Consider the following 144,179-nt stretch of genomic DNA (forward strand, 5'->3'; position numbering starts at 1 on the left):
GTACCAGCAAAGGAAATCATTGATTCTTTAAAAAGAAAGTATGGTTGCTTACCTGTATCCATGTTTCTTCAAGTGGTGATCTGTGAAATTAGCCCATGTGGTAGTTTATGTACCTGTGCAGCAATCAACACAAACCTCTGAAAAGCTGAAGGCTTGTGGCTATGGCCCCGCCCACCCTCATCAGAGGGAGATTTAGGCTGAGGAAGGGGCTGTAGCCTTAGTTCCCTGCCGCCATAATGCGGCTCAAGGCAGGAGGCATGTATGTGGGGAGGATGGGTGGGAATGTGCTAATTTCACAGCTCACCACTCAAAGAAACATGGTTACAGTTAAACCACCATACTTTCTCCTTCGTGGTGTCTGTTGAAATAAGCACATGTGGTAAACTAGCAAGCCACATACTGTACCTTGGTTGGCGGGTACTATGCCACCGCTCTGCCAAACGCGGTATGGCTTCTTGACTGGACATCTGTAACGGATTTACCGTGCCTAAGGAAAAGTTAGTGTGTGGCCTACCTTGAGGGGTTGGTTTGTGAGCAGCTGTTTCGTAAAAAAAAAGGACTAGGCAGACATTTTGCGTGGCTCCTTTCTAACAGAAGCCAGGGGGAGGAGCTAGATTGCAGCTATTACATGAAGTGGCCTGATTGGCCAGATGCAAATAAGCAGATGCTAAGGCACGAGAGAGGGCTGAGCTAAATCGTCTGTTAGTTCAGTTAGGCCTGAATGAACATTCTAGTCAGTGTGTTGAGTTGGGAACAGCTAAGGAGGTAGCTGGTTCCCTAGAGCCAATTGGAATTGTGATGGGACAGCTGAGGAGGTAGGTGGGGATTGAGGATTCTTGTAACCCCTAAGAAAAAGTTGAATCGAGATACTGAAAACATTAAGGGCCTCCTGCTTATCGTCAATAGGCAGATATCGCGGCGAGATAACGTTTAAGGGAAGCTAGAGATTGATTGTCATGGGCTAGCAGCTGGAGGCACTCCAGAAGCAAAGCCGTGGGTGCCTTAAGTGGCTCTATGCCATGTTAACAGGTGAAAATAGAGAATATTTCCCACTTTACCGCACAGTACCGCTGCGTGGAAGATCTATGTGCGGCATCCAAAACCCGTGTTACAGCTGCTGAGAAGGGCACAGCTGAAGGCGCCACGCCATCAAGGATGCAAGACCTGCAGGTTGGGGTGAAGTACTGCTCCGTACTGAGTGGAAAGAAGGCCCGGTCGTTTGCTGAGGGTGAGACAGTTGTGCAATGTCATCATGTTGAGAAGCGGAAACCATGGTAGCCGTGGCCACCATGGTGCAATGAGAATGGCATTGATGTTGTCAGCATATGCCTTGGCCATGAGTCTCATCAACAGGGGTATTGGCAGGTAGAGATAAAGGAAGGGCCTGTTCCAATTGAAGAGGAATGAATCCCCCTCCTGGCACAGTAGAGGGGACATTTGGCATTCTGTGGTGTTGCAAAAAGATCAATGGATGGCTGTCCCCATCACTGAAACAACCGGTTCACCTTGTCGTGATGGAGGGACCACTCATGGTCTGGAGACCAGGTCCTGCTGAGATAGTCTACCATCACATTGTCTTCTCCTGGCAGATGAATCGCAGTGAGGTGTATTCCCTTGGCAGACACCAATCCCAGATCTGAAGGGTAAACTGAAGCAGGGAGCAGGATCTTGTTCCTCCCTGCTTGTTCAGATACCAAATGGCGGGGGTGTTGTCTGTACAGATCTGGACAACATGGTCACGAAGAGAACATTCAAATGCTCGGAGAGCCTTCTGAATGGCAGTGAGCTCCAACAGGCTGATGTGACAAGTCGCCTCGGACAGCGACCAGCAGGCACGTATAGCAAGGGATCAGGAATGAGCTCCCATCCCTGAAGAGAAGCGTCTGTGGTGACCACTCTTAATGGGCCTTTCATGCAAAAGGGCATGCTGACACAAACATTCTGGCGGGATGTCCACCATTGCAGGGACTTGCGTACAGCTGAGGTTGGCATTAGAAGCCGGCGAGGGTTGTGATGAAGGGTGTTGAATATCTTTAAAAACCATGCTTGCAGCAGCCGGAATCGGAGACGAGCATACACAGTCACTGCTGTTGTTGAGGCCATGTGGCCCAATGTGGACTGAATGTGTCTTGCCGGTACAGCTGGCAGATGCATGAGCTGTTGAACTGCAGAACGCAGGTTTCAAAAGCATGCTTCTGGGAGGTATGCCCTCTGTGTGAGAGCATTGAAGTGAGCTCCGATATACCGAATATCCTGTGTAGGATCCAAGTGCGAATTTTGGTGGTTGACCACAAGGCCGATTTCCTGAAGATGGGAAAGAGTGACATCTATGTGGCACAGAAGCTGCAAGTGAGAGCGACGGATCAGAAGCCAGTCATCGATATACAGAAAGACTGTAATGCACTTCAGTCACAAGTGAGCTGCCACAGTTGCCAGTCATGTACCAAAGCGAATGTGCTGTGGTTGGTGAGAATTGAAGGGAAAACATCCGAAACATTGTGAGCCTGTAGAGGTGAAAGGGTACCGTTGCAGGCTAGAACTTCCAAAGCAATGGGGGAAAGGAGCCCTTTTGGACTGTCACTCCCAGTATCCCCCACTGGGACCACCCCTTTCTAAGACAGCTTCTTGCAGTAGGAATAAGCTGAAAGAGGGTTATAGCTTTGTTTGTACATGGGGCAGAAAATTAGCATATATCTACAGATATAAAAATCAAAGTATGTATATATGTTTGTTCGTATGTGCCACAAAGACTGTTGCCAGGTGAAGTGGCCCTTGTGATGTCACTGGGAAAGAAAAGTGACATGTGTATGAGGAGGGAGGGAGGGAGGAGAAAAAGAAGGGAAAGAAATGAAAGGTAAAGAGAAGGGAGGCAGAGATAGGGAAGGAAGATAAAGGGTGGAAGGAAGGACGGAAATGAAAAGGAGGAAATCTATGAGGGGGAAGGAAAGAAAGGAAGAATGGGTTTATTTTGACTGTCTAATTAATCCTTATGATTTTTTTTCAAGGTTGAATCCAGTAAATTGAAAGGAAAATAATGAGAACAGGTATAAGACTTTATGGTCATGTTCCAGCAGCATTATCTCCTAACGTTTCACCTGCATCTGTGGCTGGCATCTTCAGGACCCAATCAACAAAATCACCAGAAAAACAAACACTTTGATTAAGAACTCCTCAATTAATCTTAACATACACAACATCTATGAAACTTGAAAGCCCTCCCTTCTCGGCTTTATGGACACCCAAAAATCCATAAGGACCCCAATCCGGTCAGACCCACTGTGAGCACCACTGGATCCTCCACGTATGACTTGGCAAAATTTCTGGCTGCATAACTACAAACCCATATTAGGCTCACTACACATTACATTAAGGATTCAGCCCACTTCATAGAAAAAATCAGCAATCTCAAACTTAAGGCCAATGACAAACTGATCAGCTTCGATGTGGTGTCTCTATTTCCAAGGTCTCCATAGCAGATAACATTACACTCATTAACTGGAATTTCCCAGAAGACATCACAGCCCTCTTTCAACATTGCCTCACGACAGGCTACATCCAGTAGGGACAATCAATTCTATGATCAGAAAGCCAGTCATTGCACATTTTTACATGGAACACTTTGAGAAGCAAGCTCTAGCACCAAAAAAGCCCGCTATAGGGTTCCAATATGTGGATGACAAAAGAATTAACAAATTCCTGGACCATGTGAACAACATCCACCCAAACATCCAATTTACCAGGGAAAAAGAAAATGAAGGAAAACTGCCATTACTAGATGTCCTAGTCATCAGCATAGCAAATCAACCATTGGGCCACATAATCTACAGAAAACCTACACACACTGATACTTACATAAAAACTCCAACCATCAGCCAAATAAAAAAAGCACAATTAAAGCCTTGGTATACTGTGCAGACAGGATCTGCAAGCCTGACCTCCTCCAAGGTGAACTGAACCATCTAAACTGGGCTCTACAGGCCAATGGGTTTTCATTCTATGACAGACATCAGAAAAGCTGCAAGACCAAGAAAAATCCAGGACAGTAAAGACAAAGATCCAACTAGAGGAAATGTGTCTTATCATACAGTTAGAGCACTAAGATTGGCTGAGGAGGTCCTGCTCTCGGTCCCACCGCTCTCGCAGGCGCGACTGGTGCAGACAAGACACAGGGCCTTTTCGGTGTTGGCCCCTCGGCTGTACAATTCCCTCCCCAGCGAGATCAGACCGGCCCCTGCCCTCCTGACGTTTTGGAAATAACTTAAGACATGGCTTTTCAAGCAAGCATTTGGGGAGAGAGATGAGGTAGTCAAGATAACTTCAGGATTGGTGCAATGTCGAATGTTCTGTTTGGCTTTGTCCAATGATGTTTTTATACTTCACTGGCTATATCTATTGTTATATGCTGTTTTAGTTATGTGATGCATCTTATATTTTGTGAAGCACTGAATTTGCAATTTACTTTGTTGTGAACCGCTTTGAGTCCCCTAGGAGCTGAGAAACGTGGTATATAAAATAAATAAATAAATAATACATCAAAGGAACCACTGACCGCAGAGGGAAGCTGATGAAGAAACACAACCAAAAAACTATTTACAGAACTACCCATAATATTCAACAAATGCTACCTTCGGCAAAGGATAAGAGGAACTCACCACTGCAGGAGTCTACCGTATACCGTGCAGCTACATGGGGACCACCAAATACAGCTGCATTGCTCAGAAAGGAATCAAAAACACGAAAGTGATGCAGACTAATTCAATCAGAAAAGTCAGCCATAGCAGAACACTTGATGAACCAACTTGGACACAGAATATTGAGAACACAAAAATTCTGGACCACTAAGACAACACAGAAAAGCTATTGAAATCCACAAGCATATGCACAATTTCAACAGGAAGGAGGAAACCATGAAAATGAACAATATCTGGTTACCAGTATTAAAAAATGCTAGAATTCAGACAGTGAATAAGGAACAACACTCAGAAATAGAGAACTCCAGACAACAAGCAATGAAGGGCCAGTTAATACCGACCAAACAGAAGATGCCTCCAGGCAACAAAAGCCAGGCTACCTCTATGCAGCTACCCTCAATGATTGACTTTGCAGTTTCATCACTACTCAATGCTTTTCAAGCTTACTAACTGCAACATTCACAATTGCTGTAAACAGACAATGGTTCTTTCTCCCACCATGGACAGTATTCCACAGATATATGTACATTCCACTTGCTTGACCACCATCAGATCCTCTGAAAATGCCAGCCATAGATGGAGGCGAAACATCAGAAGAAAATCCTCTATCTTAGGCATTATCTCTGTATATCATAGGATTTGCAGAGATACTCATAGGAACACCATAAGATTACTGCAACGTGCTCTACGTGGGGCTGCCTTTGAAGACGGCCCGGAAGCTCCAGCTAGTACAACGGGCAGCAGCCAGATTAATAACGGGAGCGGCCTACAGGGAGCGTACTACCCCCTGTTAAGCCAGCTCCATTGGCTGCCGATATGCTACCGAGCCCAATTCAAAGTGCTGGTTTTGACCCACAAAGCCCTAAACGGCTCCAGTCCAATTTACCTATCCGAACATATCTCCTCCTATGAGCCCATAAGAACTTTAAGATCATCTGGGGAGGCTCTGCTCTCGATCCCACCTGCTTCACAGGCACGGGGACGAGAGACGGCCTTCTCGGTGGTGGCTCCTCGGCTGTGGAACTCCCTCCCCAGTGACATCCGGCAGGCTCCTTCCCTTCTAGGGTTCAGAAAAAACTAAAGACATGGCTATGTGCTCAAGCGTTCAATGAATGAACTTTTAAGCTTGTCACGGTCGGTTTTTAAGATTCTGGATTAACAAGGTCTAGTGAATGAAAGGACATTACCTCGGTACATGGTAATGTTTTATTATTGTATATTGGTTTTTATGATGTTTTAAATGTTTTAGTTTTTACTGCCTTTTGTATTGTATTGTTGATGTGATGGCACTGTTTTGTCAATTTGTAAGCCGCCCTGAGTCCCCCAGAGGAGAAGGACGAGGTAGAAATACCGGAAATAAATAAATAAACACCTCAGCAAGCAAGAATTCAAAAGTGGCAGGCTAAAACCAGGCACCCCAATCAGTGGCTGATGAGAGACTCTGGGTGACTTGGAAGGCGCTGAACAGACTGCGCTCTGGCACCACGAGATGAAGAGCTAAACTTAAGAAATGGGGTCACAAAGTGGAGTCCACGACACGCAAGTGTGCAGAAGAGCAAACCACAAACCACCTACTACAATGCAATCTGAGCCCAGCCACATGCACAATGGAGGACCTTTTCAGTGACATCAGAGGCACTCCAAATGGCCAGCTTCTGGTAAAAGGACACTTAGCAGAATGCCAAGTTTTTAACTTTGTGTTTTTTAATACATTATAACTGTACCCTCAATTTGCTTCTGACACGATACATAAATAATTAGGAGAAAATGCAGCTGGGGCACCTTTGCCATACAGCCTGAAAAACCCACAGCAACCCAGTGAAAGCCTTTGACAATACAACAACAATAGTAATATTAATAATATTAATAATAATATATCTCAGCCAGCATTTGGAAACAATAGACATTGACAAAATTACGATCTGCCAACTGCAAAAGGCCACCTTACTGGGATCTGCACGCATCATCTGAAAATACATCACACAGTACTAAACGCTTGGGAAGTGTTCAACTTGTGATTTTGTAATACGAAATCCAGCATATCTATCTTGTTTGCTGTGTCATACAACGTCATTGTGTCAATAATAATAATAATAATAATAATTTCATTTCTTACCCACTTCTCCTTGTGTCTCAAGGTGGATTACAGCATAACTAAGACACATTATAAAAAATTCCATAAAATATACATCTTAAAATGTAGTCTTTTGGGAAGGCTGGCTTTGCCTTCCTGACTCACTTTTTCTCATCTTTCTTGAGATGACAAGGGGAGGTCTTCTATATTTTATTTTTTGGGGAAGGGATTCATTGTGATTGGACTGCCAATGCCAAACCCAAGGGCCCTTAGTTATCTGAGTCCACATTGCCATATATTCCAGCTGAAAGCAGATAATCCATAATATCTGTTTTGTACTGAGGGCCCTTCCATACAGCCTTATAACCCAGAATATCAAGGCATAAATCCCACAATACAGTACATTCTTTGAACTGGGTTAATTGAGGGTCTTTCCACGCAGCCATATAACTTGGAATATTGAGGAAGCAAATCCCACATTTTCTGCTTTGAACTGGAATATATGGCAGTGTGTGGAAGTGCCCTGGGTTATCCGAGGGCCTTTCTACACAGCCATATAGTCCAGAATGTCAAGGCAGCGCCCAGACTCGAATCAAGGAACATGAAAGACACTGCAGACTAACTCAACCAGAGAATTCAGCCAGAGCAGAGCACTTGCTGAACCAACCTGAACACAGTATATTATTTGAGAACACAGAAATACTGGACCACTCTAACAACTACCATGTCAGACTACACAGCCCGGAAAACTCACAGCAACCCAGTATTTATTATTATTATTGTTGTTGTTATTATTAGCTCCCATTGCCTAACACAAGAGTTGTAATAGGTAAGTAGCCCTTCGTAATACCCTACGTAGTCCCGCAAAGTAACTATTATTATGTTGTTGTTGTCAAAGGCTTTCATGGCTGGAATCACAGGGTTGTTGTGTGTTTTCCGGGCTGTATGGCCATGTTCCAGAAGCATTCCCTCCTGGAGTTTCAGCCACATCTATGGCAGGCATCCTTGGAGGTTTTGAGGTATATTGCAAAAACTGAGCAAGGAAGTTTTATATACCTGTGGAAGGTCCAGGGTGGGAGAAATAACTCTTGTCTGTTGAGGCCAGAGTGAATGTTGTAATTAATCACTTTGATTAGCATTAATAGCCTTGCCAGCTTCATGTCCTGGCTTCTTCCTGCTTGGGGGAATCTTTTGTTTGGAGGTGTTAGCTGCCTGTTCTGCCTCCATGCTTAACTAAATGAACTGGAAGGACCCATAGCACGAAGGACAGATTGGACACTGTGTTATGTAAAACAAAATATTTTATTAATAGACAAAATTTATCTCTTTTCCTCTTGTTGCCACTATGAAGTCTCTTGTGAGGAAAGACATCTTTGAGTCTATGCAGTTCTGGATAGATATTGCCACAGAGTATAAAGTCTTGTTATGACTGGATTCTTTGTATCTTTGAGATGACTTCAATGCAGTGTTGTTGACATGGCTTTCTCTATTGCTGTAGTCTGTGGCTTTTTAATCTAATTTGAATACAGTTCCAACGTGACGTGAATTTCTGTGATCCTTTTACTTCCTACACTTCCTTCCAGAGCCTCACCAACTGACAAATTCTAACTGACAAAAAATAACTGCCATTTCAGGCTGGCAGGAGCCAAGGCTAAGCTCCGCCCCTTTGGAACCTTAAAGAGACAGGGCAGCAGGTAATGTTTTGCCTGCTCGTGGCATGACACTGCCCCTGTTTGTTACTAACGTCCCGGTAACAAACATCATAGCACTAATCAAACAGAATTTCCCAAAAGACATCACAGCCATGTTTCACCATTGCCTCACCACAAGCTACTTTCAGTGGGATAATGAATTCTATGAACAGAAAGATGGAGTAGCCATGGGAAGCTCTCTCTCAGCCCAGTCGTAGCAAATTTCTGCATGGAACACTTTGAAAAACAAGCCCTAGAAACAGCACCAAAAAAGCCTATTACAGTAGAGTCTCACTTATCCAACATAAACGGGCTGGCAGAATGTTGGATAAGCGAATATGTTGGATAATAAGGAGGCATTAAGGAAAAGCCTATTACACATCAAATTAGGTTATGCTTTTAAAAATTAAGCAGCTAAACATCATGTTAAACAATAAATTTTACAGAAAAAGTAGTTCAATACCCAGTAATGCTATGTAGTAATTACTGTATTTAGGAATTTAGAACCAAAATATCACGATGTATTGAAAACATTGACTATAAAAATGTGTTGGATAATCCAGAACGTTGGATAAGTGAGACTCTACTGTGTGTGTGTGTGTATATATACACACACACACACATATACATACATGCATACATACACAGCCCTAGAAAACCACCAAAAAAGCCTACTATATGGTTCAGATATGCGGGGGACACCTTCTGAATTGCTATCCCAAATAACCAAATTGGATGTAAAGTTGATCAAAAACTGATCGTAAGCCTTTTGGTACTAATGTTGGAGAGTGTCCCCTGTTCAAAGTGGTCCTTGGTCAAGCCGGTCCTGCTCAAAGTGGTCCCTGATCAAAAAAAGGTTGGGAACCACTGGTGTAAATGGACACTCCAGTTACATACACGCATCCATATTTTCATATTTATTATGTGTATAGTTTTTAATTGCTGGAGCTAACAGCGGCCGCTCACGCCACGCTCCCGGGGATTGAACCTGGGACCTTTCAGTCTCCAGCTCAGTGCTTTAACGCACTTCGCCACCAGGGCATGTTTGAAAACATGCCAATGTGAGTAGATCAATAGGTACCTCTCCGGCGGGAAGATAACAGCGCTCCATGCAGTCATGCTGGCCACATACCCCTCGATGGATTGTCACCTTGATGTGGTGAGGGGGCTTGTGTGTTCCATTGAACCTGAGAGCACAACCACGGGAGTCACACACTCCCAGGAGTGGCCACACGGGAGGATCCAGACCAGGCACAATCCAAAGACCCAAAGACCTCAACGGCGGAGCAGGCGGAGGTTAACATGGTACATGTTACAACGGCTGTGAAGGCGGAAGAAAGCTGCAACAGACTGAGAAGCCACTCTTGTTGTGTTAACCACACCACTGCTGGGACCTCCATCTGTGAAGACTGTGTTGACCAGCCATGCACCGACCTCCACACATTAAAGAAAATCATGCACAGGCGTCTTCCAAGAAATGGAGGACCATCATCCTCGAACTACGAATAAGTAAGTAAGTAAGTAAGCTGGCCACATGAACTTGGAGGTGTCTACGGACAACGCCGGCTCTTCGGCTTAGAAATGGAGATGAGCACCAACCCCCAGAGTCAGACATGACTGGACTTAACGTCAGGGGAAAACCTTTACCTTTTTACTATAGTTTTTAATATTTATATGTATTGGCATCAAATTGCTGCCTGCTGTAAGGACGCCTTGAGCCCTCTTCCAAATAAACTTAAGTCTCACTTATCCAAGGTTCTGTATTATCCAAGGCAGACTGCCTTTTAGTAGTCAATGTTTTTGTAGTAAATGTTGCAATGTTTTGGAGCTAATTTTTTTTCGTGTCAGGAGCAATGTGTTATGATTTGTGCGTGGCCAGGAGACCACGCACCTCTTTATTTAAAATTGGGAAATTATATTAAAAATACAGTGAAAAAATGGCGGTTTAATCCAAAAGTTGCCTATAAAGAGACAGATAGAAAAGGGATAAAAGACCAAATTATTGAATATTTTAACCTAAATAGATCCCCTGGAATGAAAGAAAGTATAGTTTGGGATGCTTTTAAAGCAGTAATTAGAGGTAAATGTATAACAATTGAGAGGGGCATAAACAAAAGAGAAAATGAGAGATTTAGAAAATTAAGACTTGAAGAAGAAAAAGCATTCCAAGCATTTCAAAAAGATCAAACGGTGGGGAAAAAAGAAAAATGGTTAGAGATAAAAAAACAACTAGAAAACTTGGAGGAAATTGAAGTCACAAAAAAATATATCTGGGTCAAGAATGACTTTCAAATAAATTCAATAAATAACACAAAGAAGTTAGCAAATCTTTTAAAAAAGAAACAAGGGAAAGCAAAGATAATCAAATTGAAAGACAGGAATGGGCAAATAAAAACAAGAGAGGAAGACCTAAAGGAAATAATGGCAAATTATTACGAAAAGCTTTATATGAACAAGGATACAGTGAGTTCGGAAGGAATACTTAACAAAAAATTAGACACTTTCTCTCAAGCAGTATTGGACTCAAATATAACTAGCAATGAAATAGAGGAGGTAATCAAAAACCTAAAAATTAACTCATCCCCAGGACCCGACGGGCTCACTACAAATTTCTATAAAATCTTTCAAAAGGAAGTTATTCCTAATTTACAAATCTTATATAATAAAATTATGGAAAATAAAATAATTCCAGAGACATGGAAAAAATCAGAAATTATAACAATTTTAAAACCAAATAAAGAGGAAACTGACCCTAATTCATATAGGCCTATTACGTTAAGTAATGTGGACTATAAAATATTCACGAAAATTATAGCAAACAGACTGAGAGAGATAATGCCCACATTAATCGAGGAAGATCAGTACGGGTTTATTAAAAAAAGAATGATTGCCGACCCAATTAGAAATATCGTAAATGTAATCGACCATGCAACAAGAGAGAGAAGAAAATTACTTTTAATAAAACTAGATGTCTACAAAGCATTTGATACAATAAATCACAATTATTTGGCCAATTTGTGTGAGGAGTGTAATTTAGGGAAAAATATCTGTGGGGTAATTAGAGAATTATACAAAGAAAATCAAGCTGAAATAATAGTAAACGGATCAAATTCCAGAACTATCGAAATAAAAAGTGGAACCAAACAAGGTTGCCCTCTCTCTCCTCTACTTTTCGCCCTAGCAATAGAACCTCTAGCTAACTTAATTAGATCAGATAAAAGCATTAAAGGGTATAGGATAGATAGAGAAGAAATAAAAATTAATTTACATGCAGATGACGCGATGGTCCTGATAGGCACAATGGATGACTCAGTAAAGGCAGTAAAAAAAGTAATTAAAAAATTTGAATCGATCTCAGGCCTAGTTATTAATATTGAAAAATCAGAAATCTTGCATAAAAATCTGACCTGGAAGGAATTAAAAGAAGCCCAATCTACTTTAGGGGTGAAACTGGGGGGAAAGAAGTTAAAATACCTAGGCATTCACATATCTAAAAATTTAAATAATATAATCCAGATAAATTATAATCCACTATGGAAAAAAATAAGTAAACAAATTATTGATTGGAAAAAATGGAATTGGAACATTACAACAAGGTTGAAGGCTTACAAAATGATGATATTACCTAAATTTTTATACTTATTTCAGACCCTCCCTTTCAGCATTCCACCAAAAATAATTAAAAAATGGGACAATTCGATTAAAACATGGATAATAGGCGCCAGTAAGAATAGAATTGCTAACACAGTATTCTTTACGCAACAAGTAAACGGAGGCTGGGGAGCTCCTTGCCTACAAAACTACTTTGAAGCCTGCCAATTGGCCAGGTTACTTGAATTGGACATTGGTGAGCCCAAAAGATGGGTCAGATTAGAGAAACTAATGAATGGATGGGAATACGGATCATGTTTGATCGGGAAAATCGGCAATAAAGACCTAAAAAATATAAAAGGAGGCCCATTGACCTCAACAATGGAATGTTGGAGAAAATGGCAAAACAAACTTCCAATAAATAAAATAGACAAACTTCCAATAGGAGCCCTAGAAAATAGAAAACCCCAGCTATACCGCAATATGATAAAGAACTTAGAACAACATGGAATAACAAAGATTGAGGACTTACTTAAATCCGACGGAACAGTTATACAACGGGAGGAGATAAAAGACAAATGTGGACAGGGCAATTGGCTACAATGGGGAGGGTTGTCTAAAAAGATAACAGATTGGAAGAATAAGGAGACTCCAGAATCAGACTTGGATAAAATAATAAAATGGAAAGTAGAGAAGGAGAAAGGAATCATGGGATACATATATAAAATAATTATGGAAAAACAATATAACACAAAATACACCCTGATAGAAATCTGGAAGGAGGATTTGAATTGCAATGAGAGAGAAATAGAAAAATGGATAAAATCAATTAATAAAATAAAATATTTAAAGATTAAGGAAATGCAACTGAAGATACTTACAAAATGGTACAGAACTCCTATACAATTGGCTTATATAACCGAAACCCACCCAAAACAATGCTGGCATAATTGTGGGAAAATTGGAACCTATACCCATATGTGGTGGGAATGCGAAAAAATTCAAAGATTCTATAATATAATTAAGAAGGAAATGAAAGAGCTATTGGGGACGACAATAGAATGGAATAAAACACAATTTTTTGTTCAAAAATTAGAAGGCAATGGGGAACTTAAAGAATGGGAGGAAATAATAAAACATATGTTAGATGCAATCAAAGCCTCAGTTGCCCTAGGATGGAAGGACCAAAAAAAATGGGATATAAAAACGTGGTATAAATACTTAGCCGATTATCTACTTCAAGATTATATTAGCGAAAGGAAAAGCTATTATAAGTTTGGCCAAACCAAGATGACCTGGGAGGCAAAATGGAAGGGCCTTATCTCTAGGATAAAGGGGAAAGACAAATACAAGGAATTAAATAAGATTATCCTTATGATTGAACAACTATAATTAGTACGGTAAAGAGTAGTAAACTGTTCTCAGGGGGGAGGGGGGGAGGGAGAGAGGGGATATAAATATATATAGTATCTCTGTACCCTTACATTATGTAAGAATAAGTTTATGGGCGAGAACGGGGAGGTGGCGGGATCGGGGAGAACTACAGGTAATGTAAATGTGGAATATCAAGATTGTATGTCTCTATTTGTATGTGTGTGTATATATATATATATATATATATATATATATATATAAAAATTTATATTTCACCAAAAAAAAAAACCCATGTGCCAAAGGCATTAGGTAAGGAATGTGTCGCCAAATGACTTTGCGCCGATGGAACCCGTGGCTTCGTTCTTTCTCTGGCTAATTGGATTAGGGCCAGGCCCCCGGCGCGTCCCTTTCATGGCCATGTGGCCACCTGATTAGTGCGTGGAAATGTGCGTTCTGCACTCAGGGTGTGCTTAAGCCTCCGCAAGCCTTAATGATGGAAAATAAATTGGAGCCTGAGTGAAAAAAAAAAAAAAAAAAAAGAGCAACCGGAATTGCTTCTGGAGAGAATTGGCTGTCTGCAAGGACATTACCCAGGGGACGCCCGGATGTTTTTTGATGTTTTACCATCCTTGTGGGAGGCTTCTCTCATGTCACTGCATGGAGCTGGAGCTGAAAGAGGGAGCTCATCCACGCTCTCCCCAGGTGGGATTTGAACCTGGCAGCATTCAGGTCAGCAACCCAACCTTCAAGTCATGAGGCTTTTATCCCCTAGGCCAATGATGGGCAACCTTTTGTGCTTGGTGTGTCAAAATTCACCAAAAAATCTAGCATGACTTGGGTGGTGTGTCACTTCAAGAAAAAAACCATAATTTTGCAATATGTGTAGTTTAAATAACAAAAATATATAATTGTAATATATAACTGTATTCAATAAATCAAAAACTATTTACTACCATTATTTCCATGTACAACAATCTATGGTACCTCTTGCAGTTTCCATGCTGATTTCTCTCTATTCTAGTTTCAATGTAGTCATGAATCATGAATAATATAATAATAATACAATAGTAATAATATGATAATATACTACAATTATATATATATACTAGTTGTGCCCGGCCACGCGTTGCTGTGGCAAAGTGGTTGTGGTATTGGTTAAAAATTGTTGTGTAATTTTTATTTGCAATTTTTTATTAATTTTATTGTAAGTTATATTTTTATTTATTATATTTTATTATTTTCTTGTATTATTTTTAGTTATTTTCTGTTATTATAGAATTTTATTGTATTAATTTTTAGTGTTTTTTATTATTATTTATTGGGTTGCTAGGAGACCAAGTTGGAGGAGCTTAGCCTTCTAACTGGCAGCAATTGGGTAAAAGCAATTATTCCTCTCTCTCTAATTAGGACTTTATTTTTCTTTTCTTTTTGTTGTATCAACCTAGAGGCGTGGATGATGGGTTGTGTTGTCAAATTTCGAGGTTGGGGGGCCTGTAGTTTTGTTGTTTTGTGCGTCGCCGTGATGCCATCACCCTTTTATATATGTATGTAATGTAATGTGCATAATTCCCATGGAGTAAACAACAAAAACACTGGACCAAATCACACCAAATTTGGCCACAAAAGACATAGTCATCCAATCAATCTGCATGCAGCAGCGTGTCAGCAAAAATGGCTAGGCGTGTCAGTGTTGACACACGTGTCATAGGTTGGCCATCACTGCCCTAGGCCATCGGAGGCTTCGGAGCTAAATGCAGCAATTACTACATAACATTACTGTGTATTGAACTGCTTTTTCTGTCAATTTCTTGTAAAACATGATGTTTCGGTGTTTAATTTGTAAAATCATAACGTAATTTTATGTTTAATAGGCTTTTTTTTCTTAACCCCTCCTTATTATCCAAGATTTTCGCTTATCCAATGTTCTGCCGGCCCGTTTATCTTGGATAAGTGAGACTCTACTGTATGTGAAATCAATAAATAATAATTCATTAAAAAGTGTTTCCATAAAATAGATATTAAAATACACGGAACAGAGTTCAAAACACAAGGCAGGAGTTTAGAATCCGTGCTCAAAACTGGATGGGACGCTGAATAAATGCAAGAAGACTCCAGAAGGGCCTGGGTCTCCGTCTCTCGAGGCCTGGCCTCCAGGGAGGAAATCCCTCAGGAAAGAGGAGGCCGCGCCTGAGGGAAAGAAAGGCCTCCCTCCCTCCCCGCTTCTCTCCTCCCTTCCGGGCCCACCTCAGCCTGTCTTTGTCGAGCTGGAAGAGGCCGAAAGGGGTCCCGGATGGAGATCTGTTTGGGAGAGGCCTGGCCCCCTCCCCAAGGCCGCCCCCTCCTCACCTCCTTCTTCTCCTTTGATCTTTCCTTCCTTCCTCACAGAAATGGCGACGGCGGCGGCGAAGGGGGCGGGGCCTGTCCTCAACTGCGGAGAATGGAGCGGGGGAGGCAGTGCGCCTGCGCAGAAGAGTTTCTCAGAGTCCGTTAGAAACCGTTAGCCGTTTGGTATTTTGTTTGTTTTTTAAAAAAAATCGGACTAACGCTCTTTACCACATGACTAGAGGAATGGCTTGGACCAAACAGCGGCTTTTGGCATTACAGTAGAGTCTCACTTATCCAAAATTTGCTTATCCGACGTTCTTGTTTTATTGTTCTTCTGATTTTTCGTAATATAGTGTATATTATCATTTATTGTACTGTTCAATGTGTTATGATTTGTTGTTCTGTTTATATTCTGTTATATTGTACTAGCTGTGCCCGGCCACGCGTTGCTGCGGCGTTGTCTGGTGGTGTTGGTGAGAACTTGTTGAGGTAGTGGTGGTATTGAATGTCTGTTGTATGGTTGTCTTTATGTTTAGTATGCATTTGGTTGTTTGTGTACTGTGTAAGTGGTGAGGGTAGAGGGGGTCTATGTCCCTGTGTAGTATTGTATAGTATTTATACGTTGTCCATGTATTGTGAATGCTTGGATTGTGTCCTGCTGCATAGTAGAAAGGGTTGGGCTGGATGGCCTTTAGGAGTCTCTGCAAACTCTTGGATTCTATGCTTCTATTATTATTATTACTATTATTACTATTATTATTATCATGTTCATCATAATCATTATTATGTAGAGGCTGAATGGCCATCTGCCAGGAGTGTTTGGATTGTGTCCTCCTGCATGGTAGAAGGAAGTTGATGTGGATGATCCTTAGGGGTAGCTCCAAACCTTAGGATTGTATGTTGTTGTTGTTATTATTATTAGTGTTGAGAGGCTGGGTGGCCATCTGTTGGGAGTGCTTGGATTGTGTCCTGCATGGCAGAATTGGGTTGGACTGGATGGCGTTTAGGGGTGTCTCCTAACTTTCTGATGCCATGATTCGATGTGTATTACCGTGTTTCCCCGAAAATAAGACAGTGTCTTATATTATTTTTTACTCCCAAAGATGCGCTAGGTCTTATTTTCAGGGGATGGCTTATTTTTCCATGAAGAAGAATTCACATTTATTGTTGAACAAGAAAATGAACATTTATTCTATACTGTACAGTAGTTGTCATCACAAACCAACATAACCAAACCAGACAAACTGTGACTTCTGTAAAGAATTTCTTGTTACGTCCATTATTTCCATATACAACTGGTATGTACATTTACCAATCCTGCATGCTATGGTGTTTTGTTTTGTAGGCGCCGGACATGCTTCCAAACAAAAACTTTGCTAGGTCTTACTTTCGGGGGAGGCCTTATATTTAGCAATTCAGCAAAACCTCTACTATGTCTTATTTTTTGGGGATGTCTTATTTTAGGGGAAACAGGGTATTATTGCCTAACTCTGCCTGTCCCCTGGGTGAGTTGGTTGCTAGGAGACCAAGTGGGTGGAGCTTAGCCTTCTAACTGGCAGCAATTGGATAAAAATAATTATTCCTCTCCCTCTAATTAGGACTTTATTTTTCTTTTCTTTTTGTTGTATCAACCTAGAGGCGTGGATGAAGGGTTGTGCTGTCAATTTTCGAGGTTGGGGGGCCTTTAGTTTTGTTGTTTTGTTGGTCGCCGGGATTCCATCACTCTTTTATATATAGAGATTGTTCTGGGCATGGCCCCATGTAAGCCACCCCGGGTCCCCGTTGGGGAGATGGTGGCGGGGTATAAATAAAGTTTATTATTATTATTATTATTATTATTTATTATTCTGGATTATCCAACGCAGTCTGTCTTTTGGTAGTCAAATGTTTTTGTAGTCAATTTCTATACATTGTGGTGTTTTATTTATTCATTTATTTACATCATTTTTATCCCGCCCTTTTCACCCGGAGGGACTCAGGACGGCTTACAACAGTCGGCAAATTACATTGCCCAAAATACATTTTAGTTTTAGTGCTAAATTCGTAAATACAGTAATTACTACATAACGTTGTTGTATATTGAATTGCTTTTTCTGTCAAATTGTTGTAAAACATGATGTTTTGGTGCTTAATTTGTAAAATCATAACCTAATTTGATGTTTAATAGGCTTTTCCTTAATCCCTCCTTATTATCCAACATATTCGCTTATCCAACGTTCTGCCGGCCTGTTTATGTTGGGTAAGTGAGAGTCTACTGTATTTTGAACTAGCTTAGGTGTCCCGCAGTGCCCAGGTTAAGTATTTCTGGAAGGAGAAGAGCCCCTGGTGGCGCAGCAAGTTAAGCCGCTGAGCTGCTGAACTTACTGATCGAAAGGCTGGAGGTTCAAATCCAGGGAGTGGGGGTGAGCTCCTGCTGTTAGCCCCAGCTCCTGCCAACTTAGCAGTTCGAAAACATGCAAATGTGAGTAGATGAATAAGTACCGCTCTGGTGGGAAGGTAACGGCACTCCATGCAGTCATGTCACCCATGTTAAAGTTTGTAGATATACCACAGATTTACCACAGTTACTGGGCCAATTTATGCCCTGCGGCATAATAAAGTGACACTCAGGTTTGTGCAATAAGTAACAGTAACTTCAGTTCAAAAAGTCAAACAGGGCAACAATATATATAGCAGTCTCTCTGAGTTCATAGTAAAGGTAAAGGTTTCCCCTGACCTTAAGTCCAGACATGTCTGACTCTGGGGGTTGGTGCTCATCTCCATTTCTAAGCCGAAGAGCCAGCGTTGTCCCAGCAGCTCAGCAGTTTAAGCTGCTGTGACACCGAGGGACCTCTCCTTCTTTAGAGGTTTTTAAAACAATGGCTGGATGGACATCTGTTGGGAAGGATCTGATTGTGTCTTCCTGCTTAGCAAAAGGGGTCAGACTAGATGATCCTTCAGGTCCCTTCCTAATGTAATATAGATGGCTTGGGAGTCTGGTGGAGTCTTCTTCTCTCTTTAAAACAAACGCTGCATGGCCATCTGTTGGGAACGTTTCCTACCTACCACATGAGGTCAGATTAGATGACCTTAAAAGACCCTTCCAAATCTCATATAGACTGCCTGGGAGAGTGGTAGGGACTCATTCTCTAGAGATCTGTGAAACAGAGGCTGGATGAGCATCTGTTGGGCAGGCTTGGATTGTGTATCTTTCTGTCTCCTAGCAGAAGCAGTCAGACTAGATGACCTTAGAGGTCCCTTCCAAATCTAATATAGACTGTCTGGGTGTCTGGTGGAATCTCCTTCTCTGGAGGCCTGCTTTCTTGGCAGAATTGGGTCAGGCTGGATGACCTTTGGGATCCCATCCATCTCTAGGATTCCATGATTTTATGGAGGGAGGGAAAGAAAGAAAGATGGAAATGAAGGCAAAGGAGCTGAGAAAATGGATGTCTGCTCAGAGGGAAGGAGAGGACTGCAGTATCAAAAACTCCCAGGCTTAATCAGCACTACAGACACGGCTCAACCAATCAGCTTCATGCATCTTATTTTGCTGATGACACACACATTAACTGATTTCTTACATATCGTAACAAACCACAACTCCCAAAATCAAGGATCATTCTCCCAAATGCCTGCAGTATGTTCAGGTGGTCATGGGGCTTCCCTATGCCAAGCGTGGTCCCGATCCATAATTGGTGGGGGTCACAGTATTGCTGGATGCAGGTGAACTACAACTCCCAAAATCAAGGTCCATTCTCTCAAACGCTTGCAGTATGTTCAGTGACAAGTGTGGTCCCAATAAATTGTCAGTGGAGGTTAGTTCCTCTAGATTAGGCATGGGCAACTGTTGGCCCTCTGGGAGTTTTGGACTTTAACTCCCATAGGCTGTTAGGAATTGTGGGAGTTGAAATCCAAAAGACCTGGAAGGCCAAAGTTTGCCCATGCCTGCTCTAGAAGTAGGTGAACTATAACTCCCAAAATCAAGGTCCATTCCCACTAAACCCTACAGTACGTTGAGTTGGTCATGGGGCTTCTCTGTGCCAAGTTTAGTCCCAGTCCATTGTTAGTGGGGGTCACAGTAGGTGAACTATAAGTTCCATTAAGGTTAATGTCCCCCCAAAGGTCTCCAGTATGTTCTGTTGGTCATGGGAAGGGGGGTCTGTTTGCCAAGTTTGGTTCAGGTCCGTCATTCGTGAGGGTGGCAGTGGTCTCCGAGTGTAGGTACTGCAAGTCCCATAATCTGTGGCAAGTTTGGTGCAGATCCATCATTGGTTGGGTTCACAGTGTTCTCTGGATGTAGGTCAAGTACAACTCCTATAAATCATGGTGAATTCACCCCAAACCTCTTCTTCAGTTGCTGATCAATTCCTGCTTGCTGTGTGCCATAGGAAAGGGTAGGAAAGGGTTAAGGGAGAGGCAGTGGGCAGGGTGATGCAAATTCCACTCCAAGGGAAAGTGAAAAGAACCAGGAATGTCCATTCTGGAGGAAAAACAGCAAATCCAGGAGGAAATGGTCCCCGTATGAAAGCCTTCCCATGGGTGGTGGCCAGTATTGTGTTTGTGGAGGACACTGGCAGGGCTCTTGGACATGTTCGTAGTGCTTGCTATAACCTGAAATGCATTCTCTGCGCCAAGTTTGGTGGATGATTGACCTCGGATCTGGGAGTTGTAGTTCCCAGATCCGAAAACTTATCTAGAGAGCTCTGACCCAGCCGACAATGGATCTGGCCCAAACTTGGCACACAGATCCAAGATGGCCAACTGTGCATGCCTGCCATAGATGTGGCCGAAATGTCAGGAGAGAATACTTATTGAACATGGCCATAAAGCCCAGAAAACACACAACAACCCATTGGAGGAAAACTTTTGGTGGCTTCTCAGCACTTTGGGTTGTAGCTGTTTGTGGAGGCGGGAGGCTGTCTGTGTAAGTGCAAACCTGTGCCACATACACCTTTTCACTTTTATTATGTGTCTACAAATAAATAAAATTAATGAATTATTCAATTAGCCTTATCGCAAAAACTATGCGTGACAGAGATAAAACACAGATTTGAATTCAGTGCAAAAAACTGCATAAAACCTGTATAAGATATCTGATGAAAAATACTTGTTGGCTTGTGTTACACGAATATGATGCAAACTGTGCAGGCTTTACAGTAGTCCGCTGTAATGTACTCATATTTTTAAAAGTTGACATGATGGGAAGAATAGACATATTTAAAATTAGCATAAAATTGATTTAAACTCTGCTACTTTCTAATTATTACAAAAAAGTTTGATTTTGTTGGCTTGTGTAACTGAAGCATAAAAATCAAACCCAGAACCATGCGACCGACAGACATATAAGTGGAAAACATTCTCCCTTTTGTCACCTTTATTAATTTGAAATATTATACATTAGAATTAGTGAATACAGCTGTGTTAAGGGGAGCCAGACCACCATCTTCCAAATGTTGCTTCTAGATGACTGTCCAGCATTCCTATGAAACAAAAACCGGGTCTCTAAAGTATACAATTTTTGTCCAACATCGTATGCATTCGAGTTCAATATTTTCAGGCCTTTCTGCAAAAGCACCACAATATGATAAAACTATCCCAACAATGTGCTCTCCTTTTTCAGCATGAATGAGCATTGCCTTTGTATGTTTTAGATCAGAGCTTTCCAAACTGTGTGCCGTGACACACTCGTGTGTCGGCTGTAGTCCACAGGCGTATCGTATGAAAAATGGCTCCCTTTGACCTCCCACTGGAAAAGACCCACAAAGGGCATCTAGTCCGACCCTCTTCAGCCAGGCAAGGAAGGCACAGTCAAAGCTCTCCCAACAGACTTCCATGAAACCTCAGCTTAAGCCTCTTCAGGAGATTCAAGACTCCTAAGCAGTCTATTCTTCACTGAGGATGGAAGGGACCCCCAAAGGGCATCTAGTCCAGCCCTTTTCAAACAGCCAGAAAGACAAAGCACCCGTGGAAGGCTATCCAGCCATGGTTTAAAAACTATCCAGACTATCCAGAGAGGTTTAAATGTAGATTCTACTACAACTTTTGTTATTTGCACAATAAGTACCAGAATAAATTAAGAAAATAAAATCTGGATAAGCTATAGAGGAAACTACACAAGAATTGTTTATACAGACAAGATTATATGAAAAAATATCTATACATTATTATATTTATATTCAAAATCTTCTCTTTTTTGGACTTTAAAAGAATTTATTGGCTTCTATACATCACTCACCACTCACATCTTCTGAGTGCCTTGCACATATCAACAAATTTATCCTCACAACAACCCTGTGAGATAGGAGTCCGCTGCCCCCCATTTTGACAGTGGGGAATTTGAGGCACAAAGAGATTTAAGACGTCCTCAGAGACACACTAGAAACCTTCAGCAGAGAAGAGAAAGAAATCCGATTGCTGAAGTCAGCACTGGATTATTAAAATATCTTCCCTTCTCTAAGGCCATATACTACCATATAAAATCCAGACTATTCGTTCTGCACTGGACTACATGGTATTGGAGACTCATATATTCCAGTTTGAAATGGACAATCTGGATTTTGTATGACAGTGTAGATGGGGCCTTAGTTTGTAGGACAAACAACAGAGGCTCTAGCAGCCTTTGCAAACAGAAGTTACATTCCCTTGAGAAACAGAAAATTTGCCGCATTAAACACCCAAGAGATAACACCTAAATAGCTACACCCTTAGCTAAAAAAGTATGGAAGAAACCCTATGAGAACAGTGACATTTAAGTTCTATATTTCTCTTCCTCCATCTTAACCACTAAATAAGGTAGTTTAATTCATGATCCAATCCGAGTTGTACAACTGTCAGCAGCACAGAGCAAAGCTGTATCCATTCTGACTCATCGACAGAATAGGTAGTGAGGTTCCAGAAACAAGTGATGATGATAATGCGAGAGGCAGGATGGAAATCCAACCGTGTTCTGAACCCTGCAGTGCGCTTTGGAAACACACTTGTGATACGAGGGTTGAATAAAAAGTAATGCCTCCACCTTCGTTACTTGGGTTTGGATGGGAATATTTTAATAAATCAAATGCAGATATCATCCCTTAGAATGTGCTCATTAACTACAACTATTCACTTTTCCACATAATCACCAAACAATTGGATACACTTCTGCCAACAATGAACAAGTTTTCTGAAGCTGTCACGGAAGAAGTCGACACTCTGTTTCCACAACCGGCATCTCACAGGACCCATCGTGCACAGATCTTCCGATAGCCAAGCAAAGCAATAATGTGATTCACACGTTCTTGTGAAATGCTGATTATGCTTGAAATTTCTCTGAGTGATACGACTATTGTCCTGAATCAATCTGTCCACCTTTTGCTTGTGAAACACGGTGGTTGCTGTCACAGGACGCCCAACTCTTTGCTTGTCACGCATGTCATATGTTCCCACCTCAACATCTTTAAACTTACTCACCCAACGATGCACAGGACTCACATCAACGCAATCCCCATAAACAGCTTGCATTCTCTGATGAATCTAATTTGGGGTGAGACCTTTTGCTGTCAAGAATTCAGTGACTGCACTTTGTTTAAGTCGCATTGACTAACTGCCTGCGCAGGGTTCCATACTTCACACTTTAACAACACAACCATTCAATGCTAAGGCTTCCCACCAAATGGAACTGTAGAGGAGAGTCTACTGAACAGGCCAGTACCTGTCGCATACCAGTACTGCCATCTGTTGAGGAGTTATGAAGGTGGAGGCATTACTTTTCATTCAACCCTCGTACATCTCAAGAACATGTCCCCACACCCATGAATCACAGCTTAGCCACTCTTCACCTCCAGTTCAGAGGCAGCGTTGCCCTCCCTGGAAACAGAGACGATTCCTGAGAGATCAACAGTTACAAAGCAATTTTGTTCCTGTATTATTTACATTTTAGAGGGGGGGAATTAAAACTATAGTAATCCTGTACATTTCTCCTGGATTCTGAAACTACCACACATTCAGAATGAAAGCAACCCTGTTATGTCATACACCTTCCTTTTAAAATCTCCAACTAAAAGAAATTGGGGTCTTTGGACAATTAAATGTGTTGAGTCTATTCCAAGGGTCAGAAAAGGTGACGACTCCATGAGCAGAGCGGAGGTCTTCTCTGTCACTTGAAAGGTTAATACATAATGGGACTCACCGCTTTCTCTCATAGCTTATCTCCCAGGATTGTCTCTTACATCAGAATCATAGTGCGGCTGCCCCATCCCTGAGGGTGGGTCCCATACCTTTTCAGTTATAGTTGGACAGCAAAAAACACAGAGGAAATTGCTACATCAGCAACAGAAGCAGCCCCAGAGGGGTGGTGAGAGAGTCAGCACCACCGATACAACAGCTTCTCTTATGATCCAAACATCTTGTTTCTCAAAACATTAACAAAGGGTACATATAAGCCATGCCTTGAAATAATCAGAGGCGGCAACAACCAGCCACTCTGTAACTGGAAGAAGTAAAGCTGACACTTGATTAAAGCAGTTCGGAGTCAGAGTGGGGAAAGTATGTTCCTCCAGATGCGGATGGACTAGCATCTAGGGTGGCCAAAGGTTTCTCTTCTCCGTCCTCACAACTCTTATCCTACAAACACACCTACAAAGGGGTAAGCTCATTGAACAGTGTGGGACTGACTTCCAAGTAAGCACATGCGATTCTGATGTATGTCAAATGAGTTTGGGGGGGGGGGGGGGGACTTTGTTTCTGATGCCTGTGCAGGAAGCAGTTTTGGTTGCCTTATGAAGCATTTGTACAAAAAGAAGTTAGCAAAAATAAAAATCTCCCATCTGATTTCTAAAGGGCATTTTAAAAACAACAAAAATAGCTTTTAATGTGTTAGTCTGGCCAATTAAAGAGACGAAGGTTTATAGATTTAGGGGGGAAAAAATCTTGGTGCAGTGCTTAGGTGGCATCACAACCAAGGCATAAATGTATCTATTGGCTAAATTCAAAACACTCATTCCCCCCTCCCCCCTCTATATGGCAATTGGTATTATTGCAAGATATGCCCAGTTGGCTATATAGACGCTATTTACACATGATATCTCACCACCCGCAAACAGTCTTTCAATCCCTATTACAGCACCAATCCATTGGGGGGGGGGGGGGGGGGAACCACCCTAATCAGTATATAAATGGACTACAAATAGATAGGAAATGGGCAACAAGTCTACATTAATGGAATCAAATGAGACCATTAACAACTCTTTCCTGCCTGTTGAAATTGGTCCCGGACAGGCTCAAATTTTAGGACTCTTCAGGCAGATTTAATAATTCATGTGTGAATCCAGGAAAGATGCAACCAGTAAGATAGTGACCACAAATAAGGTGGATAAGTTGTACTTTCCAAAATCTTATTAGGGGTTGGTTTAATCGCTGGTTATTGGTTAAACTGAATTATCATGATGCGAAAAGATGGATGTCTAAAAGGTTTTTCAGCAACATGAAAAGTTTGGAAAGTTTAGGAAGTTTCTCTGTGGTCAAATACTACTGTTCTTTCCAATGTGGATTCTATGTCTATGTACACTGGAACTCTCAGAGAAGCTCTTTCGACACTCTATGTATTTCTAGGGATTCACCCTAGTGTGGATCCTTTCATGCCAACGTAGACCTGAATTACGAGCGAAGCTCTGTCCACACTCCAGGCATGTATAGGGTTTCTCCCCAGTGTGAATCCTTTGATGCGAACGTAGATGTCCACTCTCAGTGAAACTCTTTCCACACTCCAGGCATGTAAAGGGTTTCTCCCCAGTGTGAATCCTTTGATGTGAACGCAGATGTGCAGTACGAGTGAAACTCTGTCCACAATCCAGGCATGTATAAGGTTTCTCCCCAGTGTGACCCCTTTCATGTGACCGTAGACCTGAACTATGAGTGAAGCCCTGTCCACACACCAGACATATATAGGGTCTCTCCCCAGTGTGAGTCCTTTGATGTGAACGCAGACCTGAACTCTGAGTGAAGCACTGTCCACACTCCAGGCATTTATAGGGCTTCTCCCCAGTGTGAACCCTTTGATGTGAACGTAGATCTGAACTCTGAAAGAAGCTCTGACCACACTCCAGGCATATATAAGGTTTCTCCCCAGTGTGAATCCTTTGATGTGAACGTAGATTTCCATTCTTAGTGAAGCTCTGTCCACACTCCAGGCATTTGTAGGGTTTCTCCCCAGTGTGAATCCTTTCATGTGTACGTAGATCTGAACTCCGAGTGAAGCTCTTTCCACATTCCAGACATTTATAGGGTTTCTCCCCAGTGTGAGTCCTTTCATGTGAACGTAGATCTGTACTCTGAGTGAAGCTCTGTCCACACTCCAGACATGTATAGGGTTTCTCTCCAGTGTGAGACCTCTGATGTGAATGGAGATCTGAACTCTGAGTGAAGCTCTGTCCACACTCCAGGCATGTATAGGGTTTCTCTCCAGTGTGAGTCCTTTGATGCAAACGTAGATTTCCATTCTTAGTGAAGCTCTGTCCACACTCCAGGCATGTATAGGGTTTCTCCCCAGTGTGAATCCGTTGATGTAAATGTAGACTTGGACTCCGAGTGAAGCTCTGTCCACACTCCAAGCATGTATAAGGTTTCTTACCAGTGTGAATCCTTTCATGTGAATGTAGACCTGAACTATTAGTGAAGCTCTGTCCACACTCCAGGCATTTATAGGGTTTCTCCCCAGTGTGAGTCCTTAGATGCGCACGTAGATGTCCACTCTCAGTGAAACTCTTTCCACACACCAAGCACGTATAGGGTTTTTCCCCAGTGTGAATCCTTTGATGTGAACGTAGATGTGCATTACGAGTGAAGCTCTGTCCACACTCCAGGCATGTGTAGGGTTTCTCTCCAGTGTGAATCTTTTGATGTGCACGTAGATTTGAATTATTAGTGAAGTTCTTTCCGCACAGCATGCATTCATAGTGCTTCTCTCCAGTGTGAGTACTTTCATGTTGCTGCAGACACTCCAGCCCTTTAGAAGCTTGTTCCTCCATGTCGACAATGATATGGGTTTTGAACTGCAATACAGATCCTTGGCTCTTCCTTTTCCTTTCTTATCTGTGAGGTCAAGAATTCAGCAAGATCATCACCTTGAGAGGATTTCTTTATCTTCCTATATTATGGGTTTCCTTATTGGACCCAAGAGACGGCTCCTCATTTCCCTGGTCAAGAAAGAAGCAAAAGATCAGGGATGAAAGCCAGAAACCTTTTATACCTGCAAAATGTCCCCCCCCCCCTTTTCCCCTTTATGGGTCCTGTTGAAATATGGAAAAACCAAATAATGCAGAAATCAAGGTCTGAAGTGCATACACAGATGCCAGCAAAGGCAATCACTGACTCTTAAAAAAGGAGGGAATTAATTCAAAAAGAAGAAAAAGAGAGAAGAGAAGAGAAGAGGGAAGGGAGGAAAGAAAGAAAGAAAGAAAGAAAGAAAGAAAGAAAGAAAGAAAGAAAGAAAGAAAGAAAGAAAGGGAATACCATCTAATACTGGGATATCACACTGATTTCATTAGGTCAAACACTAAAGAAATGAAGACAGGCAGAAAGGAACTGCCCAATATAAAAAGGGTGTCACTCACTGAGAAACACAGGCTTTTCATACAGGGTCCTTCCTACCGTGTTTCCCCGAAAATAAGACAGTGTCTTATATTAATTTTTGCTCCCAAAGATGCTCTCGGTCTTATTTTCAGGGAATATCTTACTTTTCCATGAAGAAGAATTCACATTTATTGATAAAAAATTAACATTTATTATATCCTGTACAGTAGTTGTCATCACAAACCGGCATAACCAGACAAGCTGTGAATCCTATCAAGAGTTTCTCGTTACTACCATTATTTCCATGTACAACACTCTATGGTATGTACATTTACCAAACCTGCATGCTCTGGTGTTCTGTTCAGTGGGCATGCTTTCAAACACAAACTTTGCTAGGTTTTACTTTCAGGGGAGGCCTTATATTTAACAATTCAGCAAAATCTCTACTAGGTCTTATTTTCTGGGGATGTCTTATTTTCGGGGAAACAGGGTAGGAATGTCTTTGCAATGGCCAACACAATGACCTGGGTAAGAACAGGCACCTACTCTGAGCAATCCTCCCATATAAGCTGCCTCATGAATGCCTTACTAAGCATAAGCAAAACAGCCTAGAAAGGGGGGCAGCAGATCAGCCAGTCTTCCGCCATGCATTAAATAAAACCTTGGCCTCCCAAAAGTTAATAAGAAAGCTGAAGGCTGGTGGGGAGGGGGGTTGTTCTCTGGATGCTTTCAAGTGGTCTCCAAAAGGTCCCAAATGTTTCTGCTTCTGAAAGGGGTACATCTTCACTGTGGAATAAATGCAATGTGACACCACCCCAACAACTGTAACTCAATGCTCTGGAATGTCCCCTTTGGAGAAATAAAGCAGGGTATAAATAAATGTAATAATGATTATGTCTGGAGCTGTGTTTCAGTTAAGGCTAGAGACCTTGTGAAACAACAATTCCTATAATTCCAGAGCACTGAGCCATGGAAGCTGCTGAAGGAAGAAACTGCTGGACACACAGGCCACATTGCCTTTTAAAATTTGATAAATGGGCTAGTCGATTTATTTATTTATTTACAGCATTCATATTCCGCCCTTCTCACCCCGAAGGGGACTCAGGGTCTAGTAGCAAATGGATGGAGAATGTTTGTGTGAAGTAAAGTAACTGAAAAAACTGAACGAATTCCTATGCACACTGTACTTATCTTGTTTATAGTGCAAAAACCCAAAGAAAACATTTAAAGTATATACTGTAACATGAACAATTTAAACCCCAGGGGCCATTCAGCCTTTGCTTTATTTATTTATTTATTTATTTATTTGTTTACTATATTTATATCCTGCCCTTCTCACTCCACAGGGAACTCTGAGCGGCCTTACAAAAAGGCAACGATTTGATGCCACATAATATAAAAGGTAAAAGTTTCCCCTGACATTATGTCCAGTCATGTCTGACTCTGGGGGTTAGTGCTCATCTCCATTTCTAAGCCGAAGAGCTGGTGTTGTCCGTAGACACCTCCAAGGTCATGTGGCCATTGGCATGACTGCATGGAGTGCCTTTACCTTCCCGCCGGAGCGGTACCTATTGATCTACTCACATTGGCATGTTTTCGAACTGCTAGGTTGGCAGAAGCAGGAGCAACAGCGGGCGCTCACTCCGCTCCCGGGGTTTGAACCTGCGACCTTTCGGTCTGCTAGTTCAGCAGCTCAGTGCTTTAATACACTTCGCCACCGGGGCTCCACATAATATACATACAATAAAATAAACAAAAGCATTAAAACTAACAAGTTAAAAACATCTCAACATTAAAACCAAAAACCAACTAATTAAAACCAAATAATCCAAAATTCTAATCTGAAGTCGTTCCAATTGTCATTGCACTATTCCGTTTTTCTTTACTGCACTGTAAATTACTGTCCCATAGCCATGTTTTTACCTTTTTACTGAAGATCAGGAAGGAGGGAGATGATCTGATTTTGCTGGGGAGCGAGTTCCACAGGCAAGGGGCAATCACAGAGAAGACCCTGTCTCTTGTCCCCACCAACCACGCCTGCGAAGGAGGTGAGCAGGGCCTCCCTAAAAGATCTCAATCTATAGAGGGAGATGAGTTTGGACAGGTAACCTGGGCCAGAACCCTTTAGGGCTTTATAGGCAAAAGCCAGAACTTTGAATTGTGCTTGGTAGCTAACTGGCAGCCACTGGAGCTGACGTAACAGAGGAGTTGCATGTGTTCTGGACACTGCCCCAGTGAGGTGTCTGGCTGCTACCCACTGGACCACCTGAAGCTTCAGAACAGTCTTCAAAGGCAACCCCACATAGAGCGCATTGCAATAGTCAGTTTGGGATGTAATGAGAACATGGATCACTGTAGCCAAGTCTGGCTTCTCAAGATGACACCAAATTCCAAAGATCCAGATGATCTCTCCCAACGGCTTCATGTGGATGTTAAACAACATGGGGGACAATACTGAGCTCTGCGGGACCCCACAAGACAAAGGCTGCGGAGACAAACAGGAGTCCCCCAGAAATACCATTTCAGAATGACCTTCCAGGAAGGACTGGAGCCACTGAAAAACAGTACCTCCAAGGCCCATTCCCACAAGGTGTCCCCGAAGGATACCATGGTCTACGGTATCAAAGGCCGCTGAGAGGTCCAAGAGAACCAACAAGGACAAACTCCCCCTGTCCAGTTCCCTGCATAGATCATCAACTAAGGCGACCAAGGCTGTTTCAGTTCCATGTTTCAGCCTAAAGCCAGACTGCACTAGATCCAGATAATCAGTTTTGCCAAAAAAAAGGGGAGACTAGAAACTGGCCAAAAGTTGTTCAATTGAGTGGAGTCGAGTAACAGTTTATTCAACAACGGTTTTATGACGGCCTCCTTTAGGCCTGCTGGAATCTTATTTTCTCGTACGAAGGTATTAAACACCATCTTCAACCATTCCCTCAAACCCCATCTAGCCTCCTTTATCAACCAGAATGGGCAGGGGGTCTAGGATGCACATTCACACTGGCCTCCAACTGACAAAGAGTTCTTCTCTCACCCTGGACTTTCCACAGATATATATAAACCTCCTTGCTTAGTTTCTCCATACTTCACAACCTCTGAGGATGCCTGCCATAGATGTGGGCGAAACGTCAGGAGATAATACTTCTGGAACATGGCCATACAGCCCAGAAAACATACAACAACCCCAAATCAAAGTATGTTTGTATGTCTGTTTGTGACACAAAGGCTATTGCCAAGGAAAGTGACCCTCTGTGATGTCGCTGGGAAAGAAAGGTGACATGTTTATGAGGAGAAGGAAAGAGGGGAAGGAAGGAAGGAGAAAAAGAAGGGAAAGAAAGGAAAGGGTGAAAGGAAGAGGTAAGGAAGGAAGAAAAACGATGGAAGGAAAAGAAATGAAAGGGGGAAAGTTATGAGGGAGAGGAAAAGGCAGGAGGGAGGAAAGGTATCCAAAAGCCAACATTCTCCACCTGGGAGGCTGAGAGAGTGGCACCTTGGCTTTATTTTGACTAATGAATCCTTATGAATTTTTCAAGGTTGAATCCAGCAAATTGAAAGGAAAATAATGAAAACACATGCAAAAATAGAAAAATGAGTAATACAGAAATAATAATTTCATATATTGTTGAATGCTTTATGGCCATGTTTCAGGAGCATTCTCTTCTAACATTACACCTGCATCCGTGGCTGGCATCTTCAGGAGCCAATCAATGAAATCAGCAGAAAAACAAACACTTTGATTAAGAACTCCTCAAGTAATCTTAACATATGTAAACATCTATGCAATTCGGAAGCCCTTCCTTCTAGGCTTTATGGACTTCCAAAAATCCATAAGGACTCCACTCTGGTCAGACCCATCGTGAGCACCACTGGCAAAATTTCTGGAGCACAACTACAAACCCACATTGGGCTCACTGCAAAGCACATTAAGGACTCAACTCACTTCATAGAATAATCAGCACCAATGACAAACAGATCACCTTCGATGTGGTGTCTCTATTCACCAAGGGTCCCATAACAGATACCATCGTACTCATTAACCAGAATTTCCCAGAAGACATCACAGCCTGTTTCAACATTGCCTCACTACAAGCTACTTCCAGCTACTTCCAGTAGGACAATGAATTCTATGAACAGAAAGATGGGGTAGCCATGGGGAGACCTCTTAGCCCAGTCAATGCAATTTTTTACATGGAACACTCTGAGAAACAAGCACCAAAAAGGTCCACAATTTGGTTCCAATATGAGGCTTGATGAATCCAAGGCTGGAATTAAAATTGCTAGAAGAAACATTACCAACCTTAGATATGCAGATGATACCACCTTGATGGCTGAAAGCGAGGAAGAGATGAGGAGCCTTATCACCAAGGTAAAAGAAGAAAGTGCAAAAGCTGGGCTGCAGTTAAACATCAAGAAAGCCAAGAAGATGGCAACTGGACAGACTGATAACTGACAAATAGAGGGAGAAAATGTGGAGGCTGGGACAGACTTTGTATTTCTAGCCACGAAGATTACTGCTGATAGACTGCAGCCAAGAAATCAGAAGACGTTTACTTCTTGGAAGGAGAACAATGACCAATCTTGATAAAATAGAGAAGAGTAGAGACATCACTCTGGCAATGGTCCACATAGTTAAAGCAACAGTATTCCCTGTAGTAACCTATGGATGCAAGAGATGGACCATAAGGAAGGCTGAGTGAAGGAAGATATACTTTTTTGAACTGTGGTATTGGAGGAAGATTCTGAGAGTGCCTTGGATATTTGGGTGGATGTGGTCCAGGACCTTGTTTAGTTCTTCTTCTCCATGGCTCGAAATGGAGTCCATCCTCTAGGAAATAATGCCTGACTGCTCACTGGAGGGAAGGATATTAGAGGCCAAGATGAAGTATTTGGCCACATCATGAGAAGACATCATGAGAAGACAGGAAAGCTTGGAGAAGAGAATGATGCTGGGGGAAATGGAAGGAAAAAGGAAGAGGTGCCAACCAAGAGCAAGATGGATGGATGGTATCCTTGAAGTGACTGGCTTGACCTTGAAGGAGCTGACCCCCCGGTGATGGCCGACAGGGAGCTCTGGCGTGGGCTGGTCCAGGAGGTCACAAAGAGTCGGACACGACTGAACGAAAAACAACAACAAATGGCTCCGATATGTGGGTGACACTTTCACCATTTCAAGCCATGGAGAAGAAGAACTAAACAAGGTCCTGGACCACATCCACCCAAATATCCAATTTGCCAGGGAAAAGAAATTGAAGGAAAGCTGACATTTCTAGGGGTCCTAGTCATCCGCAAACCAAATCAACAATTAGGCTACACTGTTTAGAGAAAACCTACACACACTGATAGATACTTACATAAAAACTCCAACCATCACTCAGGTCAAAAAAAGAAGCACAATTAAAGCCCTGATAGACTGTGCAGACAGTATATGCAAACCCCCGTCCTCCAAGATGAACTAAACCACTAAACCGGGTTCCACAGACTAATGGGTATGTATTCTATGACAGACATCAGAAGAGCTGCAAAATTAAGAACAAGCCACATAAGTAAGGACAAAGACCCACCCAGAGAAAAAGTGTTCTTACCATACAACAAGGGAACCACTGACTGCATAGAGAAGCTGATGAAGAAACACAACCTATAACCAATCTACAGACCCACCAAGGAAATTCAACAAATGCTATGTTAAGCAAAGGATAAGCGGGATGCTCTAACTCAGGGGTTCTCAAACTTTTAAAGCCATCGAGCCCTTTTTGAAGGAAAGGTTTCTGGTGCAGCCCCAAGAAACCTCTGGACATAGAGGCTGCATTGCATTTTAAACTTTGACAGAGGGGCTGGGCCAGTGGCAGATGGTGAATGTTTGTGTGAACTAACAGGAAAAAAATGAACAAATTCCTGTGTTCACTGAACATATCTTGTTTGTAATGCAAAAACAAAGCACGAGCAACACAATACTTAAAATGAAGACCAATCTTCTTCAAAATAAACTTAATTCTATTTCAGTGGAAGACCCTAGAGGCCACACAATCCAACCTCTTTCCGCCATGCAGTGAAAGCACCCTCAATAGATGGCCATCTAGTCTTTGAAATAATACTAATACTAATAATAATTGACAAAATTATGATCTGTCAACTGCAAAAGGCCACCTTACTAGGATCTGCACGCATCAACCGAAAATACATCACACAGTCCTAAATTTTGGGAGGTGTTCGACTTGTGATTTTGTGATACGAAATCCAGCATATATATCTCGTTTGCTGTGTCATACTGTGTTTTTGTGTCAATAATAACAATAACAATAATGGGAGCAACTCAGGGGGCACCCAGTTAAACCTACTTCTGCCATGCAGGAAAAGCACAAGTCAAAGCATCCCAACAGATGGCCATCCAGCCTTTAAAATAATGACTATAAAAATAGTAATAATAACAGAAGAAATGTGAGGGGCTACCCAGTTCAACCTGCTACTGCCATGCAGAACATGCACATTCAAAGCGCGGATGGGGAGGCCTTGCAGACCATGGTAGCTTTGGCACATGTAGGGTGGCTTGGTGTGGGGAGAATGCGGGGAAAGAAGCTTGGGAGTGAGGAGTGGAAGAGGAGGTGGCTTGAGTATGAGGAGTGGAAAGGGAGGGCAGCTTGGGTGTAGGGAGTGGGAAAGTAGGCGATGTGGGTGTGAGGAGGAGAAAGAAGGGGGCTTGGGTATGGGGAGTGTGAAAAAGAGGGGTTTGGATGTGGGGAGTGGGAAAGGAGGGGGTTGGGTATGAGGACTGGGAAGGGGGTGAGATTGGTTGTGGGTAATGGGAAGGGACTTCGGTGGGGGGAGTGGGAAGGGAGGGGTCTTGGGCAGGGAGGGGTCTTGGGTGTGGGAATGGGCAGGGAGGGGAACTTGGCAGTGGGAAGTGAAGGGGTGTGGACGTAGGGTGTGGACTTGGGGAGTAGGCAAGGAGGGGGCTTGAGCGTGGACAGGGAAAGGACTTAGACGTGGGGACTGAGAAGAGAGGGGTGTGGGCGTGGGCAGGGAGGGGGCTTGGCCATGGGTATTTGGCAGGGAGGGGGCTCGAGACATTCCATAGGGGTGTGTGTGTGTGTATATATACAGCCCACTTGCTTGACCACCATCAGATCTTTTGAAGATGCCAGCCAGAGATGCAGCCAAACATTAGGAGAGAATAGTTCTGAACATGGCCATACAGCTCGAAAAACTCAAGCAACCCAGTGATTCTGGCCATGAAAGCCTTTGATTATACAATAAAAATACAGTAGTGTCTCACTTATCCAACATTCGCTTAGCCAATGCAGTTTGCCTCCCGCCCCAATCCACAGCTGTTTCTCTAGGAAGCAAGGGTTGAACTTTTTATGGATTTACTTTCCAATAATGTTGCTACTGTTAGTTCATTTTATGCATTTCTATCTTTATTTATAGTCAATTTGTTAGTAGCCAATGTTTTTGTAGTCAATATTTTTAATATATTATGATGTTTTGGTGCTAAATGCATAAATACAGTAATTACTACATAATGTTACCATGTATTAAACTGCTTTTTCTGTTGATTTGTTGTAAAGCATGATGTTTTGGTGTTTAATTTGTAAAATCATAACATAATTTGACGTTTAATAGACTTTTCCTTGATCCCTCCTTGTTATCCAACATTTTCACTTATCCAATATTCTGCAGGCCCGTTTATGTTGGATAAGCGAGACTCTACTGTAATAAAAAATAATTTCATTTCTTATCCGCCTCTCCTTGTGTCTTGAGACAAGTTACACAATAATTATAACCCATAAAGTTATAAAAAATGATATATATTTATATATATATATATTTAGGAGCCTCTTGGCACAGTGTGTTAAAGCAATGAGCTGCTGAACTTGCGGACCAAAAGGAACCAGGTTCAAATCCCGGGAGCAGAATCAGCGCCCGCTGTTAGCCCCAGCTCCTGCCAACCTAGCAGTCCGAAAACATGCCAATGTGAGTAGATCAATAGGTACCTCTCCGGCGGGAAGGTAACAGCATTCCATGCAGTCATGCCAGCCACATGACCTTGGAGGTGTCTACGGACAACGCTGGCTCTTAGGCTTAGAAATGGAGATGAGCACCAAACCCCAGAATCGGTCACGACTGGACTTAACGTCAGGGAAAAGCTTTACTTTTATATGTATATTTAAAATAAGCGCATTAAAAAGCAAGGAAATCCCAGAGACAGATCTTGATAAAATAATAAAATGGAAAGTAGATAAAGATAAAGGAACCATGGGATACATTTACAAAATAATCACAGGAAAACTAAACAATATAAAAAAATACTTTGACAGAAATCTGGAAGGAGGAACTAAGTTGTAATAAGAGAGAAATAGAAAATTGGATAAATTCAATTAATAAAATAAAACATTTAAAGATAAAGCAAATGCAAAGTAAAATCCACACAAAATGGTATACAACGCCTGTGCAACTAGCCCATATAACAGAACCTCCCCAAAACAATGTTGGTACAACTGCAGGAAAACCGGAACATACACCCACAAGTGGTGGGATTGCGAAAAAATACAAAGGTTCCATAAAACAATTAAGAAAGAAATGGAGGAGCTATTAGGAATAAAAATAGATTAAGAGACAATTTTTCCTCCATAAAATTGAAGGTGAAGGTGGAACTAAAAAATGGGAACAATTAATAAATTATATGTTAAATGCAATTAAAGCCACAGTCGCCTTCGGCTGGAAGGACTAAAAGAAATGGGATATTAAAACATGGTATAAATATTTAGCAGACTACCTCCTCCAAGACTAAATTAACGAAAGGAAAAGTTACTATAGAAACAGCCAAATCAGAAAGACATGGGAGGCAAAATGGAAAGACTTAATTTACAGAATAAAGGGGAAAGACAAATACTGTGGAGAGGAGGGAGGGAGAAAAATGAGGAAGAATGTAAACATGTGTTACGGATGGAAAATGTTCTGAATGTTTGTATAATTTTACGTAGCACTATTTACAATAAAAAATAATTAAAAAAAAGGTTCTGCTCCGGCGGGAAGGTAACGGCGCTCTATGCAGTCATGCCAGTGGCCACATGACCTTGGAGGTGTCTACGGACAACGCCGGCTCTTCAGCTTATAAATGGAGATGAGCACCAACCCCCAGAGTCAGACACGACTGGACTTAACGTCAGGGGAAACCTTTACCTTTATATATACAGTAGAGGTTCACTTATCCAATATAAACGGGCCGGAAGACTGTTGGATAAGTGAATATGTTGGATAATAAGGAGGGATTAAGGAAAAGCCTATTAAACATACAACAAATTTGACAGAAAAAGTAGTTCAATACACAGTAATGCTATGTAGTAATTACTATATTTACGAATTTAGCACCAAAATATCACGATGTATTGAAAACACTGACTACAAAAATGCGCTGGATAATTCAGAACGTTGGATAAGTGAGTGTTGGATAAGTGAGACTCTACTGTATATTAAAAATAAGCGCATTAAAACGTGTTTCTCTGAAAGATATATGACAAAATGGGGTTCAAGACAGAAAAAAGGCAGTTCATCTTAGGGGGGGGGAGGGGGGGGGTCGAAGGAGGGAAACATTTCCCCCTGTTTTCCTGTTACAGTAGAGTCTCACTAATCCAAGCCTCTGGATTATCCAAGCCATTTTTGTAGTCAATGTTTTCAATATATCGTGATATTTTGGTGCTAAATTCGTAAATACAGTAATTACAACATAACATTACTGCATATTGAACTACTTTATCTGTCAAATTTGTTGTCTTAACATGATGTTTTGGTGCTTCATTTGTAAAATCATAACCTAATTTGGTGTTTAATAGGCTTTTCCTTAATCCCTCCTTATTATCCAAGATATTCGCTTATCCAAGCTTCTGCCGGCCCGTTTATGTTGGATAAGTGAGACTCTACTGTATTTAAAATAAGCGCATTAAAACGAGTTTCTCTGAAAGACTTATGACAAAAAAGGGTTCAAGACAGAGAAAGGCAGTTCATCTTACAGGGGGAGGGGGTCGAAGGAGGGAAACCATTTCCCCCTGTTTTCCTGTTATTTCCTCCCCCCCCCCCCCGCTCGCCCCCTATAAACGGAACAGAGGTTAAACACAAGGCACGAGTTTAAAATCCGTGCTCAAAACTGGATGGGAAGCTGAATGAAGACTCCAGAAGGGCCTGGATCTCTCTCCCTCGAGGCCTAGCCTTCAGGGGGGAAATCCCTCAGGAAAGAGGCGGCTTCACCTGAGGGAAAGGCCTCTCTCTCTCCTTCCTTGTATGACCTTGCGGCACCAAGGAGGCCGAGAGGCGGCGGAGGCATTCCTGGCCCACCCCAGCCTGTCTTGGTCGAGCTGGAAGAGACCCAAATGGATCCCGGGATGGAGATCTGTTCGCGGGTGGGTCTCTCCCTCCGTCCCCCCCGGCCGCGCCCGCCCCTCACTCACCCTCTCCTCCTTGCTTCCTCGCAAAAATGGCGGCGCCGGCGAGGGGGCGTGGCCTAGGTGACGTCGCCGCCTGCCTGCCTCCCAATGGGAAGCGAAGGGGGCGTGGCCGCAGGCTTTGCCAAGGAGCCCTGCTGCTCCCAGCCAAGGACACCCCTCCCTCCCTCCAGGACGCAGAATAATAATAAGAATAATAATAACTTTATTCTTATACCCCGCCCCATCTCCCCGAAGGGACAGAAGCCCATGGGAAGCCGGAGGAGGGCCTGCCTTGCCTCCCTTTACCCCACATGCCAGCACCGCACCATTACACAGGAAAAACATTCAAATCGGGAACACACGTTTGTTCAAATTTTGTTTACATAGTGCCGGGCTGTGGCCCAGGCTGGTGAGCAGCCTGCTGCAATAAATCACTCTGACCATGAGGTCATGACTTCGAGGCCAGCCCGTGGCGGGGCGAGCACCCGTCAATTAAAAAAATAAAAAAATAGCCCCTGCTCCTTGCTGACCTAGCAACCCGAAAGATAGTTGCATCTATCAAGTAGGAAATGAGGTACCACTTGTAAAGTGGGGAGGCAAGTTTAACTAATTTACGACGTTGGAATGAGGAACTGTGGTCATATGTTATTTGAGTGATTATATTACTTCTGTTTATGTGATTGTTTTAGTCAATTGTTATGGGGGGTTTTTTGTATTCTTATAGCGTTTTATAGTGTTTTCAGTGTTTTATTGTACAATGTTTTATCCTGATTTTATATTGGAAACGGCCCTGAGTCCCTTTCAGGAGAGAGGGCGGTATACAAATAAACTTTTACTTACAGTGGATGATGAAGCAGCTGCTCCCCCCTGTGGCCAGAATCGAACATCCCTTCAAATTGCCTCTGCGTCTGTCTGTCTCTGTCTCGGTTCTATGTGTATATTATGGGCATTGAATGTTTGCCCTATCTATATCTATATATATATATAAAAGAGTGATGGCATCACGGCGATGGACAAAACAACAAATCTACAGCTCCCCCAAACTCTAAAATTGGCAACGCAATCCATCATCCCCGCCTCCAGTAAGATACAACATAATCAAACAAAAAACACAATCACAACACGGAAACAGCCAGGCTTTAAAGCTACAAGGTCATTACATGCTAATCATTTTTCCTAATTGCAGCATTCATACTTCCCTCCAACAGACAAAAACAATCAAAAATATTGTATATTCACAACCTTACGAAAATAATACCCCTGATGGTGCAGCGTGTTAAAGCGCTGAGCTGCTAAACTTCTGGACCGAAAGGTTGCAGGTTTGAATTCGAGGAACAGACAGAGCCCCCACTGTTAGCCCCAACTTCTCCCAACCCTAAAGTTCAAAAACCTTCAAATGAGAGTAGATGAATAGGTACCACTCCAGCGGAAAGGTTACGGTACTCCATGCAGTCATACCACATGACCTTGGAGGAGTCTACGGACAACGCCAGCTCTTCAAGCTTACAAATAGAGATAACCACTAACCCCCAAAGTCGGACACGACTGGACTTAATGTCAGGGGAAAACGTTTACTCTTTACCTTAACTACCACCAATTCCTCAATACTTTATTTCCCATACCACCAGACTTCGCCACAGCAACGCGTGGCCGGGCACAGCTAGTCTATATATATAAAATGATAAAGTTGTTTGCGCAGTGACTATAACAACAAAACTAAACATCCCAGAAATACGAAATTTGGCAACACAATGCAAAAGGCTTGCCTCCAGGTTACAACAACACAACCACACCACGAAACCACAATCCAGACCCACAAAACTCACAACAACACATCATGCGATAACAACACAACTAAACGCCCCAGAAATACAAAACTTGGCAACACAATGCAAAAGCCTTGCCTCCCAGTTGTAAGAACACAACCACACTACAAAACCACACAGGACCCACAAAACTCACAACAACGCATCGTGACTATAACAACACAACTAAACGCCCCAGAAATACGAAACATGGCAACACAACACAAAAGCCTTCCCTCCAGGTTGTAACAACACAACCACACCACAAAACCACAATCCGGACCCATAAAACTCACAACAACGCATCGTGACTATAACAACACAACTAAACGCCCCAGAAATACTAAACTTGGCACAGAACTAAATGCCCCAGAAATATAAAACTTGACAACACAACACAAAAGCCTTCCCTCCCAGTTGTAACAACACAACCACACCACAAAACCACAATCCAGACCCACAAAACTCACAACAATGCATCGTGACTATAACAACACAACTAAACGCCCCAGAAATATGAAACTTGGCACACAACTAAATGCCTGAGAAATACAAAACTTGACAACACAACACAAAAAAGCCTTTTCTCCCGGTTGTAACAACACAACTACACCACAAAGCCACAATCCGGACCCACAAAACTCACAACAACGCATCGTGACGATAATACAACTAAACGCCCCAGAAATACAAAATTTGACAACACAATGCAAAAGTCTTGCCTCCCAGTTGTAAGAACACAACCACAACACAAAACCACAATCTGGACCACAAAACTCACAACAACGCATTGTGACTATAACAAATACAAAATTTGACAACACAACTCATCCACCTCCTCAATCCCTACATTCACACTTGGCCTCCAAAAAAACAATTACAATAATAACAATGACAACAACAACAACAATAAGAATCAACACCATCACAGGCAAGAAACAGCCAGGCACTGAGGCTGAGAGGCCAGTCAGTGCTACACTGGGCCTCCAAAAAACAATACAGCAGCATCTAACTTATCCAACCTTCATGACCACTACAACAACAATAATAATAAACACCTACACAGGCAAAACAAAAAAAAAAGACTATTGTACCACAATAAAAATATAAACCGCACTCAGCAGAATCAGACATTACAATTAACAACAAACCAAAGACAACAGGGATCTCAAGCAATTATCAATCAACACAAAAATTGAAGAAGGTAACAGACTTCAAATACTACTACTAATGTGAGTATAAAGAAGGTGGAGGTCACAGCATAAATACAACCTAATGTAGACTGACCAACACCACCAGACTAAGCCACAGCAACGCGTGGCCGGGCACAGCTAGTATATGTATATAATGTGATCTGCCCTGAGTCCCCTTCGGGGTGAGAAAGAAGGGCGGAATATAAATACTGTAAATCAATAAATAAATAAATATTGTTGTTATAACCCGCCTCTCCTTACTGGAAACAGAGCACAACATAGGATCTGACTTCGGCAGGCTTGGATTAATATTAATAATTATTATATTAATATTATATTAATATTATATTAATATTATTATAATAATTATATTATATTAATAATAACAACTATTTATATCCTTCTCTAGGATTATATATTCCTGCATGGCAAGGAGGGGGTCAGACTAGATGACCTTTTGAGGTCCCTTCCAAATGTCATATAGACTTCTTTGGCGTTTGGTGGAGTTTCCATCTTGCAGAGGTCTTTAAATCAAAGGCTAGATGGCCATCTGTTCGGAAGGCTTGGATTGTGTGTTTTCCTGCCTGGCAGAAGGGGTCAGACTAAGACAGTGTTCCCTCACTTATCACGGGGGTTAGGTTCCACAACCACCCGCCATAAGTGAAAATCCACAAAGTGGGGACACTATATTTATTTTAATATTTATACATTATTTTAGGAGTTATACACTATTTTAGGGGGCCCTGGTGGCACAGTGCGTTAAAGCGCTGAGCTGCTGAACTTGCGGACCAAAAGGTCCCAGGTTCAAATCCCGGGAGCGGAATGAGCACCCGCTGTTAGCCCCAGCTCCTGCCAACCTAGCAGTTCAAAAACATGCAAATGTGAATAGATCAATAGGTACCGCTCCAACCCCCAGAGTCGGTCACGACTGGACTTAACGTCAGGGGAAAACCTTTACCTTTTTTTACACTATTTAAAGTCTTTATCAACCAATTGTGTGTTGATAAATCACCTCTTTCTCCTCCTGTTGCCGCTTGGGCTCCTTTTCTCTCCCTTCGGCTTTTCCTTCCTCCCTTCCTTAGGCTGTAAATTGTAATTTTTGATGATTTATAATAGTGTGTCACTCACTTGGCCAGGCTGAGATTGTGTGCCTTCCTCCCTGGCAGAAGGGGTCAGACTAGATGGCCTTTGGGAGGAGGTCTTCCCTGTCTCCCCCTAGGCTACTCCCTATTGCCTTTTCTTCCTTCTCTCTTTCCTCCTGTCTTGGAGCCTCTCTTCCTCTGCAAGGCCCTGACAGCTGCTCAGGGGTGTTTCGGAGGTGCCAGTTTCCAACAGCACTACGTCTCCTGGGGCACCTTGAAGTACCTGGCACCTTGAAGCATCCTGGCATCCTTCCCTGCTCACTATGCTGGTGGCTGCTGCTGCTGTTTCCATTGTGACAAGTTCCCCTGACATTGAAGGGATGCGGAGGAGGAAGGGGGCACATACCAAAAGACTGGCATTTCTTGCTGAGACCCTGCTAATAATAATAATAATAATAATAATAATAATAATAATAATAATAATAATAATATAATATTACAGCTGGACAACATCAAGCATAAACATGTGAAAACTGTGGTCAGCAAAGAATACACACAAAGGGTCAGAAAAATTCTCAAAAGCAAGCTCAATGGAGGCAACACCATCAAGGCCATAAACACCTGGGCCATACCTGTCATAAGATATACTGCTGGCATCATAAACTGGACACGGGTGGAACTGGACAATTTGGACAGAAAAACAAGAAAACTCATGACCATTCATCATTCACTGCACCCTCGCAGTGATGTTGACCGGCTGTATCTGCCTAGAAGATCTGGGGGCAGAGGACTCTTACAAGTCAAACAAGCAGTCAAAGAAGAAGAACATGCCCTGGCAGAATATGTAAAGCAAAGTGAAGAACCTGCTTTGATTGAAGTCAAAAATCAGAAACTCCTCAAAACACAGCAAAGAATCAGTACAAGAAAACCGCACTACAAACTAGAGCTGACAGCTGGCACAGCAAAACATTGCATGGAAAGTTCCTTGACAAAATTGAAGGAAGAGCTGATAAGGAGAAGGCCTGGCTATGGCTCACAAATGGGACCCTGAAGAAGGAGACAGAAGGCCTGATCCTTGCAGCCCAGGAGCAAGACACCAGGACAAAGGCAATCAAGGCCAAGATCGAAAAATCAGCTGATGACCCAAAATGCAGACTGTGCAAGGAAACCGACGAAACCATTGATCATCTCCTCAGCTGCTGTAAGAAAATCGCACAGACAGACTACAAACAGAGGCACAACTATGTGGCCCAAATGATTCATTGGAACTTATGCCTCAAGGACCACCTCCCTGCAGTAAAGAACTGGTGGGATCACAAACCTGCAAAAGTATTGGAAAATGAGCACGCAAAGATACTGTGGGACTTCCGGATCCAGACTGACAAAGTTCTGGAACACAACACACCAGACATCACAGTTGTGAAAAGGAAAAAGGTTTGGATCATTGATGTTGCCATCCCAGGTGACAGTTGCATTGACGAAAAACAACAGGAAAAACTCAGCCGCTCTCAGGACCTCAAGATTGAACTGCAAAGACTCTGGCAGGAACCAGTGCAGGTGGTCCCGGTGGTGATGGGCACATTGGGTGCCGTGCCAAAAGACCTCAGCCGGCATTTGGAAACAATAGACATTTACAAAATTATGATCTGTCAACGGCAAAAGGCCACCCTGCTGGGATCTGCGCGCATCATCCGAAAATACATCACACAGTCCTAGACACTTGGGAAGTGTTCGACTTGTGATTTTGTGATATGAAATCCAGCATATCTATCTTGTTTGCTGTGTCATAATAAAATAATAATAATAATAATAATAATACAGTATTTATATTCTGCCCTTCTCACCCCGAAGGGGACTCAGGGTGGATCACATTACACATACAGTAGAGTCTCACTTATCCAACATAAACGGGCCGGCAGAACGTTGGATAAGCGGATATGTTGGATAATAAGGAGGGATTAAGGAAAAGCCTATTAAACATCAAATTAGGTTATGATTTTACAAATTAAGCACCAAAACATCATGTTATACAACAAATTTGACAGAAAAAGTAGTTCAATATGAAATAATGCTATGTAGTAATTACTGTATTTACGAATTTAGCACCAAAATATCACGATTTATTGAAAACATCGACTACAAAAATGTGTTGGATAATCCAGAACGTTGGATAAGCGAGTGTTGGATAAGTGAGACTCTACTGTATAAGGCAAACATTCAATGCCTTAGCATAGAACAAAGACAGAGACAAACGCAGCTCCGAGCTGGCCTCGAACTCATGACCTCTTGGTCAGAGTGATTTCTTGCAGCTGGCTGCAGCTGACTGCTCACCAGCCTGCGCCACAGCCTGGGCTGTGAGTTTCCTTCCAAATCTCATATCAATTGCCTGGGGCCCCTTCCACACACAGCTGAATAAAATCCAACATCATCTTCTTTGGACTGGGATATATGGCAGTGTGAACTCAGATATTCCAGTGCAAAACAGATATTGCCTTGATATTCTGGGTCATATGGCTGTGAGGAAGGGCCCTGGGAGTCTGGCAGAGTCTCCTTCTCTAGAGCCTGTGAAACAGAGGAATTAATTAGCATTGGAAAGGTTCATCTCCTGGCTTTTCCTGCCTGGGGGCATCCTTTGTTCAGAGTCATTAGCTGCCCCTGGAACTCTTCTGTTTTCAGAGTGTTGCTTCTTATTTACTGTTCTGATTTAATAATAATAATAAATTTATTTTTGTATGCCGCCTCCATCTCCCCAGCAGGGGACTCGGGGCGGCTCACACGGGGAACAAGCCCAATATACAGTAATCACATAAAATCATAAAATAACAATTTGGACATCAGACAACACAATTTAAAAGCAATTTAAACAGATGGCTTTGAGCCATCAGTGCCAGCGACCATATTTACTCAAGTCTAATGTGCCGCAGAATCTAATACGCACCTCCATTTCCAAAGCCCTGAAACAAAACAATAAAAAGAGGATTTCCTGCTTAATGTAATGCACAGCGGCAGAAAGTGCCCTCTTTTTGTCATTTGGCCATTGCAGTCGCTGCCTGCTTAGAATCCCTCTTTTAACCACAAAAGAGTTAGAGCACCAAAGTTTCCAGCAACGGGAAGGAAAACATTTGGTTGCATCTAATAATAATAATAATAATAATAATAATAATAATAATAATAATAATAATAATACCGTATATACTCGAGTATAAGCCAACCCGAATATAAGCTGAGGCACCTAATTTTACCACAAAAAAACTGAGAAAATACTGACTTCAGTATAAGCCAAGGGTAAATTTCAGAAATAAAAAGATACCTGTAAAATTACATTAATTGAGGCATCAGTAGGTTAAATGTTTTTGAATATTTACATAAAGCTCTAATTTAAGATAAGTTTGTCCAAATCTGATTAAATCATTATTCTCATCTTCTTCAATGTAAATGTGCTTATGTATCCTTTTAATAATAATAGAGTAAAATAATTCATGTAAAAATAATAATAATACAGGAAAATAATATATGTAGTAATAAATAGAGTAAAATAATAAATGTAATAATGATAATAAGATCAGAGTGAAATAATAAATGTATTAATAAATAATAATAATAATAATAATAATAATAATAATAATTTTATTTTTGTACCCCGCCACCATCTCCCCAGAGGGACTCGGGGCGGCTTACAGATATAAAACCAACATACAATAATATCAAATACAAAAACACACAAATAAATTTAAAAGGCATTAAAAATCTATTAAAAAATAGAGTAAAATAAATGTAAAAGTAGCAACAATAATAGAGAAAAATAATAAATGTAATAATACCAATAACAACAGAGAAAAACAATAAATGTACCATATATTCTCAAGTATAAGCTGACCCAAATAGAAGCCAACCAGGACCCTCACCCGAGTATAAGCCGAGGGGGGCTTTTTCAGTCTTAAAAAAAAGGGCTGAAAAGTACTTTATTTTTGTATCCAGCCACCATCTCCCCAAAGGGACTTGGGGCGGCTTACAACAGGGTCAAGCCCAAACAACAACATAACTTAACATACAGCAAAATTTAAAAACAGTCATTTAAAACAACATAGCAGTAAAATAACAACAAATATAACAATAACTTTAACCTGAGCCACATTGCTACATACAACGAAGGGTAATTATTACACGACACCAGGAGGGTCCATAAATAAAACCGAAATAAGTAGGGAGAGAATGAGGGAAATGGTTGCATTACAGTGCTGAAGCAAATAGAGTGAGGAGTAATGATAAAAGTGCACAATAGATTTGTAAACAGATTACATATCTGATAGGTTTGTTTATTAAATAATGCTCCGTAACTCTTATGCTGTAGGATGAATCCACTTGGTTCAATGCTATGGAGTTATGGGAGTTGTAGTTTCACAAGACTTTGAGCCTCCTCTGCCAAAGGATGCTAATGCTTTACCAAACTACAAATCCCAGGATGGCATAGCATTGAGCCCTTGCTATTAAATTAGAGATGGGGCCCTGAAGCAACTTCCCCTTTTTGTTTTGACTCATCACAAACATGATCGTATTTTATGGAAATGCGGTAATAGACTATTGCTAACTCTGATTGGCAATTGTCTGTCTCCAAGGTTTCAAGGAGGATTATTTTCTCCATCGACCTGGAGATCCCACATATTCTCTTTGGTGGGCTTCAAGCAAAGGAAGTGCACAGGCCGATCCTACTGAGCTTCTAGAAGATGGGATCAAGTCAGGTCAACATGGTACACTGCAGTCATATTTAATTGGAATCACAATTGTGTGAGTCTGAATCAGAAGACCACAAGTTTGGGAGAAATGTCCAGTATGACATTTAGGCAGAAGAAATGCACCTATATAGGATGGGTAGCAGTTAACTTGCAAACAGTGTGTGGAAATGGGATCTATAAGTCTTAATGGACCACAAGCTGAACATGAGGCAACAGTGTGATGCGTCAGCTAAAAAGGCCAATGTGATCCTAGGCTGCACGAATAGGAGAATAGTGTCCAGGTGGAGGGAAATCTTAGTCCTACTTTGTTGTGGTTTCATCAGACCTCACTCGGAATAACGATATCTCCAGTTCTAGACAAAACAAGAACAATATTGACAAAATGAGGTCAGGCTGGATGTCCTTTGGGGTCCCTTCTAACTCTAGTAGAATATAGACTGCCTGGGAATCAGGTGGTCTCCTTCTCTGAAGGTTTTCAAACAGAGGCTAGGTGCAGGGCTGTAACCGGGGTGGTGATGGTTAAAGTTTCACCACCACCACGCCCGCCAAAAATTTTCAGGTTAAAAAAACAACCTGGTTTACTCATGAATTTTAACTGGTTAACCAAATCCACATGAGTGTCCATTAAAGTTTATCAGTGGAGCCTGATTTCTAAATTATTTTCATAATTGAACTACTTTTCATGATTCCTTAAAAAAAAGTTTTAACCCTCCCCCCAATTTTTTTTTTCTGGCTATGGCCCTGGCTGGGTGGCGATATGCCTGCAAGGCTTGGATTGCATCTTCCTGCCCGGCACAAGGAGGCTGGACTGGATGGCCCTTTGGGATCCCTTCCACCTCGAGGATTCCATGGTTTATGGAGGGAAAGAAAAAAGAAAGATGGAAATGAAGCCAAAGGAGCTGAGAAAATGGATATCTAATGGCAATCACTGTGCAATATAGACTCAAGGTTGTTTTCTAAAAGTCTAGAAGAACACTGGTAGGTCCTACAGCCAAATGGAGCTCAGGATTCCCCACAACGAGCATTTATTGGCCACTGAATTAGAATCTGGTGCCATCGGGTTGTTTTGTACAGCCAGAAGTACAATAATGTAGCAGAACCCACGTGGAAAATCCTAGTGGAAAGTTACTTCCTTCAACCTACCTAATAGGATCTAGAGTGGCCTCCTGGAACAGCTAACAAAGAGATTCTGCTCTCTCGGTTCCATATGAATCCTCCTTCCATTCCCTTGACTGAAGAGCTGGGCATGTTTAGCCTGCAGAAGAGAAGGCTGAGAGGAGACATGATAGCCAGCAACAAATAGGTGAGGGGAAGTCATAGGGAGGAGGGAGCAAGCTTGTTTTCTGCTGCCCTGCAGACTAGGACACGGAACAATGGCTTCAAACTTCAGGAAAGGAGATTCCACCTGAACATCAGGAAGAACTTCCTCACTGTGAGAGAGAGCTGTTTGGCTGTGGAAATCTCTGCCCCGGAGTGTGATGGAGGCTCCATCTTTAATAATAATAATAATAATAATAATAATAATAATAATAATAATAATAATAATAATAATAATAATAATGGGACACTGAAGGAGACAAAAGGCCTGATCCTTGCAGCCCAGGAGCAAGCCATCAGAACAAAGGCAATTCAGGCCAAGATCGAAAAATCAGCTGATGACCCAAAATGCAGACTGTGCAAGGGAACTGACGAAACCATTGATCATCTCCTCAGCTGCTGTAAGAAAATTGCACAGACAGACTGCAAACAGAGGCACAACTATGAGGCCGAAATAATTCATTGGAACTTATGCCTCAAGTACCACCTCCCAGCAGTAAAGAACTGGTGGGATCACAAACCTGCAAAAGTATTGGAAAATGAGCACGCAAAGATACTGTGGGACTTCCGAATCCAGACTGACAAAGTTCTGGAACACAACACACCAGACATCACAGTTGTGGAAAAGAAAAAGGTTTGGATCATTGATGTTGCCATCCCAGGTGACAGTCGCACTGACGAAAAACAACAGGAAAAACTCAGCCGCTCTCAGGACCTCAAGATTGAACTGCAAAGACTCTGGCAGAAACCAGTGCAGGTGGTCCCGGTGGTGATTGGCACATTGGGTGCCGTGCCAAAAGATCTCAACCAGCATTTGGAAACAATAGACATTGACAAAATTACGATCTGCCAACTGCAAAAGGCCACCCTGCTGGGATCTGCACGCATCATCCAAAAATACATCACAAGTCCTAGACACTTGGGAAGTGTTCGACTTGTGATTTTGTGATATGAAATCCAGCATATCTATCTTGTTTGCTGTGTCATAATAATAAAATAATAATAATAATAAATATTTTATTTTTATACCCCACCCATCTCTCCGAAGGGACTCGGGGCGGCTTACATGGGGCCAAGCCCAGGCTAAACAGGCAATGTAAAAACACAACAATAAAACAAATTAACCAACAATAAAACAGATAATAAAACTAATAAGGTCACATAAAATAGACATACTTCGATAAAATCCTGGGTTGGCTCCTAAAAGGAACTGGGCCAAAAAAAAAAGTGTCAGTAGTGTCAGTTACAGGGGGGGGGGGGGGGGGAGGACAATACCAGAACTATTGTCCCAATTAAAGTGCTGGGGAAGGTGAAAACAAGGGAAACTATGGCCGGCTAAAGGAATAAAGTGCAATAAGATAAAATAGGTAACAGATCAGTCCTTTACTATAGAAGTCAGTCACCAAAGGCCTGTTGGAAGAGCCAAGTTTTCAGGCTCTTCCGAAAAGTAAGGAGGGTAGGGGCCTGCCTGATCTCCCTGGGTAGAGAGTTCCAGAGCCGGGGGGCCACGACAGAGGAGGCCCTCTCCCTTGTCCCCACCAACCGCGACTGCGAGGGTGGTGGGAACAAGAGGAGGGCCTCCCCCGACGAGCGAAGAGACCGTGCAGGTTCATAGGGGGAAATGCGGTCAGGAAGTAGGTGGGTCCCAAACCGTTTAAGGCTTTGTAGGTAATAACCTGCACCTTGAATTGGGCTCAGAAAATAAACGGCAGCCAATGGAGCTCCTTGAACAGGGGTGTTGAACGCCCCCTATAATTTGCTCCAGTTAGAAGCCTGGCTGCCGAGCGCTGGACAAATTGCAGTTTCCGGGCTGTCTTCAAGGGCAGCCCCACGTAGAGTGCATTGCAATAGTCCAGTCTAGAGGTAACTAAGGCATGGACCACTATGGTCATATCCGACTTCTCGAGGTATGGTCGCAGCTGGCGCACAAGTTTTAATTGTGCAAAGACCCTCCCAGGCACCGCTGACACATGAGAATCAAGCGTCAACGCTGAGTCCAGGAGGACCCTCAAGCTGCGGACCTGCGCCTTCAGGGGGAGTGCGACCCCGTCAAGCACAGGTTGCCACCCAATACCCCCATCAGACATACAACTGACCTGGAGGGCCTCTGTCTTGTCAGGATTAAGCCTCAGCTTGTTTGCCCTCATCCAGGCCAACACAGCGGCCAGGCACTGGTCCAGAATCTGAGGGGCTTCCTTGGATTTAGGTGGAAAAGAGTAGAGTTGGGTATCATCTGTGTAGAGATGACACCAAACTCCAAAACTCCGGATGACCTCTCCCAGCGGTTTCATGTAGATGTTAAAAAGCATGGGGGACAGAATAGAACCTTGCGGGACCCCACAGGTCAATGGCAAGGGGTCCGAGCAGGTGTCCCCCAGCTTCACCATCTGGGATCGACCCTCCAGAAAGGACTGGAACCACAGCAGAGCTGTGCCCTCAAGGCCCAATCCAGAGAGCCGTCCCAGGATACCATGGTCGATGGTATCGAAAGCCATTGAGATGTCCAGGAGAACCAGCACGGTCACACTCCTCCTGTCCAGTTCCCTGCGGAGGTCATCCACCAAGGCGACCAAAGCCGTTTCAGTAATGTACCCAGGTCTGAAGCCAGACTGGTCCAGAAAATCGGCGTCTTCCAAGAATCCCTGGAGGCTTTTCAGCAGAGGCTGGATGGCCATCTGTCAGGGGTGCTTTGATTTAGATTTTCCTGCTTCTTGGCAGGGGGTTGGACTGGATGGCCCGTGAGGTCTCTTCCAACTCTATGATTCTATGAAATGGGACTCAAAGTACTAGTTTCTCTTGCTGCAAACTATTTTTTTCCTGGAGTCCCTAACCCTACCTTATTAAACCACAAATAGTCCCAAAATTTGTTGGATTTTATTTTTCAGATGGAACTATTTCTAAAAACTGTGTTTGTAGCTTCAAATGAAAGGAACTGGTCAACAATCAACATTCAATGGCACTCCACATCACACAGAAAGGATTTTTCTTGATAAACACTAACACCTTGCAAGCTGTGCAATGAATGCTGTGCAAATATTTACCAGGCAGTCATCTTACAGCCTCATGAAGGTGACACCTCAGAGGCAAACAGCCTGCTCCCCTGAGTTCAGATATACAAATACTTCTCTGTTCTTGCTATCCCTTTCCCCGGGCCTACTGAGTCAAAGTGGTCCTCCCTCCTCCTATCCCCCCCCCCCCCCCCACATCACCCCACTTTCACCTAAAACCGGAGCAGGGCTGAAGCTCTGGATTCTGTGGTCCTCCCCATCCCTTCATCCTTGGGCTTAAATCATAGTTTCTCAACCTAGGGGTCAGGACCCCTGGGGGGGGGGTCATGAGGGGGTGTCAGAGGGGTTGCCAAAACCAGTATTTTCTGTTGGTCATGGGGGTTCTGTGTGGGAAGGTTGGCCAAATTCTATTGTTGTTGGGTTTAAGGAGCTCTTTGATTGTAGGTGAACTATAAATTCCTTCAGCTACAACTCCCAAATGTCAAGGTCTATTTTCATCAAACTTCACCAATATTCAAATTTGGGCATATTGAAAATTCATGCCAAGTTTGGTCCAGATTAATCATTGTTTGAGTGCACAGTGCTCTCTGGATGTAGATGAACTACAACTCCCAAACTCAAAATCAGTGCCCATCAAACCCTTCCAGTATTTTCTGCTGGTTGTGGGAGTTCTGTGTGGCAAGGTTGGTTCAATTACATCATTGGTGAAGTTCTGAATGCTCTGATTGAGTCCCTGTGGGGAGATAGGGTGGTATACAAATAAAGTTTATTATTATTAGCTGAACTATAAATCCCAGCAACTACAACTCCCAAATGACAAAATCAATCCCCCCACCAATCCCACCAGTATTCAAATGTGGGTGTATTGAGTATTTGTGCCAAATTTGGTCCAGTGAATGAAAATACAACCTGCATATCAGATATTTACATTACGATTCATAACAGTACCAAAATGACAGATATGAAGTAGCAACAAAAATAGTTTTATGGTTGGGGGGTTACAACATGAGGAACTGTATCAAGGGGTCGCAGCAATAGGAAGGTTGAGAACCAATGGCTTAAATAGAGATGCGGAGGAAGAAAAAGTTTTGTATTGTCTTCAGAACTGGTTCCCCACCTTTTCTTCACTATGGACCCCCTTTGAAATCCCTTTTGTGGCTGCCGATGCCTAAGATTTAATTCAAGGTATAACGCACTAACTAGACTCCATCAAATAATTATTTCAATTTTCTCATGAATGTTGGTTCATATTTAGAGAGGATGTAAATTAATCTGTTAATGAACATGCTCCTATTACAGTGGTTAAAGGTAAAGGTTTTCCCCTGACATGATGTCTAGTAATGTCCGACACTGGGGGTTGGTGCTCATCTCCATTTCTAAGCCAAAGAGTCAGCGTTATCCATAGACCCCTCCAAGGTCATGTGGCTCGCATGACTGCATGGAGCACTGCAGGAGTACCTATTGATCTACTCACATTTGCATGTTTTGAACTGCTAGGTTGGCAGAAGCTGAGGCTAACAGCAGGAGCTCACCCAATTTCCTGGATTTGAACTGCAAGTTCAGCAGCTCAGCGGTTTAATCTGCTGCACCACCAGAGGCTCCTCTTACGCTATGTAACATTATTTTTGTTCCAGGATTATAAATATGATTTTCTAATTGGCTCTATCATAAAAATGTCGGAGTTGCGACCTTTTGGAAAAGCGCTCAAGACTTGGCTGTTTGGTTGTGCATTTAAGTAAATCAGATCTAATTTGCCAAATAGTCACTGCTGAATGTTTTTATGTTGAATGTTTTTATATTGTGGAATTATGTTTTAAATTGTAAGTCGCTCGGAGCACTCTGGTGGAGAGCAACTAATTAAGAAATAAAGTGAAGTGAAGTGAAAACATCAAAAAAGTTTATTAATCTGCAAAACTTTGTTCCTGCTGGAGAGACGTTCTGCAGTACATTTTGCTATAGTTTTGCAATGAATATCTCATAGTGTCTCAATCACACAACATAGTTTGTGGCAGTCACCAAAACAAAGTTCCTGGACTAAAACAACTTATTTCAAGATAAGGACCACACAGTTAAACAGGAAATAACACTTACAAACCAGGAACAGAATTCATTTTCAAAGGGAAAGGAGGGTAAGAAATAAAATTATTACAAATTATCATCTTCACCATCACCACCATCAAAAACTACTCGTGCAAATATGGAAGGACAGCTGTATTGAAATGCCAGATTCAGATGTGCTGCAATGAAAACCAAAGTCACACCCAAAAAAGCAACAGATGATCAAAACACTGCATATATTTAATAACAAGCATACAAATCAAACCCAGATAACTGGCATATCGATGGAAAACATTTTTCCAAAGGACCTTAAATAATGTATTAAACCCCAATTTTCTCAATTTTTTCTCCTGAAGTGCTGCTATGTCGATGTTAAAGCACCCCAGCTCCCTTGTAATAATAGCGGTCCTGCATTTGGGGCGTTCATTGTCTGGGTTGTCCAAGACAATGAACTAAGATTTAAAGGGAGTACCTAAGGAGGACAAATCATCCTCCTTGGGGATTTTAATGTAGGAGTTGGACGAGACTTCAACCTATAGCCAAGTACCATAGGGAAAGATGGGGTTGGAAGCAGCAACTCAAATGGCATCCTTCTTCTCACCAAATGTGCGGAACACAACCTTGTCATCACCAACACACTCTTCCGCCAAAAAAAAAACAAGTTCAAGACATCATGGAAGCACTCCCAGTCAAAGCATTGGCACCTCTTAGACTATGTAATTACACGTACCAGAGACCACCCCAACGTGCTTCTCACAAGACCTATGATAGGCGCTGATGACCGCTGGACAGACCATAGGTTAATCCAATCCATGATGGCTATCAAGATCGCCCCCACACACAGACTCCACGGAAGAAAGACAAGGTGAAAAATGAATGTCCAAGATCTTCAAGAGCCCTCCAAATGAGCCCTTCTTCAGACAACATTAAAGGATCATCTACTCATAGAACATCTTGAAAATATTGAGGAACATTGGAACAAACTGAAGAACTCCATCATCACAGCCTGTGAAGAAAGCACTATCAAACTAGGAAACATTAAGACTGGTTTGACAAAAATGACGAATTCAGGAGTTAATTGATAAGAAAAGGAAAGCCTTTCAAACATGGCAGAGAGACACCAACAGTGCTTCTAAGAAAAAGATCTACGCTAGCGCAAAAGCTGAGGTCCAAAGAAGGACCAGAGAACTCTAGAACACCTGGTGGACAAAGAAAGCTGAAGAATTCCAACACTTGGCAGATATCCATGATGATCAGGGATTTTTTTTAAGCCACCAAGGTCATCTACGGACCAAGAAATCATGCCATACACTCTCTATGCTCCTCAGATGGAACCAAACTTCTGAAAGACAAAAAATCTATTGCAATACGTTGGAAAGAGCACTACCACAACCTCCTGAATCGCAGCTCCAAATCGGCTGAAAGAGGTTCTCTCATAAATCCCACAACAACAAACCAAGGATGAGCTTGCAGCGCTGCCTAGTCTGGAGGAAGTCAGCAATGCCATCAGCCAACAAAAAAAATAACAAAACCAGCAGACCTGGTGGGATCCCTGCTGAAGTCTTTAAAGACGGTGGACCTGAACTGGCAGAACAACTCTACCAGATCACTGAAAAAGTGTGGATGACCGAGAAAATCCCAGCAGACTTCAAGGATGCCACCATTATCACCCTTTTCAAAAATGGGGAAAGAAAAAACTGTGGAAACTATCGAGGTATCTCCCTTTCTAACCTCCGCTGGTAAAATTCTCGCAAGAATCCTTGCAAACTGCCTTATACCCGTCTCAGAAGACACCCTCCCAGAATGGCTTCCGCCCCTCCAGGGGAACAGTGGACATGATCTTCACTACACGACAGCTCCAAGAAAAATGCAGGGAACAAAATCAACCTCTGTACATGGCATTCATTGACCTTGCAAAGGCATTTGATACAGTGAATCGCAGTGCTCTCTGGACCATCCTCCAAAAAATGGGGTGCCCTGACAAATTTGTGAACATCCTGCGGTTCCTCCATGAAAACATCCAATTCACCACGGATATTATCCCATCATTTCTCGCAGCCAAAAGGACTTTCAAAACACCACCACCGCCTGGAACGCAACCTCTTGAGAGAATTCACACCATCCGCAAAGAACTCGCAAACACAGACAAAGAACTGATGCACCTCCATATCAACACCAGCCAAAAGATGAACACCCAGGACTGGGATAAAATAGACAACCTCACCTACAGAAAAATGGAGAAAGACATGGCTCTCCACACCAAAAAACAAAACCAAAATTCGACAAATACCAAAAGCAACAGCCAAAACCAGAACAGGATATGTCATGGACCATCATCAACCTGACTGACAGACAACTCACTGACGACCAAGTATCCATACTAGCAAAAGGAGGAAATTTTGATGTTACCACCCACCAGGGTCCCAATAGAAAACATCACTGCTAATGTCAAATCAGTGAAGGAGCAGAGGAAGCAGGAGTGGAAACAGCAAGGATCCTGAGAAAGGCATAACGAGGAAAGAAATACAAGCCATCAAAAACCTCAACTCAGTTCAGAAATCATCATTCTCCCAGCTGACAAGGGGAATGCCACAGTAATCATGGAAACAGAACAATAAAATGAAAAGATCAGATTTCTGGATCTCACAATATATAAAAAACTAAAACAAGACCCAACTAACAAAATCACCAGAAAAACTAACACTCTGATCAAGAACTCCTCCATTAACCTGGACCTATGCCAACAACTGTGCAAATCGGAAGCCCTCATACCTAGGCTTTATGGACTCCTGAAAATCTACAAGGATTCCATCCCATTCAGACCCATTATGAGTGCCACTGGATCCCCAACATACAACCTGGCAAAATTTCTGGCTACACAGCTACAAACCCATATTGGGCTCACCACACACTACATCAAGGACTCAGCAAACTTCACAGAAAAAATCAGCAACCTCAGGCTAAGCACCAAGGACATTCTGATCAGCTTCGATGTGGTGTCCCTATTTACTATGGTCCCGGTAGTGGACACCATCGCACTAATCAAAGAAAACTTCCCAGAAGATATCACAGCCCTGTTTCACCATTGCCTCACAACAAGCTACTTTCAGTGGGACAATGAATTTTATGAACAGAAAGATGGAGTGGCCATGGGAAGCCCTCTTATCCCAGTAGTAGCATTTTTTTTTCATGGAACACTTTGAAAAACAAGCCCTAGAAACAGCACCAAAAAAGCCAACTATATGATTCAGATATATTGATGACACCTTCACCATTTGGAGCCATGGAGAAGAACTCAGCAAGTTCCTGGACCACCTCAACAGCATCCACCCAAACATCCAATTCACCGTGGAAAACTGCCATTTCTAGATGTTTTAGTCATCTGCAAACCCAATCAACAATTGGGCCACACAGTTTACTGAAAACCTACACACACGGATAAATACCTTCATAAAAACTCCAACCATCACTCAAGTCAAAAAAAGAAGCACAATCAAAGCCCTGACAGACCGTGCACAACCTCTGCAATCTGCAAACCTCACCTCCTCTAAGGTGAACTAAACCACCTAAACTGGGCTCTTGAGGCCAATGGATACTCCACCACAGACATCAGAAGAGCTGCAAAGCCAAGAACAAGCCATGAGAGTCAAGCCAAAGATCCACCCAGAGGAAAAGTGTTCTTACCATATACATCAAGGGAACCACTGACTGCATAGGCAAGCTGATGAAGAAACACAACCTACAAACTATCTACAGACCTAATAAGAAAATCCAACAAATGTTATGTTCAGCAAAGGACAAGAGGGATCATCTCACCTCTGCAGAAGACTACCGTATACCATGCAGCTGTGGACAAGTCTACATAGAGACCACCAAATGCAGCAGCATTGCCCTAACAGGAGTCAAGGAACATGAAAGGCACTGCAGACATGCAAATGTGAATAGATCAATAGGTTAGACAAGAAGATAACGACACTCCATGCAGTCATGCTGGCCACATGACCTTGGAGGTGTCTATGGACAATGCCGGCTCTTCGGCTTAGAAATGGAGATGAGCACAAACCCCAGAGTCGGACACAACTGGACTTGTTGTATGTCTTTCGGGCTGTGTGGCCATGTTCCAGAAGTATTCTCTCCTGATGTTTCGCCCACATCTATGGCAGGCATCCTCAGAGGTTGTGAGGTATGGTATCCTGAGGATGCCTGCCATAGATGTGGGCGAAACGTCAGGAGAAAATACTTCTGGAACATGGCCACACAGCCCGAAAGACATACAACAACCCTGTGATCCCGGCCATGAAAGCCTTCAACAACACATACAACTGGACTTAATGCCATGGGAAAACCTTTACCCTTACTATATGAATAACTATTATTACTGCATTTTATAGAATAGTTTAGATGATTTTAGCTATGTTGTAATCAGCTTTGAGGAGAGGATGTTAGGAAATACAGTTTTTATTATCATCATCATCGTCCATGAAAACTACACCTGCAAATATGGAAGGACAGCTGTCTTGAAATGCTGGATTCAGATGTGCAGCAATGAAAACCAAAGTAATACCCAAAAGAACAACAGACAATCAAAACACTGTATTGATTTAACAACTGAAGCATAAAAATCAAACTCAGAGCTATGCGACTGACGTATAGGTGGAAAACAATATTCAAAAGGAAATTAAATGATATATTAAACCCATCTCTATCTGCCATTCCAGCCTGTGATATTTTGACCCTTCTAAATTCCCTTTTTGCAAACACATTTCTATGAAGAGAGAAACATAGTAATTTTATAATATGTAATGCTAAAATTGTACAGCAGAGTGGCTACCAAAACAAACTACAAAAATAAATCAGAAAAAAACACACCAATAAAATACTATATAGATACACAAAGTAAACAAACACACAAAGAAAAAAGCAGGCCTGCATCTAATTCTAAGAACTTCACACTGTGTTGATTGTATCCCTTATTATTCAACTCTTCTTAGATAATCCTATGGAAGTACACTTTTACTTTTACCAACACTCCTCTAATTCATAAATATTTATTTCATAAATTCCAATGAAACAAAGCCTTGGTCTCATTGTAAATCTAATCTTAATATTTTTCATCCACGATGGTATCCATTTGAGTCCAATATTTCTGGGCCTTTCTGCAAAGGCGCCACAATACGATAAAAGTATTTCAACACTGGGCTCTCATTTTTCAGCATTAACAAGCACTGCCTTTTTATGTCTTAGATCAAAGCTTTCTAGACTGTGTGCCATGACACGATTGTCTCAGCTGTAGTACAGAGGCACATCATATGAAAAATGGTTTCCCTTCCCTACTAGAAGAGATCCCCAAAGGGCATCCAGTCCAACCCCTTTCAGTCAGGAAAGAAGGCAGTCGAACCCCTCTCAAAAAAACCGGCATCCAACCTTAGCTCAAACTCCTCCAGAGTAGACTCCAGACTCCCAGGCAATATATACTTCACTGGGGGTGGAAGAGACCTCCAAAGGGCATCCAGTCCAGCCCCCTTCAACCAGCCACGGAAACACCATCAAAGATTATGTTTGAAAGCACCCAGAGAGGTTTAATCACTACAGAAGGAGAGTGTTGGGCTGTTCAAGTGTAGGCTCTGTTACAAGTTTCGTTATTTGCACAATTTGTTGATTCAGTTGCAGTAATTTTCACTAAATTGATAATTTTGTAATTAAGAAAATAAAATATAATGATAACAAAGTGCCTGGTTATTATCTATAAAGCCCTAAACAGTTTGGGCCAAGACTATTTGACAAACCACACCCCTACAAACCCTCCCGGACACTGCGATCAACGAAGGGGACCTTCCTCTTGGTCCCACCCCCATCTCAAGCATGGCTGGTGGGAACGAGAGTGGGGGCCTTTTCCGTGGTCGCCCCTTCCCTATGGTACGCCCTCCTTAAAGAAATCAGAACAGCCCCTTCTCTCCTCTCCTTCAAGAAACAATTAAAACTTACTTTTGTACGTTAATTTATGGAGAGAAAGATGAATAGTTGTTACCACAAATTCTAACTCATCTGACTATGTTGACAACAATTACCTCACCTCATTGGAGAGCTATATATTTTATATAGTATATTTTTATATTCTATAGAGATTTTAATAGACTAACTACTTAAGGCAGTGGTTCTCAATCTGTGGGTCCCCAAATGTTTTGGCCTACAAGTCCCAGAAATCCCAGCCAATTTACCAGCTGTTAAGATTTTGCGGAGTTGAAGGCCAAAACATCTCGGGACCCAAGGGTTGAGAATCACTGGCTTAAGGTGTTACTTATGAAGTCTGAGTTATATGTTATAGGCAAGATTGTCAATTGTTCTATTTTAACTGTTGTTAACTGTTTGTTTTAATTTATTTAATTTGTTATTTGCACATGGCATTGAATGTTTGCCATTTTTCATTTTTGGAAGCAGCACTAAGTCCCTCCGGGGAGAGAGGGCGGGTTAAAAATAAAGTTTATTATTATTATTATATTATATATATATATAAAATCTTATAAGAAGTTGGTTTAACCTCTGATTTGACAGTTAAACTGAATTACCATGTCACAAAAGGATGAATGTTTAAAATGTGTGTCACCAAAATGAAAAGTTTGGAAAGCTTTGTTTTAAAGTGTCTTTCTGGGGCCAAATACCACTGTTCTCTCCAAAGTGAATTACATGGTTATGCAGATTTGACTCTTAAGAGAAGTTCTTTCCACACTCTATGTGTTTCTAGGCTTTCTTGCCAGCATGAGTCCTTTGATGCAAATGCAGATTTGAATTCTGAGTGAAGCTGTGTCCACACCACAGGCATTTGTAGCGTTTCTTCCCAGTGAGTCCTTTGATGTGAACGTGGATTTCCACTCACAGTGAAGCTCTGTCCACACTCCAGGCATTTATAGGGCTTCTCCCCAGAGTCAGTCTTTTGATGTGAATATAGACCTGAATTATGGGAAAAGGTCTGTCCACTCCAAGTATTTATAGAGGTTCTCTCCAGTATGAATCTTTTGATGAAAACGTAGACTTCCATTATGGATGAAACTTTGTCCACACTCAAGGCATGTATAGGGTTTCTCCCCAGTGTGAGTCCTTTGATGTGAACGCAGATTTGAGTTATCAGTGAAGCTGTGTCCACACTCCAGGCATGTATAGGGTTTCTCCCCAGTGTGAGTCCTTTGATGTGTACGTAGACCTGAACTATGAGTGAAGCTCTGCCCACACTCCAGACATTTATAGGGTTTCTCCCCAGTGTGAGTCCTTTGATGTGAACGTAGACCTGAATTATAAGGGAAGCTCTGTCCACATTCCAGGCATGTATATGGTTTCTCCCCAGTGTGAGTCCTTTGATGTAAACGTAAATTGAAATTCTTAGTGAAGCTCTTCCCACACTCCAGGCATGTATATGGTTTCTCCCCAGTGTGAGTCCTTTGATGTGAATGTAGACCTGAATAATGAGCAAAGTTCTGTCCACATTCCAGGCATTCATAGGGCTTCTCCCCAGTGTGAGTCCTTTGATGTGAACGTAGACCTGTACTATGAGTGAAGCTCTGTCCACACTCCAGGCATGTATAGGGTTTCTCTCCAGTGTGAGTCCTTTGATGTAAACGTAAATTGAAATTCTTAGTGAAGCTCTTCCCACACTCCAGGCAGTTATAGGGTTTCTCCCCAGTGTGAGTCCTTTGATGTGAATGTAGACCTGAATAATGAGCGAAGTTCTGTCCACATTCCAGGCATTCATAGGGCTTCTCCCCAGTGTGTGTCCTTTGATGTGAACGTAGATTTCCACTGTGAATAAAGCTCTGTCCACATTCCAGGCATTTATAGGGTTTCTCCCCCGAGTGAGTCCTTTGATGCGAACGTAGACTGGAATCATGAGTGAAGCTTTGTCCACACTCCGGGCATATATAGGGTTTCTCCCCAGTGTGAGTCCTTTGATGTGAACGCAGATGTGAATTATGGATGAAACTGTGTCCACACTCCAGGCATGTATAGGGTCTCTCCCCAGTGTGAGTCTTTTGATGTGAGCGTAGATTTGAACTCCGAGCGAAGTTCTGTCCACACTCCAGGCATTTGTAAGGTTTCTCCCCAGTGTGAGTCCTTTGATGTGAACATAGATTTGATTCATGACTGAAGTTCTGTCCACACTCCTGGCATTCATAGGGCTTCTCACCAGTGTGAGTCCTTTGATGTCTATGTAGTCCTGAATGATGACTGAAGCTCTTTCCACACTCCAGGCATTTAAAATCTTTCTGCTTCATGTCAATAATGATATGGGTGTTGAAATGCAATATAGATACTAGGCTCTTCTTTTTTCTTTCTTATCTGTGAGATCAAGAATTCAGCAAGATCATCACCTCGAAGGGATTTCTTCTTCCTGTATTATTGGTTTTCTTACTGCACCCAAAATGTGACTTCATAGAATCTTCATTTCCCTGGTCAAAAAAGAAGCGAAAGATCAATAAAGAAAGCCAGAAACCTACTTTACTTCCAAGATTTCCCCCCTTTTCCTTCATGGGTCATGTTGAAAATGGAAATACAAGAAATGCAGACATCACGGCTTCAGGTGCATGCACAGATACCAAATGGTTCTTTAAAAAGAAGGGATGAATCCAAAAAGAAAGAAGGGAGAGAGGATTGATGGAAGGAAGGAAGAGGAAATCCTAATACTGGAGCATCACATTTATTTCATTGGGTCGAACATATGTATGGCTAAAGGAAGTTTAGGCAGGCAGGCAAGCAGAAAGGAAAGGTTCTTTCCAATATTAAAGGATGACGGATAACGGGTATCCCTAAATTACTAGGATATGCTAAATGCTGAGGGACAGAAAGATTACTGGGCTGTCCCCCATCTCACAATGGGTCCCAGGTCCGCTTTTATTATTATTATTATTATTATTATTAAACTTATATACCGCTACTCCCGGTTTGGCTCGGAGCGGTTTACAAAAATAGATTAAAACAATACACTTGGCTTTAAAATAGCAATAAAAACAATAAAAGCAACAATAAAAGCAACAATAAAAACAGACATAGCCCCGAGTCTTTCACCCATTGAACGCTTGTCGGAAGAGCAAGGTTTTGCAGGCTTTCCGAAAGGCAAGTAAGTCTCGGGTGGTTCGAGTTTCCACTGGCAAGGCATTCCATAATTGAGGGGCTACAATCGAGAAGGCTCTCTGCCTAGTGGAAGACAAATGATAAGTCCGTATGTTAGGGACTTCAAGCAAATTTTGGTCTTCGGACCGAAGTAATCTCTGGGGTTGGTAGGGTGATAAGCGGGCCCTCAGGTACGCTGGCCCCAGACCATGTAAGGCCTTGAAAGTTAGTACTAGTATCTTGAAAGTAATCCGGTACTCAATCGGTAGCCAGTGCAGCTGTTGAAGAATTGGGGTGATACGCCACCTCGCCAGCACCCCGGCGAGAAGACGAGCTGCCGCGTTTTGCACCAGCTTCAGTTTCCGGATCACTGACAGAGGAAGGCCAATGTAGAGGGCGTTACAGTAGTCGAGCCTCGAGATGACCGTCGCCTGGATCACCGTCGCCAGGTCGTTCCTAGATAGGTAGGGAGCCAGTCGCCTAGCCTGACATAGATGGAAAAACGCAGATCTGCTCACAGCAGAGACCTGGGCCTCCATTGTGAGCAGAGGGTCCAATAAGACACCAAGACTTTTTACTGAAGATGACGGACGTAGTGTCTCACCATCCAGGGTAGGCAGCTGGATCTCCCTCCCACCCGGACGGCCCAGCCAAAGGATCTCCGTCTTCGCTGGATTCACCCTCAACCTGCTGGCACGCAACCATCCAGTAACGGCTTCAAGGCACTGATGGAAACTATCGGGTACGGAGTCCGGCTGGCCCTCCATCCTCAGAATGAGCTGAGTGTCATCAGCGTACTGGTGGCACTCGAGCCTAAAGCTCCGCACCAGTCGGGCAAGCGGTCGCATATAGATGTTAAATAATAGAGGAGAGAGAATAGCTCCCTGTGGGACCCGACAAGTTAGTGGAGACCACGCGAAAACCAACCCTTCCCTCACCACCCGCTGTCCCCGATTTTGGAGGAAGGAGGACACCCATTTCAGGGGTATCCCCCTAACCCCCGTCATGGCTAGGCGGTGGGTCAATAGATTGTGGTCGACCGTATCAAATGCTGCTGTGAGATCCAATACCACGAGCAGCGCTGATCCGCCTTGATCCCTCTGGCAGCAAAGTTGGTCTGTGATGGCGACCAGCACAGTCTCCGTTCCGTGCCCCTTACGGAAGCCGGACTGGAAGGGATCAAGTCCGGCTGTGTCATTGAGGAACTGCTGCAACTGTTCCACTGCTGCTCTCTCAACCAGCTTGCCCAGAAACGGAAGGTTCGACACTGGGCGGTAGCTAGCGGGAACCGAACGATCTAAGTCTGGTTTCTTCAGCAGCGGAGATACCGATGCCTCCTTTAAACCCTCTGGGAAAACTCCTTGCTCAAGGGAGCTATTTATTATATTCAACAGAGGTTCACGTAATCCATCTAGGCAGGATTTTACTAGCCAGGAGGGACACGGATCGAGGGAGCAGGTGGTCGGCCTAGCTGCAGTCATGATCCTGTCGACAGCCTCTGCATCCAGCGGGGTAAACCGGTCCAGGATGGGCCCAGAGAGTGGCCAAGGAGTCTCAAGTTCAGTTACTGTATCCATCGTGGCAGGGAGTTCCCGGCGAAGAAGCGAGATCTTGTCTGCAAAATAGCTCTGGAAAACCTCAGCAGAAGGAGCCAGGTCATTATTGTTTGGAACAGAAGGGACCTTTGTCAGGGATCTAATGATCTTAAATAATTGTGCTGGGTGTGAGCTCGCAGACACTATCAAGGAAGCATAATACGACATTTTTGCCTCGATGATAGTCTGCTCATAAGACTCTCTGGACTTCTTATAAGCTGATTCCGATTCCTCATCACGGCGTTCCCGCCACATGACCTCTAGCCGTCTCTTCTCCCGTTTCATCGCACGGAGCTCCTCAGTGAACCAAGGAGACTGATTCTTACGGGGTCGGAGAAGGCGTCTAGGTGCGATCTCATGGAGTGCATTGGCTAATTTGGTGTTCCATGTATCCACTTGCACCTCCAGTGAGTCGCTGACAGGTTCTATGGCTTTCTGCGCATGCTGACACCAAATATCCTGTCCTTTTCCAAAGGAACTCCACAGCCAACCATGACCCTGCCTCCCCACCCGTCTAATTCAAAACCACATTGTGACTTGTTGGGATGCTCACAAAATGAGTCTCTGCTGACACATCCATCATTGGGCCATTCACTACCTTGGATGCAAAGACGTGCAGCTCTATCCATAATGCCTTTCCCCCCTGCCAACCTCTTTGACCTTTGACCACTTTCCCCTTTCCTTCCTTGTCCTCTAGGGAAGATTTTCAGCAGCTGAAGGAATGCTAGAAAAACATGGGTTTTTCATACAGGGTTCTTCCTAGGAATGTCATTGCGGTGACTAACACAATACTGTATATACTCGAATACAAGTAGAGTTTTTCAGACCTTTTTAGGGCTGAAAAATCCCCCCTTGGTTTATACTCGAGCAATGGTTATGGCAGGAAGGCGTGGGGCTGAAAATGTCAATAAATATCATATATAGTTTGAATGAATTGTATGAAAGGTGTACGTATGATATTTGGTTTTGTCAGAGGGCATATTCCAGACTATGAGGAATAAACTGGACCAACGTATGCTTTATTTAAAAAGAATGCCAAGTGGGATTGGACAGCAATATATGATGCCTGCCTAGATAAATTAAAATTGCGGGTTATAAGAGCGGTAAAGTTGTATCATCTAGATCAGGGGTCCCCAAACTAAGGCCCGGGGGCCGGATGTGGCCCTCCAAGGTCATTTACCTGGCCCCCGCCCTCAGTTTTATAATATAATATTTTTATATAATTTTAAATAATATAATATATTGTATATACATATCATATTGATAGTAATATTATGTTATACAATATAATACTAATAATACCATATAATAATATTAATTATATGTTATATATTACATACTAGCTGTGCCTGGCCACACGTTGCTGTGGCGAAGTATGGTGGCATGGGAAATAAAGTATTGAGGAATTGGTGGTAGTTAAGGTAAAGGGTAAAGGTTTTCCCCTGACATTAAGTCCATTATAAATGGGTTATATAGCTGTGTGGAAGGGCCTTGAGTCTCCACTGCCATATAATGCAGTTAAAATCAGATAATCTGTATTTTATAGGCAGTGTGGAAGAGGCCTAAGTGAGGCCTAACTCTGCCTGTCCCCTGGGCTGAGTGGGTTGCTAGGAGACCAAGTGGGCAGAACCTAGCCTTCTAACTGGCAGCAATTGGATAAAAACAATTATTCCTCTCCCTCTAATTAGGACCTTATTTTTCTTTTCTTTTTGTTGTATGAACGTAGAGGCATGGATGATGGGTTGTGGTGCCAAGTTTAGTGTTTCTGGGATGTGTAGTTTTGTTGTTTTGTCCTAGGCCAAAATTTCATTACCCTTTTATATATACAGTATAGTGGTATAGTTCAATATAGTAATATATAATGCTAATATTGTGCTATGCTAATAATATAATATATTGTATGTACATACAGCTGCTCTGAGTCCCCTTCGGGGTGAGAAGGGCAGGATATAAATGTAATAAATAAATGTAGTAAATGAATAAATAAATAATTTTAGACTTAAGCTCGCCCAAGGTCTGAAATGACTTGAAGGCACACAAAAAACAACAATAACAATCCTAATTAACTTGACTATCTCATTGGCCAGAAGCAGGCCCACGCTTCCCATTGAAATCCTGATAGGTTTGTGTTGGCTACAATTGTTTTCATTTTTAAATATTGTATTGTTCTTTCATTGTTGTTGTTTTGCACTACAAATAAGACACGTGCAGTGTGCATAGGAATTTGTTCATTTTTTTAAAATGATAATTTGGCCCCAACACAGTCTCAAGGATTGTGGACCGGCCCTTTGCTTTAAAAGTTTGAGGACCCCTGATCTAGATAATGACAAGCCCTTTTATTTGAGACCATAATGAACATCATACACAGCACAAGCGGGGCTATATCAAAAGGGGAAACGCGGCCTGTAGCATACACTTCAAGGAAATTAAAAAACCCAGAAATGAAATACAATAAGTGTGAAAAGGCAGCAGCCACAGTAATGTGGGACTTAGAAGAATGGGAATATTGAATGACAAGTAAGGTGATAATACAGTCACCATATGGGATATTAAAATATATCCTAAATAATAAAACATCTATTGTGAATTCAGTTAAAATGACAGTTTGGTTAAATTAAAAAGGCATAGGATTTGAAACTTTAAAAGCACCTCAATTTAATGACTGCTGTTATTACAGGAGGAGGAGAAAACCATGTTTGCAATGCCATGTCTGAAAACATGAAAGTAAGGGATTAAAGTCCCTTAAAAGTAAGGTCAGGTATAAACTTTAAGTGAATAGTATTGTGTGTGTTTTACAAATGGAGAATCTTGGTTTGAAACAGGAACAAGGATAACAGCTTGGGTAGCATGGGAACAGCAAGACAAATGAGGAATTTCAGGAAGAAACCTCGGGCTCTTTTGGAGCTCAAGAGGGAGAACTGGTTGCAGTTAGGAAAATACTTGAATATGAATGTCAGCAAGGGAGAGAAATCAGCATACATTGTCATCACAGATAAGTGATTATGTCTATAAAGGCGTTACTGAATTCATGCAGTTTTGGGCAAAGAATGGATGGAAAAATGCAAAGGAAAAAGCTTTAAAATATGAAACAGAATGGATATATGAATGTACTGTTGAAGACTTTCATGGTTGGAATCACTGGGTTGTTGTGAGTTTTTCGGGCTGTCTTGCTATGTTCCAGAAACATTCTCTCCTGACATTTCACCCACATCTATGGCAGGCATCATTGGAGGCTGAGGGTCTGTTGGAAACTAAGTGGAAACTAAACTAACAAACTATAGCTATAGTCATGTCAGACTACACAGAGAAGCCACTGAAATCCACAAGCAGGTGGACAAGTTCAACAGAAATGAGGAAATCATGAAAATGAACAAAATCTGGTTACCAGTATTAGAAAACAACATAATCAAAATAGTAAGTAATAAACAACACTCGGAAACAGGAGAACTTCAGACAGGAAGCAATCAAGGGCCAGTTAACCTCCCAAACAGAGGATGCCACCAGGCAACAGAGGTCTGGCTACCTATATGTAGATACCCCACACCACTGGAGAAATTATACTGTTTAGCCGGTATGGCATCACCTGACATCCATTGGGAAATAGCGGCCTGTAATGAAAGAACAAAGGGATAGACCATCCTCTGTTCGGATATCAGCCAGCACGCCAACCCCTTAAATTCAGAAATAGTTTCCTAAGATCTACAGAGAAATTCGCAAAAACACCTCAGCAAGCAAGAGTCCAAAAGTGGCAGGCTAAACCCCGGAACCTCAAGCCATGGATGAAACCAGATGAGAGACACCCCCCTGAGCACACAGAAGACTGGGCGACTTGGAAGGCACTGAATAGACTGCGCTCTGGCACCACAAGATGCAGAGCCAACCTTAGGAAACGCGGCCACAAAGTGGAGTCCATGACATGCAAGTGTGGAGGACAGCAAACCACAGACCACCTATAACAATGGAGTCCAAGCCCTGTGTCACGACCCAGGCTGCAGAGCACCAATAACCATACACCGAGGCCAGATTCTATCTAATATCTTTATTGAAGGAATATATAAGTTAATGAAAGCAAGTGTATGAAATAGTCCAGAAATAGACCTTTCAGGAAAGGTCAAAATTAGTCCAAAGAAACAATGTCCAATATGAAATATTAAGGTCCAAAGTTGTAATCCAATAACCGAAACACTCACTTTGCCAGGCAAAGTGAGGGGAGATGACAAGGTCCTTTAGTCCATGGAACTTGAGCGAGGCTAGGGAGTAACTTGAAACAGGGCTTGATACAAGGCAACGAGGAACGAGGAGCAAGAACAAGATCCGTGGAATACTTGGCAAAATCCGGAAAACAAGGCAAGGCAGAGTCCTGGAAAAACAAGGCTGAGTCCTAGGAAGCAAGGCAAGGTCCGTGGAGGTAAACAAGGCTGGAACGGGAACGTAGGCTTGGAAACAGGGACGAAGGCTTAGAAGCGGAGTAGCGCTGTCCACACACAACCTACTCCAGTTGCTGACGAATTGACTCCGCAAGATCCCTCCGTGGGCAAAACAAATAAATAGGGTCTAGTTTTCCCACCAAAGAGCAGTTCCCTGGAGAACCAGAAACGAAAGCTATTCTCTGAGTCCAGATGCATGACTCCTTAAAGTTTCCCATGGAAAGCAGGCATAATCAGCTGAATGCTTAGCAGCTATCCTAGCACTCCTGCGAGACGCCTGTTGAACTCCCCTCTGTTGTTTACAAAAAGCATGGCGAGAAAACGTAGGAGATTTTGGCTCGGGGCTTGTTTGACAGACTTCTGGAAGACAAATCTCTTGCAGGTGCAAGGTTTCCAAATCTGGCTGGGAAAGTTCCAATTCTGGCGGGAACGGTGAAAAACCCAAGTTTTCCTCCTCATCTGGCACCACAGTGCCAGGAATGGGACTACATTGCCCATGGGTCATCACACTATCCCCCCCCTCAAGCCCCCTCTCAAAAATGGGCTCTCTCCCCGAGGTGCGGGGCCGCGGCTTAGCAGGGTAGTTCTGATGGAAGCGGCGGGCTAAATCGGGGGCATGGACTGCGGAAGCGTCTACCCAAGAGCGTTCTTCGGGGCCAAAACCCGCCCAGTCAATGAGATATTGCAGGCGGCGGCGGTGAAAGCGAGAATCCAAAATGTCTTGAACCTCGAATTCTTCCTCCCCATCCACTAAAACAGGAGTGGGGGCCGGCCGGTCTGCATCAGGGCGCACACCATCCGCCGGAAGGAGCAGGGAGCGATGAAACACTGGATGAATGCGCATAGAGCGTGGCAGTTGGAGTTTGAAAGTCACGGGGTTAAGTTGCGCCACCACTGGATAGGGGCCAATGAAACGGGCATCTAACTTCCGGCAAGGGCGATGGGAGGGCAAAAAGCGAGTGGACAGAAGAACCCGATCTCCTACCTTGATTTCGGGGCCCGACTGGCGATGTTTGTCCGCGTGGCGTTTATAGTCCTCCTTGGCTTGGTCTAATTGCTGGAGCAAAAGTTGTTGCACCGCTGTGAGTTCTTGCAGCCAGTCCTCTGCTGCGGGAACCTCTGAGGTTTCAATAACAGGAGGAAAAAAACGTGGATGGAAGCCGTAGTTTGCAAAGAACGGGGTTTCTTTAGTTGAAGCCTGGACACCATTGTTATAGGCAAACTCTGACAGCGGTAACAGGGAAGCCCAATTGTCCTGTTGATAGTTTACATAGCAGCGAAGATATTGTTCCAGAGTGGCATTGGTGCGCTCTGTCTGCCCATCCGTTTGTGGATGGTGAGCCGAAGATAAACGAGAGTCTATGCCCAATAGTTTTTGTAGTGCTCTCCAGAAACGAGAGGTGAATTGGGACCCACGGTCTGTGACCAAACTCTTGGGCAACCCATGCAATCTGAAAACGTGCTGAAGGAATAAATCTGCAGTCTCTTTGGCCGTGGGAAGGCCATCGCAGGGAATGAAATGGGCTAACTTGGTGAAAAGGTCCACCACCACTAGGATCGTGGTGAATCCGCAGGAAGGTGGTAGATCAGTGATAAAATCCGCAGAGATTATTTCCCATGGGTGAGATGGAGTAGGAAGGGGATGCAGAAGCCCTGAGGGCTTCTCCCGTCTTGTCTTGGAGCGCTGACATATTGGGCAGGTATTGACATATTTTTCCACATCCTTGCGGATCTTAGGCCACCAGAAATCTCTTAGGATCAAATGCATGGTTTTAAATAGTCCGAAATGCCCTGCTGGCTTGCAGTCATGACACAGACGAAGTGCCTTTTCTCTGCCCGGTCCTGGGGGAATGTAGACATGATTTCTATAGCAAAGTAACCCATCCTTAAGCGAGAAGGGAAAATGTAGTCCTTGGCGAAGTTGATCCTGAGCCCAGGCATCTGTTTGTTGACTGGCCCTGATTTCCTGAGCACAAAGGGGCCCTGGAGTTGAGGGAGTAGATTCAATTGGGGTGGATTTAGTGTTTCCCACTGTGAGCGTGGCAAAGTTCTCGGGCTGCAGCAATTGGGACTCAAAGGTCTCCTTGCGCCCTGCAGCATATTCCGGTTTTCGTGACAAAGCATCTGCCTGTTTGGTCTGGGCTGGGGTTACATAATGGATTTGGAAGTCAAAACGCTCAAAGAATAAAGCCCAGCGTTGTTGTCTCTGATTTAGTTTGCGAACAGTTCTTAGATGTTCTAGATTCCGATGATCAGTGTGGACCTCAATGGGAAATTTGGCCCCTTCTAACCAATGTCTCCAAGTTTCAAAGGCTGCCTTTATGGCCAAAAGTTCCTTTTCCCAAATAGTGTAGTTTCTCTCTGGGGCAGTCAGTTGACGAGAGTAAAAGGCACAAGGGTGAAGATGTTCTCCCACTGGTTGCAAGAGTACCGCTCCAATTGCCACATCGGAGGCGTCCGCCTGTACGACAAAAGGGGTTTCAGGATCTGGGTGCTGAAGGATTGGCTGTGACGTGAATAATTTCTTTAGTTGTTGGAATCCTTTCTCAGCTTGCTCTGTCCAGCGGAAAGGCTGTTTCCCTCGGATGCAGCTGGTGATTGGATCAGACCAGCGGGCAAAGTCTGGAATGAACTTGCGGTAGTAGTTCGCGAACCCCAAGAAGCGTTGCACCTCTTTCTTGTTGGTTGGCGCCCGCCATTCCAATACTGCTGTTACCTTGGCCGGGTCCATGGTGAGCCCTAGTGGCGAGACACGATAACCCAGGAAATCTACCTCTTGTAGATCAAAAGCGCATTTTTCCAGCTTGGCATAAAGTCCATGATCCCGCAATCGTTGTAACACCATTCTGACGTGGTTCTCATGTTCTGATTGCGATCTAGAAAACACCAAAAAATCGTCCAGGTAGATGATCAAGAACCGGTCTAGATAATCCTGAAAGATATCGTTCACAAAATGTTGAAACGTTGCGGGAGCTCCACATAAACCGAAATTCATGACCAGGGTTTCGAATAAACCGAATTTAGTCTGGAAGGCAGTCTTCCACTCGTCCCCTTCCCTGATGCGAACTAGATTATAAGCTCCTCGAAGATCCAGCTTGGTGTAAACCTTAGCCCCTCGAAGCCGGTCTAAGAGGTCCGAGATCAAAGGCAGGGGATACCGGTTTCGCTTAGTGATATTGTTCAATGCTCTATAGTCCACCACCAAGCGTAGGTCCCCTGACTTCTTTTTCACGAACATCACTGGGGAAGCGGCTGGGGATTGAGAGGGTCTAATAAACCCCTTGCGGAGGTTTGTCTCTAAGAACTCCCTGAGAGCTTCTTGCTCTGGTTCAGTCAGGGAGTAGAGGTGTCCTCGCGGGATCGGGGCCCCCTCCACCAAGTCAATGGCACAGTCATAAGGTCTATGTGGGGGTAGTCTCTCGGCTTCTTTTTCATTGAATACATCCCAATATTCTGAGTACTTCTTGGGCAAGGTGATAATGGGTTCAGCGTCTGTGGCATGGCAGACCTTGCCTACTAGGCAATGGTTTTGGCAATATTTTGAAGCAAACTGCAGTTCTCTGTTGGACCAGGAGATGCTTGGGTCGTGGAGTGTCAGCCATGGAATTCCCAAAATCACAGGGAAGTGGGGAACCTCGGTAACAAAGAAGGAAATCTCTTCCATGTGTTCCCTTATCCACATTCTGGTGGGTTCCGACCACTGGCTTACTGGACCTGTCTTGAGGGGGCGGCCATCGATGGCTTGCACCACCCGGGCGTTCTCGAAGTCATGATATTGTAATCCCAGAGAGTCGGCATACTCTCTATCAATGAAATTGTTTGTGGCTCCTGAGTCTATCATGGCATGGACCATGACGGGTCCTTTTTCCACTGACCACAAGGTGACCACTAGGAGAAATAGGACCCCGGTTGGCGGCTCTTGAGTGGGGTTTTTGACCGGGCTGGCGAGCCTCTCTACGCCCGGTCGCCGGCTTCCCCCGCCGGCTGCGCGCCAGCCGCCTCAGATGTCTTCGTCTCCGTGGAGGACGCCGCCGCCAGACGAGCGGCGGGCTTCCCTTTGGCTGGACACTCTCTGGCAAAGTGGCCCCCGTTTCCGCAGTACCAACAGAGATTTAGGCGTTGGCGGCGGGCCTTCTCGGCGGCATCTAGTCTGGGTCGCACGTTGCCCAACTGCATTGGCACCTCCTCGCTTCCTCGGGGGTATGGGGCTGGTGGCGGGGGTCTCCACACAGGACGCGGCTGGACGCCGGTGGGAGCGGGAGGTTTCGCTCCAGCCCTACCGCTCTGGCCTCGAATCCATTGCTTTCTGTTGGCAAGCATGACTTCAGCTCGTAAACATTGATCAATGAGTGCTTCAAGAGAGTGTGGAGGATCCACCTTGGAGATTTCCTCCAGCATCTCGATGTTGAGACCCTCCCGAAATTGTCCTCTGAGGGCTACATCGTTCCAGCCGGTGTTATGGGCCAGCACTCGGAACTCGGCTATGTACTGGGACAAGGGTCTGTCTCCTTGGGAGAGGCGCCGGAGTTTGTGGCCGGCTGCCTCCAAATTGTCCTCGATCCCCCAAGTCGCCTTAAGGTGGTCCAAGAAGTGTTGCGCTGATCTTAGATGTGGGGAGACTTGGTCGAACAGTGCCGTCGCCCAGTTGGCCGCTGGCCCGTCTAGGAGACTGTAAATCCACGCCACCTTGATGTCTTCTTGGGGAAACTCGGCAGCACGGGCCTCTAAATAAGCCTGGCATTGGCGACGGAAAACATGAACCTTAGAAGCTTCTCCGGAGAACTTGGTTGGCAACGCCATGGCCGGGAGACGGATTCCGCGCTCCTTCAAACCCCTAATTTCCCCATCCTGCGCATTGAGCTTGTCACGGATGCGGTCCACTTCGTCCTTGTCGATGGTGTAGCTGAGTGGCTGGCCACCCGGCACGGTTCCGGTAGACATTCTGGCCTAGGTTAATTGGTGCTTAGGGTGGCGGAGTCAAACTGTCACGACCCAGGCTGCAGAGCACCAATAACCATACACCGAGGCCAGATTCTATCTAATATCTTTATTGAAGGAATATATAAGTTAATGAAAGCAAGTGTATGAAATAGTCCAGAAATAGACCTTTCAGGAAAGGTCAAAATTAGTCCAAAGAAACAATGTCCAATATGAAATATTAAGGTCCAAAGTTGTAATCCAATAACCGAAACACTCACTTTGCCAGGCAAAGTGAGGGGAGATGACAAGGTCCTTTAGTCCATGGAACTTGAGCGAGGCTAGGGAGTAACTTGAAACAGGGCTTGATACAAGGCAACGAGGAACGAGGAGCAAGAACAAGATCCGTGGAATACTTGGCAAAATCCGGAAAACAAGGCAAGGCAGAGTCCTGGAAAAACAAGGCTGAGTCCTAGGAAGCAAGGCAAGGTCCGTGGAGGTAAACAAGGCTGGAACGGGAACGTAGGCTTGGAAACAGGGACGAAGGCTTAGAAGCGGAGTAGCGCTGTCCACACACAACCTACTCCAGTTGCTGACGAATTGACTCCGCAAGATCCCTCCGTGGGCAAAACACCTAAATAGGGTCTAGTTTTCCCACCAAAGAGCAGTTCCCTGGAGAACCAGAAACGAAAGCTATTCTCTGAGTCCAGATGCATGACTCCTTAAAGTTTCCCATGGAAAGCAGGCTTAATCAGCTGAATGCTTAGCAGCTATCCTAGCACTCCTGCGAGACGCCTGTTGAACTCCCCTCTGTTGTTTACAAAAAGCATGGCGAGAAAACGTAGGAGATTTTGGCTCGGGGCTTGTTTGACAGACTTCTGGAAGACAAATCTCTTGCAGGTGCAAGGTTTCCAAATCTGGCTGGGAAAGTTCCAATTCTGGCGGGAACGGTGAAAAACCCAAGTTTTCCTCCTCATCTGGCACCACAGTGCCAGGAATGGGACTACATTGCCCATGGGTCATCACACCCTGTCACATGCACAGTGGAGGACCTTCTTATAGCAACACGAGAGGCACTCCAAGTGGCCAGATTCTGGTCAAAGGACATTTAGTATCATGCCAAGTTTTTAACTTTGTTTGTGTTTTAAATACATTACATCAGTCCCCTCAGTTTGCTTCTAATACAAAAAATAAATAAATAAATAAAAATACACTTAGTGATTGACTTTGCAGCTTCATGGGTACTCAATGCTATTCAACTAATAATTTGAGTAATAATAATTTTATTTCTTACCTGCCTCTCCTTTTAGCTTGAGGCAGGTTACAACATAATTAAAACACATTATAAATATTATTTAAAATCCCCTCTTCCAGCTCCCCCAGGCCGCCCATCCCTCACCTCTTTATAGAATCCTAGAGTTGGAAGAGACCTTGTGGGCCATCCAGTCCAACCCCATTCTGCCAAGAAGCAGGAAAATCACATTCAAAGCACCCCTGACAGATGGCCATCCAGCCTCTGCTTCAAAGCCTCCAAAGAAGGAGCCTCCACCACACTCCCTCCGGGGCAGAGAGTTCCACTGCTGAGCAGCTCTCTCTCTCAGTGAGGAAGTTCTTCCTCGTGTTCAGGTGGAATCTCCTTTCCTGTAGTTTGAAGCCATTGTCCTGCCTCCTAATCTCCAGGGCAGAAGGAAACAAGCTTGCTCCCGCCTCCCTATGACTTCCCCTCACATCTTGAACCATGGGACACATCCTATCTCCTCTCAGCTGAGGCAGTGGCTCTTGAATATTTCCAAAAAGACTACAAAGCCCTTATATTACATAGTTATAAGATGAATCATATAGTACTTTGTAAGAAATCATACTAAGACCCTATAACCTTAATCTCACCTACCTGTCAGTTCATTTTCGCTGAAGAGGATATAGTAATTATTATAGGCCTTTTGTGGGACAGTCATTAACTAATCAGCCCCAGATGGTTTTTTAATAATTTATCCTGTATTTATTATGCCCTTACCATTTATGTGTTTCAAATGCAATTTTTTATCCTTGTATTGTTGTTTTAATTGACTGGTTTTATCTGTTATAATACTCGTTTCATATTGCATCCCGTCCCCTTGATCTGGTCATGTAAGTGTGATTTATTGTTATAATTGTATTGTTTTACTTTGTTTAATAATGTGTATTATGTTGTTATGTAATGTTTGTGTTTGCTTTTATGACTGTAAACCGCCCTGAGTCCCATCCGGGAGATAGGGCGGTATATAAATAAAGTTTTATTATTATTATTATTACTGTTTTATCTTTTTATATTGTGATTTGTATTATGTTGTTGTTTATTTTGTCCTTAGGTTATTTGGACCTTTGCCCCATGTAAGCCACCCCGAATCCCCACGGGGAGATGGTGGTGAGGTATAAATAAAGTTGTTGTTGTTATTATTATTCTCCAAGGCAGCAGAAAACAAGCCTGCTCCCTCCTCCCTATGACTTCCACTCACATACTGATCCATAATCCTCATCATATCTCCTCTCAGCTGAGGCAATGGCTCTTGAATATTTCCAAAAAAGAGTGCATAGTTATAAGATGAATCATATACAGTAGAGTCTCACTTACCCAAGCTAAACGGGTCGGCAGAAGCTTGGATAAGCGAATATCTTGGATAATAAGGAGGCATTAAGGAAAAGCCTATTGAACATCAAATTAGGTTATGATTTTACAAATTAAGCACCAAAACATCATGTTATACAACAAATTTGACAGAAAAAGTAGTTCCATGCGCAGTAATGCTATGTAGTAATTACTGTATTTACTAATTTAGCACCAAAATATCACGATGTATTGAAAACATTGACTACAAAAATGTGTTGGATAATCCGGAACGTTGGATAAGCGAGTGTTGGATAAGTGAGACTCTACTGTAGTACTTTGTAAGAAATCATACTAAGATCCTATAACCTTGACCTCACCTACCTGTCAGCTCATTTTCGCTGACCAGGATAATAATAATAATAATAATTTTATTTTTATACCCCGCTCCATCTCTCCAAAGGGACTTGGGACAGCTTACATGGGGCCAAGTCCAGGCCAAACATGCAATACAAAACACAACAATAAAACAAACCAATCAACAATAAAATATAGTAATTATTATAGTCTCCAGGGCAGAAAACAAGCTTGCTCCCTCCTCCCTATGACTTCCACTCACATATTGATTCATGGCCCTCACCATGTCTCCTCTCAGCCTTCTCTCCTGCAGGCTAAACATTCCCACTCTTTAAGCCGCTCCTCATAGGGCTTGTTCTCCAGACCCTTTTTTCTTTGATTCACCCTCCTCTGGACACATTCCAACTTGGGCCCTCCAGGCGTTTTGGACTTCAACTCCCACAATTCCTAACAGCCTACCGGCTGTTAGGAATTGTGGGAGTTGAAGTCCAAAACGCCTGGAGGGCCCAAATTTGCCCGTGCCTGGTCTAGACACTAGGCTCCTATTGATGCAGGCCAAAATCCCATTGGCTTTTTTTGCCGCCGCATGACACTGTTGCCTCATGTTTCACGCGTTTCTCACGAGGACCCAGAGACCATTTTCCAGCCATTATTTTGAAGGAAATCCCTCAGGAAACAGGAGGCTGCGGCTGAGGAAAAGGCCTCTCTCCCTCCTTCCTTCCTTCCGCTGCACAAAGAAGGCCGAGAGGCAGCAGCGGAATTCCTGGCCCATCTCAGCCTGTCTTTGTCGAGTTGGAAGCGGCCGAAATGGGTCCCGGATGGAGAGAGCGAGAATGAAAGAGAGACTCAATTCAAATTCCTCACCTCCTCCTCCTTCCTTCTTGGCTTCCTCGCAAAAATGGCGGCGGTTGTGAAGGGGCGGAGCCTGAGTGACGTCGAAGCCTCCCTCCCTGACGCAAGGAGGCGTGGCCATAGGGGAAGGGGGCGGGGCTTCCACGGAGTATCAAAACAGATAGGTAAAGGTTTTCTCTCCATTTCTAAGCCGAAGAGCCGGCGTTGTCCGTAGACATCTTCGCCACTGGGGCTCTTTGATTGTAGGTGTACTATTAATCCCAACAACTACAACTCCCAAATGACAAAATCAAGTCCCCCAGCCCCACCAGTATCCAAATTTGGGTGTACCAGGTATTTGTGCCAAATGTGGTCCAGTGAATGAAAACACATCCTGCATATCAGGCTTTGGCTGCACAAAGCATTATATCCCATACCATCAGTAGTTTAAATACATTGCAGGTGTAACAATCAGAGAGTGTGGCTTAAAGGCACATTATAGTACAGACCCTGTTGTTCACTTCTGTGAGAGAGGTTGCAGATACTGCTATACCAGATCGTACAAAAATGGCACTACCATATTGCCTGTGAGGTCGTTCCACTGCCAGTTGCATTCCGAGAATTTTTGGTCTTCTCATTGTGATGTCTCTGTGTGTTTCCTGTATACATAAAATGTCACACGAGATGTCCTCAGACATTTTGGCTAATAGCTCTTCCTTAGCAAGTGACAAACCTTCTATATTAATAAACATAATTGTCAGCAATGGTCTTGATAATGGTCTTGCCCGCTTTTGGTCCAAAACTATTTAGCTGTTTGTGATTCCTTTATTTTATCACTTTTAAACTTATTTATTATGCAATGCTTTTGACACGAAATAAATAAGCACAGACCCTGGACAATCCCGGGGCTGTGGTGCAGACGGGAGAGCAATGAGTCACTGACCAGGAGGTCATAAGTTCGAGGCCCGCTCGGAGCTATGTTTGTTTGTCTTTGTCCTGTGTTAAAAAGGCATTGAATGTTTGCCTAATATGTGTAATGTGATCCGCCCTGAGTGCCCTTCGGGGTGAGAAGGGTGGAATATAAATGATGTAAATAAATAAATAAATAAATAAATCCACAGATATTAAACACACCCCACTTGCTTGATCACCAACAGAACCTCTGAAGTTGCCAGTAGCCACAGATGCAGGCAAAACATCAGGAGGGAATGCTGCGGGAACAAGTTGGCCACACAGCAACATTCACACTTGCCTCAAGCAGACAAGAGTTTTTTCCTCCCACCCTGGACATTATTCAACAGATATATAAACCCCACTTGCCTAGTTTCCAACAGACCTCACAACCTCTGAGGATGCCTGCCATAGAAGTGGGTAAACGTCAGGAGAGAATGCTTCTGGAACATGACCATACAGCCTGAAAAACTCACAGCAACTCCAGTGATTCCGGTCATGTAAGCCGTCAACAATACAATCATAATAATTTCATTTCTTACCCACCTCCCCTTGTATCTCATGGTGGGTTACAGCCCAATGGGATTCCAGTCATGTGCTTCCATAGGAAGTGTGTAGAGGGAGGATTTGTCAGAGAATTAGCAGCGCAGCAGTAGATGGAGTCAGTGGAACGCAGAACGAAGTGACATCCAGAGACCTTGGTAAAACTATATACAAAGTTTTACTGTACAAGACAAACAGACTTGCAGACAATAGACACAGGACTTAACACCTAGGCAGACAGCACTCAACTCAACTCAGAACAGAACTGAACTGATGTAATCAGTAATGCATACACACTTGTGTCTGGACACTCCCCAGTTCCAGCCACACATCAAGGTCATCACAGCTTCTTAGTAATTAACTCTTTCCAGACTATAATACACTCTGGATGATGCAATCAGTATGCAATACAGGAAAGACACAAATTTCATTTAAACACTATCAATACACAAATCCCACATTAACAGGATTGTCACAGCCCCCACAATAGCAATAGTAGTAACAACTAGTACATTCTGGCTGCTTGGCCTCAGGCCCCTGAAGACATCCACTACTGCCTGGCCTGGGAGACTGAGCAGGGCCAGCCCTGGAGGGGACTTGGGTGGGAGGCCTCGAGGAGCCAGGAGGGAAGCCCTGCTGCTCCCAGCCCAAGGACATCCCTCCAGGACTCAGAAGCTGATGGGAAACTAGAGGAGGGCCGCCCTTGCCTCCCTTTCCCCCACATGCAAGCACAGCTCCATTACACAGGAAACAACATTTTCACATCAGGAACAGAAGTTTTGCCAAATTTTGTTACACAGCGATATAATTGTTATTATTATTTTATTTCTTAGGAAAGATAATTAAGGAAATGGTCTGCAAACACTTAGAAAGGCATGCGGTCATTGCTAATAGTTAACGGATTTATCACAAACAAGTCACGCCAGACAAATCTGATCTCTTTTCTCGATAGAGTTACAAGCTGGGTAGATGTGGGGAGCGCCGTGGATGGAGTGTATCTGGATTTCCGTAAGGCCTTCGACAAGGTCCCCCATGACCTCTGGCAAACAAGCTAGTCCGATTCTGATGCCTAGGGCACCTTTGACCCTGGACCCTGCGCCCTTTCCTGACCAGGATGAAGAAGATTTGGGTTTTCTCCCAAGTCAGCCAGATTCGACACCCTTCCAGATGCCTCATGTTGACAATTCCGAGCCAGAGCCAATTAAGAATGCCCTTGAGACAATGCCAGCTCTCCCAGATTCGCCAGAAAACTTGGTGTTTGATCGTAGGGCATTTGTATATACAGACAGATCAAACAGACAAAGCCTCCGGAGAAGCGCCTGATTAGCGGAGTGTGGTGACTATGGCTAAGCCCAGTTCTCTTGGGAAGAATTGGGGAGTTAGACACCTGGTGTAATAACTGTAACAAGCTCAGTTCTCTTGGGAAGTTTTAGGGAGTTAGGTACCTGGTTTGGGGGAGCTTATGAACTTCAATAAAAGTGTTGTGTTGAGAACTTGCCTTTGCGGTGACAACTTTACTTCTTACTGAGAAACATCATCGTCTCCAGCTCCTGGATCCCAAGCGGCCTGAAGGTGCGCTTACTCTTGAGTAGACCGGGTGTCGGTCTACCTCCTTGCCAAGTTTGGACTGCGTTTCAGCTCCTGAACATCTAGTTTCTGCCTTGCCCTGAAATCCTGTTTTGGACATTTATTCTAGAGGACTCTTCTTGCTATTTGCTATTTTCCCCACTCAAAACTCAGGCGGAGTATTGAGTGTGTTTCGGTTTCTGGATTTTAAACTCTAATACTGGACATAAGACTTTTTCTTATTGGACTAAATTTGATCTTTCCTGGGAGGTCAATTGCTTCTTCAACTTTGCTGCTTATTTCCTTTTGGAACTTTATTTGCTTTAATAAAGATATTATATTGTTATTGGTCTTTGTGTTGGTTTTCGGTGCTCCAGCTGCCTAGGGCGTAACACCGATGTGGGCTAGGCAAAACTACGATTAGGTGGATCTGGAATTGGTTAGGTGAATGAACCCAGAGGGTGATTCTGTCGCACCTCAGATTAGCTTCACTTTGCTATATACACCAAAATGCACACAAGTTAAAGTCTTTTTAGTTTATTAGAAAATAGAAGATAAAAAGTTCTTTAAAATCAAAAGTAAAGTTCCAAAAGAACATTGCAAAATAGTCTTAGAGAATAGTTCCAGAAATCACAAGGAATAAACAAAGTCCCAATTGAGCATGACAAAGTCCTAAGAACCTGAACACATAGGCTGCAAGATAATCCAGGAAAAATGAGAGCTTGCTTCTTGGTTGAACAAAAGTTGCTTTGACAAAGGTTTGTCTCCAAACACATTGCTTTAATACCCTTTGCAAAGCATGAAAGCATTTCTCTGGCCTCTAACCTCCCTCGTTAGCAATTCTCACACTCTTCCGAACCCTGAATTCCAGACGGTCAGCTCAATCTAAAGATTCTGTTTCATCAAGGTCAGCCTGCTCGTTAGTTTGCTGAGTCTCATTATCAGACTGAGAACTGTCCTCCTTTTCCAAGTCAATGTGCACCTGGCTAGTTTCAGTATCAGCAACATCATTCCCTGCTGTGGGAAAATGAACTTGCACTCTTTGTTCCTCATCTTTCACAACAGGGACATTTTGAACCTGATTCTGAACCTGAATCCCATCATTCTCATCAGATTCAATCTGAGGTTCCAGCTGAGTCACAACAGATTCTCCCCAATACTTTCTCTTCCTCCTGGAAAAAAGTGAGGTGTGGAGAGCCATCAGCAGGGTTCCGTCCTGGGCCCAGCTCTGTTCAACATCTTCATGACTTCATAACAATATTCATTACTTAGATGAAGGGTTAGAACTGGCATGATCACCAAAACATCATGTTATACAACAAATTTGACAGAAAAAGTAGTTCAATACGAAATAATGCTATGTAGTAATTACTGTATTTACGAATTTAGCACCAAAATATCACTATTTATTGAAAACATGGACTACAAAAATGTGTTGGATAATCCAGAACATTGGATAAGCGAGTGTTGGATAAGTGAGATTCTACTGTAACTGTAACTTTTCTTCAGTACGGACTCCCTTTTAAATCCCTTTTGTGGCCGCGGAGCCCTTAGACTTAAATCAAGATACAAGGACCTGCCTAGACTGCATCAAATAACTATTTGAATATTTCATGAATATCCCATCATATTTACAGAGGTCATAAATTAATCTGCGAATGAACACACTCCTACTACAGTGTTCCCTCGCTACTTTGCGGTTCGCTTTTCGCGGGTTCGCTGTTTTGCGGTTTTTAAATAAACACTAAAATAATATTATAAATCATAAAATCTATATATATAAAAGGGTAATGAATTTTCGGCCTAGGACAAAACAACAAAACTACACATCCCAGAAACACTAAACTTGGCACTAAACCCCTCATCCATGTCTCTACGTTCATACAACAAAAAGCTCCAGCTACTCCAGAAAACGGCCAGGCTTTGAGACTGCAAGGCTATTCACTGCTATTCCACCTGGCCAACAAAGGATTCCCATAAGCCACAGCAACGCGCGGCCGGGCAAAGCTAGTAATATTATAAATCCCTCTTTCTACTTCCTTCCTAAGAAGAAACCTAAGGAAGGAAGGAGAAGCCAGAGGGAGAGAATAGGAGGCTGACTGCTTTGTACACCGAGCCAACAGAACTGCAATAAGTGAACGTGGGCCAATATCGGGAAAAGGCTAACTTTATGATCAGTTATAACAGTCCTTTAAAATATGCCTCATTTCTTCTTTAAGGAATCAAACCTGAGAGAGCATGACAGCCATTTTGTTCCTGACCAAATTCCTGTCAGATGCTTTCTTCCTCTCCAGAATAAAAGTGTCAGTTGGAAAACCGTTGGTCTCAGTGCCAGGCTAGATGCAGCAGCCAATCAGAATCCTGGCTGGCTCAGCCAATCAGCTATCGCCAACAACAACTCCTTTTCAGTTGACTCGCCTCTAACATGGAGTCTCTTTTATAATCCTTCACAACCAGGAGGGAAGCCCTGTTGCTCCCAGCCCAAGCACATCCTTAAGCCTTAGGGCTTTTCCTTAATCCCTCTTTATTATCCAACATTTTCGGTTATAGGGTTGTTGTATGTTTTGCAGGCTGTATGGCCATGATCCAGATTCTCTCCTGAGGTTTCGCCCACATCTAAGGCAGGCATCCTCGGAGGTTGTGAGTTATGGAGAAACTAAGCAAGGAAGGTTTATATATATCTGTGGAAAGTCCATGGTGAGAGAAGAACTTTTGTCAGTTGTAGGTGAAATGGCAGACAAAGTCTTGAGGCAATGAGACAAAGAGTTCCGGGGGTTGTAGAAAAAATGACTTTTATTCGCAGTGGCCAGTGAGAATACAGCAATAAGAAAAAAGACCTTCCCCTGTCAACAGGAAAGCGAAGGTACGGGAACAGAGAATCACAGGTTCTTATATACCCTTTTCCCTCCATCTACTGCGTCACACAGGTATTATCAATCACCAATTAGTGTCAAAAAAGTCTTACTGGGCACTTAACTAAAAGCTATCTTGGCATTTTCCTAAAATATAGACTACTTTCAAGACCTCTGACCCTCCATTAGCCTTATCTTTTGGAATTCTCGTCTCATCCATTAGGGGAGAATTAAGGAGAATCCCCTTATCTCAGCTGTCAGAGACCTATTAGCACTCCCCTCATGGCGCCAGGTCTTATCTTGACATCCCAAAAACCCTTAATTTGTCTCTTGTCCATTAGCTTATCTATTCTTGTTGACACTTAACATATGTCTCTGGCACTCGAGTGAACTTTGGTCTGCTAGGGGTAGACAGTTATTTTGCTGAGCAGAGTGTATTTTTAAGGCTAGCACACAATCTGCTGGTGATTACATATTTTCTTATATCTATTTCTTTAACATGATTACATTCAATATATGGTTTCCAATACAAGTATTATATTTTCCCAATACACCTTCATCAGAGGGATGTAGCCGGTGTATTAGTACAGCTAATAGAGCAGGAGATGGACTTGCTAACGGAAATTATCCCAGAGGCATCTCATGACTTCCTCGATGTATTCAGTGATAAAGCAGCAGGGACATTATCCCCTCACAAGAAGATGGACTGTGAAATAAAAACAGTTACATAAGCCCAAGCTGTATGCCATGTCGGAAAGAGAAATTGAAGCTTTGAGGAAATTTGTGGACACTAATCTTGCTCAGGGTTTTATTGAGCCCACAAACTCTCAACTCGCTGTACCTGTGCTATTTAGACAGAATAAAGTTGGGGGACTGAGGCTGTGCACGGATTTTTGCGGGTTGCATGCTATTTGCACCACAAACAAGTACCCCCTGCCATTAATTAAGGACATGCTAGCTCACTTGTCCAAGAGGAAGATTTTTACTAATTGGGACTTGGCCAAAGCTTATTTCTGGGTTCGAATAAAAGGAGGAGATGAGTAGAAAATGGCTTTTAACTGTTCTCTGGGTCAATTCCAATAAAGCAATAAAGCTGGCTACGTTCACCTGGTGTGTGAGTACTGGTTAATTGTTAGAAACTACCACCAGAAGCTAACACTAGGGACATTTTGATTATAAAGGTTCCATTACATTGTTATTATTATTATTTATACTCCTTAGTTAATCTGTTAATGTGCACATGAATTATTATTACTGTGTTTTTACAGAATATTTTAGATGATAGCTATGCTGTAACTAGCATTAAGGAGAGGCTGGAAAGAAACAAAAAAAATCATAAGCATTGAAAACTACACCTGCAAATATGGAGGGACAGCTCTATTGAAATGCTGGATTCAGATGTGCAGCAATGAAAACCAAAGTCATACCCGAAAAAGCAATAGATGATCAAAACACTGTATATATTTAATAACTGAAGCACAAAAATCAAACCCAGAGCCATGCAACTGATATATAGGTGGAAAACAACATGCCCTTTGTCACCTTTGCTTCTCACATGGATGTTAGAAATAGTAAATATTAGAATTAGGAAAGACAGTTTTATCAAAGGAGTGAAAATAAAAGAACAAGGATTAAAAGTTAAAACATATGCTGATGATATGGCATGCATTATATAAGAGCCATTAAAAAGCATTCAAAGCTTGATAGAAACAATTACAGGAATGTGGCAGGATATAAAATAAAGAAGTCCATGTGCTTAATTAAAAACCTGTCAAAAAGCAGAGAATTTATCAGCTTGTAAGGTAGCTGCAAAAGTAACATATCTAGGATTATGGCTAACCAACAAAAATAACAACATATTTAAAAGTAATTTTGGAAAACATGAAAGGAGATTAAAGAAAATTTGGAAAGATGTCAAAGTATTCAAATAAATTGGGTGGGGAGAATAGCAATGATAAAAATGACGATCTTACTCAAAATGCTGTTTTTATTCCAAAATCTATCAATAATTAAAGGAGTGAGAATTTTCGAACATTGGAGGAAGGATTTGACTAAATTTATATGGAATGTGAAAAAAGCTACCATTGCTTACAAAAACCAAATAGATGCCAAAGAGAGAGGGACTTAGCGCTGCCAGAAACTAGGTATCATTACAAATCAGTAGGTTTCAGCTGGCTAAAGGAGTGGGTAAGATTAGGAAATGGAACTTTTTATTAGTATGTTAACAAACAAACAAACAGACTTGGGTCTAATTCTAAGAACTTATTCTGTTCCCCTTAGATAGTCCTATAGAAGTACGCTTCTGCTTTTGACAACACTCTTCTAAATTCATAAATCCAACAACTAACATTTGCCCGTTATTGTGAAAAAGTGATAAAGAAATCCCAATCTTTCTTGAAGATACTCAAAGATTCCCTTTTAATCGGCAGAGTCACTTTGTCCATCTCTGACCATTCGCGAATTTTCATTTGTTATTCTTCTCGTGTGGGATAACAACTTCCTACCATCTCCAAGGATAAATGATGCTTGCTACTGTTATCAGCTGGGCAGGAAGGAACAGTCAAAAGCCCTCCCGACAGACTGCCATGCAACCTTAGCTCAAACCCCTCCAGAGGAGACTCCAGACTCCTAGGCAGATACCTCCTTGGCCCCACAGCCGTTGTCCTGTGGAGTCCTGCAGGGTTCAATACTGTCCCCATGCTGTCTAACATCTACATGAAGCCGCTAGGAGAGATCATCCAGAGTTTTAGAGTACGGTGCCATCTGTATGCAGATGATGTCCAACTCGTATCACTCCTTTCCACCTGCTGCTAAGGAGGCTTCCAGGTCCTGAACCGGTGCTTGGCAACTGTGACAGTCTACATGAGGGCGAACAAACTGAAACTGAATCCAGACAAGCCAGAGGTCCCCGTGGTCACTTGTAAGGCCGAATAGGGCATAATGTTACAGCCTGTGTTGGATGGGAGTACACTCCCTTGAAGACACAGGTTCACAGCTTGGGAGTGATCCTGGATTCATCGTTGAGCCTGGAACCCCAGGTTTCAGCAGTGGCCAGGGAAATTTTTGCACAACTAATACTTGTACGCCAGTTGCGTCCGTACCTTGGGAAGTCAGACTTGGCCACGGTGGTCCATGCTCTGGTTACATCTCACATAGATTACTGCAATGCGCTCAACATGGGGCTGCCTTTGAAAACTGTTCAGAAGCTTCAGTTGGTCCAACGGGCGGCTGCCAGGCAGCTCACCTGAGTGGCATACAGGGAGCATACCAACCCCCTGCTATGTCAGGGGGGTGGAATTTTGCAGCTACCGAGCAAAATTCAAAGTGCTGGTTTTAGCCTACAAATCCCTAAACGGTTCCAGCCCGGTCTATTTGTCCAAACCTATTTCCCCCTATGAACCACCTCAGAGTTTAAGATCGTCTGGGGAGGCCCTGATCTCAATCTCACCTTCTTCACAAGTGCGATTGGTGAGGATGAAAAACAGGACCCTCTCAGCAGTGGCCCCTCGGCTTGGCACTCCTCCCTAGTGATCTTAGATCAGCCCCCTCCCTCCTGCCCTTCAGAAGGAGAGTAAAAACCTAGCTTTGGGAGCAGGCCTTTGAAAAATAGCACAGTGCAATAAATTGACTTGGAAATCGTGCAATTGATTATGGAATGGTCTTAGACCTTACTTTTGGATGACGTGTCTTAACATTGGAATGAATTTTAATTATGTTTTTATGTATGTATTTAATTTAAATTGAATTTTACTTCAGGTTTATGTTTTAATGTCTAAGGCAGTATGCAAGTGCTGTCTGTAAGCCGCCTTGAGTCCCCCTTCGGGTAGAGAAAGATGGGATATAAATATGATAAATAAATAATAAATACTTCACTGGGGTTGGAAGGGACCCCTAAAGGGTATCTAGTCCAGCCCTCTTCAACCAGCCAGGAAAACACAGTAAAGGACCCATGGAAGGCTATGCTGCCTCTGTTTAAAAACATTTAGATAGGTTGTTGTGTGTTTTCCGGGCGGTATGGCCATGTTCCAGAAGTATTCTCTCCTGACGTTTCACCCACATCTATGGCAGGCAGCCTGAGAGGTTGTGAGGTATATATGCACCTCACACACACAACCCTGTGATTCCGGCCATGAAGCCTTCAACAACACATTTAGATAGGTTTATCTAACACATTTAGATAGAAAGGGAGTCCTGGTGTGTTCAAGTGTAGGTTCTATTGCAACTTTTGTTATTTGCACAATATTACTTGAATTAATTAAGAAAATAATATCTGTTGATAAAATAAAATCTGGATTAGCTGTAGAGGAAATCACACAAGAATTGTTTTTCCAGTAAAGATTACAGTGTTCCCTCACTACTTCGCAGTTCACTTTTCGCACATTCGCTGTTTCACGGTTTTTCAATAAACTTTAAAAGACTATTATAAATCATAAAAAAATTACAATTTACTGCCTAAGGAAGGGAGGGAGGAGGAGCCGAAGGGAGAGAAAAGGAGCCCAAGCGGCAACGGGAGGAGAAAGAGGCGATTTATCAACACATGACTGGTTGATAAAACTTAAAATAGTGTATAATTACTAAAATAATATATAAATATTAAAATAAATATAGTGTCCCTACTTCGCAGATTTTCACTTATTGTGGGTGGTCCTGGATCGTAACCCCTGCAATAAGTGAGGGAACACTGTATATGAAATGTATATGTATTATTTTATTATATTATATATATTGAAAATTTTATATGTGATTGGTTTAACTTCTAGTTATTAATGAAACTGACTTACTATGTTGCAAAATGATGCATGTCTAAAAAGAGTGCCACCAACATGAAAAGTTTGAAAAGCTGTTTTAGGGAGTCTCTCCGAGAAGCTCTTACCACACTCCATGCATTTCTAGAGTTTCTCCCTAGTGTGGGTCCTTTGAAGCGATCGAAGACTTGAATTATAAGTGAAGCTCTGACCACACTACAGGCATTTATACAGTTTCTCCCCAGTGTGAGTGCTTTGATGTGAATGTAGAAGTCCACTCTCAGTGAAACCACTTCCACACTTCGGGCATGTATAGGCTTTCTCCTCAGTGTGAATTCTTTGATGTGAATGTAGATTTGAACTCTGAGTGAAGCTCTGCCCACAATCCAAACATTTATAGGGTTTCTCCCCAGTGTGAATCCTTTGATGCAAATGTAGATTTCCACTATGAGTGAATCTCTGTCCACACTCCAGGCATTTATAAGGTTTCTCCCCAGTGTGAGTTCTTTGATGTGACTGTAAATTGACGTTCTTGGTGAAGCTCTTTCCACACTCCAAGCATGTATAGGGTTTCTCCCCAGTATGAGTTCTTTGATGCAAACGTAGATTTCCACTGTGAGTGAAGCTGTGTCCACACTCCAGGCATTTATAGGGTTTCTCCCCAGTGTGAATCCTTTGATGTGAATGTAGACCTGAATTATTGGTGAAGCTGTGTCCACACTCCAGACAGTTATAGGGTTTCTCCCCAGTGTGAGTTCTTTGATGTGAACGTAGACCTGAAGTACGAGTGAAGCTCTGTCCACACTCCAGGCATATATAGGGTTTCTCCCCAGTGTGACTCCTTTGATGTGAACGTAGTTTTCCATTCTCACTAAAGCTATGGCCACACTCCAAGCACTTATAGGGTTTCTCCCCAGTGTGAATCCTTTGATGCCTATGTAGGTGTGAATTCTCAGTGAAACTCTGTCCACATTCCAAGCATTTATAGGGTTTCTCCCCAGTGTGAGTCCTTTGATGAGAATGTAGACTTCCATTCTTTGTGAAGCTCTGTCCACACACCAAGCATTTATAGGGTTTTTCCCCAGTGTGAGTCCTTTGATGTGAACGTAGATGTGCATGCTGAGTGAAGCTCTGTCCACATGTCAGGCATGTATAGGGTTTCTCCCCAGTATGAATTCGTTGATGTGAATGTAGACTTCCATTCTTACTGAAGCTCTGTCCACATTCCAAGCATTTATAGGGTTTTTCCCCAGTGTGAGTCCGTAGATGCGAACGTAGACTTGAATTATGAGTGAAGCTCCGTCCACACTCCAGGCATGTATAGGGTTTCTCCCCAGTATGAGTTCTTTGATGTGAACGTAGACTTGAATTATGAGTGAAGCTCTGTCCACACGTCAGGCATGTATAGGGTTTCTCCCCAGTGTGAGTCCTCTGATGAGAGCGTAGACTTCCATTCTTAGTGAAGCTCTGTCCACACTCCAAGCATTTATAGGGTTTCTCTCCAGTGTGAGTCCTTTGATGTGAACGTAGAACTGAATTATAAGTGAAGCTCTTTCCACACTCCAGGCATGTATAGGGTTTCTCCCCAGTGTGGATCCTTTGATGTGAATGTAGACTTGAATGATTAGTGAAGCTCTGTACACACACCAGGCACGTATAGGGTTTCTCCCCAGTGTGAGCCCTTTCATGTTGCTGAAGATGATCCCGCCCACTAAAACTCTTTCCACACTCCAGGCATTTAAATGCTTTCTCCTCCATGTCAACAGTGATATGAGTATTGAATTGCAATACAGAAACTTGGCACTACTTTTTTCCTTTCTTATCTGTAAGTGATGTCAAGAATTCAGCAAGATCATCACCTTGAGATTATTTCTTCTTCTTCCGATATTATTGGTTTCCTTACTACACCCAAGAGGTGACTCATAGAATCCTCATTTCCCTGGTGAAGAAAGAAGCAAAAGATCAGTGATGAAAGCCAGAAATCTTCTTTACCTGCAAGATTTTCCCTTTCCTTTCATGGGGCATGTTGAAAATGGGAATACCAAGAAATGCAGACATCAGGGTCTCAAGCACATAAAGAGATGCCAGCATAGGCAATCACTGATTCTTAAAAAAAGAAGGGAATGAATCCAGAAAGAAAAGAGGAAAGGGATGGAGAACAAAAAGAATGAATGATAGAAGGACAAAAGGGGGACTCCTAATATTTATCTCCCTTTGGGGTATAAATAAATATAACAGTAACAGTAATAATAATAATAATAATAATAATAATAATAATAATAATAATACTTTACTTATAACACACCCTCTCTCCTCAAGGGAAATTAAGGTTAGTGTTGCACCCCAGGGCAGCATGAGCACTGAAAACCAGACAGAGATCAATAAACATATAATATCTTTATTAAAACAATTATAAATCCAGGAATGAATAGGTGGAAAGGTTGAGCAGGTAATAGTCCTTTATGAAAAGGTATGAATTAGTCCGAAGAATTGAAGGGAAATGTCCAATATTATTGTCCAAATTCCAGAAACCGAAACTCGCTCAAAACTGTTGAAAAGTTCTTGAGCGGGGAAAACAAAGAAGCAAGACTGAATAACAAAGTCCAAAGTCACTAGGAAGTCTTTGATATCAAGGCAGGAACGTGATGAAGTTGAGACAAAACTTGGTTCAGGAACAAGGCAACAAAGTAGACTTAATCCAGGTCTACACGAGCGTTGCGGCTCGGCTTGGCCGTCAGGATCTGGAAACTTGGAAGAAACAGGAGCTAGAGTCAGTGAACCTTTCTCAGGAAATAGCAACGTTGACACCGCAAAGTGTCCATGGTGCAAAACAGTTTTATGGAACTTAGATTTGATCACAAACAAGGAAAGCCAAACTCCCCAAAGGTTCCCAAGGGAAAACCTTCTATCCATTATCCCCTTGAGATGCCAAGCAGTTACTCCTGCGGAGTTCTTGTTTCTCAGATGTCTGGCAATGCAGAAACTCCCTTCTGTTGAAGGACATATTCTCTGGGGAACTAAGAACATCTGGTTCCACCACGGGAGTAATATTTTCACTTTCTCTCCCAATTGAGGAATCATCCGAGCTATCAACAGCCGGCAGCTCTAATTGGAAAGAGCTCTGTGGACTAGGTAAAAAGTCAGAATAAGCTTCACCCTGGTCATAGTTCATTTCTGGATCAGGTTCAGAAGCCAAAGGTGGCTGGGGTATGACAGTTAGTTTCCGGGGAATAACAAAAATGGCAAACAGTTCCAAGAACAGACACATAGCAATCAAGACATAAACAAGGAATAAAATGATCTCAATATAACATAAAACTAACCAAAAATTAGCTGATAATTAAATTAAGTAAACAATATAACACAAGGAGTCATACAAATTAAACATAATACATTTAAAGAATAAAAAAGTATACCATGTCCAGCGGGCTGAGGTAGACAATGGTGAGGATGTATGTAAAAGTGTATTAATCCTCCTCTTCTCCGTAAGCTAGATTGCAGAGATAGGTCTTTAAAAGCTTTTTAAAGGAGATAGGTGGCTATTTTTAATTTTTTAGGGAGGGAGTTCCAGAGATGGGGAATGGCCACAGAGAAGGCCCCCTATCTTGTTCCCACTAACCACACTTGCGATGGGGGTTGGACCAAGAGAAGGGGCCCCTCCGCAGACCGTAGTGCTCGTGCTGGTTTGTACGTGGAAAGAAGATTTTTCAAATAGTCTTGAGTCTGATCCAGTTAGGATTTTATAGGTAGCAACTAGGACTTTGTATTAGCAGACTGGCAGCCAGTGGAGATTCCGTAACATGGGAGCAGTTCTCCCCATGTATGGCGTTCCCTAGTAAACTGGCTGCTGATCCCTGAACTAGTTGTAGCTTCTGGACTATCTTCAAAGGCAGTGCCACGTAAAGAGCGTTGCAGTAGTGGATATGGGACGTAACTAAGATGTGGACTACTGTGGCCAGATCTGGGCACAGCTGTCGCACAAGTTTTAACTTTGTGAAGGTGCTCCTGGCCACCGTAGAAACCTGGGGTTCCAGGTTCAGGGTTGAATCACAGAATTATAGAATCACTAGCTGTGCCCTGCCACGTGTTGTTGTGGTCAATTGGAATTGCACTGAATAGCCTTGCTGCTTCTAAGCCTGGGTGCTTTCTGTATGGGGGCCTCCTTGCTTGGGCTGGTTGAATGGGACGGAGTGGCCTGATGGCTTCCAAATGTGTGGGTTTTTCATCTAGGGGAAATCTTGGTTGGGCAGGTTGAAGAGGAGTGAATAGTCTTGGTGCTTTGAAGCCTGGCCGCTTTCTACCTTGTGGAATTGTTGGTTGGGTAGGTCGAATAGCAATACCAAGATCAATTATAAATAAGATGCAAGACATATGGAGATTAAGAATATGGAGAATACAAAAGCAATAACAAAACTAAAATATCTGGAATCGCATTAACCCCCAAAAATCTACAGTTGTTACAAAATAATTATATAATAAAATGGAAGGAAATTAAAAAAAAGATTTAGAAAATTGGAGAAAGCTAAGATTATCCCTATTAGGCAGAATCGCAAGTGTGAAGATGAATGTATTACTAAAATCGATATTTTTATTCCAAAATCTCCCAATAATAAGAAACCAAAAGAAATTAAAAGAATGGAACAGGGATATAATAAAGTATATATGGCAAAAGAAAAAAACAAGGATAAAGTTTAAAAATATGACTGACAACAGAAAGAAGGGGGATTGGCCATGCCAGATTTGAAACTATATTTTGAAGCGAGTGATCTAATGTGGATAAAAGATTGGACAAAACTAGAAAATGGAGAAATTTTAAATTTGGAAGGGGTAGATTTGAGATTAGGGTGGCATTCCTACCTCTGGTACAGAATGACTAAATGAGAAAAAAAATTCGGCAGCCACTTTGTAAGATCTACAATATTTAAAGTTTGGGAAAGTAAAACAGAAACTATACGACAAAACACCATTATGGCTCTCGCCCCTAGCAGTCTCACAAAGGGGAATACTGGAATGGGGCAGATGGCTGAAGTACAAAGACCCATTAGAAAAGCAAGGAGAATGGAAAATGAAAACCCATGAAGAAATGAGTCAACTGGATAAAAATATCTCTTGGTATCACTATTGGCAAATAAAAGAACATTTCGCAAAAGATAAGGAATTAGGCTCCTCAGAACAGGATACGTTTTGGGATAAAATAATGCAAACCGAGATATATATATATATATATATATATCGGTTTGCATTATTTTATCCCAAAACGTATCCTGTTCTGGGCAATCTCCGTTGCCCATTTTAATTGTTATATATATATATATATATCAATTAAAATGGGCAACGGAGATGGAAGGTTAGTAGACATATTGTCAAGACCCAGGCTACAGAACACCAATAACCATGCGCAGAGGCCGGATTCTATCTAATATCTTTATTAAAGGAATATATAAAGTCAATAAAAACAAGTGAAGAATATAGTTCAGAAGTAGACCTTTCAGGAAAGGCCAAATATAGTCCAGGAAAATAATGTCCAATATGTGATATAGTCCAAAGTTATAATCCATTAACCGAAACACACACTTTGCCAAGCAATAGTGTGGGGAGATGTCAAGGTCTTTTAGTCCATTGAAGCTTGACAACAAGGCTGGAAAACAAACTAGATTCTTGGCTAAACAAGACTTGATACGAGGCAAACAAGAAGCAAGAACAAGGTCCGTGGCGAGGTCCGCGGTCAAACGTGAAACAAGGCAGGCTTGGAACTTGGTCCGGGAAACAAGGAACTGGGGTTACAAAGTCCACACACGATCTCACTCCTCAAGCTGACGAGTTGACTCCGCAAGGTTTCCTTTGCGGCAAAACACCTAAATAGGGTCTCGTTTCCCGCCAGAAGAACACTTTCCCTGGAGAACGAGAAGTGAAACCCAACTCCGTCCAGATGCATGACTCCTTAGAATTTCCCAAGGGAAGCAGACCTAATCAGCTAATTGTTTGGCTGCGATTCTGAGGCTCCGGCGATTAGCCTCCCTAGCTCCTCTATCTCTATTATAATTGTCCTTTCTGGAAAACAGGGGAGAATTCTGCCCAAGGCTTGTTTGGCTGACTTCTTGAGGGCAAACATCCTCCAGGTGCAGGGGCTCCGATTCTGGCTGAACCGGTGGAAATCCCATGTTTTCCTCTTCGTCTGCCACAATAGTACTAGGAACGGGACTACAAGGCCCATGAGACATCACACATATATGATTAGATGGAAACAAAACATAGGCAGATCAATCAGAAAGGAGGAATGGGAAGAAATCTGGAATAAAAAATTAAAATATACATATGCGGCTGATTTAAAAGAAAACTGGATAAAAACTGGGGAGAGGCTGACTATCCACGGAAGATGCGACGACAAGCCTCCTGACTGTTGCTTCTCCTCCTCCCTTCCCCTGAGTGGAGCCCACAAGGTTCCTGGAAGCAAGGGTGCCCTGGTGTCTTCATTTTTAGGACTGTTGCTGGAGTTAGTTGGGGTGCTGATTCTGAAAATTGCAATGGAAAGACCACATCAGCTCTTGATAATTAAATATTGTTTACTGTAGGCGACAAGATGGATAGCATATGGTCTGTATCAGAAATTAGAGTTGATGTGGTCTATCCACTGGAATTTTCAGAATCAACATCCCAACTAACCAAACTGAATCTAAAATTGACCAAAAGCTGATTCGTAATCCTTTTGGTACTAATGTTGGAGAGTGGTCTCTGGTCAAAGTAGTCCCTGGTCAAATAAAGGTTGGGAACAACTGATGTATAGGGTTTCTCCCCATGTAAGTACTTTGATGTGAATGTAGAAGTCCACTCTTTCCACACTCCAGGCATGTATAGGCTTTCTGTGCATTCTTTGATGTAAATGTAGACTTGAACTTTGGATGAAGCTCTGTCCACACTCCAAGCATTTATAGGGTTTCTCCCCAGTGTGAGTTCTTTGATGCAAACGGAGACTTCCATTGTTAGTGAAGCTCTGTCCACACTCCAAACATTTATAGGGTTTTTTCCCCAGTGTATGTAGATGCAAATGTAGACTTGAATTTTGAGTGAAATTCTGTCCACAATCCAGGCATGTATAGGGTTTCTCCCCAGTATGAGTTCTTTGATGCGAATGTAGACCTGAACTGTGAGTGAAGCTCTGTCCACATTCCAAGCATTTATAGGGGTTTCTTCAAAGTGTGAGTCCTTTGATGTGAACGTAGACCTGAACTGTGAGTGAAGCTCTGTCCACACGCCAAGCATTTATAGGGCTTCTCTCCAGTGTGAGTCCTTTGATGAGAATGTAGACCTGAACTCTGAGTGAAGCTCTGTCCACACTCCAAGCACTTATAGGGTTTCTCCCAGTGTGAGTCCTTTGATGTGAATGTAGACCTGAACTCTGAGTGAAGCTCTGTCCACACTCCAAGCACTTATAGCGTTTCTCCCCAGTGTGAATCCTTTCATGTTTACGTAGATGTGAACTCTGAGTGAAGCTTTTTCCACATTCCAGGCATTTATAGGGTTTCTCCCCAGTGTGAATCCTTTGATGTGAACGTAGACTTGAATCATGAGTGAAGCTCTGTCCACACTCCAGGCATTTATAGGGTTTCTCCCCAGTGTGAGTCCTTTAATGTGAATGTAGACCTGAATCCTGAGTGAAGCTCTGTCCACACTCTAGGCATTTGTAGCGTTTCTCCCCAGTGTGAATCCTTTCATGTTTACGTAGATGTGAACTCTGAGTGAAGCTCTTTCCACACTCCAGGCCTTTATAGGGCTGCTCCCCAGTGTGAGTTCTTTGATGTGAGTGCAGATTTGAATTCTGAGTGAAGCTCTGTCCACACTCCAGGCATTTATAGGGTTTCTCCCCAGTGTGAGTCCTTTGATGTGAATGTAGACGTGAATTATGAGTGAAGCTCTGTCCACACTCCTGGCATTTATAGGGTTTCTCCCCAGTATGAGTTCTTTGATGCAAACGTAGATGTGCATGCTGAGTGAAACTCTGTCCACACTCCAAGCACTTATAGGGTTTCTCCCCAGTGTGAGTTCTTTGATGTGAACGTAGAACTGAATTATAAGTGAAGCTCTTTCCACACTCCAGGCATGTATATTGCTTCTGCCCAGTATGAGTCCTTTCATGTGGCCTCAGATGATCCATCTGTGTGAAACTCTTTCCATACTCCAGGCCTTCAGAAGGTTTTTCCTTCATGTTAACAGTGATATGGGTGCTGAATTGCAATAAAGATACTTGGCTCTTCTTTTTTCCTTTCTTATTGGTAATTGAGTCTATGAGATGATTTCTTCTCCTTCCTATATTATTAGTTTCCTTACTGCACCCAAGAGGTGGCTCCATAGAATCCTCATTCCCCTGGTCAAGAAAGAAGCAAAAGGTCAAAGATGAAAGCTAGAAATCTTCTTTACCTGCAAGATGCTTCCCCTTTCCCTTCATGGGTTATGTTGAAAATAGACATACCAATAAATGCAGAAATGAAGGCGTCAAGCACATACACAGATGCCAGCAAATGCAATCACTGTGTCATGCAGCCAGATCCCAGGGCTGAATTTCCAAGCCCTGAATCTGACTTCATAACATAAACATGCGAGCACCTGGCGGGAGAAGATAAAATGAGCCTGGGAACTCAGGGGTGAAAGTATAAACAATTATAATTGCTGTAGTGGGGGGGGGGATAGAAACCTTGGTGGAAATGTGATCCAGAAGGTGGGGTTTGATGATGATATTTGCGTGTGATATTACGTTGCATCAGAAGTGATAAAATTAGATGTATGTAAACATTAGGTCATTCTCGACTTTTCCAAAGTCATGTATTCTTCAATAAAGATTGTGTTTGAGAGCAGCTGTCCTTGATCTGCGTTCAGACTGGTCCTTTGAAGTAAGCCTGACATTAAAGTCGAGAATCCCATTTCTCACCCTCCTGCGGAATTCGCAGTGAAGTGATAATGAGCGAGGAAGAAGATCAAAGCCCAAATGAGGCAGAGAGGCCTTTGCAAGGGGCCCGGCCGAAGAGAGAAGAGACGCTGCAAGCCATAGCTTCCTCTACGGGGTACCCCAAGCCGAACGGCGTGACCCAGAGAATTCCCAGGCTCGGAAGAGGCGTCTCTGCAGCTGCAGAAACCAGTTGGGGATCTGGAGGAAGTATGCCGGAGACCGTGGCCCTGCGGTTATCCATCCTGGAAACTAATTTATCCAGGCTGTCGGAAACCGTGGGGAGATTGGTGCCATTATTGGAAGAGAATCTCCAGAAGGAGGCCAGCCGATATGGCGCCGAGAGAGAACCAAGCAAAGAAGGAGATTGGAGCCAGAGGGGCCAGCGGGCGTCAACGCAGAGCCCCGTGGCGGCAAGGGACGAGGGAGATGAGGAATACTGGCAGGAGCTGCAGTTCCGGGACAGCATGGCGCGAGAAGTGGAGCGTCAGCGAGCCCTGGGGACCCTGAGGCCGCCGTCTCCAACAGAGCTCCCAACCCCCCGAATGGGCGTCGGGGTGGAAAGGCCACTGGGGCCAGGGATCGGGTCCAGTGGGTTCGCAGACGAAGGCGGAGAGGAGCGGGGGGTCCAGGAAGAGGAGGAGGATGTGCCGTACGACGAGGAAAGGCGAGATGAGGGGGCTACAGCTAGGCCAGTATGCGGATGGGCGGAAGAGCCAACAGCGGCGGCAGACTTCCAGGAGCCGCGCAGAATGACCACCGGAGTGGGGCGCGGCGTGTTCCAAGGAGCCACCCGAGGAAACCTGATGCAACCCTTCCCCATGCCGCCCAGACAATATCAAAGGGCTGCAGAATGGGTGCCTAGAAGGGAAGATCTCAAGCTGGAATACGGAGGGGAATCAGAGGAACTGAACTTTTTTCTAATTAGCATTAGAGGATACATGGAAGACAACGCACACACATTTCCCTCCGAAGCAAGCAGGGTTCGAGCCATCGGCAACACACTAAAGCGAGGAGCAGCCAGCTGGTATGTGCAATTGCATGCCAGACGCGACCCATGCCTGAGGTCAGTGCCCCGCTTCCTCGCCGCACTGGAGAACCGGTTCAGAGACCGGCTAGAGCAATTGAGGGCTCGAGACCAGCTGAAAGGAATAAAACAGAGGGACAAAACGGTGCCCGAGTACGCAGAGGAATTCCTCCACCTCGCGGAAAGGGTACCGGAGTGGTCTGAAGTAACCAAAGTGGAACTATTTAAAGAGGGACTACGCCCCGAGATTTTCAGCTGGGCAGCGCACAGAGACGACCCCGAGACGCTCCAGGGATGGATTCAACTAGCGGGGCGCGTCGAATCTACCCTGGCACAAGTAAAGCGCTTCAGGAGCAGCAGCGGCCAGCAAAGACCGGTGGCGAGAGGTCGAGGAGAAACGAGGAAGCAAGAAAGACCCGGAGGGAGGCCGGGGATTCCCTCCAGAGGAGACGACAACAAACCTAAACCGGGATGCTTTGTATGTGGGAAGACGGGCCACCGAGCAGCGGAATGCTGGGCCCGGAAGGGGGAGCCGCCAAAAGCCCCAAAGCCCAAGCCAGCAACCGGGAGGCGTGCGGAGGAGGAGGTGCAGGCCCCAGAATCTTCGGAAAGATTGGTGAGTCGGGACAAACGCATGATAGTAGTACCAATTTGCCTCTCGGGGCTAGAAAATCGGGCCACCTGCAAGGCGTTTGTAGACTGCGGGTGTTCTAGGAACATTATAACCCCAGAATTAGCAGGAGCGCTGAAATGCCAGCAGATGGCACTTGACTCCCCAATTGCATTTTCGCAGCTAGATGGATCAGTCGCTGCTGGGGAAGTATCTACAAAGGAATTACGGGGAGTTCCATGCAAAATAGGCAAATGGGGAGGAAGAATATCCTTTGTGATAGCCCCTATTGCCACATACCATGTAATATTGGGGATACCATGGCTCGAACAAGCAAATCCTGAAGTAGATTGGAGAGGAAAAAGCTTAGCATTTAAAGAACAGCAGATGCAATGGGAGATAAGCAAAATTGCAGAAGAGGAGGACGAGGAAGACGAAGCAGGGGAAATAGACCCACAGCTATTGCCACCTGAATACAGAGACTTTGCGGATGTTTTCAATCAGAAAGAGGCCAGTAAATTGCCTCCCAAAAGAAATATAGAAGTAGGGATTGAAATAACCCCAGGAGCAGACTTACCAAAACCAAAAGTGTATCCCATGTCCGTGCAAGAGAAGGAGGAATTGAGAAAATACATTGATAAAAACCTGGCTCGAGGCTTCATTAAGCCATCTAATTCTCCTCTCGGGGCTCCAGTGTTATTTAGGAGAAAGAAAGACAATTCCCTAAGATTGTGTATTGATTATCGAAATTTAAACGCAATTACCAAGGACAATAAATACCCTATGCCCTTAGTCAAGGATTTAATTACCGTATTGAAGAAAGGGAGCATATTTACTAAACTGGATTTAATTGAAGCGTATCATAAATTAAGGATCAAACCGGAGGATACTTGGAAAACCGCATTTTCCTGCGCATTCGGCCATTTTGAATACGAAATTTTGCCTTTCGGGTTAAAAAATGGAAGCGGCTGCTTTATGCAGCTTATAAATGAAATACTACACCCGTTATTGTACAGAGGGGTGTTCATATTCCTTGATGATATCTTGATCATTTCTGAAGATAAGGAAAAGCACGTAAAATTGGTCCGGGAAGTTTTGCAGAGACTAAGAGAAGCAAAGCTGTACGCAAAACTGTCCAAATGTGAATTTAATAAAACTCAAATTGACTTTCTGGGATATCGGATGTCTCCAGAAGGGTTAGCTATGGATCGCGTCCAACGCAGAAAAGGGGGACCAGAAGGGGGGATTTTGGTTTGTAAACAAGAAACTGTATATCCCAGCAATATTAAGGATTAAGATTCTGCATCGTTTTCACAACAACCAGAGCGCTGGTCATACAGGAATTACCAAAACAACAAAGGCAATAGCAAAACATTGTTGGTGGCCAGGAATGAGGAAGGACATAAAGAATCATGTTATCCAGTGTGATGATTGTGCCAGAAATAAATCGGGAGGAGGGAAGCCTATGGGATTGTTACAGACAGTAGCGGAACCTACCAGGCCTTGGGAATGTGTAGCTATGGACTTTGTGGGAGAACTGCCAGTCAGCAAAGGACATCGTTATATTTGGACAGTATTAGACCTGTTTTCTAAACAGGCCCACTTTATAGCACTGACGAAGCTACCATCGGCTGAGAAACTAGCTGAATTGTACATAAACCATATTTACAAATTACATGGATGTCCAAGTAGAGCAGTCAGTGACAGAGGAGTACAATTCACAGCAAAATTTTGGGAAAAATTCTTGGAAATGCTAGGAGCAGAAAGGAGTTTAAGTTCTGCTTTTCACCCCATGACAAACGGGGCGGTAGAACGTACTCAGCAAACGCTTGGGCAGTTCCTTCGAATGTACTCTAACATGAGACAAAATGACTGGTCTAGGTGGTTGGCGTTTGCGGAACTAGCCTTTAATTCAACTATACATTCAGCAACAAACAAAACCCCCTTTGAAGTAGTTTACGGGTATGAAATACAACCGTTACCCCAATTGCCGAGGTGGACAGAAAATGAAGGAACAGAGGCAGGGAAATGGAAAACGCAAATGATGGAATGTTGGAATCAAGTGACTGCTTCGTTAAAAGAAGCACACAAAAAGTATAAAACGTTCGCAGACAGAAAGAGGGTGGAAGGCGATAAATTAGATAAAGGAGATCTAGTGTGGTTAAGTACCCAAAACATCAAATTGGGGTTACCTTCAAGAAAACTGGGGCCCAAATATATTGGACCATTCAGAATACAGGGTGTTATCAATGAAGTGACTTTCCAATTGGCATTGCCAAAAAGTCTAGGGAAAATACACCCAGTCTTCCATCGCAGCTTGCTGAAAAAATATATGGGGACTTTAGACAAAATGGACCCATAGAGTTATTGTTTGATTTGTTTCAGGACTATGGTGAAAGAAGAACCGAAGAGGAGGACGAAGAAAACGGGGGCGCCATGTCATGCAGCCAGATCCCAGGGCTGAATTTCCAAGCCCTGAATCTGACTTCATAACATAAACATGCGAGCACCTGGCGGGAGAAGATAAAATGAGCCTGGGAACTCAGGGGTGAAAGTATAAACAATTATAATTGCTGTAGTGGGGGGGGGATAGAAACCTTGGTGGAAATGTGATCCAGAAGGTGGGGTTTGATGATGATATTTGCGTGTGATATTACGTTGCATCAGAAGTGATAAAATTAGATGTATGTAAACATTAGGTCATTCTCGACTTTTCCAAAGTCATGTATTCTTCAATAAAGATTGTGTTTGAGAGCAGCTGTCCTTGATCTGCGTTCAGACTGGTCCTTTGAAGTAAGCCTGACACACTGGTTCTTAAAAAACACGAGAATAAATTCAGAAAGAAAGAGAAAAAAGAAAGGAGGGAAAGAAGAAAACAATGAATGATGGAAGAAAGGAAGAGGAACTCCTTCTAATCAAAGTGGTCCCTCTTCAAGCAGTCTCTGTTCAAGTGGTCCCCGGTCAAAAAAAGGTTGGGAACCATTGCATTAAATAAAACCATGGCCTCCAAAAAGGAAATACTAAGAAAACTGAAGGCTGCTGGTGGGGAAGAGGATGTTCCATGGATGCCTTTTGGAAGCCGCCTTCAAGTGGTCTACAAAGGTCCCAAATGTTCTCTGCTTTTGAAAGTGGCACATCTTCACTGTGGAATGAATGCAAAGTGACACCACCCCAACTGCCATGGCTCAATGCTCTGGAATGTCCCCTTTGGGAAGATAAAGCAGGGTGGTAACAATAACAACAACAACACTTTATTTTTAACCCACCCTCTCTCTCCGAGGGGACTCAGGGCATTTCCAGGGAATAACAAAATGGCAAACATTCAATGCCAAGAACAGACACATAGCAATCAAAACATAAACAAGGAATGAAATGATCTCAATGTAGCATAAAACTAACAAAAAATTAGCCGAGGATTACATTAAGTAAAAATAATCTAACACAATACATTAAAATAATAAAATAGTATACCACATCTAGCGGGCTGAGGTAGATATTAATCCTCCTCCTCTCCATAAGCTAGATTGTATAGATGGGTCTTTAAAAGCTTTTTAAAGGACAGGAAGCGGTCATTTTTAGTTCTTCAGGAAGGGAGTTCCAGATACGGGGAGCAGTCATGGAAAAGTCCAAAACACCTGGAAGGCCACTTCTCTCGTTCCCACCAACCGTGCTTGAGACAGGGGTGGAACTGAGAACAGGGCCTCCTCCGCAGACTGCAGTGCTCATGCTGGTTTATACGCAGAGATGCGGTTTTTCAAATAGTCTGGGCTCGAACTGTTTTAGGGCTTTATAGGTACAGCATTTTCTATTTAGCCTGGTAACAGACCGGCTGCCAGTGAAGCTGCAGTATCATGGAAGTGGTTCTCTTCCTTTACAGTGCTCCAGTTAGTAACATGGCTGCCCATCTCTGAACTAGTGGTAGCTTCCAAACTATCTTCAAAGGCAGCCCTACACTGCAGTAGTTCAGAAGGCATGGGCTACCGTGGCCAGATTTGGAGTCCCAAGGTATGGGTGCAGATGGTGCACAAGTTTTGATTGTGTGAAGGTGCTCCTGGCAAGCGCTGACACCTGGAGTTCCAGGGTCAGCGATGCATCCAGGATCACCCCCAGACTGCAAACTCGTATCTTCAGGGGGAGTGTGAACCCATCCAGCACAGGTTGTAATCCCATACCCTGATCCTCCTTACTACTGACCAGGAGTACCTTTGTTTTATCTGGATTTACTTTCAACGTATTAGCTCTCATCCAGTCCATTACTGATGACAGGCACCGGTTTAGGGGCAACATGGCGTTTTTGGCTTTTGGTGGAAAGGAGTAATAGAGTTAGGTGTCATACGTGTCAGTGTATTTTGGTGTTTGAGTGTGAAATGTTAAATTGTTGCTATTGGACTGTGTCTGTGTGTTCCGGCAAGCTTTCCAGTAGCACATGAGTTAATTACTTGCCAGCCCCAATTGATTGTCTGCAGGGCCAATGGGTCAAGACTTCCATTTTCAACTGCATGGATGGAACATTCGTCATGAACTGTTGGATAGTTGGGAGTTGCCTGCTTGTTCTGATAGCAGACTTGGCAAAGAGAGAGGACATGCTTTTCCCTTGCTGGGGAACATGTGCCCGGAGAGCTATGGTGTTTGTAATTGCATGTAGTCTTGTAAATAAATCTTATTGAACCGCTGGGATCAGCAGATAATTAATGACTGAGGTGTCGTGTTTGTCGGTGCCACTTTTGCCGGACGCTTGAGTGGTCTGACGAGAGGAGAAGATGAGAGGCCTGGCTCGCACATAAATCAGGGTGTCGATTTAACCCCCGTCATTGGGTTATGGGCCCAGCCTGGGTGACGGCCCCAGCCAGCACGCTTCCTGCTGTGCAGTGATAAGGAGCTGATTGATGGCAAGTGTCAGCTACTGTGTGAGCCGAGATGGAAGTCAGAGCCGGAGAGACGCCCAGAGAACTCCAGTGAAGCTGCCGGAGAGGTGTGACTTCCAGAGATCTGCATTGGCGTGAGTTGCATTGCAGAGGCTTAAACTCGGGGACTGAGGGTCACTAAAGCAGCCGATTCACTGGGAGTTTGGGGTGGAATTGGATCTCCAAGCAGGCTGAGAAGGGGCCTGGTAGATGGATTTGAGCAGAGATGGCAGGCAGAAGCTTCATCTCGAATATGGATAAGTTCTCGGATGACAACTACTCTAACTGGTCAGTGATGATGCAGTCTCTGCTGGCCACAGAGGGTTTGGAGAGAACTTTGGATGACAGAGACCAGGATGCTGAGCACGTGAGAAAAGCTAAAGCTTTATTAGTGTTGTGTCTCCAACCAAATCAACTTGTCCACATTAGAAATAGAGACACTGCCACAGAAGTCTGGCAAGCCTTAAAGGATGTCCATCAGAGGGAGACTTGCATGTTTCAGATAATTTGGACTAAAAGGCTGTATAACACAAAGCTTGTGAAGGGCCAGGAATTTGGACAATGTTAAACAAATTTTGGTTGCGGCAGAAGAGAGAGGCTTGGAATATTCTAAGGCACAAAAGTGTTATAATGTGCTATCCAGCCTGTCTAAAGATTGGGGCTTTCTAGTGCACTCTTTCCAGAACATGAGGATCCAGGACTTGGCTTTGAACTTAGTCTGTGGGAGGATTCTGGAACAGCTGGATCGTAGATCCTTGGAAAGGTCCCTGAAGCAGCCAGAGATGCAGTGTGACCAGGACACAAGCAGCGGGCTTTGGTCCAGATGGTGTGCCTGGGAACAGTGAGGAGATTAGCTATGAAAGCCATGTACAAATATGTGAGGGGAAGTCATAGGGAAGAGGGAGAAGCTTGTTTTCTGCTGCCCTGTAGACTAGGATGCGGAACAACGGCTTCAAACTACAGGAAAGGAGATTCCACCTGAACATCAGGAAGAACTTCCTCACTGTGAGAAGAGCTGTTCGGCAGTGGAACTCTCCCCCGGACTGTGGTGGAGGCTCCTTCTTTGGAGGCTTTTAATCAGAGGCTGGATGGCCATCTGTCGGGGGTGCTTTGAATGCGATTTCCTGCTTCTTGGCAGGGGGTTGGACTGGATGGCCCATGAGGTCTCTTCCAACTCTACTATTCTATGATTCTATGATTACGGCCTACAGAGTCAAAACACAGCTGTGTTTTGTATGCAACTGGCCTGGGCATTTTGCCAGGAATTGCCCAGTCAACAACATGTGGTCTTCCAGAGGCAGAGGTTCCCATGGGAATGGAGGGGCAGGAAGATCTTCAACAACGTCAACAACAACAAAGGCCCAGGTGTTCATGGCGGCTAATGGCGGCATTCCAGAGAAGAACAAGTGGTTCCTGGACTCTGGTTGTACATTCCATGTACGATTTAACCCCCCTGACAATACGCATAAATTTGACACTGAACACTGAAACTCTCCCAGTGGTTTCATGTAAATGTTAAGCAGCATGGGGGACAGAATTGAACCTGAGGGACCCCAAAGGCCACCAGCCAGGGAGTCAAACCGGTCTTCCAGCACCACTATCTAGGTATAGCCCTCCAGTGCCTCCCAGTCTCATCCCGGAGAGATGATCCAGAAGGTTACCATGATAGATGGTATCAAAAGCTGCTTAGAGGTCCAGGAGAACTAGCAGGGAGACACTCCCCCTGTCCAGCTCTCTTCGTAGATGATCCACCAATGCCATTAATGCCATCTCTGTCCCATGGCCAGGCCTGAAACCAGATTGAGATAGATCCAGATAATTGGTTTCATCCAAGAAACTTTGGAGTTGTGAGGCCACCACCTTCTCTAGCACCTTTTCCAGGATGGGGAGGTTTGAAACTGGCTGTTAGTTGACTGGGATCCAGTGCCGGTTTCTTTAATAAGTGTCTTACTACTGCCTCCCTGAAATTAGTTGGCATTATACCCTGGCATTATACACCTTCACCCACTCTGCCAGTCCCCCAATGGCTGGCTGGCTGAGCCGGGACGGGCAAGGATCCAGAGAACAAGTGGTCGCTCTCATTCCTCCCAAGATCTTTTCCACATCCTTGGGCTGAATAAGTTGAAAATAATCCATATAACCATTACAAACAGATACTTCAGTTACTTCTACGGAGACTGCATTACTACTGGCATCAATATCGGAACGAAGAAATGGCTCAGGGGGAGGAGAGCACGGTGGTGAGGGATAGAAAATACATATAAACATGAAAATAACAGTAGATGTAAAAAGATAATGTACTGTAGACTGTACTGAATATTACCTGTCTGCTGTAAAACAAATGATGTATAAGTGTATTAAATTATAAAATAAACAATTAAAAAAAAATCAATATTGGAATGGATCTGAGCAACTTTGTCTGCAAAGAACTTAGCAAACTCCTCACATCGAGCTGCCGATCAGTCAGGGATCCCTGGACGAGCAGGGTTTAATAGTCTTCTGACCATTCGAAACAGCTCTCTTTGGCGGTTCTGTGCAGATGCAATGTTGGCAGCAGTAAACAATTTCTTTGCCTCCTTCATTGCCACTGAATAGGCTTTTAAATGAGCTCTAGACCGTGCTCGGTCAGATTCGCTACGGGATCTACATCAACGCTGCTCTAGTCTGTTTCACTTGCTTCATCACCGCCAGCTCTCTGAAATACCAAGGAGCTGATTCAGCTCTGCTTTGCGAAAGGAGAGAATGGAGTGGATGGGATGGGATGAGGCAGGAGTGGAAACTCAGCACAAAGGAGATGAGGGGCACTGAAGGAATAGCTGGCCAATCTCAGGCCCCTGGCATATAAACTAGTTCAAAGGAGATAATCTGGATTTCATATGGCGGTGTAGAAGGGGCAATAGTGACATGATGAATAATTATTTACTAGCTTGGGGACTCAGTGATACCTGGGTTATTTGAAAAGGGCATTTTTGTCTGTGTTATTTGCTGCTGGGTTCAGTGCTTTCTGGAGAAGGGTGAACTACAACTCCCAACTGCCAAGGTAAATCACCCCCAAACAAGGTCTGTATGCACAGTTGGCCATTTTTTGCTGGTCATGCGGGCTCTGTGTGCCAGCTTTGGTCCAATCCCATATTTAGTGGAGTTCAGAGTGCTCACTGATTGCAGGTGAACTATACATCCCAGTACCTACAACTCCAAAATGTCCAGGTCAATTCCCTTCAAAACCCAGCACTATTCAAATTTGGGCATATCAGGTATGCATGCCAAGTTTGGTCCAGATCCATCATTGGTCAGGTTCACAGTGCTCTCTGGATGTAGGTGAACTACAACTCCTATAAATCAAGGTCAATTCCCCCCAAACTTGGTCATGTGGGTTCTGTACGCCAAATGTGGTCCAGGTCCATTGTCAGTGTGGGTCACAGTGCTGTGTCTTGATGCAAGGTGAACTACAACTTCTATCATGAGTCAGTCCCCCAAACCCTTCCAGTATATTCAGTTGCTGATTAATTCCTCTGTCTGGGAACAAATTTGGACAAAATGTTTAAAATACACCTATGCAACAGATTTGAGGGAAAATTGGCTAAAGATGTTGCACAGATGGTATATTACACCAAAAAAAATTAGGGATGATGTATAAAAACACAGATAACAATTGTTGGAAATGTAAACTAAAGGAAGGATCATACTACCATATGTGGTGGTCGTGTGAAAAAACAGCAGAATATTGGAAAATGGTACATAATGAATGGAGCTCCCTGTAGCGCAGTGTGTTAAAGCGCTGAGCTGCTGAACTTGCAGACTGAAAGGTCCCAGGTTCAAACCTGGGGAGCAGAGTGAGCGCCCGCTGTTAGCTCCAGCTTCTGCCAACCTAGCAGTTCGAAAACATGCAAAATGTGAGTAGATCAATAGGTACCGCTCCGGCGGGAAGGTAACGACGGTCCATGCAGTCATGCCGGCCACATGATCTTGGAGGTGTCTACGGACAAAGCTGGCTCTTCGGCTTAGAAATGGAGATGAGCACCAATCCCCAGAGTCGGACACGACTGGACTTAGCATCAGGGGAAACCTTTACCTTTACCTTTTTTGTAACAGTGGCTAGAATAGTCTTCGCCAAAGTTTGGAAAGAAGAACTTATCCCTACTAAGACACAATGGATAGATAAAATCATGGAAATAAAGGATATGGACAAATTGACTTTTTTGTTAAAAAGAATAACGAAAAGGGAGTGAAAATGACAGACTGGACTGTCTTTGAGGACTATATAAATAAGGAGGAAAAATAAATGGTAAATTTGAATGATTCTGTTTATAAAAATTAGGAAAATACCTTCTTTTTTTGGATTATAGTGACAAGAGTTTTGTTAAAGGGCAAAAAGAGGAAGAACGGAAGTCAAAAATTTCTTTTCCCCCCTTTTTTCTTTTTCTGTTCCTTTTTTCTGACAATATTATACAACTACTAGCTATGCCCGGCCACGCGTTGCTGTGGCGAAGTCTGGTGGTATGGGAAATAAAGTATTGAGGAATTGGTGGTAGTTAAGGTCAAGGGTAAAGGTTTTCCCCAGACATTAAGTCCAGTCGTGTCTGACTCTGGAGGTTGGTGCTCATCTCCATTTCTAAGCCAAAGAGCCGGCGTTGTCCGTAGACTCCTCCAAGGTCATGTGGTGTCCTGCTCACTTCAAAGGATCAGTCTGAACGCAGATCAGAGATAACTGCTCTCAAATCCAATCTTTATTGAAGAATACATGACTTTGGAAAAGTCAGGAATGACTCAATGTTTACATACAACTATTTTTATAACTTTTGATGCTACGTAACACCACACGTAAATATCATCATTAAGTCCCACCCCCAATATCACATTACTACCATTTTCACACACTAGACCAATTATAATTGTTTATACTTTCGGCCCCAAGTTCCCAGGCATATTCTATCTTCTTCTGCCAGGTGCTCCTGGGATTGTTTATGTTATGACTCCCAGTTACAGGGCTGAATTACCAAAGCCCTGTAACTGGGTTCCATGACATGGTGCCCTCCTTTTCTTCGTCCTCCTCTTCGGTTCTTCTTTCATCACAAGTCTGAAACAAAACAATAATTCTATGTGTCCATTTTGTCCAAAGTACCCATATATTTTTTCAGTAAGCTACGATGGAATACAGGGTGTATTTTCCCTAAACTTTTTGGCAATGCCAACTGGAAAGTCACCTCGTTGATAACACCCTGTATTCTAAATGGTCCAATATATTTAGGGCCCAATTTTTTCGAAGGTAGCCCCAGTTTGATGTTTTGGGTACTTAGCCACACTAAATCTCCTTTCTCCAATTTATCACCTTCCACCCTCTTTCTGTCTGCGAATACTTTATACTTTTTATGTGCTTCTTTTAAGGATGCAGTCACTTGACTCCAGCATTCCATCATTTGCGCTTTCCATTTCCCTGCCTCTGTTCCCTCATTCTCTGTCCACCTCGGCAATTGGGGTAACGGTTGTATTTCATACCCGTAAACTACTTCAAAGGGGGTTTTGTTTGTTGCTGAATGTATAGTTGAATTAAAGGCTAGTTCCGCAAACGCCAACCACCTAGACCAGTCATTTTGTCTCATGTTAGAGTACATTCGAAGGAACTGCCCAAGTGTCTGCTGAGTACGTTCTACCGCCCCATTTGTCATGGGGTGAAAAGCAGAACTTAAACTCCTTTCTGCTCCTAGCATTTCCAGGAATTTTTCCCAAAATTTTGCTGTGAATTGTACTCCTCTGTCACTGACCACTCTACTGGGACATCCATGCAGTTTGTAAATGTGGTTTATGTACAATTCAGCTAGTTTCTCGGCTGATGGTAGTTTCGTCAGTGCTATAAAGTGGGCCTGTTTAGAAAACAGGTCCAATACTGTCCAAATATAACGATGTCCTTTGCTAACCGGTAGTTCCCCCACAAAGTCCATAGCTACACATTCCCAAGGTCTGGTAGGTTCTGCTACTGTTTGTAATAATCCCATTGGCTTCCCTCCTCTCGATTTATTTCTGGCACAATCATCACATTGAACAACATGGTTTTTTATGTCCTTCCTCATCCCTGGCCACCAGCAATGTTTTGCTATTGCTTTTGTTGTTTTTGTAATTCCTGTATGACCAGCGCTCTGGTTATTGTGAAAACGATGCAAAATCTTGATCCTTAATGTTGCTGGGATATACAGTTTCTTGTTCACAAACCAAAATCCCCCCTTCTGCTCCCCCTGTTCTGCATTGGATGCGATCCACTGGTCTCCTTCATAAGACTGTTTCAGCTCGTTTCCCCAATTATCTTTTCCGTCGAGTTCAACCATAGCAGTGTTCTCCTTTTGGGTTTGTGCTCTTGTTCTGACAGCTAAGCCCCATTGTTTATCAGAGAATATTGTTCCCTCTTTTGCTGTGGGTATTCCTTCGTGTTGAGGCATGCGTGAAAGAGCATCTGCCAAGACATTCTGCTTCCCTTGAAAAAACTTTAATTGGAAATCGAACCTGCTGAAGTATTGTGCCCATCTAATCTGTTTGGGGGACAATTTTCGAGGGGACTTTAAATACTGGAGGTTCTTATGGTCAGACCAAATTTCAAATGGGATTCCGCTTCCTTCGAGAAAGTGTCGCCAGCATTCTAAGGCTTTTAATATGGCTAGTGCCTCTTTTTCCCATATCGGCCAACATTTTTCAGTTTCGCTGAACTTCCGGGACAAATATCCACAGGGTTTTAAGTTCCCATTTTGATCCTTTTGCAATAGTACTGCCCCATACGCACAGTCTGAGGCATCGCAATGGATTATGAAAGGGCTCCTGATATCGGGGTGTTTTAGAATGGGTCCTTCTGTGAAGCATTCTTTTAGGGTTTCAAATGCCTTTTGGCATTCTGGCGTCCAACTTAGTTTGGCGCCAGGAGCTTTTACTTTTGCTGTCTCTCCTTTCCCTTTTGTTTTTAAAAGTTCAGTAAGGGGTGCGGTTATTTGCGCGAAGCCTTTTATGAAGGATCTATAAAAATTTGCAAACCCCAGAAACGATTGCAATTGCCTCCTTGTTTGAGGCACTCCCCATTCTTTTACATCTGATACTTTAGCTGGATCCATAGCTAACCCTTCTGGAGATATCCGATACCCCAGAAAGTCAATTTGAGTTTTATTAAATTCACATTTGGACAGTTTTGCGTACAGCTTTGCTTCCCTTAGTCTCTGCAAAACTTCCCGGACCAATTTCACGTGCTTTTCCTTATCTTCAGTCACAATCAAGATATCATCAAGAAATATGAATACCCCTCTGTACAACAATGGGTGCAGTATTTCATTTATAAGCTGCATAAAGCACCCGCCTCCATTTTTTAATCCGAAAGGCAAAATTTTATATTCAAAATGGCCGAATGCGCAGGAAAATGCAGTTTTCCAAGTATCCTCCGGTTTGATCCTTAATTTATGATATGCTTCAATTAAATCAAGTTTAGTAAATATGCTCCCTTTTTTCAATACGGTAATTAAATCCTTTACTAAGGGCATAGGGTATTTATTGTCCTTAGTAATTGCATTTAAATTTCGATAATCAATGCACAATCTTAGGGAGTTGTCTTTCTTTCTCCTGAATAACACTGGGGCCCCGAGAGGAGAATTGGATGGCTTAATGAAGCCCCGCGCCAGGTTTTTATCAATGTATTTCCTCAATTCCTCCTTCTCCTGCACAGACATGGGATACACTTTTGGTTTTGGTAAGTTTGCTCCGGGGGTTATTTCAATTTCTACTTCTATATTCCTTTTGGGAGGTAATTTACTTGCCTCTTTCTGATTGAACACATCCACAAAGTCTCTGTATTCAGGTGGCAATAGCTGTGGGTCTATTTCACCTTCTTCATCTCCCTCGTCCTCCTCTTCTGCAATCTTGCTTATCTCCCATTGTGTCTGCTGCTCTTTAAATGCTAGGCTCTTTCCTCTCCAATCTACTTCGGGATTTGCCTGTTCGAGCCATGGTATCCCTAATATTACGTGGTATGTGGCAATAGGGGCTATCACAAAGGATATTCTTCCTTCCCATTTGCCTATTTTACATGGGACCTCCCGTATTTCCTTTGTAGATACTTCCCCAGTAGCAACTGATCCGTCTAGCTGCGAAAACGCAATTGGGGAGTCAAGCGCCATCTGCTGGCATTTCAACGCTCCTGCTAACTCTGGAGTTATAATATTCCTGGAACAACCACAATCCACAAATGCCTTGCAGGTGGCCCGATTCTCTAGCCCCGAGAGGCAGATTGGCACTACTATCATGCGTTTGTCCCGACTCACCAATTTTTCTGAAGATTCTGGGGCTTGCACCTCCTCCTCCGCACGCCTCCCGGTTGCTGGCTTGGGCTTTGGGGGTTTTGGCGGCTCCCCCTTCCGTGCCCAGCATTCTGCTGCTCGATGGCCCGTCTTCCCACATACAAAGCATCCCGGTTTAGGTTTGTTGTCGTCTCCTCTGGAGGGAATCCCCGGCCTCCCTCCGGGTCTTTCCTGCTTCCTCGTTTCTCCTCGACCTCTCGCCACCGGTCTTTGCTGGCCGCCGCTGCTCCTGAAGCGCTTTACTTGGGCCAGGGTGGATTCAACGCGCCCCGCTAGTTGAATCCATCCCTGGAGCGTTTCGGGGTCATCTCTGTGCGCTGCCCAGCTGAAAATCTCGGGGCGTAGTCCCTCTTTAAATAATTCCACTTTGGTCACTTCAGACCACTCTGGTACCCTTTCCGCGAGGTGGAGGAATTCCTCTGCGTACTCGGGCACCGTTTTGTCCCTCTGCTTTATTCCTTTCAGCTGGTCTCGAGCCCTCAATTGCTCTAGCCGGTCTCTGAACCGGTTTTCCAGTGCGGCGAGGAAGCGGGGCACTGACCTCAGGCATGGGTCGCGTCTGGCATGTAGTTGCACATACCAGCTGGCTGCTCCTCGCTTTAGTGTGTTGCCGATGGCTCGAACCTTGCTTGCTTCGGAGGGGAATGTGTGTGCATTGTCTTCCATGTATCCTCTGATGCTAATTAGAAAAAAGTTCAGCTCAGCTGATTCCCCTCCGTATTCTAGTTTGAGATCTTCCCTCCTTGGCATCCATTCTGCGGCCCGTTGATGCTGTCTGGGAGGCATGGGGAAGGGTTGCATCGGGTTTCCTCGGACGGCCCCTTGGAACACGCCGCGCCCCACTCCGGTGGTCATTCTGCGCGGCTCCCGAAATTCTGCCGCCGCTGTCGGCCCTTCCACCCATCCGCATACTGGCCTCGCTGTAGCCCCCGCATCTCGCCTTTCCTCGTCGTACGGCACATCCTCCTCCTCTTCCTGGATCTCCTGCTCCTCTCCGCCTTCGTCTGCTAATCCACTGGACCCGATCCCTGGCCCCAGTGGTCTTTCCACCCCGACGCCCATCCGGGGGGTTGGGAGCTCTGTTGGAGATGGCGGCCTCAGAGTTCCCAGAGCTCGCTGGCGCTCCACTTCGCGTGCCATTCTGTCTCTGAACTCCAGCTCCTGCCAATATTCCTCGTCTCCCTCGTCCCTCGCTGCCACGGGACTCTGCGTTGATGCTCGCTGGCCCCTCTGGCTCCAATCTCCTTCTTTACTTGGCTCTCTCTCGGCGCCATATCGGATGGGCTCCTTTTGGAGGTTCTCTTCCAATAGTGGCACCAACCTCCCCACGGTTTCCGACAGCCTGGATAAATTTGTTTCCAGGATGGATAACCGCAGGGCCACGGTCTCCGGCATGCTTCCTCCAGATCCCCAACTGGTTTCTGCCACCGCCGGAACGCCTCTTCCCCCTCTGGGAATCCTCTGGGTCACGCCGTCCGGCTTGGGGTACCCCGTAGAGGAAGCTATGGCTTGCAATGTCTCTTCTGCCAACGGCCGAGCTCCCAGCGAAGGCCCCTTTGCTCCGTCATGGCTTTGATCTCCTTCCCTGCTCATTTTCACTTCACTGCAAATTTGCAGGAGGGTGAGAACGGGAATTCCTGACTTAATTGTCCTGCTCACTTCAAAGGATCAGTCTGAACGCAGATCAGAGATAACTGCTCTCAAATCCAATCTTTATTGAAGAATACATGACTTTGGAAAAGTCAGGAATGACTCAATGTTTACATACAACTATTTTTATAACTTTTGATGCTACGTAACACCACACGTAAATATCATCATTAAGTCCCACCCCCAATATCACATTACTACCATTTTCACACACTAGACCAATTATAATTGTTTATACTTTCGGCCCCAAGTTCCCAGGCATATTCTATCTTCTTCTGCCAGGTGCTCCTGGGATTGTTTATGTTATGACTCCCAGTTACAGGGCTGAATTACCAAAGCCCTGTAACTGGGTTCCATGACAATGTGGGATGACTACATGGAGCGGCGTTACCTTCCCACCGGAGCAGTGCCTATTGATGCACTCACATTTGCATGTTTTCAAACTTCTGGGTTGGCAGAAGCTGGGGCTAACAGTGGGGGCTCTCTCCGCTCCCCCAATTCAAACCTGTGGCCTTTCGGTCCAGAAGTTCAGCAGCTCAGCGCTTTAACACGCTGCGCCATCAGGGGATATTATTTCCTAAAGGTTGTGAATATACAATATTTCTGATTGGTTTTTTTTGTTTGTTGGAGGCAAGTATGAATGCTGCAATTAGGAAAAATGATTAGGATGTAATGGCCTTGCAGCTTTAAAGCCTGGCTGTTTCCTCCCTGAGTGAATTTTTTGTTGGGAGGTGTTAGCTGGCCCTGATTGTTTCCTGTCTGGAATTCCCTTGTTTTCAGAGTGGTGTTGTTTGCGATATTTTATGTGCTTCTACTGTCTGTGGCCCTGAGAAAACAGAGGATTTGCCAGACTTTGATGATGGGAATACTTTGTTGGGGGGTGTTAGCTGGCCCTGATTGTTTCCTGTCTGGAATTCCCTTGTTTTCAGAGTGGTGTTGTTTGCGATATTTTATGTGCTTCTACTGTCTGTGGCCCTGAGAAAACAGGATTTGCCAGACTTTGATGATGGGAATACTTTGTTGGGAGGTGTTAGCTGGCCCCGATTGTTTCCAGTGTGGAATTCCCCTGTTTATTTACTGTCCTGGTTTTAGAGATTATATTGTTCTGCATTATTCTATCCCAGTAATTATTTCATATTAAAGAAGAATCTCACTTATCCAACATTCACTTATACAATGTTCTGGATTATCCAACGCAGTCTGCCTTTTCATAATCAATGTTTTTGTAGTCAAATGTTTTAAATTCATTGTGATATTTTAGTGGTAAATTTGTAAATACAGTACAGTAGAGTCTCACTTATCCAACATAAACGGGCCGGCAGAACGTTGGATAAGCGAATATGTTGGATAATGAGGAATTAAGGATAACCCTATTAAACATCAAATTAAGTTATGATTTTACAAATTAAGCACCAAAACATCATGTTAGACAACAAATTTGTCAGAAAAGTAGTTCAGTACACAGTAATGCTATATAGTAATTACTGTATTTATGAATTTAGCACCAAAATATCATGATATATTGAAAGCACTGACTACAAAAATGCGTTGGATAATCCAGAATGTTGGATAAGCGAGTGTTGGATAAGTGAGACTCTACTGTAAATACTACATAGCATTACTGCGCATGGAACTACTTTTTCTGTCAAATTTGTTGTATAATATGATGTTTTGGTGCTTAATTTGTATAACGATTACCTAATTTGATGTTTAATTGGCTTTTCCTGAATCCCTTCTTATTATCCAACATATTCACTTATCCTGTCGGCCTGTTTACGTTGGATAAGTGAGACTCTACTGTATATTGATAATCTTATATTATCTGCTTAGAACTGGATTATATGAGGCCCCTTCTTCACAGCTTTATAAAATGCCCACTGAAGTGGATTATATGGCAGTGTGGAGTCAAGATAATCCAGTGCAAAGCAGATAATATAAGATTATAAATGGGTTATATAGCTGTGTTGAAGGGCCTTGAGTCTACACTGCCATATAATCCAGTGCAAATTAGATAATCTGTGGAAGAAGTCTAAGTGAGGCCTAAATCTGCCTGTCCCCTAACTGAAACCTGGCTGTCCCTTGGTTGCTAGGCAACCAAGTGGGCAGAGATTAGCCCTCTAAACTGGCAGCAATTGGATAAAAAAAATTATTGCTCTCCCTCTAATTAGGACTTTATTTTTCTTTTCTTTTTGTTGTATCAACCTTGAGGCGTGGATGATGGGTTGTGTTGTCAAATTTTGAGGTTGGGGGGCCTGTACTTTTGTTGTTTTGTGAATTGCCATGATGCCATCACTCTTTTATATATATAGATAGTACTGTATACTGTATTTTATGTTGCTAGCATGAAAAACTAATAAAACTATTTTTTAAAATTCCTCTGTCTGCTGTGTCCCATAGAATAGAGTAGGAAAGGGTTATGGGAGAGGAAGTTGGCAGGGTCATGCAAATTACACACCAATGGAGAGAGAAAGGAACACTGGGATGTCTGGTGGAAGAAACACAAAAATCTAGGATGAAATCTAGGTAGTGGGCAGTATGGCGCCTTCATCTGAGATTGAGCCCGTTCAGCCAGTGATTGTCCCTGCGCTTGACTTGCCAGAGGTGCAGCCAGAGTTTGTCCCTGCACCTGCCTTGTCAGAGGATTCAGGGTTTGGGCCTGAAATGCAGCCAGAGTTTGTTCCAATGGCTTCTGGGTCCAAAGGCAGGATGGTTGCAAGTAGGCAGTTTGAACCGCATTCATTTCAGCAGTCAAGGTCAGATCTCCTGGTGCCAGATGGACAGTCTAACTTGGATTCTGGAAGTGATAAGGTGGTTAGGACAAATGAGTTTGACAGGAAGAAAGCGATAACTCACTAGAGGAGGGAATGGGAGTTTGTGAGTAGACGGTTGCTTTTGAAGCAAAATAATGAGCAATCTTCTCATGGAAAAAAGACATTGAATTTCCCTTAAAAAAGGTTTGCTTTCTCTGACACAGCCAGGGGTGGTAACATTGCTAATCCAAGCAACGAAGATCTTTGCTCGGTGTTCCTGCAGCCTTGTATCTTGCTTCAAGTTCCAGCCTTGTGTCTGCCTGTGAATCCAGTTGAATGTTCCAGTGACTTTGCTGTTTGGATTTCTACTCTTGCCTTGTGTTCCAGCCTTGACTTAATATCTTTGACTACCTTGCGAGTTTGATCCTGCATTCTAGTCGTTTCCTGTGGTTCCAGTTTGATTCATGCCTTGGAATTATTCCTTGATATCCTTGGACTATTCTTGATATTTTTCTTGGGACTTACTTTGATATCCGGTTTGGACTATGTTCTTTGAGTGATTTTATAGACTTTTGCTTCAGGATTTTCAAGTACTTTGCTATTGTGGATTTAAACCCATTTTATTGACTCTGGACTTTGATTTTCCTATTGCTTGCATATAATCTTCAATAAACAGCTTGCTTGCTTATATTCTGGTGGTTTTAAGGTGCCTACGCAGCCTAGGGGTGCAACAGACATTGGCAAGACTCTTGGACATGTTCAGGGCACTCACTTTAACTTGCAATGTCATGGGAGGAAGGACCACTGGTGTCTCCAGCATAGTGATAACTGTAGCTGTTTATGGAAGTGGGAGCTTGTCTGTGTAAATTGACACCCCAGCCACATACACATTTTCACTTTTATTATGCGTATAGATAATAATAGAAGTGGTGACAGCAAAACAGTAATAAAATTAATAGACAATATTAATAGTACTGACAATGACGATAACAATAATAGTGGCATCACCACTACTTCTTTTGGCACTACTACTAATAATAACTGCAATAGCAATAACAATAACAATAGCAATATTCTGGCTATTTGGTCTCAGTTCCCTAAAAGCAACAGCTCCTGTCTAAGTATTTATTTTATTTATTGTTTATTTCCAACATTTATATCCCGCCCTTCTCACCCGAAGGGACTCAGGGCGGCGTACAAAATTGGCAACAATTCAATGCCTACACATAATTAAAACAGCAATGAAAATCCAATTAAAACAATATAAAAATATAAAACATATGATTAAAATCCATTCATCCAAAATCCTCGTAGCTGTAAATCAGTCCGGGTCGTCTTTAGCATTTAATCTTCGAAAGCCTGGGCACATAGCCATGTTTTCAGGGCTTTTCTAAAACTCAAAAGGGTTGGGGCTTGCCGTATTTCTGTGGGGAGCCACCACCGAGAAGGCCCTGTCCCTCGTACCCACCAGCCGCGCCAGCCCTGGTTCGGACTTGGATGGGAGGCCACCAAGAAGCCCCAGATTGCTTCCAGCCTAAGAAAAACCGGGAGGATTTGACTTCTGTCCCTTTCCCCCAAATGCTGCAGGCCAGAACTTCTAAAGCCTTTTTGGATTGCGGGGGAAAGGAAGGAAGGAAGGGAGGGAGGAGGGAGGGAGGGAGGGAGGGAAAGAAAGGACGGAAGGTAAGCAGGTAGGCAAGGTAGCGAAATGCCAATGTTCTCCACCTGGGAGGTTGAGAGAGTGGTACCTTTAATTTATGGACTTCAAAAAATCCATAAGGACTTCACTCTAGTCAGACCCAATATGAGTGCCACTGGATTCCCCACATACAATCTGGCAAAATTTCTGGCCATACAACTACAAACCCATATTAGGTTAACTACAAACTATGTTAAGGACTCAACCCACTTAACAGAAAAAAATCAGCAATCTCAAACTCAATGCCAATAATAAACTGATCAGCTTCGATGTGGTGTCTCTATTCACCAAGGGCTCCATAGCAGACACCGTCGTACTCATTAACCTGAATTTCCCAGATGACATCACAGCTCTGTTTCAACATAGCTTCTCTACAAGCTCCATACAGTGGGTCAATGAATTCTATGAACAAAAAGATGGGGTAGCCATGAGGAGCCCTTTTAGCCTGGTCATTGCAAATTTTTAGACAGAACACTTTGGGAAACAAGCACCAAAAAGCCCACGATATGGTTCCGATCTCTGGATGACACCGGTGGCGCAGTGGGTTAAACCGCTGAGCTGCTGAACTTGCTGACTAAAACGTCGGTGGTTTGAATCCACCGGGGCTCCTACATTGTTAGGTACTTACATTAAAAACTCCAACAATTACACAGGTTTTTTTTTTTAAAAAAACACAATTAAAGGCCTAGTAGACCATGCAGACCAGATCTGCAAACCCATCTCTTCCCACGTGAACTGAACCACTAAATCGGGTTCTACAGACTAATGGGTATTCTATGACAGACATCAGAGGAGCTACAAGACCAAGACAAAGACTCACCCAAGGAAAAGTGTTCTTACCACACACCAAGGGAACCACTGACCGCATAGGGAAGCTGATGAAGAAACACAACCTACAAACAATCTACAGCTCCACCAAAATAATTCAACAAATGCTACATTGAGAAAATGATAAGAAGGATCCTGTAAAGCAAGGGTTCTCAAACTTTTAAAGCTGTGCAGCCCTTTTTGAAGGAAAAGTTTGTCGTGCAGCCCCAAGAAATGCCCGGACATAGGAGCTGCATTGCATTTTAAAATTTGACAAAGGGGCTGGGCCAGTGGCAGATGGTGAATGTTTGTGTGAACTAATAAAAAAACACCTTGAACAAATTCCCATGTTCACTGCAGATATCTTGTTTGTGCAAAATGCAAAATGAATGAAATGAATGAAAGAAAGATACAATATTTTAAAAGGAGAACAATCTTATCCAAATTAAACTTAATTCTTTTTCAGTGGAAGACCCCAGGGCCCACACAATCCAACCCCCTTCTGCCATGTAGTAAAAACAGCCAAAGCACCCTCAATAGATGGCCACCCAGCCTTTGAAATAATAATAATAATAATAATAATAATAATAATAATAAGAAGAAGAAGAAGAAGAAGAAGAAGCAGCAGCAATAAAAATAGGAGCAACCCAGGGGCTACCCAATCTCCTTCTACCATGCAGGAAAAGCACAAATCAAAACAACCCAAAATATGGCCACCCAGCTTTTGAAATAATGAAAATAATAAGAATAAGAAGAGAAGCAATGCCAGGGGCTACCCAGTTCAACCTGCTACTGACATGCAGTAAATGCACAAAGCGGTGGTGGGAAGGCCTTGCAAACCATGGCACATATAGTGTGGCTTGGGTACGGGGAGAGAGGCTTGGGTGTGAGGAGTGGAAGAAGGGGCTTGGGTATGGACAGTGGGAAGGGAGGGCAGCCTGGATGTGGGGACTGGGAAGGGAGGGCAGCTTGGGTTTGAGGGAGGTGTCTTGGGTGTGGAGAAGTGGGCAGGGAGGATGCCTTCGGTGTGAGGAGTGGGCAGGGAGAGCGGCTTGGGGCTTGGTGGGAGGAGTGGGAAGGGAGGTGCCTTGGGTGTGGAGAAGTGGGCAGGGAAGGGCCTTGGGTGTGGGGAGTGCGCAGGAAGGGCAGCTTGGGTATGGGCAGGGAGGGCAGCTTCAGTGTGGGTAGGGAGGGCTGCTTGTATCTGGGGAGTGGGTGGGGATGGCAGCTTGAGTGTGGGGAGTAACCAGGGAGGGCGGCTTGGGTGTGAGAAGGGGGGAAAGAGGTGCCTTGGGTGTGGAGAAGTGGGGATAATGGAGCAACTCTTGAATATTTTATTTAAAGACCCTAAAAATCCCTTACCTAGATGACCCTTACTGTTTTTCCATGAAAGTGTTGACAGGACAAGTTCTGCCTGACATTCGCTCTTTGCTCACAATATAAGGTCATGCAAACTGCAGTAATGATTTGGCTGCTGGATGATGCATACGTGGGATGAACTATGAACATGTCACCTGAGGATAGTGCATACTTGGAGCAAACTATGGACACTTCACCTGATGTGATGAGTAATGAGTTATATAAGTTACAAGGCAACTATGCATGTCCAAAAGGATTATAATAGTCAGCAAATTCCATTGTCAGTTAGCTTTCTGCGCATGCTTCTGTAAAATTGTATAAATTGGAAAGCCACTACAGGCAAGGTGTGGCATTGCGTTTTCTGGGCATTAGCAAACATTGTCACTTGCTCTTGGCCAAAAGTAAACTATCTTGAAGACAACTTCTGCTGTCAGTCTGCTTTCTTCACCCAAACAAAATTCCGCAACAGGGAGGGAGGGCGCCTTGGGTGTGGGCAGGGAGGGAAGCTTGGGTGTGGGCAGGGAAGGCAGCTTGAGTGTTGGGAGTAGTCAGGGAGGGTGCCTTGGGGCTTGGGGGTGTGGAGTGAGAAGGGAGGTGTCTTGGGTGTGGAGTACATGGAGGGCAGCTTGGGTGTGAGGAGTGAGCACAGAGGGCGCCTTGGGAGTGTGGCTTGGGCGCAGGGAGGGCAGGTTGGGTGTGGGTAAGGAGGGCAGGTTGGGTGTGGGGAGCAGGCATGGAGGGTGCCTTGGGTGTGCGGCTTGGACGTAGGGAGTGGGCAGAAGGCAGTTGGGTGTGGGGAGTGGGCAGGGAAGGTACCTTGGGTGTGGGTGGGGGGGATGGCTTGGTGCGGGGAGGGACGGCAACGTAAGTGTGGGGAGTGGGCGGGGAGGGCATCTTGGGTGTGTGGAATGCAGCTTGGGCTTGGGCACAGGGAGGGCGGCTAGGGCTCAGAAATGATGGAAAAGGGAGGGAGGGAAGGAAGGAAAGGGCAGGCAGGAAGAAAGAGAAGCAGAAGCAGCCCTGACAATAGCAGCCTGGAGGTGGTCCCCTTGCCCTGAGTGGCCGAGATCATGCAGAAGCCTTGGGGGAGGGGAGTTGAGTTGGCCTGCATCAATAGGAGTCTATTTTTGTTTCTTATCCACCTCCCCTTGTGTCTGGAGGCGGGTTACAGCAGAACTAAAACACATTATAAACATTATTTTAAAAATCCATAAAATATACACATTAAAATGTATTCCTATAAAAGACGCACATTAAACTGTGTTTCTACAAAATACATACCGTGTTTCCCCGAAAATAAGACAGTGTCTTATATTAATTTTTGCTCCCAAAAATGCACTAGGTCTTATTTTCAGGGGATGTCTTATTTTTCCATGAAGAAGAATTCACATTTATTATTGAACAAAAAAATGAACATTTTATATATACTGTACAGTAGTTGTCATCACAAACCAGCATAACCAGACAAACTGTAAATCCTATCATGAATTTCTTGTTACTACCAATATTTCCATGCACAGCACTCTATGGTACGTACATTTACCGATCCTGCATGCTCTGGTGTTCTGTTTGGCAGGCATGCTTCCAAACAAAAACTTTGCTAGGTCTTACTTTCAGGGGAGGCCTTATATTTAGCAATTCAGCAAAACCTCTACTAGGTCTTATTTTCTAGGGATGTCTTATTTTAGGGGAAACAGGGTATTAACATATGCAGAACAGAGATTAAAAGCACAAGGCTCAAAACTGGATGCGAAGCTGAAGGGAAGAAGACTCAAAAAGGGCCTGGGTCTCCTTCTAGGGTCCCTTCCGCACAGCTGAATAAAAATCCCATATTTCCCACTCTGAACTGGAATATATGGCAGTTGATGGGAAGCTTCCCACTGGAGTGGAGGAGCAGGAGGATAGAGAGAGAGAGAAATGGCGAAAAGAGACACCGTTCACAACCCTCACCTCCTTCGTCCTTCTTTTCTTCCCCTCAGAAATGGCGGTTGCAAGGGGGGCGTGGCCTAAGGGACGTTAGCGCCTCTCTGATGCAAAGGGGGCGTGGCCGCAGGGTTTTGCCAAAGGGGCGGGGCCTGATAAAGGGGGCTGGACTGGATGGCCTTTGGGGTTCCCTCCAATTCTGACATTCTCTCCTTCAATCTAAAGAGCTGCGGTCTTTTGCTGCAGACAATGTGATGCCATGCGTTCATGTGTTCATTGTAACCATAGTGCATTTAAAAAGCCCCATGAGATTCCAGGCTGCATCTAGAAAAGCTTCAGAGGAGATCAGGGTCTGGAACAGAGGTCCCCAAACTTTTTAAACAGGGGGGGGGGGAGGGGGGGCAGTTCACGGTCCCTCAGATCGTTAATGGGCCGGACTATAATTTTAAAAAACCTATGAACAAATTCCTATGCACACTTCACATATCTTATTTCGAAGTAAAAAAAAAACAAAATGGGAACAAATACAGCCTCAATGTTAATAATAATAATAATAATAATCATCATCATCATCATCATCATAAAATAATAAAACTTTAAAAATGGGAAGAAATACAGTCTCAATGTTAATAATAATAATAATAATCATCATCATCATCATCATAAAATAATAAAATAATAAAACTTTAAAAATGGGAACAAATACAGTCTCAATGTTAATAATAATAATAATAATCATCATCATCATCATCATCATCATAAAATAATAAAACTTTAAAAATGGGAACAAATACAGTCTCAATGTTAATCATCATCATCATCATCATCTATATATATAAAAGAGTGATGGCATCACGGCAATTCACAAAACAACAAAAGTACAGGCCCCCCAACCTCAAAATTTGACAACACAACCCATCATCCACGCCTCAAGGTTGATACAACAAAAAGAAAAGAAAAATAAAGTCCTAATTAGAGGGAGAGCAATATTTTTTTTTATCCAATTGCTGCCAGTTTAGAGGGCTAATCTCTGCCCACTTGGTCGCCTAGCAACCAGCCAAGGGACAGCCAGGTTTCAGTTAGGGGACAGGCAGATTAAGACCTCACTTAGACTTCTTCCACAGATTATCTAATTTGCACTGGATTATATGGCAGTGTAGACTCAAGGCCCTTCCACACAGCTATATAATGCATTTATAATCTTATATTATCTGCTTTGCACTGATTATCTTGACTCCGCACTGCCATATAATCCACTTCAGTGTGCATTTTATACAGCTGTGAAGAAGGGGCCTCATATAATCCAGTTCTAAGCAGATAATATAAGATTATCAATATACAGTAGAGTCTCACTTATCCAACGTAAACAGGCCGGCAGGATAAGTGAATATGTTGGATAATAAGAAGGGATTCAGGAAAAGCCAATTAAACATCAAATTAGGTAATCGTTATACAAATTAAGCACCAAAACATCATATTATACAACAAATTTGACAGAAAAAATAGTTCCATGCGCAGTAATGCTATGTAGTATTTACAGTAGAGTCTCACTTATCCAACACTCGCTTATCCAATGTTCTGGATTATCCAACGCATTTTTGTAGTCAATGCTTTCAATATATCGTGATATTTTGGTGCTAAATTCATAAATACAGTAATTACTATATAGCATTACTGTGTACTGAACTACTTTTTCTGACAAATTTGTTGTCTAACATGATGTTTTGGTGCTTAATTTGTAAAATCATAACTTAATTTGATGTTTAATAGGGTTATCCTTAATTCCTCATTATCCAACATATTCGCTCATCCAACGTTCTGCCAGCCCATTTATGTTGGATAAGTGAGACTCTACTGTACTGTATTTACAAATTTACCACTAAAATATCACAATGAATTTAAAACACTGACTACAAAAAACATTGATTATGAAAAGGCAGACTGCGTTGGATAATCCAGAACATTGTATAAGCGAATGTTGGATAAGTGAGATTCTTCTTTAATATGAAATAATTACTGGGATAGAATAATGCAGAACAATATAATAACAGTAAATAAACAGGGGAATTCCACACAGGAAACAATCAGGGCCAGCTAACACCTCCCAACAAAGTATTCCCATCATCAAAGTCTGGCAAATCCTCTGTTTTCTCAGGGCCACAGACAGTAGAAGCACATAAAATATCGCAAACAACATCACTCTGAAAACAAGGGAATTCCAGACAGGAAACAATCAGGGCCAGCTAACACCTCCCAACAAAAAAATCACTCAGGGAGGAAACAGCCAGGCTTTAAAGCTGAAAGGCCATTACATCCTAATCATTTTTCCTAATTGCAGCATTCATACTTGCCTCCAACAGACAAAAAAACCAATCAGAAATATTGTATATTCACAAGCTTTAAGAAATAATATCCCCTGATGGCGCAGCGTGTTAAAGCGCTGAGCTGCTGAACTTCTGGACCGAAAGGCCACAGGTTTGAACTGGGGGAGCGGAGAGAGCCCCCACTGTTAGCCCCAGCTTCTGCCAACCCAGAGGTTCAAAAACATGCAAATGTGAGTGCATCAATAGGTACTGCTCCGGCAGGAAGGTAACACCGCTCCATGTAGTCATCCCACATGACTTTGGAGGAGTCTACGGACAACGCCGGCTCTTCGGCTTAGAAATGGAGATGAGCACCAACCTCCAGAGTCAGACATGACTGGACTTAACATCAGGGGAAAACGTTTACCTTTACCTTAACTACCACCAATTCCTCAATACTTTATTTCCCATACCACCAGACTTTGCCACAGCAACGCGTGGCCAGGCACAGCTAGTAAAATAATAAAATAATAAAACTTTAAAAATGGGAAGAAATACAGCCTCGATGTTAATAATAATAATCATAATCATCATCGGGTTGTTGTATGTCTTTCGGGCTGTGTGGCCATGTTCCAGAAGCATTCTCTCCTGACGTTTTGCCCACATCTATGGCAGGCATCCTCAGAGGTTGTGAGGTATGGAGAAAACTAAGCAAAGAGGTTAATATATATCTGTGGAAAGTCTAGGGTGAGAGAGGTCAGTGTGAATGTTGTGTAGTTAATCACTTTAATTAGCATTGAAAAGCTTATCTGCTGTCTTCTTCCTGCCTCTGGGGCATCCTTTGTTTAGAGTCGTTAACTGCCCTTGGTTGATTCATGTCTGGAAATCCTCTGTTTTCAGAGTATTGCTTTTTATTTACTGTTCTGATTTTTGAGTTTTTTAATACTGGTAGCCAGATTTTGTTCATTTTCATGGTTTCTTCCTTTCGCCTTCGACAACACATAATCATCATCATTATCATCATAAAATAATAAAACTTTAAAAATGGGAACAAATACAGCCTCAATGTTTATAATAATAATAATCATCATCATCATCATAAAATAATAAAACTTTAAAAATGGGAACAAATACAGTGTCAATGTTGATAATCATCATCATCATCATCATTATCATCATAAAATAATAAAATAATAAAACTTTAAAAATGGGAACAAATACAGCCTCATTATTATTAATAATAATAATAATCATCATCATCATCATAAAATAATAAAATAATAAAACTATCTCCCGGATGGGACTCAGGGCAATTTCCAATCATAAAACAACACATACATTACATAGCAGCATAATAACACATTATTAAACAAGGTAAAACAATACAATTATATAGCAATAAATAACACTTACACAACCTGATCAGGGGGACGGGAACCATAAACCCAATATATTAAAATGTATCAAAATAATAAAGGGGGTTGGAAGAGACCCCTTGGGCCCTTTACTCCAACCCCTTTCAGCCTTTGTGCACCAAAAGCACAAATGAAGCACCCGGACAGATGGCCACCCAGCCTCAATGTTGTTAATAATAATAATAATAATAATAATAATAATAATAATAATAATACATGTCATAAGATATACTGCTGGCATCATAAACTGGACACAGGCGGAACTGGACAATTTGGACAGAAAAACAAGAAAACTCATGACCATTCATCACTCACTGCACCCTCACAGTGATGTTGACCGGCTATATCTGCCTAGAAGATCAGGGGGCAGAGGACTCTTACAAGTAAACAAGCAGTCAAAGAAGAACAACATGCCCTGGCAGAAGATGTCAAGCAAAGTGAAGAACCTGCTTTGATTGAAGTCAAAAATCAGAAAATCCTCAAAGCACAGCAGACAAAAACCCAGTACAAGAAAACAGCACTACAAACTAGAGCTGACAGCTGGCACAACAAAACATTGCATGGAAAGTTCCTTGACAAAATTGAAGGAAAAGCTGATAAGGAGAAGACCTGGCTCTGGCTCACAAATGGGACCCTGAAGAAGGAGACAGAAGGCCTGATCCTTGCAGCCCAGGAGCAAGACATCAGGACAAAGGCAATTAAGGCCAAGATCGAAAAATCAGCTGATGACCCAAAATGCAGACTGTGCAAGGAAGCTGAATAAACCATTGACCATATCCTCAGCTGCTGTAAGAAAATCGCACAGACAGACTACAAAGAGAGGCACAACTATGTGGCCCAAATGATTCATTGGAACTTATGCCTCAAGTACCACCTCCCAGCAGCAAAGAACTGGTGGGATCACAAACCTGCAAAAGTATTGGAAAATGAGCACGCAAAGATACTGTGGGACTTCCGAATCCAGACTGACAAAGTTCTAGAACACAACACACCAGACATCACGGTTGTGGAAAAGAAAAAGGTTTGGATCATTGATGTCGCCATCCCAGGTGACAGTCGCATTGACGAAAAGCAACAGGAAAAACTCAGCCGCTATCAGGACCTCAAGACTGAACTTCAAAGACTCTGGCAGAAACCAGTGCAGGTGGTCCCGGTGGTGATGGGCACACTGGGTGCTGTGCCAAAATATCTCAGCCAGAATTTGGAAACGTTAAACAGTGACAAAATTACGATCTGCCAACTGCAAAAGGCCACCCTACTGGGATCTGCCGCATCATCCGAAAATACATCACACAGTCCTAAACGCTTGGGAAGTGTTTGACTTGTGATTTTGTGATACGAAATCCAGCATATATATCTTGTTTGCTGTGATATAATAATAATAATAATAATAACAACAACAACAACAACAACAACGCATCACACAGTCCTAAACGCTTGGGAAGTGTTCGACTTTGTGATATGAAATCCCGCATATACATCCCGTTTGCTGTATCAACAATTTTTAAAGTAAGTATCACACAATTACACAGGAAATGGCATGTTCAAACAAGGAACAGAAAACTTTTCAAATTTTGTTACATAGTATTTTAAGAGATGACGTTTTAGGGTGCATCTGCACTGCAAAATTAACACAGTTTGACACCACTTTAACTGCAATGGCATGATGCTATTGAATCCTGGGAGTTGGGGTTTGACAAGGTCTTTAGCCTGCTTTGCCAACTTACCTGATCAATTAAAATTATGAATATTTTTGCACCTGTGCTTCATGCAACAAAGTATGGCTTGTCATAATATTGATTTTAAATTGCATTGTTGTGCCTCAATCAAGAGATAAATGTTGGATGTAACAACAACAAAATGGCAACAACAACACCACCACCACCAACAACAACAGAAATCTAAACGTTTAGCATCCCTGTCAATTTCTGGCTTGAATCTCGATTCCTCCTTGGATATTGACAAGAACCATGTGCAAATTAGAAACAGATTTACGAATTAGATTGGAAATTCTCCAGCCAAAGAGAGCGACATAATTAAATTTATATTTTTTTAATGAAAGCGATTCGCTTAAGCCGGAATCCCAGCACTCCTTTAATTCCAGAATGAAGTGATTAATTAATAAAATGAGCCATAAAGCTGCAGATACGTTTCCCAGTTGGCTCTTTGCCCAAAAGCCTCGTTTTCTTAGATTATTGAAAAACTACTTCAGTTTTTTCAGAGCTGAGGAAAGGCAAAGGATGCGTCTACACTGTGGAATGAATGCAGTTTGACCCCACTTTAACTACCATGGCTCAGCACTATGAAATCCTGGGAGCTGTAGTTTGATGGGGAACAAACACTCTTTGGCAGAGAAAGCAAAATATGTTGCATTGCATTGAGCCATGGCAGTTAAAGTGGCGTCAAACCGCATTCATTCCACAGTGCAGATGCAATAGTTAATCACTAACTTATGTACCTGATATTGCCCAGGTATGATATTCATTAGACATACTCGTTATTAGCTTTATGAGTTTATAAAGAATCCCATTAAAATGTACAATGGGATCTTTTATAAAATGACTAGCTGTGCCTGGCCACGCGTTGCTGTGGCGAAGTCTGGTGGTATGGGAAATAAAGTATTGAGGAATTGGTGGTAGTTAGGGTAAAGGGTAAAGGTTTTCCCCAGACATTAAGTCCAGTCGTGTCTTACTCTGGAGGTTGGTGCTCATCTCCATTTCTAAGCCGAAGAGCCGGCCTTGTCCGTAGACTCCTCCAAAGTCATGTGGGATGACTGCATGGAGTGGCGTTACCTTCCCGCCAGAGCAGTACCTATTGATGCACTCACATTTACATGTTTTTGAACTTCTGGGTTGGCAGAAGCTGGGGCTAACAGTGGGGGCTCTCTCCGCTCCCCCAATTCAAACCTGTGGCCTTTCGGTCCTGAAGTTCAGCAGCTCCGCGCTTTAACACGCTGCGCCATCAGGGGATATTATTTCCTAAAGGTTGTGAATATACAATATTTCTGATTGGTTTTTTTTGTTTGTTGGAGGCAAGTATGAATGCTGCAATTAGGGGAAATGATTAGCATGTAATGGCCTTGGAGCTTTAAAGCCTGGCTGTTTCCTCCCTGAGTGAATTTTTTGTTGGGAGGTGTTAGCTGGCCCTGATTGTTTCCTGTCTGGAATTCCCTTGTTTTCAGAGTGGTGTTGTTTGCGATATTTTATGTGCTTCTACTGTCTGTGGCCCTGAGAAAACAGGATTTGCCAGACTTTGATGATGGGAATACTTTGTTGGGAGGTGTTAGTTGGCCCTGATTGTTTCCTGTGTGGAATTCCCCTGTTTATTTACTGTCCTGGTTTTAGAGATTATATTGTTCTGCATTATTCTATCCCAGTAATTATTTCATATTAAAGAAGAATCTCACTTATCCAACATTCGCTTATACAATGTTCTGGATTATCCAACGCAGTCTGCCTTTTCATAATCAATGTTTTTGTAGTCAGTGTTTTAAATTCATTGTGATATTTTAGTGGTAAATTTGTAAATACAGTACAGTAGAGTCTCACTTATCCAACATAAATGGGCCGGCAGAACGTTGGATAAGCGAATATGTTGGATAATGAGGAATTAAGGATAACCCTATTAAACATCAAATTAGGTTATGATTTTACAAATTAAGCACCAAAACATCATGTTATACAACAAATTTGACAGAAAAAGTAGTTCAGTACACAGTAATGCTATATAGTAATTACTGTATTTATGAATTTAGCACCAAAATATCACGATATATTGAAAGCATTGACTACAAAAATGCGTTGGATAATCCAGAACGTTGGATAAGCGAGACTCTACTGTAAATACTACATAGCATTACTGCGCATGGAACTACTTTTTCTGTCAAATTTGTTGTATAATATGATGTTTTGGTGCTTAATTTGTATAACGATTACCTAATTTGATGTTTAATTGGCTTTTCCTGAATCCCTTCTTATTATCCAACATATTCACTTATCCTGCCGGCCTGTTTACATTGGATAAGTGAGACTCTACTGTATATTTCTAATCTTATATTATCTGCTCAGAACTGGATTATATGAGGCTCCTTCTTCACAGCTGTATAAAATGCACACTGAAGTGGATTATATGGTAGTGCGGAGTCAAGATAATCCAGTGCAAAGCAGATAATATAAGATTATAAATGGGTTATATAGCTGTGTGGGCCTTGAGTCTACACTGCCATATAATCCAGTGCAAATTAGATAATCTGTGGAAGAAGCCTAAGTGAGGCCTAAATCTGCCTGTCCCCTAACTGAAACCTGGCTGTCCCTTGGTTGCTAGGCAACCAAGTGGGCAGAGATTAGCCCTCTAAACTGGCAGCAATTGGATAAAAAAAATTATTGCTCTCCCTCTAATTAGGACTTTATTTTTCTTTTCTTTTTGTTGTATCAACCTTGAGGCGTGGATGATGGGTTGTGTTGTCAAATTTTGAGGTTGGGGGACCTGTACTTTTGTTGTTTTGTGAATTGCCGTGATGCCATCACTCTTTTATATATATAGATATAGATGTAGGTGATGCATTGGCATTCACATGAAGCTAAAACCTAGTGAATTTGAACTTCCACCAGCCCCAGATCTTGCCTGCTGGATATTCCATCATCCACAGATCTGGTTAGGTTGGAATTTAAGTCCATCTCCAAATGGGGGTAGACTCTAATTCCCATCGTCCTCTCTCAGGCCTCTCCCTGCTCCCCCTTAAAAAAGGCCAGGCTACTTCCAAGCTTGCTAATTGTAACTTTCACGCTTGTTTTAAACAGACACGGGTTCTTTCCTCCCACCCTGGACATTATTCCATGGATATATTAAACACTTCACTTGCTTGATCACCATCACATCCTCTGAAGATGCCAGCCACAGAGGAAAAAAGAGAAAATGCTGCTAGAACACATTGTTCATACAGTTCGGAAACCACAGTCCGGAAATCACACAACACTCCAATGATTCTGGCCATGAAAGCTTTCGACAATAAATAGGCATTTATTCACCGTGACCAAAACAGATGTCAGCAGAATCTGTGCACCAAAGTCTGACATAAGCACAATTGCAAACATATAGAAATATCTGTAGCACTCTGACAGAAGTTTAAAACAAATAACTTTGCTGTCCTGTTTGCTGACTGGTCCAAATTGTGGCTGGCTAGGATCCGGTCCCCGATAGGTGTAGGAGCACTATTCATTATCGCCGTTCATTGGCTCCAGTTGTGGCAGGAAATTTCATAAAATAAAAAAATTGCTTGATTTAAAGTTTTGTGACTGGTTTTGGTCCATCCAGGAAAGGAATGTGGATGTGTTGGAGATAATGGGATTTGATGGCTCTGTTCCTACCTGGCTGGAACAGGACAATGGGTTTCAGCTGGCCATACAATGGGTGCTAAGGGGTGTTGGCATAGCCTCAATGGGGACCCAGGGGTGAGGAAATATTCCCAGCTATAAAGTGAGATGACAATCTAGAAAAACAAAACAAAACATGGCTCATCCTAAGATCATTATGCGTCTCCCTGGGCTTACTTACTTACTTACCTAGGCAATCCCTTGTTGTCTTGTATGACTGTCTTCCAGGTGTAATGGTTTGGCGGTGGATACGGAGGTGACTGTGGAGCCCTATTCTTGATGTTCTTCCACAGTAACGACATCGGTTTCCAGGTGGAAGATGGTCCCAGTCAGGGTTGGTTTGATGCGCCTTCCTCTTGGCACTTTTCTCCCTTTCCCCTCTATTTGTGTCTCTTCAAATTCCACAGCACTGCTAGTCACAGCTGCCCTCCAGCTAGAGCGCTCAAGGGCCAGGGCTTCCCAGTTCTTGGTGTCTATGCCACAGTTTTTAAAGTTAGCTTTAACTCCATCTTTAAATCTTTTTTCCTATCCACCAACATTCAGTTTTCTGTTCTTGAGTTGGGAGTATATAACTGCTTTGGGAGATGTTGATCGGGCATTCGGACAATGTAGCCAGTCCAGCGGAGTAGATGACGTAGGAGCATCGCTTCAATGCTGGTGGTCTTTACTTCTTCCAGCACGCTGACATTTGTCCGCCTGTCTTCCCAAGAGATTTGCAGGATTTTTCAGAGGCAACGCTGCTGGAATCGTTTGAGGAGCTCAGTTCCAGCTTCTTTAAAGATTTCAGCAGGGATCCCATCAGGTCCGCTGGCTTTGTTATTTTTTTCAGTTGGCCAGACAATGGGTGCCAAGGGATGTTGATATAGCCTCAATGAGGACCAAGGGATAAAGCAATAAAGAGAGATAAAAATCTAGAAAAACAAAACCGGGCTCATCCTAAGGTCATTATGTGTCTCCCCGGGCATTGCACAGGGATTGGGATTTCTCCTAAACTAAATGGTAAGGCGTTCCCTGAGGTATGGTGTGCATATTGTTGGATTATGGTTGTATGTGTATGAAATGTAAATCAAGTGTTTTCTGCTGTTAGGCAAGAGTGTGTGTTTCAGCAATGAAACAGTTAACAGCAGGCTAGTTTTGACTGAGAGCCTGTTGTGCTTGCTATGACCTATCAGGCATGGTTTCCGGCCTTTGGAGGTTGGAACTTCCTTCGGACTGAGGAATGTGTTTTCTTATCTCTGTGTGTGTTGAGCTGGTGCTTGCCGAGGCGAGAGGCTATAGAAGAATGCCCGCTCAGAGCGATGACTTTTGCTGTGCTTTGTAAATATGTATTATAGATATTGAAATAAATGTTTGGACTTCAGACTACAAATGTGTTTGAGTCTGACATTTGAACAGAGGAATTGGTGTGGCAGACGATTGCAACCAATTCATCAGGGTGCTGGAGCAGATGATCAATGGAGCTTGAAGAAACTCCCACCCAGCTCGCACCCTGACCTCCACGCTGACACATATGTAGTGCTTGTGCAAGTTTTGGCAAGTTCATTGGGAAGTTGCTGGAAACGGGGGTTAAGGTAATTGCAGTCTCCGTTGCTGCAGCCTATGGAGCTGCCGATTCCAGAGTTCATTTTGAAGTCCTGGTTTTCACTGACTACATTCTGAGTTTGGTTCCTTTTCTTCAAGCTAGAACTTCCAGTGTATGGGGAAAAGGGCCTGTTAGGACGGTCACTCCCAGAATCCCTCAACTATCAGTCAATGGGCAACTTGAAGGCAAATATCCCCCTTCAAGACATGACCTTGGCCCTTTCCCCCAAATGCTGCAAGCTAGAATTTCCAAAGCAGAGAGGAAGTGCCAAAAGCTGACCTGCAACTTGGAGGCACCCAGGCAAAGCTTGCTGAAAAGTGTTGTTGAAGGCTTTCATGGCCGGGATCACAGGGTTGTTGTATGTTTTCCAGGCTGTATGGCCATGTTCCAGAAGTATTCTCTCCTGACGTTTCGCCCACATCTATGGCAGGCATCCTCAGAGGTTGTGAAGTATGGAGAAACTAAGCAAGGAATGTTTATATATATATCTGTGGGAAGTCCAGGGTGAGGGAAGAACTCTTGTCAGTTGAAGGCCAGCTGTAAATGTTCCAGTTAATCACTCTAATTTCCATTGAATGGCTACATCTACTGGCTACTTTCTGCCTGGGGGACTTCTTCGTTAACTGCCCCTAATTCCCATGTCTCAGAGTGTTACTTCTTATTTACTGTTCTGATTTTTGAGTTTTTTAATACTGGTAGCCAGATTTTGTTCATTTTCATGGTTTCCTCCTTTCTGTTGAAGTTGTCCACATGCTTCTTGTGGATTTCAATGGCTTCTCTGTGTCGTCTGACATGATAGTTGTTAGAATGGTCAAGCCTTTCTGTGTTCTCAAATAATATTCTGTGTCAAGGTGGTTCATCAAGGGCTCTGCTATGGCTGATTTCTCTGGTTGAGTGAGTCTGCAGTGCCTTTCATGTTCTTTGACTCGTGTTTGGGCAATTCTGCTGCATTTGGTCTTCCCTCTGTAGACTTGTCCACAGCTGCATGGTCTACGGTAGACTCCTGCAGAGGAGAGAGGATCCCTCTTGTCCTTCACTGACCGTAGCATTTGTTGGATTTTCTTTGTGGGTCTGTAGATGGTTAGTAGGTATGTTAATTTTATCAATATTTGTATGTATGTATTTTTATCCTTTACAATTTAGCTTGTAAATCGCCTAGAGCATCTTGGATGGAGGGCGATTAATAAGTAATTAAATGATGATGATGATGATGATGATGATGATGATGATGATGATGATAAAGCACAACCTACAAACCATCTACAGACCCACAAAGAAAATCCAACAAATGCTACGGCCAGCGAAGGACAAGAGTTTTTTTTTCCTTCCCTTGCCTAGTTTATCCATGCCTCACAACCTCTGAGGATGCCTGCCATAGATGTGGGTGAAACGTCAGGAGAGAATACTTCTGGAACATGGCCACACAGCCCGAAAGACATACAACAACCCTGACAAGAGTTCTTCCCTCAGCCTGGACTTCCCACAGATATATATTAACCTTCCTTGCTTAGTTTCTCCATACCTCACAACCTCTGAGGATGCCTGCCATAGATGTGGGCGAAACGTCAGGAGAGAATACTTCTGGAACATGGCCACACAGCCCGAAAGACATACAACAACCCTGACAAGAGTTCTTCCCTCAGCCTGGACTTCCCACAGATATATATTAACCTTCCTTGCTTAGTTTCTCCATACCTCACAACCTCTGAGGATGCCTGCCATAGATGTGGGCGAAACGTCAGGAGAGAATACTTCTGGAACATGGCCACACAGCCCGAAAGACATACAACAACCCTGACAAGAGTTCTTCCCTCAGCCTGGACTTCCCACAGATATATATTAACCTTCCTTGCTTAGTTTCTCCATACCTCACAACCTCTGAGGATGCCTGCCATAGATGTGGGCGAAACGTCAGGAGAGAATACTTCTGGAACATGGCCATACAGCCTGGAAAACATACAACAACCTTGCTGAAAAGTCTTTGCAATTTCCAGGAGAAGTCCTAATTTTCACAAGAGGCTTTGGAAAGGAGAAGTCTCAAAGAGAACATCAACGTCTCTTCCTTTCTCTCAGCTCCAAAGGTCTCCAGCATGTGACAGCTGGGCAGCGTTTAGTCGGATGCATTTCTCCACGGCCCTAATAATAGACCTGGCTCTCACCCTTCGGACGCTTGGCCTCTCCCGCACTTTGGATCCCATTCTAGTTTCAAAGTGGGAAAGGTCAGGGCCATCAAGGGATATTTGGGCCCCTGGGAATGTTTTGAAGAGGTGTCCCTTGTGATTGACCAGAAGCAGTTTGGCACAACAAGTGAGTGTGGATACGAAGCAGGTAAGCGCTTTTGAACCAGGTCTCTTGCTTTGGGCTGGGCAGATTAGAGGGTTGGGCCAGCATTCACACAATAAACTTCAACAGGGAGAAACTTAGGTAATTTATTTATTTATTTACTTTATTTCTACCCCGCCTTTCTCACCCCAAAGGGGACTCAAGGCGGCTTATAAAATTCTGCAAAAATTCAATGCCACGCAGACACAGAAAAAAACACATCCATCAAAGAATGAAACAGTCTGAACATAGTAAAGGTAAAGGTTTCCCCTGACGTTAAATCCAGTCATGTCTGACTCTGGGGGTTCGTGCTCATCTCTATTTCTAAGCCGAAGAGCCGGCGTTGTCCGTAGACACCTCCAAGGTCATGTGGCCACTGGCATGACTGCATGGAGCGCCGTTACCTTCCCGCCGGAGCAGTACCTATTGATCTACTCACATTGGCATGTTTTCGAACTGCTATGTTGGCAGAAGCTGGAGCTAACAGCAGCCGCTCATGCCGCTCCCAGGGTTTGAACCTGGGATCTTTCGGTCTGCAAGTTCAGCAGCTCAGTGCTTTAACACACTTCGCCACTGGGGCTCCTTAGTCTAAACATATAAACAATTAAAACACACATCAATAAAACAGATTAAAAACCATATAAAATGCCAAGTCATGATCTCATTCATATGATAGGTACGGCAATTCTTGTCCTTAGCAGTTCAAAGACATGGTTCTTCAGTTTAACAGCTGAGTTACCTGTGTGCCATTACACGAATGCTTATGAATATCACTTGTTCAAAGGGTTGACTTCTAACAAGGTCATACTTTTCTCGGCTAGTGGCGTTCAAAAGCTGGTCTCCACATGTTAATGGAGATTCACATTTGCCAAACGGATATGACATCATTTTTCCTTATTGCACTTAGGCAGAAGAAATGAAAGAAAGAGATATGCGATGGCAGACACTTGGCTGAAAAAGAGTCCATGTGAAAAGGATCTAGGAGTCTTAGGGGATCATCATCATCATCATCATCATCATCATCATCTCTTGTTCTTCCCTTATTTTTAGACAAAGCAAGGCATTAACCTTCGGCAGTCTTGTGGAAAGGGTGAGTATCAATAAAGTGATTGATTGACAGATCTAACAGATGAATGGGAGCTACTTTGTTTCCCAGTTCCTGAAATAACAATGGTATATGAATACTGTTGCTAGTAGTAGCAGTAAGTAACAATAATATGCACTTAGAGAATTCTTCATTCTCCTCTTGGTTTTTAGACAAGGCAAGATATGGGCCCTTACCATCTTGTGCAGCATTTCTCAATCTGGGGGTTGGGACCCTGGGTTGGGGGGCTCACGAGGGGGTGATTGATTGACAGGTGTAATATAATAAAGCAAGGCATAGAGTTTTGGCAGTCTTGTGGAAAGGATGGGCATTGATAAAGCGGTTGATTGACAGGTGTAATATAATAAAGAAAGGCATGGGGTTTTGGCAGTCTTGTGGAAAGGATGGGCATTGGTAAAGCGATTGATTGACAGGTGTAATATAATAAAGCAAGGCATGGGGTTTTGGCAGTCTTGTGGAAAGGATGGGCATTGGTAAAGCGATTGATTGACAGGTGTAATGTAATAAAGCAAGGCATGGGGTTTTGGCAGTCTTGTGGAATGGGCATTGATAAAGCGATTGATTGACAGGTGTAATATAATAAAGCAAGGCATGGGGTTTTGGCAGTCTTGTGGAAAGGATGGGCATTGATAAAGCGATTGATTGACAGGTGTAATGTAATAAAGCAAGGCATGGGGTTTTGGCAGTCTTGTGGAAAGGATGGGCATTGATAAAGCGATTGATTGACAGGTGTAATATAATAAAGCAAGGCATGGGGTTTTGGCAGTCTTGTGAAAAGGATGGGCATTGATAAAGTGATTGATTGACAGGTGTAATATAATAAAGCAAGGCATAGAGTTTTGGCAGTCTTGTGGAAAGGATGGGCATTGATAAAGCGATTGATTGACGGGTGTAATATAATAAAGCAAGGCATGGGGTTTTGGCAATCTTGTGGAAAGGATGGGCATTGATAAAGCGATTGATTGACAGGTGTAATATAATAAAGCAAGGCATGGGGTTTTGGCAGTCTTGTGGAAAGGATGGGCATTGATAAAGCGATTGATTGACAGGTGTAATATAATAAAGCAAGGCATGGGGTTTTGGCTGTCTTGTGGAAAGGATGGGCATTGATAAAGCGATTGATTGACGGGTGTAACATAATAAAGCAAGGCATGGGGTTTTGGCTGTCTTGTGGAAAGGATGGGCATTGATAAAGTGATTGATTGACAGGTGTAACATAATAAAGCAAGGCATGGGGTTTTGGCTGTCTTGTGGAAAGGATGGGCATTGATAAAGCGATTGATTGACGGGTGTAATATAATAAAGCAAGGCATGGGGTTTTGGCAATCTTGTGGAAAGGATGGGCATTGATAAAGCGATTGATTGACAGGTGTAATATAATAAAGCAAGGCATGGGGTTTTGGCAGTCTTGTGGAAAGGATGGGCATTGATAAAGTGATTGATTGACAGGTGTAATATAATAAAGCAAGGCATGGGGTTTTGGCCGTCTTGTGGAAAGGATGGGCATTGATAAAGTGATTGATTGACAGGTGTAACATAATAAAGCAAGGCATGGGGTTTTGGCCGTCTTGTGGAAAGGATGGGCATTGATAAAGTGATTGATTGACAGGTGTAATATAATAAAGCAAGGCATGGGGTTTTGGCCGTCTTGTGGAAAGGATGGGCATTGATAAAGTGATTGATTGACAGCTGTAATATAATAAAGCAAGGCATGGGGTTTTGGCCGTCTTGTGGAAAGGATGGGCATTGATAAAGTGATTGATTGACAGGTGTAACATAATAAAGCAAGGCATGGGGTTTTGGCTGTCTTGTGGAAAGGATGGGCATTGATAAAGTGATTGATTGACAGGTGTAATATAATAAAGCAAGGCATGGGGTTTTGGCAGTCTTGTGGAAAGGATGGGCATTGATAAAGTGATTGATTGACAGCTGTAATATAATAAAGCAAGGCATGGAGTTTTGGCAGTCTTGTGGAAAGGATGGGCGTTGATAAAGTGATTGATTGACAGCTGTAATATAATAAAGCAAGGCATGGAGTTTTGGCAGTCTTGTGGAAAGGATGAGCATTGATAAAGTGATTGATTGACAGGTGTAATATAATAAAGCAAGGCATGGAGTTTTGGCCGTCTTGTGGAAAGGATGGGCATTGATAAAGTGATTGATTGACAGGTGTAATATAATAAAGCAAGGCATGGGGTTTTGGCAGTCTTGTGGAAAGGATGGGCATTGATAAAGTGATTGATTGACAGCTGTAACATAATAAAGCAAGGCATGGAGTTTTGGCCGTCTTGTGGAAAGGATGGGCATTGATAAAGTGATTGATTGACAGGTGTAACATAATAAAGCAAGGCATGGGGTTTTGGCTGTCTTGTGGAAAGGATGGGCATTGATAAAGTGATTGATTGACAGGTGTAATATAATAAAGCAAGGCATGGGGTTTTGGCAGTCTTGTGGAAAGGATGGGCATTGATAAAGTGATTGATTGACAGCTGTAATATAATAAAGCAAGGCATGGAGTTTTGGCAGTCTTGTGGAAAGGATGGGCATTGATAAAGTGATTGATTGACAGCTGTAATATAATAAAGCAAGGCATGGAGTTTTGGCAGTCTTGTGGAAAGGATGAGCATTGATAAAGTGATTGATTGACAGGTGTAATATAATAAAGCAAGGCATGGAGTTTTGGCCGTCTTGTGGAAAGGATGGGCATTGATAAAGTGATTGATTGACAGGTGTAATATAATAAAGCAAGGCATGGGGTTTTGGCAGTCTTGTGGAAAGGATGGGCATTGATAAAGTGATTGATTGACAGCTGTAATATAATAAAGCAAGGCATGGAGTTTTGGCCGTCTTGTGGAAAGGATGAGCATTGATAAAGTGATTGATTGACAGGTGTAATATAATAAAGCAAGGCATGGAGTTTTGGCCGTCTTGTGGAAAGGATGGGCATTGATAAAGGGATTGATTGACAGGTGTAATATAATAAAGCAAGGCATGGGGTTTTGGCTGTCTTGTGGAATGGATGGGCATTGATAAAGCGATTGATTGACAGGTGTAATATAATAAAGCAAGGCATGGAGTTTTGGCCGTCTTGTGGAAAGGATGGGCATTGATAAAGTGATTGATTGACAGGTATAAGTATAAAAATACAATGAAGCCAAGAGAACTCTTTTCTTCCCCTTTGTTTTCAGAGGAAGCAAGACTCGGCCTCCTCCTCCTTGAACAAGGGGCGTGAGGAAGGGATGGCCGAATCCCCCCAGCTGTCAAAAATCCCCTGCTTACACCACTGACAGCTGCATCCCGTTTCCATGGAAACGCTGAGAAGAGGAGGAGGAAGGCAAAGAAGAAGAAGGCAGCATCAGTCAGCCGAGGGAAGAGACCCGCCTGACAAAGGCTCGCCCACATCCCTGCCCACTAGTGCCAAAAGCGGGCATCTCTGACCCACCCAAGGATTTATTTCATCTTTGGTCCCCCTTTTTTCGTCCAAGAGAAGAAGGAGGGACACAATATGTTGCCGAGCTGGAGATGAGCCCCAGAGCATCCCTCTGATCTCTCCCAGGAACAGGTGGTCCGAGGGGGGTCTCCATCCTTGGATGCCTGCTCAAAATAGAACGGATAATCCGCTTTGTCTGGGAGTCAAGGGAAGAAAGAGGAAGCAAACTGCAAAGCGGCAGCCTGTGGACGCTGGGACCTCCTGCTTCTGAAGTTCCTAACCAGAGCCACCTCTGGGCCAAACTCTCCGGAGACTTCAGGATTTGCAAGTCAAGGGAGTCTCCTTTCTGCCTGAGATTCAACACTGTCGGGACAGGGCGGAGCTCGAAATGACAGGTGAGCTGTTGGGGAAGTACAGACAGAGGGAGGCATGGGGCTACCGAGGAACAAAAGAGACCCAAAAGCCCATCATCTCACATTTAATAATGCAGTAGAGTCTCACTTATCCCACTTTTCTAACATTCTGGATTATCCAACGTGGTTTGCCTCCTGCCCCGATCCACAGCTATTTCTCTAGGCAGCAAGGATCGAACTTTTTATGGATTTAATTTCCAACAATGTTACTACTGTAAGTTCATTTAATGCAATTCTATCTTTATTTTTAGTCAATTTGTTAGTAGCCAATATTTTTAGACAATATTTTCAATATACAGTAGAGTCTCACTTATCCAAGCTCAACGTTGGATAAGCGAATATGTTGGATAATAAGGAGGGATTAAGGAAAAACCTATTAAACCAAATTAGGTTATGATTTTACAAATTAAGCACCAAAACATCATGTTATACAACAAATTTGACAGAAAAAGCAGTTCAATACACAGTAATGTTATGTAGTAATTACTGTATTCATGAATTAAGCACCAAAAAATCACGATATATTGAAAACATTAACTACAAAAATGGCTTGGATAATCCAGAGGCTTGGATTAGTGAGACTCAACTGTATTTAATTTCCGACAATGTTGCTACTGTACATTCATTTAATGCAATTCTATCTATTTGTAGTCCAGTTGTTAGTAGCTATTTTGTTTTAGACAATATTTTCAATATATTGAGATGTTTTGGTGCTAAATCCATATATACAGTAATTACTACATAACGTTACCATCTTATGGAGTGCTTTTTCTGCCGATTTGTTGTAAAACATGATGTTTTTGGTGCTTAATTTGTAAAATCATAATGTAATTTGACGTTTAATAGGCTTTTCCTTAATCCCTCCTTATTATCCAACATTTTTGCTTATCCAACGTTTATGTTGGATAAGTGAGACTCTACTGTACTTCATTTTTAATTATTTTTTGCCACCTTGTAGCCATCACTCTTTGGTTTCACTTCCTCTCTTTTTCTCAGTACTCTCTTTTGCCATTAGTATTTGTCAGGAAGGTTTCAATTGTGTGTTCCTATGAAAGAGGTTGGACTGGATGACCTTTAGTGGTCCCTTCCCAGTCTAATGTAATATGGACTGCAGGAAGTCCACTGGAGCCTCCTTTTCTGTAAAGTTTGAAACAGAGGATGGATGATAATAGAGTACACTTATTGCAATAATGGGAAGTTTGCAAATAACCCCTTGTTCTATTTATTTATTCAATCTAACTGCTGTTAATTGGATTTCAGACCTTTGAATTCACAATTTCTATGCTGAGCAATTTTACTTTGTTAGTGGTGTTGTTTTTGGTGCCATTTTTGACCTTATGGAGGGTATAAAGTAAACATTCCTTCCAACTGTATTATTAAACTTGCTGATCGAAAGGTCGGTGGTTCAGATCCGGGGAGTGGGGTGAGCTCCCACTGTTAGCTGCAGCTTCTGCCAACCTAGCACTTTGTAAACATAGAAATGTGAGTAGATCAATAGGTACCGCTCTGTTGGGAAGGGAACAGCGCTCCATGCAGTCATGCCAGCCACATAATCTTGGAGGTGTCTATGGACAACGCCGGCTCTTCGGCACCAACCGTTAGAGTCGGACACAACTAGACTTAAAGTCAGGGGAAAGGTAAAGATAAAGGTTTGCTTGCCACTGACATTAAGTCTAGTCGTGTCTAACTCTGGGGGTTGGTGCTCATCTCCATTTCTAAGCCGAAGAGCCGGCGTTGTCCATAGACACCTCCAAGGTCTTGTGGCCGGCATGACTGCATGGAGCGCTATTACCTTCCTGCTAGAGTGGTACCTGTTGATCTACTCGCATTTGCTAGGTTGGCAGAATGTCAGGAAAACCTTTACCTATATATGATTGACAGCCTGTTTTGTTGAATGCTTTGAGTCTCTTTTGTGGAGACAAAAAGCAGTATAAATAAATAATAATTATTATTATTTTGTTATGACACAGCAAACAAAATCGATATGCTGGATTTCATATCACAAAATCACAAGTCGAACATTCCCAAGTGTCTAGGACTGTGTGATGTATTTTTGGATGATGCGTGCAGATCCCAGCAGGGTGGCCTTTTGCAGTTGACAGATCGTGATTTTGTCAATGTCTATGGTTTCCAAGTGCCGGCTGAGATCTTTTGGCATGGCACCCAGTGTGCCCATCACCACCGGGACCACCTGCACTGGTTTCTGCCAGAGTCTTTGAAGTTCAATCTTGAGGTCCTGATTTTTTCCTGTTGTTTTTCGTCAATGCGCCTGTCACCTGGGATGGCGACATCAATGATCCAAACCTTTTTCTTTTCCACAACTGTGATGTCTGGTGTGTTGTGTTCCAGAACTTTGTCAGTCTGCATTCGGAAGTCCCACAGTATCTTTGCGTGCTCATTTTCCAATACTTTTGCAGGTTTGTGATCCCACCAGTTCTTTGCTGCTGGGAAGTGGTACTTGAGGCCAGGCTTGTAGCGAGGGGGCGGTTTTAGGGGTTCAACCCCCCCCCCGAAATTTTTCAGGTTATTAAAAAAACCTGGTTTACTCATGAATTTTAACTGATTAACCAAATCCCCATGCTAAGTCTATGAGACGCAAAACATTAAGAGTCCCTCCAGGCACTATTTCAAGCAGATATTGACAAGTTTGTAGCGGGGAGAGGTGTGTGCTAGGGGTTCAACCCCCCCCCCCCCCCGCCGAAATTTGCAAAACCCCTCCCGAAATTTTTTTTCTGGCTACGGCCCTGCTTGAGGCATAAGTTCCAATGAATCATTTGGGCCACATAGTTGTGCCTCTGTTTGTAGTCCGTCTGTGCGATTTTCTTACAGCAGCTGAGGATATGATCAATGGTTTATTCAGCTTCCTTGCACAGTCTGCATTTTGGGTCATCAGCTGATTTTTCGATCTTGGCCTTAATTGCCTTTGTCCTGATGTCCTGCTCCTGGGCTGCAAGGATCAGGCCTTCTGTCTCCTTCTTCAGGGTCCCATTCGTGAGCCAGAGTCAGGTCTTCTCTTTATCAGCTTTTCCTTCAATTTTCTCAAGGAATTTTCCATGCAATGTTTTGTTGTGCCAGTTGTCAGCTCTAGTTTGTAGTGTGGTTTTCTTGTACTGGTGTTTTGTCTGCTGTGCTATTATCTGCTATTATTATTATTATTATTATTATTATTATTATTATTATTATTATTATTGTACTTTTCATCAGATAACAAGGACCAAATGTGTTGGAGTACCATCAGCCCCAGTCTGGATCACTATAAGAAATAATAACAATAATACCAAGGCTGCATTTACACTGTATAATTTGACTCCGCTCTAACTGCCATGGCTCAATGCTGTGGGATCCTGGGAGCTGTAGTTTGATGAGGTAACAGTGCTTTTGGGCAGAGAAGGCAGGAGGCCTTGTAAAACTACAATTTCCAGGATGGCCGTTTCATCTGAAATGGCTTATGACTTTTACATTTAATACACTAAGACTTCCGCCAGTTCATTTAATATACTAAGACTGAGTTTATCTGGCTCTGGAAACTTGAATTCATTTTGATTAGCCAGATATTCCCGTGCTGCCTCTTTACCTCTTCTGTGCCGCATTTCCCCTCCTGCATCCTCTGCTCCAATATTTCAAAATCTGTCTTTGCGTCATTTTTGGGGAACTTGTGGTCACCCCTTGGAGGGCCTTTGCCATGCCGTGGCAGATTTCTCTTCATAACCGCGGGTGAATCAATCTGCAGGTGGGAGGTGATTGATCTGAGCAAGCAAGGTGCCAATGATAGCTGGAAATTGCTATAATTCTGCTCAGCCAAAATTGCTGGCCGTCTTTTGAAAGGCAATTCCCAGTGGCTGGATTGGCACATAGCTCTCTGTATTTGCGCATGAATCATAGGATCCGAGAGTTGGAAGAGACCCAAAGGGCCATCCAGTCCAACCCCTTTCTGCCAGGCAGGAAGACACCATCCAAGCTCTCCCGACAGATGGCCATCCAGCCTCTGTTTAAAAGCCTCCAGAAAAGGAGACTCCACTAGACTCCCAGGTAGCAATATGGTCAGTGCTCAAACAGCTCTTATTACGAGGGTTGAATGAAAAGTAATGCCTCCACCTTCGTAACTCCTCAAGAGATGGCAGTCCTGGTCTGCGGCAGGTCCTGGCTTGTTCAGTAGACTCTCCTCTATAGTTAGTTCTATTTGGTGGGAAGCCTTAGCATTGAACGGTTGTGTTGTTAAAGCACGAAGTATGGAACCCTGCGCAGACAGTCGGTCAATGCGACTTAAGCAACGTGCAGTATACCATATTTCAAGTCACTGAATTCTTGACAGCAGAAGGTGTCACCCCAAAGGAGATTCATCAGAAAATGCAAGCTGTTTATGGGGATTGTGTTGATGTGAATCCTGTGCGTCGTTGGGCGAGTAAGTTTAGAGATGTTGAGGTGGGAACATCCGACTTGCGTGACAAACAAAGAGTTGGACGTCCTGTGACAGCAACCACCGAGTTTCACAAGCAAAAGGTGGACAGATGGATTCAGGACGATTGTCGTATCACTCAGAGAGAAATTTCAAGCATCATCAGCATTTCACAAGAACGTGTGTTTCACATGATTGCTTTGCTTGGCTATCGGAAGATCTGTGCACGATGGGGACTGTGAGACGCCGGTTGCGGAAACAGAGTGTCGACTTCTTCCGTGACGGCTTCAGAAAACTTGTTCATCGTTGGCAGAAATGTATCCAATTGTCTGGTGATGATGTGGAAAAGTGAATAGTGGTAGCTAAAGAGCACATTATAAGGATTATTTCTGCACTTGATTTATTAAAATATTCCCATCCAAACTCAAGTAACGAAGGTGGAGGCATTACTTTTCATTCAACCCTTGTATCATGAGGTTTTTCCTAATGTTTAGCTGGAATCT

General features: G+C 43.2%; 4 protein-coding genes and 1 pseudogene across 7 annotated transcripts in view; 1 reads left to right on the forward strand and 4 right to left on the reverse strand.

The window, feature by feature from the left end:
* The window catches only part of LOC107983577 (zinc finger and SCAN domain-containing protein 2-like), a 20,120-nt gene extending 4,264 nt beyond the window's left edge, over positions 1-15,856 (reverse strand). The window contains exon 1 of the mRNA XM_062968792.1: positions 15,768-15,856. The gene's annotated coding sequence lies outside the window, so the exon portion shown is untranslated. The remainder of the gene's footprint in view (positions 1-15,767) is intronic.
* A 5,225-nt stretch (positions 15,857-21,081) lies between these two features.
* On the reverse strand, positions 21,082-76,762 carry LOC100552489 (zinc finger protein 420). Of its 2 annotated transcripts, none has more exons than XM_062968786.1 (2): positions 76,724-76,762; positions 21,082-26,896 (listed from the first exon to the last, which is right to left on the reverse strand). In XM_062968786.1, the coding sequence occupies exon 2, from the start codon at positions 26,726-26,728 to the stop codon at positions 25,310-25,312; it is 1,419 nt and encodes a 472-aa protein (XP_062824856.1). In that variant the 5' UTR covers positions 26,729-26,896; positions 76,724-76,762; the 3' UTR covers positions 21,082-25,309. The 2 variants fall into 2 exon arrangements, with proteins under 2 accessions (XP_062824856.1, XP_062824857.1); XM_062968787.1 differs by lacking the exon at positions 76,724-76,762 and adding an exon at positions 37,709-37,795.
* On the reverse strand, positions 57,459-121,414 carry LOC134292289 (zinc finger protein 658B-like). Of its 3 annotated transcripts, none has more exons than XM_062968785.1 (2): positions 121,366-121,414; positions 57,459-61,318 (listed from the first exon to the last, which is right to left on the reverse strand). In XM_062968785.1, exon 2 carries the CDS (start codon positions 61,142-61,144, stop codon positions 59,834-59,836), a length of 1,311 nt encoding a protein of 436 aa, XP_062824855.1. In that variant the 5' UTR covers positions 61,145-61,318; positions 121,366-121,414; the 3' UTR covers positions 57,459-59,833. The 3 variants fall into 3 exon arrangements, 2 of the variants coding, with proteins under 2 accessions (XP_062824855.1, XP_062824854.1); XM_062968784.1 differs by lacking the exon at positions 57,459-61,318 and adding an exon at positions 82,526-89,286 and having other exon boundaries at positions 121,366-121,402; XR_010002285.1 differs by lacking the exon at positions 57,459-61,318 and adding an exon at positions 95,354-95,709.
* On the reverse strand, positions 93,578-95,352 carry LOC103280925 (zinc finger protein 239-like; annotated as a pseudogene).
* Positions 121,415-138,747: 17,333 nt separating the features above from the next.
* The window catches only part of efr3b (EFR3 homolog B), a 144,220-nt gene continuing 138,788 nt past the window's right edge, over positions 138,748-144,179 (forward strand). The window contains exon 1 of the mRNA XM_062969259.1: positions 138,748-139,262. Within this exon, the coding sequence (XP_062825329.1) occupies positions 139,256-139,262 (7 nt within the window). The 5' untranslated portion in view covers positions 138,748-139,255. The remainder of the gene's footprint in view (positions 139,263-144,179) is intronic.

Source organism: Anolis carolinensis, chromosome 1 (assembly GCF_035594765.1).
Source record: "Anolis carolinensis isolate JA03-04 chromosome 1, rAnoCar3.1.pri, whole genome shotgun sequence".
NCBI lineage: Eukaryota > Metazoa > Chordata > Lepidosauria > Squamata > Dactyloidae > Anolis > Anolis carolinensis.

Excerpts from the sequence above, each read along its gene's own strand:
- LOC100552489 (XM_062968786.1), bottom strand. The coding sequence starts at position 26,728 with ATGGAGGAACAAGCTTCTAAAGGGCTGGAGTGTCTGCAGCAACATGAA.
- LOC134292289 (XM_062968784.1), bottom strand. The coding sequence starts at position 89,105 with ATGGAGGAGAAAGCATTTAAATGCCTGGAGTGTGGAAAGAGTTTTAGT.